The sequence below is a fragment of the Dermacentor andersoni genome, chromosome 5 (assembly GCF_023375885.2).
Source record: "Dermacentor andersoni chromosome 5, qqDerAnde1_hic_scaffold, whole genome shotgun sequence".
Classification (NCBI taxonomy): Eukaryota; Metazoa; Arthropoda; class Arachnida; order Ixodida; family Ixodidae; genus Dermacentor; species Dermacentor andersoni.
In genome coordinates, this window is record NC_092818.1 from 189,139,654 (window position 1) to 189,269,180 (window position 129,527).

The 129,527-nt window shown below is 44.7% G+C and overlaps 4 protein-coding genes and 1 pseudogene across 4 annotated transcripts; 1 reads left to right on the top strand and 4 right to left on the bottom strand.

The window, feature by feature from the left end:
- Positions 1-6,548: 6,548 nt before the first annotated feature.
- Positions 6,549-22,041, bottom strand: LOC126532311 (acetylcholinesterase-1-like). The gene is made up of 3 exons (XM_050179997.3): positions 20,359-22,041; positions 16,458-16,607; positions 6,549-9,057 (listed from the first exon to the last, which is right to left on the bottom strand). The coding sequence occupies exons 1-3, from the start codon at positions 21,957-21,959 to the stop codon at positions 8,868-8,870; spliced, it is 1,941 nt and encodes a 646-aa protein (XP_050035954.1). The 5' UTR covers positions 21,960-22,041; the 3' UTR covers positions 6,549-8,867.
- A 3,908-nt stretch (positions 22,042-25,949) lies between these two features.
- On the top strand, positions 25,950-26,129 carry LOC126532510 (U2 spliceosomal RNA; annotated as a pseudogene).
- A 21,736-nt stretch (positions 26,130-47,865) lies between these two features.
- Positions 47,866-62,069, bottom strand: LOC126532313 (acetylcholinesterase-1-like). Its single transcript, XM_050180001.3, has 4 exons — positions 60,727-62,069; positions 55,880-56,113; positions 50,570-50,716; positions 47,866-48,235 (listed from the first exon to the last, which is right to left on the bottom strand). Exons 1-4 carry the CDS (start codon positions 62,067-62,069, stop codon positions 48,052-48,054), a joined length of 1,908 nt encoding a protein of 635 aa, XP_050035958.1. The 3' UTR covers positions 47,866-48,051.
- Positions 62,070-101,308: 39,239 nt separating this feature from the next.
- Positions 101,309-110,759, bottom strand: LOC126532310 (uncharacterized). The gene is made up of 4 exons (XM_050179995.3): positions 109,247-110,759; positions 106,832-108,521; positions 105,980-106,129; positions 101,309-103,763 (listed from the first exon to the last, which is right to left on the bottom strand). The coding sequence occupies exons 1-4, from the start codon at positions 110,757-110,759 to the stop codon at positions 103,550-103,552; spliced, it is 3,567 nt and encodes a 1,188-aa protein (XP_050035952.2). The 3' UTR covers positions 101,309-103,549.
- A 9,915-nt stretch (positions 110,760-120,674) lies between these two features.
- LOC140218593 (acetylcholinesterase-like) lies at positions 120,675-122,222 on the bottom strand. Its single transcript, XM_072288398.1, has one exon. It carries the CDS (start codon positions 122,220-122,222, stop codon positions 120,675-120,677), a length of 1,548 nt encoding a protein of 515 aa, XP_072144499.1.
- Positions 122,223-129,527: the final 7,305 nt, after the last annotated feature.

Genomic DNA, 129,527 nt, shown 5'->3' on the forward strand with positions numbered 1-129,527 from the left:
AAGAACTCCAGAAAGTGTCGGTACCCTCACAGACGACGCTATGCTCCTTGTCCAGCGTTCTCCATGACGAAGTCCAGCATGCGCTAAGAGAAGCACCCTTCAACACAGAAGCTCGACCACTAAGAAATGACACCCTCCGTATGTCATATTCGCAAGGTTTGAGACAACCTACCCCACCTCCCTCCCCGCTTCGCGCCGCGCGCCCGGCCATGCTAGAACCCGTCCAAGCTGCCTCGTATGACCAGGACCACCGAGAGGCCCCAAGGAAATCAGACGTGTGGCGGGCACCTGATCGCCGTCCCCTTTGCTTTCACTGTGGCGAAGCTGGGCACGTCTACCGACAGTGCTCCTATCGAGAGCTCGGACTACGCGGATTCTCAGCGAACTCGCTGCGACCTCGGTTCGCCCTGCGTCCTCCTGAAATTGAAGAATACGTTGCCCAGCAGCGCGGATCTCCATCAGCTCGACACCAGTCACGCTTCTCTTCGCCGCGGCGGTTTTCTCCGACTCGCCGTACGTATTCGAGCGTGGTGCAGGGTCGGTCGCCCAGCCCACGCCGGGGAAACTAACCACAGCGACCTTCGGGAGCGAGGCCGCCCAGTCTGGACATGCTCAAGGACCCCTACTGACGCGTACGCGGGCCGACGATACATCGACGACGACAGTACCTGCTGGTTACGGAAGAATTTCTTTGGACATTCCTGTACTGCTCGACGGTCGTGAATTGACTGCTTTAGTGGACACTGGAGCGGATTATTCTATAATCAGCGAAAAACTGGCCGCCCTTCTGAAGAAAGTGACCACGCCTTGGAATCAAACGCCAGTTCGTACAGCTGGCGGACACATCGTCACACCACTCGACATGTGCACGGCACGAATACAGATTCGCGGCTCTACGTTTGTTGCCAGCTTGAGCATTCTCCCTCAGTGTTCTCGAGACCTAATCATCGGCAAGGAGTTTCTCAGGTAGTAAGGAGCTATCATCGAACGATTGAGGGGTTCGCTCTAAAATATAACATGTTATCAACTTCCCAGTATGACTTCGTGTCTGGTAGAAGCATGCATACGCTTTTTCAAGAACTGACGGGTTCTATATCAAACATTTGAGCTTAACCAGTTCGCCTGTGGGCTTTTCTTAGATATATTAAAGGCGTTCTATTCGATAAGCCAGAGTATTCTATGTGCTAAGGTACAAAATTATGGGTTTCGGGGACATTTCCAAGCATTTAAACGGTATTACCTAGTAAATCGGTCTGAGATTGCATGTATTGGTGACCTAAAGAGCTCTTTTAGGCATCTTAACGCAGGGGTGCCACAGGTTTCAGTTCTGTCTCCGTTTCTTTTTAGTTTGTACACTTGTGACTTGGGACAGGTAATTAATTCATGTACAATTTTCCAGTATGCTGATGATACGTCGCTTGTTTCTAAGCACATGAAGTATGAAGCAGCTGTCGCTTTACTTCTAAGTGCCAAAAAATTTAATGAACTGGTTTCGAAAATACCGTATAAAATGCAGTGCTCTGAAAGGGCGCTTAGTCTGTTTCAGAAATCCAGAAATTTAAGAAATTGTAACAAATCAAGCTGTCTTCTTTAACGCTTCATATTGTTTAGACTCTGTTTGTGGCCCTGTACAATACGGCACAATACGCCGTCAGCATCAATATAGCTTGGACAATATTTTGAGATTGACTTATCTTGGAATATTCAAATGACTTGAATGTGTGCGCGCCTACGTAATGACACATGTACACTTTACCGTATAAGGAGTCATGCACAAATCAATATTTTTAAAAAATGATAGCGCAGGCTTTATGTTACTTACATATGAAGTACGGCATTTGCTGTTCTTGAATGGCCGCAGATTTTAGAAATATAAGATAGACAGCCTATCACAAAGCATGCTAAATGTTTTGTGTGAAACCAAGCGCCGGATAATTCATTTGGAGATTTAGAAATGCCTGATTTTGAGTGTTTATTTTGTTCGACAATTGTGATGAGCTATTTCTAGAGCAACTATTTCCGTGAACCTGACCTCAAGAGTGTTGTTATGCGTAACCGTCTCAGATATATAGTTCCTCGGACAAGAACTTGCTATGGAAAAGGACAAAGAAGGTATTATATTCCCCACCTGTTTAATAACCTTCCCAGTTCAGTAGTGGATTAGGGAAATTTGTCGGGACTGAGACAGGCTCTGAAAACAATGATAGAATAGAAGTTTTCACATGTATACAGCCTTCTTTGTTGTAGTGTGATCTTTGCCAACATTAATGCATGACTGTGTTATCTGGACTGTTCTCACGTTTTTTTTTCGTTTTTTTTCTCAGTAGGTTGTAACTCCATTTATATCTTGTTTCACTTTTACTACATTTAATGATTGTTGTGGACAACGTATCTTCATCTGAACATTAAATGTTGTTGACTTGGCATGTTTACCTGAGGAACCTGTGATTCGTTTTTTTCTTTTTCCTTTTTTTTTTAAATTTAAGTATATTAAGTTTCTAATAAGGTTACAGAAGGCATTGCCCTGACAGCTAGGTTTCTGCCATAAAAGCCTACGGAAAGCTTCGGCACACCTAGCAAAAATATCTGTACAAATTGCTCATTGGTAATAAAGGTTATTATTATTATTATTATTATTATTATTATTATTATTATTATTATTATTATTATTATTATTATTATTATTATTAATTTGGAACCCTTGCACGGCAAGATTCAATGCCGATCGCCCCAAGTGAGTTGTGCCATTTCACTGCGGAGCAATCAAAATCAACCAATCATTGGTTCTTATGAGGCATAATTTCAACCATGAATGAAAAAAAGAAATATCTTCTGAAGCATTGTTTATTATGTATCTTAAAACCACATGTTATCGCTGAGAATGCGCAGATTAAACAACTACTCTTTATCTGGAATGAAATGCGGTTGTCTAGAAGTTCTTTTTCTTTCATATTATTTGTTACAGTGCGAAAAGTGACATCTTTAAGTATAACCACCTAATAAACAAACCACAGACACTCGTAAACACAGTGATAAGCATCCACTTCATAGTCATGGGGTGCATCTCAATCCACGTAAATTTGCAAACTTATTTCTTAGTTCATTTTTGTTTGCGCGGTGTCGAGAGTGATGTCATTAGCAGCCGTGATGTTGCAAGGAAGCATGACCGAATAGAGATACCTGGATGCCGCACTCATAAATGCTTAAGTGGAGTTAAATTTTTCTCTAACTTAAAAATTTGCAAACCTATATATCAACAATCGGCCACATAGTTTCAAGCTCTTACATACTTTCAACCCTACGTAGTTGTTTTTTTCTTTATGACGGTGATCTATTTTCACCGGATTGCCGCTGATGTCGACAAACCATCTTGCAGCGCTTGAATTTTTCGCCATCCCTACGACGTCACAATACTAACAAGCATATGTTGCCAAAGCTTTCAGAAAGCGCGATCATTATTTTTGCACAGCTACGCTGCTGTACAGCACGATGTAAGTGCGCATTCCAACTGATCTTAGTGTTGTTCTTTAATGTCCCTTTCAGTGTTCGCTCCCAACCGGCGCTGCTCTTGATGTATGCCTGACTAAAGTCGGCAGAAATTCGCGAAAGCAGTTCTTATGCAAAAAAAAGAAATCATTAACCAAAACACACATGCACCAACCCTGTACAGATTTATTTTCCTCGCTACGTTTTATTTTGGGATGCAGCCCAGCTGTGAATGTTGTTTTGCCTTCTGTTACTTTTTCCTAGAAACTGGAAGGATCTTCGACGGCAAGTGAAAGAACAACTGACCTCGATCAAATATTTCCCCACTCTAGACAGTTCACGCTCTCCCGTCTCTCTCCAGTGGGCGTGTAGCGCCCAGCGCACGCGGCATCTGCAGCCAGGGGCAGAGGTTACAACTGCACCTTTTTCACGTTTTCAATCAGCAGGCGGCACTCGACCGCGAGTAGTCGGCTGCTTGTTCTGTATTCCCAGAGTCGGAGAACGCAGTGGAGCTGCCATAAACTCCTCTAGTGCAAGGCGGACAAAGCATATTGATCGAAACTAACCTGCTTACATCATGTGGTACTTTACTTTCATCGCTTTATCGCGTCGCCTATTAAATTGGTAGAGCATCGCACGCTTAATGCGAAGGTGTGCGATCGTTCCTCACCTGCGACAAGTTGCTTTTGATCCACTTTCAATTCCATTAATTAATAGTTTCTTTATTTCAATAAGTAAGCAGAAGTAATTTCCCCTGTGTTGTCTTTGGTCTATTTGCTTGTTGGCTTCTTATGATGCGATCAAAAATCGGGCCCCTCTGTTAACCCCGTTTGTTGTCGCCTATGAAAAAGAATCATGAGCGAAATCATGTCTCCTCTCCGATTGATAGAGTCTGGCGCACCTATTACTCTGCTCGGAACAGCCAGACGGGGCAGTGTCAGCTGTTGGGAGGTACCCTCTCCCCCCCTCCCCCCATCCCCTAATCGACGCTTTCTCCCGCCCTCCTTTCTTCGGGTCTGCCACGTGGCGTACGGACCATTTTCAAACGTCCGCTGCAGGAAGATGAGAAAACGTGGAAAAGCAATAAAGCTCCGCATAAGCGGACTATTCATTGGGTAAATGAGTCCCAAGATATGTGTGGTAGTTTCTAGAGCTCGCACGAAATTACGAATTTTGCAATGAAGCTTTGTCGAGCGGGACGGCGAAGCTGGAGAACGGTATAATCCATGTTTCTAACGAAGTTCACATGAACTAGAGCAGATATTAGTATTACATGTGAAGGCACGAGAATCAGCGAAAGTTTACTACGATTTTAATGTCTTTTATTCGTTTGTTGTCAGCTGACACATTTATTTATGTATAACTAGGGTGCAAATGTTTGATAAAGTGTATTTCATTTTGGACCGTGAACAACCAGACGCAGTATTTTTGCACATAAAAGACCTTAGTTGGCTTCCTTCGTTTCTGTGCGCATCATCTTAAAGAGATGGATTTCATCGGCTCTTAACTGGCTTGAATATTTCAGAAGTTGTCTGTATCTATCCTATCGTGTTGAACAGGTGTTTACGAAATAAAGCCTGCAGCTTTTTAAAAGAAGTGTCATACCAGAATTGTACATTCTAGCACTGCTTATACCACTTGTTCCATCAAAGACTGCCTAAATGCCCAATACATCAATACCCCACATTTTGGAACACCACCGCACGTAAAATGGTTGGCAGTGGAGCCGTGTTCGTCCTCCACAATGAAACATCACCTCGTCATGTCGTAGCGAACTCGATGAAACATTCGGCAGCCGATTCGGATAGACCTTCATGGAATAACAACTTCTCGTGTGGCGATGGTCTGAGTAGACTAGCCATCAGGACGTAGCCAAGGTCAAAGTAGGAAACAGGCAAACAATATAGAGATGGTTACACAATTTTCCATGTAATACAGGGGCATCATGCAGTAGTCGTTGACTATTGATTGTGCAGCACGCATGCTATAGCGACTGGAGCTTAAGCACCCCGCTTTGTGCCATAATGACTATAGCACAGAGTTTTAGCAACAATATTGTCTCGCTGCTTCGCTTACTTGAACCTTACCAAGAATTTCGTCAAGAAACTAGGAGGATGCTTAAGGTTCATCTTTAAAAGTGGGATGTGACGGCATTTAAAGATCCCTGACTGCTTCTCGCGCTTCCCAGCATTACAACTGCAGCTTATGTAACTGTAATGTTTACGGGGAAACGCTGTCGGCGAGCGCTTTGCATGAAGGCGTGTTTTGCGGCCTCTTGCGTGATCCGATCCAGGAGGTTGTGCACAGCCGCACCGAGAAGATATCTTATTTTCAGGTTTCTCTTATTGTTTGGCACTTTTAATATTTAAGTCTGAGAAGATTTAGCATAAGAGGCATGCCCTATTGGAGTTTCGTTTCATGACATTTGTTTTCAGGCTGTCATTATTAAATGTCCGAGGAATAACTTTGCCAGGAATGTAAGAAAAAGTATGAGCAATATTAGTGATAGAATGATGCGACCGTACAACCCGCATATATCGCATGTCATATAGCGAGGTGTGGCATATGCATATACCTAATTATGTGCGTAAATTTTCGCCCCCTTAAAATCCCGCCGACGTCGAAACCGGCAGCGCATTTTGTGCGACACGGGGCCCTTAGCGCTATCACGTTAAAATTGTGTCCTGCGAGATTGTATATGATGTCTCGTTCGTTATAAGCTGGAATCGTTCGTATACATTAAATCTCTAATGGAAATACGTCAGTTATTCCATAATAAATTGTTATGAGTTTCTATATAAAATCTAATTGATGCCATCACAGACTTGCATGCGCATAGGTAACCCACGTATCCAGAAGATTTATTCAAGAAATGTCTAATGAGGACATTCCGAGCTCGTTTTTTTTTATAAAAAGAATCATGAACTTATGTTAACTTACCTTGCTTTTATGCTGCGTGATTGCTTGGCCATCCTGGTCGGTAATTTTCTTTTTATTCTCTGTCCTGAACGTTCTTCGGCACATCATCGTCGTGTTCAGAGAATGACTTCAAAGCGGTGATATATTGTGTTTCCTGCTTTATTAAGAACATGAAAACGACTAGAGATATAAAGCCACAACATCTATCAACACATTCCTCCTCCTGAGTCTGCTGGAGTCATGCCAAGCCGGATGTCGATCTCTTCAACGTCGGGGAGGATGCTTCTAAAAGCTGTCAGGATGAAAACGTGGCTCTAGCTTTAAAGGGGCCCTGAACCCGCTTTCTATTGAAGTGGAGAAAGGCATTTGAAGTAAAACTAGTCTATTTCAGAAATACTTTGCCGCAAAGAGTACTTCAATGCGTTCAGCAGAAGCGGACGGAGTTATTGGCAATCAAACGCGGCCTCCGCTGTGCTCCCGTTGTTTCTACAATGCCTTGCGCTGCGAAGGCTACGGCGCAGTCTACGGCGCGTCTACGAAGGCTACGGCTACGGCGCGTCTGTCACCGTGGCGCGCAGTTCAAATTTCACTTTGGATGTTAACGTAAAAGCCACGACTTCCTATTTTAGTGGCTACGACACGCTAAATGTAAGCCAAAAGCGGCTGTCCTCATCGAGCCCCAGTGCGCCCATAGCCAGCGGACTCGTGGCGGCACTTCGCGGCGGCCGCGGTATTTACGTTACGTAGCAGACCACAGCTAACAATAGCAGCCGCGTATGGGAATTCGCTTTATTATGAAATAAAGCGTCCAGTAGAGAATGAGGAGCAAGCTTCTGTTGAAAAGAGAGCGTTTTTGAGAAAGGCGACTTCGCGCTCCTCTTGCGAGCTCCACGCATCCCGTACGACAGCAAAACTTCGCTGAGATGTTCACAGCAGCGTATGCTACACCCCCCCCCCCCCCCGACTATGTTATTTCCCCAAGCCCGAGGGGTAGCTCAAGGTCCTTTTAATGTGAGCTTCCGCAGTGTCGCTTTAACTAGCAAAGGAATGATGGGCTGTAGGACTGACTCGGCTCAGCTGATGGCTGGGCGTGCTATGAGACAAGCACTAAATACTAGTTTTTTTTTTTGTTTTGCGAAAAACTTACAGCACTTCGCGATAGAACTTCCTACATTATACTCTCTGTTCAAATACATCATTGGAAACGTGGCGCAAGCTGCAAAGCACCGGAAATAATTAACATTTCCAACTTTCGTTCCTAAAAGATCTTAATATACTGGCAGTAAGCATTGCTGCATTTGCAACATTGGATCTTTATGACTTTGTTACGAGTTTGATTCCTTTCTTGCTCAGAAAGAGTAAACATTTTATATAGTGAAGAAAGAACGTGCCATAACTTGACTAATGCCAATATAGGATAACTTTAAAGGTAAGCAAGTATGGGGACTGAACTGGCTAACAGAAACAAAAGTTCAAGTTCGTAGAATAGAATCCATAATACAGAGCCCGAGTCAAGGTTGTACTCCAAGGCCTGTATCTGCAACCAATACCATGTTGGTTCCAGCAAAACTGCACCAGTTTCCCCTGTAGCCAGAGTGTATCAATCTCTGAGGCCACGTGCATTACGAGTTTGCAAGACACCTGGCAATGTCAACTTCTTCCGTTTTCACATATGTACAGCTCTGTCCGAATGGTAATAGCAAATACACATTCGATCCTCACTCTCACACTCACACCCCCGTGTAAAGTGCGCAATCGCAGTTTTTCCTGATGCTTCTTCTTTTTTTGAGATCCGCAAATGTATGCCAGCGTTTGCGCTTAAATGAACATCAGGGTGGGAAATGCAAGACATAACAACACATGAACCCTTTGTATCAGCATACACATAAGGAATGCAACGGTGTTGGTCTCCTAAGCATGAGGTCGTGGGAGCGAATCTAGGCAACGGTGCCGCATTTCGATGGGGGAGAAGTGCGAGAACACCTGTGTATTTAGATTTAGGTACACGTTAAAGAACCCCAGGTGGTTCAAACTGCCGAAGTCCCCCACTACGGCGTGACTCATCATGAGATCGGTGTTTTGGCACGTAAATCCCCATAATTAATTTTGAACACATAATGAGCGTCTTTATGGCGAACATTGCCCATAGTATTTATGATAATCAGCACATAAGGAAGCACGCAATCACAACGGAAGTAGTTCCACCAGTGGAATCGCTGGAATCAGTAAACTTAGAAGCCACGAATATATTCCGATGTTCTCGCATTATTATAAAGGAATGCAGCTGGTCGAGCCAGGATTCGTTAGGCATTTCTAGGTCAGTGAAATGAGAAAGCAAGTCCATAAAAGTCGTTAGTGAAGAGAATTCAAGTTTCCACGCCGCTATGCCGAAAGGAGCGCCTTACAGGAGTAAAAGCGACTCTTTCAGTTAGCTCCTGAGATGTCTGCGGTATGATTTCCACCTAATGTAAAAGATGAAGAACTAGCATTGCAAGTACAACTGCCATACTACAGGCACAGACGTTGTTTGGTGCATTGGAGGCATAATTGCTTTCGACATCGTTGGTACTGGGTGGCGGCAATTTTGCGGAGGGAGATTTCCCGGACCTTGTCGCTTGTTCTTTGTGCTCTCCTGCTATGTCCTTGGCACTCCTGAAATGGAAAGAAGCGAGGACAGCATCATGAAAACAAGGCAAAAGATAAGTTTTCTTTCATCAAGTGTTCATCCGGAGATGCCCATAGAAACTACAGTTGGTCAATGAGATCTGTCTATTTCAGAAATTTTAGCAAAGCACGTGTCACTTTCTGAGCTTGTGACGCATATGTTAATGATCCAAGAACCTTCTTCGAAACTGAAGAACAGGTCTCATGGTCGCTAGGTGAGAATTCTAAAAGCTTGCAGAAAGTATTTTAGCGAATAAAAAAGCCCATGTAATTAATTCAATATCGACACATTGCCATAGCCTGTGAATTATCCCCGTCTGTGCAGCAGTTCCTTTCACTTTGCTATGCTAATGTCTTACTCCGAACATTTTTCCGAAACATATATGGTTAAAAATGGCTTTTTATACGGTTGTATTCATGTCTTCATAATTTTATGATATTTTAAATTTGCGACGGTTATGGGGGGACAGATAGTCACAGTTTTGCTAACTTCTTAATGCGGAAATCTCTTTGCGCCCAACCTGTCCTCAGATGTCGCTCTCGTTGCTTCCCGCTCTCAGAGGCGATTGGAAGATTGGTGGAAGAAAAGTAGGGAAATGACAAAACAACAGAGGCGTACAAATAGGTAGTTCCCACTAGAGGTTTAGAAAGTTTGGTGATGTGCATTCTTCGTGCTTTTTTTTCCTTTCCTTCTTTTTTTTCCTTCAACATAGTTGGGACATTGGGTAATGTAATAACAAGAGCTTGATGGCGCAAGCCACCGCCCCTTTCCAAGGGGGGTACTCATAGCATCCATCCATCCATCCATCCATCCATCCATCCATCCATCCATCCATCCATCCATCGAGCTGTTCAGTTCTTGAATACGCGAAAGTATAAATGTCTTTTGACGTTTGTCAAAACAATAGCTACTTCGTGCCATCCGTGCATTTTGACAAGGTGTACCCTGACAAGCATCGCTGAGCAACATGAGTAACGATGATAGGTATAACATTTAGCGCGTAGTAATAATGGTGTAGCTTTGGGGTTGTAACGCCAGTGCCTTTGAGGCGAATGCAGCTGCAAAGAGTGTCGCTGTAAAATGCGCAAAGAAAAAGATCGCTCAGCACAAGCAATTTATTATGTTTTCTTTTGGAATGGGATACAAAACTTTTCAACTTTATCATAAGCCGTCGTATAGATATTAATTTGCTCACTAAGCAGAATACAATGCGAAATGGCTGACGTACTTATCACTATACGTGCTTGTATAAGCTAACACTTGCCTCATCTGTCATGGAAGCGTTTGTCTTCTACAAAATTTGCGGATTCTACTTGAAAGAGCGCAACGGTGTCGGTTTCACTCGATGTCATGTAGACATTTGTCACATCCTTTAATTATTCGCCAAACGCACACCGCTACTCACCCCTGCCTCGCTGAAATAATTCCTGCAATGCCCCATTTAATGATCAGGGATTCCAGGCAAGTAATTCAATGAAAATTGTGAAGTAGAAGTTTTGTAACTGTGACGTCGGGATGCATGTCATAAAACGGTCAAATACACTAGCTTCTTAATAGGGCTTCCATCCTTTTTTCAATGCAGAGTCAGTGCACGGAGTAATTGACGCCCGTACATCGAAAAACCGTAGACGTCAACAGCTAAAGAAAAAAAAATAACAACTCTGAGTTGTTACGTGCCAAAACCGCAATCTGCTTATGAGGCACGGAAAAGTTTTTGACCATTAGGGGTTCTTAAACACGCACCCAATGCACGCTGTACGAGCGTTCTTACATTTCACCCCCATCGAAATGCGGCCGTCGCGGCTGGGATTCAATCCCGCGCCCTCAGGCTTATTAGTGCAACACGATAGCGACCACACCACCACGGTGGGTTCCGCCAGCATATATTATATAGCATATGCTAAATGGAATTTCAGCGTGCTATTTGACAGGTTTAGTGCCTGTAAAGGTTGTACCATGCGGAACTCAAGGCAGCAGTTCGTTTAGCTCCTCAATACGTTCACGCATCGTTGTCATGCGGACTCTATGTGCATTCCGAGAGAGTATGCCTTTGCACAAGTTTACGGCGTCATTTCCTTCCTGCAGCCGTCCGGCATTACCCAACCTGTTTCGACTTCTGCTTCTGCCTCATGGATCTGCCGAACGAGCAACGTCAGCTCATCTCGTAATCAACCCTTGTGTGCGCGACTTCCCAACTACGCACTTCCGGCGACAGACGTGACCACATCATGCGGCGGCGTTACGAGAAATACTGGTAGGATATATGCTGAGCACCTTCCTAGTTTTCTTCTCTCGACGTACTCGCGTACATCTTATAAATTTTCGGTAATATAGCGTCACAGATCAGCTTAGCTGCCGAAGCTGTTAGTGGCGAAAGCTCACGTGCTTTTGGTAAGACTGGTCGGAGGCAGAAGTAATCACAGAGTAAATACCCTGCTGTCACGCCACCAAGATCTACTTCGGCCTGGTGCTGCTCCGCACAAACGTCGCCCGCGATTTTGGTCCGCATCACAGCCGTCGCGTCCGAAGGTCGTGACCGTCATATACACTCGTATAGAAATTACACACGTATACAAAAACACCCATAAGAAACTTCTCAGGGCTCCTGAATTATTCCGAGGTGGTCGAATGTATTCCTCTTCCCTCAACAATTGTAATTTTGATAGAACAATGAAGAGCTGTCAAAATCAGCAGCAGGTCCAAACAAATCAAGTCTCTCTGCTTCATGCACACATGTCTCTTCAACGTGCGTCTACTTGCAGTTCTTCACAACTCGAATATAAGTCTGAAATTGAGCTAAGTGTTCCACGATATGGCATGCTTGCAAAGTGCATTATACTTTCGTAGCTTTTATCTCATGGCAAAGAGGCGAATTTTTTTGATAAAGTATAAAACGCGTCGTTCTGTGGAAGCTCCTGTCGTTATAATTAAACTCCGTGACGTAAGTACTCGTGTATATTGCACTCTCAACGCTATAACAATGGTTAATGAGTACATTCCCATTTGTCATGCTTTCCCTGCGCTGTTCTTTTCTGTTAACTGCCATAAATTAGTTGCTCTGCAGATATTGAAGAAGAAAGGCACCTCCGGTAATTCATCTCGCTGTTCTACAGCAAGAAGAAGATGATGATGAATAAGATTATTATTATTATTATTATTATTATTATTATTATTATTATTATTATTATTATTATTATTATTATTATTATTATTATTATTATTATTTCAAGCTGCTCCTAGGGGCAGCTCTTACCCACAGCCTCCATGGTGATTCGATAGCAGCCCTCCAAAGCTTGCGAGATTTACGGCGTGGTAATTACGAACAGCTGGTGCTTTAAATCAACAAAATTTTCCATTGCGCTTCTGAACGAAGACATGATATATTATTTCAGTGGCTTCCGAGACATTGTGGTATCGTTGGTTATCATCTCGCCGGTGACGCTGCCCGACGTGCTCACGCTGGAGCACCGACACTCCTTATACCTTTGTCGAGAGTAGACGCTGCAAGAGAGCTTCGCAGTCTCGCTCGTACCATCACGTTCAGTTACTGGCATACACCACAGAACTTTAACTGTCGTTTATACAGCCTCGGCCCCTCGCTGAAACTGAAGTTCCCAGCAAACCTCTCACGACATGACGCAACGCTGCTGTGTCGGCTGTGGGTAGGAGTGGCATTCACTAACTCCTACAACTATCGTACTGGAATGGCGGACTCACCGATGTGCGCTATGTGCAAGTGTGAAGAGACCATAAGTCACCTTCTGTGCCCCTGTTCTCGCTTTGATAAGCAACGTCAGACTCCAGTGTGCCTTGGATAGACTGGACGATAGGTCACTAAGGTGGCCGTGATTGGTGACCCCTGAATGGACGATAGGCCATTCACAGAAGCGAAGATCTTGGGAGCCTGGCCTCGCAGTTCATTAGCTCAGAAAGTCATTCGAACGCTTCTTCATTCTCTGAAGGCAACAGACTTAAGTGGTCGACTGTAGACACATTGCACCTCCCTTAGTGCAAGTGAAACTGCGATATAGACTCATGCTCTCTTTCTGTCTCTCTCTTCCCCCTCTCCCCCTCCCGACGTGCAGGGTAGGAAACTGGACTCAGCCTCGTTAACCTCACTGCCCTTGCTCGCCTCTCTCTCTCTCTCTCTCTCTCTCTCTCTCACACACACACACACACACACACACACACACACACACACACACACACACACACACACACACACACACACACACACACACACACACAGCCTCCTTTGCCTGTCTGATGGCACTAAAATTCTATTGTAAAACTCATATTCCAATATATAGTGATAAATACAATAATTATAATAAGTATATCTATGCCGCAAAGGAGAGCTCACTGGACGTCTAGCATCAGACCAACCCTTATCAAAATACTGTCTAGACTTTGCAGTGTTTAACTGCTGGGGCTTTTTCTTCTAAATAACGATAATATCCGCACAAGTATGAATGTTTAAAATATCCTCAGTCAGACCTGAAGGCGTCACCTGTTCGTGCAAAATTTACTGAAATGGCCATTACAGGTAAAAGCGGCTAAAAGTGTGATGTTTGGCAGCGTATATCATGGAGCCTGATATTTAAGTAAAATAGATATTACCATTGTAAATTATCCATAACTCAAAAATTATAAGAGTAATTTGCTTTCCATTTCTATCCTTGATGACTTACGTGCTGAAATATATGACCAGTTATTCGCATAATACTCTAGTAATCTTATTACTTCAATATGTACAATAGTTAATAAACTATTGTACATGTTAACATATTAGTAATAGTTAATTACTATTGTATGCATTTTCATGCTGTACATGTGAATATTTATCTGGCAGATAGGCGAAGGTTTTAAACAAGTTTTGTATTGACTTTCTCGTTACCATGCCCCAAAACAGCATACTGTTTTCTAATCTGGTGTGCACAATGATAATTATATATATAGTGTTCACGAGTAAAACAAACAGAATACGCAAAATTTAAAGCAGTATAATTTTATGCCAGTTTTCAAAGCGGATGTATCAGAAACAAAAATACCTACAATCATCACTTGAGGCACAAAACGTTGCAGTTGAGGCTGTTCGCGGCTGCTTGAATATTCCAGCACGCGTAGTATATTATTCGTAAGGTAGAGTTCTGCGCAGGATATAAGGATTTTCATTGGCTTTAATAGCACCAACTGCGACTAACTAAATACAAATAATATGTAGCCCGTAAGAAAAACTACCGTTGTCCTTGTTCCGTGCGGCTTAGTTTGAAATATCTACTTAAACTAATTGAAACTTCTTCATTTTGGGATTAGATATTCCCATAATGTTTTCCCGCAGAAATCCCACCTATTTTCACTTCATTGTCGAAGTAGAGGGTTCGACGGAAGCCCCTCTGGTCGGGATGAGGCATGAAGCAATAAAACGACGGACACCGACCAAAAGAAGTACTAAAAAATTTTAAATCTAAAATACGTTTCAGCTTCCCTACGAAAGCCTTGTTCACAATGGGATGAAGTAAAGTTCACGGAAGCTTATGTATACTTCAGAACGTGACGTAAGCAGCGCGTATATGACGGGGCGGAAGGTTCCCTCATTTCGATTGAGCGTGTGACGTGTTTTTGTATCTCCAGTGATTCCAGATACAGCCGCGATTTCAAGTTTCTTTCTTTAACTCTCGAGCGATCCCAGTCAATCTTGTGGCCCGTTGCATCTGTGTGCTTCGCAAGAGCATTCGAAGCGGTACGTTTCTTTTCGACATCTTTCTGATGCTGCCTCCGTCTCTGTTTGAAGTTGCCCGATTCACCGATGTGTGCGTGGTCGCAATCTGTGCAGGGTATCTTATAGACTACGCTGGGAAAGGTCGGTGTCCGTCGTTTTATTGCTTTATTCCTCACTTCAATGTCGTAGAGCACTACGCGTTTTTCTCTGCCGAAGCTTCTGCGTATGCTGCGTAGAAAGTTCAAAATGAGAGAATCCACAATCAGATGGATGTTCAAGGAAATAAAACTGTGACGTGCATAGCGTATATGAACAGTGTCTTTTATCCTTCATACGAGGTGTGACACAAAATAAACGAGAATAAGTGTGTAGCTTGAAAAAAGAGTGGAGTTCGCAACAACTGTTCCCCTGACGTAATCCCACACACCTCCTCTATTCATGCGTCCAGTTTCGACGGAATCGATCACGCCAGTTGGGAGTGCTGCGTCATTGAGTGAACATGTGCAACTGCATTATGCCGGAAAAATGTCTGTGTAAAAACCGAACAGTGAACCAACATCAAGTTTCTTGTGAAACTTAAGAAATCAGCCACGGAAACATTTCAAATAATAACCGAGGCTTATGGAGATGGAGACGGTTTTCAGGGGGTAGGGACAGTGTGGAAGATGATGAACGGTGCTGGGCGCCCAAGTTCAGCGATTACAGTACAAAACATTGGCAAAGTTCGTGATGTGATCAGTGGTGACCGATGATTAAGTGTTCGTGCAGTGGCGGAGTTGGTTCACTTGGATAGGGAAGCTATTTGACGCATTTTAATGGATGAATTACACATGAGGAAGATTTGTGCGAAGGTTGTTCCAAAAGTTCTGTCCGTTGACCAAAAACGTGTGTCTGGACATGTTAGAACGCATTGCAAATGAGCCAAATTAGTTGGAATCTGTTGCAACATGTGATGAGACATGTATTTTTGCCTATTACCCAGAAAGTAAGCGCCAGTCAATGCAGCGGAAGTCTCCAGGATCCCCAAGACCCAAAAAAGCACGCATGTCAAAATCAAAATTGGAAGCAATGTTAATTGTCTTCTTCGACATTAATGAAATTGTAATGATTGAGTGGGTTCCCAGTGGTCAGACTGTTAATCAACACTACTACATTGAAGTACTAAATATGCTTCGTGAGAAAAATCAGGAAAAAAAGGTCACAGTTGTGGAGTGATGGATGGCTATTGCACCAGGACAATGCACCCGCTCACACGGCCCTATCTGTCAAGCAGTTTCTGACCAGCAAAAACATTACTGTGATGGGGAATCCTCCTGATTCCCCTGATTTGGCTCCATGCGACTTTGGTTTACTTCCTAAATTTAAATCTTGCTTGAAGGGAACCCATTTTACCTCAGTTGAAGAGGCTCAGGCAAAAACGGAGAATCTCCTGAAGGACCTTCCAAAAACCTCGTTCCAGACCGGTTACCAGCAGTGGCAGCACCGAATGCAGAACTGTGTGAATGCTGAAGGGGACTACTTTGAAGGTGATAATGTCACAGAGAACTGATTCAGTAAGTACAATAAGTTATTGGACCAATCTCGTTTTTTTTGTGTCACACCGCGTATATACCTGTGGTGGTACGCCTCGTTCAGCACCTAGATGTGCTCGACCACAGGACTCACCGTTTTAGCAGGAATGGCTTCCACAGGTCGCAGAATGCCTGCCGCTTCTCCGTGCCGATGGTGTAGTTGTGCGGCTGAAGTTGGACGTACTGCTCAGTGTCCTTAGTGTACAACGGCCACTCCGCGCGAGACTCCGGTATCGTTGGTTTTCTGCAGAACAATGTTCGCATTTATGCGTCGACTCTGACATAGCAGTCTCTGAATCTCACTTCATTGTATTGTAGTATATGCGGCATTTCAAATTTATTGCATTTCTTTTTACAAATTTCGATCTTTTACACACTCGGCTCTCCGTTTATATGTTAATTGCAGAAAATATTAGAAAGAAAAGAAAGTACGAAATAAGTTCAGCAGGGTCACTCAACTTTCCTTTCGTTCCATTAAAAACAGCGACAACAGGAAGCAATGTCTATTCAACTCAATCACCTTGACTAAGCCGCTTAATTTTAGTGCATCAAGACACATGACTAAGCAATAAAAAAAGAAAGAAAAACCAAGAAAACTGAAGCAATAACAACGCGGACACATAGATGCAGAGTTGTAAGTCTGTAAGTGCTCAATCTGGTAGGCTTTTTTTTTTTTTTCTGTGCCATGTCTCCTCGCGCTGTTCAATCACAGATTGTTACTCATTAGCCAAAGCCAAGATGAAGAAGCAAGATTAGCTATGAATGTACTGCAGAAGTACACATGTCGGTGTATTGAGGCCAAAGGATGCACAATTTAGAAAAGAAGCTTTTGGTTTATGGCTGTGGGTTTATTTTTATGCTTTACCTCTCACTTTGTTTGTAGGTGCAATATCGGCGAGTATATAAGCGTCATTGAAACGAGTCTCTACATCGTTATCTAGACAAGCTGTTTGTGTGGCGTCGAGGAAAGACTTGCGGCACTGAGGGAAAACACTCGGGCCATGCACCCCATAATATGAGATCGAATCTTGAGGAAGCCTAGCAGTGTTTTACAACGAAGCTGTTAGCCTCTCGGTGATCGGCATATTTCGTGCCCGTCTGTGAGAAGAAATTATCATCCTCAGCAATGGCTTATGCAAGCAAGCGAAAATGCAATGACTCATCCCCCTCGTAATGTAGAGGGTATTCAAGCACTCAGCAAAATGGAGCAAACTGTGCATACATTCATTGGAAGCACGCACACAACGTACAGAACAGCGTGCGTTTCAATAAAGAACGTGCTCATAAGCATTTGACATCAACAGCAATGGCTCTTAACACCATAAGCAAGCAAAAATGCAGTGGCTCATGCCCCCGTAAGCAATGGCTCATGCCCCCGTAAGCACGCGAAAACATCATGGCCATTCCACTCTCTGAAGGTGGGTAACCAGCGAAACTCTTTAGGCCACGACACGCAGGTGACATATAATTCTGAACAATGTTACGAACTGATTTATTGTCTTCATGGGTGGTCATTATTTAACTTATGGAGACCTGAATATAAACAGAATTTTTTGCTCACAGACAACTCCGCCGACGCTGGCACCGACACCGGCTTTTCTACGAAACGGGGCCCTTAACACCATCGCGTTAAAAATTCAATGGCTCATACCGCCGCTAGGCAAAGAGGCTAAAAGTGCTTAGCAAAGTGAAGCGAAGGCTGCCTACATTTATTGAAATCATCCATACAACACAAAGAAGTGCATACGCTTCAATGAAGAACGAACTCAGAACAAGCATCCCAACTATAAATTAACCATTGCATACCGCCCTCAGCAGTTGCAGTGATGGTTTTGCAAGCTTTGTTGGACATCCACTTTCGCCGAGCCGGAATGGCGAGTCAGTTTTTTTTTGAGTTATCAGCCCCGTCAAACATTGCTTTATTTAGCAGATACGTGACATAACGAAAATAATGAATCAACGGTATACTAGTATTAGCAACACACGGAGAAAATATTTTTTTAGGATTTCATTACACAATATCAGCACAGCCAAGTTTTCATACCCTTATAAAAAGAAAAAAAAAAGACACCTAATATAGAGTTCGTATAAGGCTCTTGAAATTAGACAGTACATGCCAGCACATTTTCGTGAGACATGAGTTAATTAGGCATTATATATCATCATTAAAACAAGCTTGCTTTTAGTAATCTTTAACTGAGGTTTGCCTCATAATTACAATGTCCATAACTCATTTAACCAGATATGCACTGTAAGTTCCAAATTTGCTGTATTACCGCTAGGGAAAAAAAGGAGAAAGAAACGAAACATGAAATGTTGTCGTATGTATACTTGTACAGGACATGTCAGTGACATGGCAAGTTATTTCTAGTTGGAGTAAATCTATGTCAGTGCACAATTTAACGCCCGACACTTCATTACTTATTTATTCCGTGTGTAAGCAGAAATGATTATTGACTTGCGTGCAGTAATAGGTCACAAATTTAGGTGCATATCAAGCTCAAAACAACACCTCTATATCCTCTTGAAGGGTTGTCCATGAAACAAGATGTTTCATTAATCAGAATTTTCTTAGACTTGAGAACAACTTCTGACACTACAGATTATTTTCAAATATTTGTTTATGTTTTAAGTAACGTCACTTGGTTTGAATTTTCTTTTCAAACAGCAGTTTACTTGTGTGTGGTTGTCATGACCACCACACTCTTTTTTTTGTTTTTGCTTTCCTTGCGTGAACAGCTGACGCATCTTCAATTTTCTTTTTTCTATAAACTCAGAAATGGAAAAGGTGCAACTCTTATTGACAAACATTTAAGGTAATCTTACTTTGGTAAAACATGGTGCTGGTTTCAGTGTAGGATAGTTCTGATATCGGAAAGTATTCTTGCTCACCAAGCAGTCAGCCGCACTTTACACATCGGCTAATTGTTTCGTTGTATTATCAGCGATTTTAAAAGACTGCATTTGTGAATGCGTGTTTTTTTTCTCCTTCGAACATAATTGTTAATAACTGCTGGAGATATATAGCGAAAGCCTGCCCCTTATGACGGAAACTTTAAAAGACGCGCATGACGTGCTTGGAAAGTTGCAATGTATGCGTAAATTTTAAAGACAAAGGCTTTTTTAGCGAGTTACTACCACTTTTCCGTATCGGGTTTGTGTATACCCTCTCTCCTAGGTCATATGCTAATGAATAGATACATATAACTGTCCCGAGGCCGGATTCGAACCGAGGACGTCTAGCACAGAATCCCGATACTGTAACTGTTACGTCTTCGACGCTTTTCCTGCACTACGGCATGCCTTATACGTTGATCGCAGTTCTGGCATATAAAACCACAAAAAATTATTAAATTACATACACGTCACTAAAATTCACGTCACTACACGTCAGTTAAAATTTGGGCCTATCCCGAAGATAACGAAGTCGGAAAATGGGGGCATACTTCGAAGCTAGTGCAGTAAAAAAGATCAAGTAGTTCAACGCCTCTTCAGCTCGCACGCAGCGCCTCCGCCCCACTCACACCTCAAACACGCTCAGGAAGACATTGTCTTTCATCGACTTCACCTGGAGGTTGAATCGCACTCCAACCTTTTAACAAAATTGTACTGAACAACTTCGAAGTTCATTTCCTTGGACAGCTCTTATTCAATTGTGTTTTTTTAATAGGATGTCTTTAAAGCTTGAGTTTAAAGTTATATTTCTTTATACACTTATTAAATGTACAAAAGAGAGATACAACCAAAGTTAGGGCGATTACGAAGTACCAACACTGTAATCTAATCTAATGCCTGAATCTCTTCTGAATTCAGGGCACAGGTATGCAGTGGCCACATCGACTGCTCAGGAAAAAGGGGCCAAATTTCACCACATTCTAGCAAAAGTAACTGTACCTTCGAGTTAACTTGTTCTTAATGTAGGTTACTGCGGCGACGACAGCAGCCGACAAATGTTGGTGCATCAGTGCATAATTCCAGTGTAACACCATGCTTACCCATTCCTCACATAAGCAGAAATTGTCGAAATAAGTTCTTTCATGAACACCGTTTCGTCTTTCGTGTAGTGCGTTACATTCAGCTCTTCTTTTAGCGTGTGCCAGAGAGACGGTCGGTGCTTCTTTTCTTGGGTGAGGAAAGGCAATGCTCCCGTCATGAAAAACAGGTCTTCACCATGAAAGACGCCAACCCAAGCTGGCCAAGGGTTAAACGAGGACCTGTGCGTGTACTGGTACCTATACGTCTTGATGCCTTGCTTCGATGCCTTTTCAGCAAAGAATACCACGGGGCAGTAAAATCCACCATCACCGATGATGTCGCCGAAAATCGATAGCACTTGATCCAGTGTGTGATGCGTGTCGTAATCACCATAATAGTAACTGATAATCGCCTTCGATGCCGAGACTGGTATGTTAAATAGAGTACTCACGCCTAATGTCACCATGAGCCTGTAGTCCTCTGTCAACGAAAACGCGCCGCCGACGCTACTTACAAGTTTGGCGACATTGTAAGCAAAGATCGTGCCTTCGTTGGCGACCGTCCCCAAGAAAAGTTCCTCAGTAGCTATCTTATCAGCTGCATTTGCGAGCAGAGGGTCAACCGGAAGGTAGTCATCACCATTCACAGGTGGGAATATCTGGTCTTGAGGTTTTTCCTTTGCGAGCCTCTCGTAGATGGCGCGGCCATCGGCTTTCTTCAGACAAGCTACGGACTCCTTCAATTGGTCTTCGACGCTCCTTTTTTCATCGTAGCAGCCCGCGCCCGCCGCCACTGCTATGAATTTGCCCGAACCTTTGAATGGTTCCCCAACGATCATAGACATGGTTGACCCGCTTTGTAGAAGCATCCTTTTGAAAAGGCCTTTGCCCTTGGGCGAAATTGAATGCAGAGCTGCGGAGATGGCGCCAGCACTTTGGCCCGCTAATGTCACTTCATTCGGGTTGCCTCCGAAAGCACCTATGTTCTTCTGCACCCATTGGAGCGCCAAGTACTGATCCCAGAGACCCCAGTTTCCGGGAAACTCTTTCGTACCCGCCGTTAAGAAGCCAAAAATGCTAACCCTGTAATTGAAACCTACGGCAATCATGCCGGAATGAGCAACGAAGTTGGACAGATCGTGCACGAAGAGCGACGAGTCACCCCACTGAAAGCCACCTCCATGAACGAAAACAAGGACCGGCATACTGGCATTGCACTTGCCGTCCGAACCGCACGCCTTCGCGGGCCTCCAGACATTCATGTAGAGGCAGTCCTCCGAAGCGTGCGAGTTGTCGATTTTCGTGTCGAGTAAGAAAGGAAAGTCGATCTGCATGCATGGATTCGGGCTTCTAGTGGCGTTGTACGTTCCCTGCCACGGATTTGGGGGCCGGGGCTTTTCGAAGCGAAGGTCTCCCACCGGAGGCTGCGCGTAAGGTATTCCGAGAAACGTGTGCACTGTAGCATCGCTGATAATTTCACGCCGGCCGGCGACGAGTCCATCGCTTATGCGGACGACAGGAGAGTTGGCGTCGTAGGAAACTTCCTTCGCGTAGGTCCAACAACCGCACACGGCAAGCAATGAAACGAACGGCGCCAGCAGTGCTGAACACGGCGGCTTCATGACGACGTGATGGAGTGGTGTTCAGGTGCCGACTTTACGGGACGAGTGATACGGTTCCTCCTCCCACAACAATTCACGGGCTTTCAGGCGAGACGACTGCCTGCTGAAGAGGTGAGGGGCCTTTGTTTGTGCTTTTCGTCGTCTTTTGAGGCCCCACTGCCTTCGCTTCATGTTTCGCAGCAAAACAGGTTTCAGATGACGTCCTCTCAACCTTCAGAGAAAGGGTACCTTACCCTTTACATAGGTGTTTAGAGGTCGGTCGGTGTTGTGTCTGATGACCAGATAATGTATTGAAAGCACGTTTGTGAGAGGTACTGGTATTTATCAGCGGTTGTTTTGTTTTGTTTTTCATTTGGAAAGGGCGGGGGAGGAGGGATAACCGTGAATTCCCCAATAATAGTGCTAACCTGTCAGCTGGCAATGCTTCAGAAACTTTTGTCCGAAACTGGTCTCAGCCTTCAGTTGGCGATGGAAAAAATATCTCGCTGAGCATCTTTTTCTTTTCTTTTTAACGTGACATTTCGAGAGAAACAACTCGGAAATCCCCCGGAATGTATTAATTTGTTTGTCGCAACGCACGATTCTAGAAACGTACCCCGCGTATGCAAATACGTTTGACTGCTTTCTCGGCAGTCTACTAAGTACGTAGGCATGTGAAAATTTTCCTCACTGCAGTGCAAGAGCCACCGTCAAGAAGACGAGAGCAGCATTTTCATTACAAGCACGTTACAAGCGCGGGTTCAGCAAAGAGATAAGTCCTGATGACATCTTTATTGTTGCTTCAAGAAAAAATTTCTTCCTTTCCTAGGTGATCTCATTACCAAGCGTCCATTACCATTGTCGAAAAATTGAAATCTGTGTCGCGAAAAACTACGCAAAAAGATTATATTGCTGAAGGATAGATGAGCGGTGCTGTTGCAACTGCACCACCAAAAACATCCTTAGCGTTTCGTTGAAATCAAGCGTTGCGAAGACTGCAGGCAAAAACAAACTACAGAACAACACGTGGATGAGGATGGCGCTATCGCCAAGGTCACAATCACGAGAAGCAGAATTCCCGCCAACTGTCGTTTGCTATGCCGAATAACTTCCCCGTCTTTGTGTTTATCCGCTTACGCTGCCTGTCAGATGCGACGCCCAGAGGGCTCCTTGTTTTCTCAGTCACGTGACACCATGTAAGCAGGTGCGTGAGCAAGGAGGAATTGCGTTATTGCGAGGAGGTGTTCTGAGGATAAGAGGTGAACATGGACTCTGACAAATACATACGCACAAGCTAGATCGCTCGGCGCGAGACTGACCACGAAACATGACTAGGAAAATAATAATAATAATAATAATAATAATAATAATAATAATAAACCAGAAACAGGAAACTAAAGTAAGAAAACAGATAAAAGGAGAAGAGGATGATGAAGCAAATAATCAATGAAAAGCCATTCAACAGAAAGATTCAATGTATTTTAGCAATACATTACTGCACCCTAAATATTTTATAGTAATAATTTTGTTCACTTATTTAAGAGTATTTAAATACTGCGGAGGGACTCAAATAGCCGCCAGCGTAGCAATATTGGAGACAATAAATGCTCATAAACCAGCCAAAAGACATTTCTTTGTTGATGAGCACGCGGTCTACAGTGTATGTATTTCTCAAATTTAGGTACTGAATAGTCTTTCGAGACGTGATTTCGCATTCCGTAAACATCATTATAAAGCTATATTTTCGAAATATGATTAAACTTCTTGTTTGGTACACAATGGCGGAATGAGCCAGTTATAACATCCCACTCGGGGTACTAACGACCACGTGGACGCCTTGTACAAAATAAAGTTTTATCGTTTCTTTACTCCTTTAGACATCAAAGTCCTGTGGCAGTTCTTAGATGAGCTCCAAACTATACTGTCATGAGCTTTGTAAAGTGAAGTCTTTAAGCGGGTGGCATAGCCTTGCACGGAAGTTATAACGCTATGGCTAAAGTTGAAAACCAAGAAAATTAATTACCGGTGTTTTCTTTTTTTTTTGTCCACCGACATCAACTTCACGGTAGTCATTATGCACGGAAGTTATAACGCTATGGCTACAGTTGAAAAACCAAGAAAATTAGTTACCGGTGTTTTTCTTTTTCTTTTTTTTTCTCTTTTTTTTGTCCACCGACATCAACTTCACGGTAGCTTCATTTATGTCTCTCTATGCCTCACTACCTCTTTCTCAATCTCTCTCTCTCTCTCTTCCACCCTCCCTCTGTGTGTGTGCGCGCGTTTGTGTGTCCTAGATTTACCGATGATCGTTGACGTCAGCCGACGAAAAAGTACCGCATATCTCCTCATTTTTGGTGAAAGCACCCCGTCATCACCGCAACAGCTGTTTGTATCTACGTATCCCGACAACTTGCGATGTCACAATAAAGCAAAAACTACTTCATGGCAGCAGATGGTGGCTTAACCTGCCCGCTTCATGCCATTTGTGCGTTTACCCTCTTTACGGGGACTGAATAGTGTTGTGGGCTTTCGCTTTCGCTCCCACCACATAGGCAGCAAAGTTCAGGCGTTATATAAGCGGTCTTCCTGTCGTTGGCTCCCGATGGATGAAGGTCTAGCCTGTGGTAACCCACGGGCACTCGTCCTAGTTTCACTAGCTTGAATTGGCTTGGCAAGCAAACCTCTCGTTCACTCGTACTTGCGCGTTCTATCCATTGAACGCTCATCGACGCACACAAACGCTCAAACGTGTCAAAACGGTTTATTTTAATAAATGCAATGGCGCGAAATAAACGAGCATACAACGAGGCATAAGAAATTGAGTGTGAACAAGGCTCCCGTGCTGAGGACGAAACGTCAAGTTTACAATATCGTAATCTAAATTGGTGCCTGCTTTGTTTCTTTTCATTATTCTTTGCCAAGAGCTGAAACTTCGTCACACTCTCGGCTTCATAAACATACATGTCCCTCGTTCTACGTGCCTACTTCGGAGTGAATAGAATCCACTCTATAAGCTTCACAGGCGCCTGTGGTGTACGTTCTATGTGTCTTTTGCCCTTGCTTATATCTTCTTTCTTTTTTTCAAGAATCTCCATAACAACACATCCTCAAACGGCCTTATAAATGTCTAAAGCTGAAAGCTGCGCTAGTTGGAAGCTGAACATTCGTGACATTTCCAGCGCTTGTATGGAAAAGAAAGATTGAAAAAGAGTGACAGACAGCTTCTGTCGCTTTTCTTTTTTTTTTTATCCCCAAGTCTTTCTTGTTCCGAGCGCTGCAAATGCCAGGAATGTTGTTATAAGTAACAAATTGCGTTGGTTTGCGGGTATTCTGCCTACGGGTGCTTGCGGAACACATACGCCGCATAAATGCCACGCATTACTTGAGAAAAAAAATTCAGTGTCATTCTACTCTGTGAATGTGGAGGACCACCGAAGCTGTGTATGTAGGCCCCTTAATGGCGAACTGCCCATTACCATGCGTCAAGCGCCGTATGCACATAAATGGAAGGCGAGGCGCGACTAGTCGCTCCTCCACGATGCTGAGCCTCGCAAGATGGTGAGGCACCGGAGGGTATACAAACCCGTGTACTGCTGCAGAACGCAGCACGACACCTTTCACTAACGAATACCAGCGCGTAGAAGACGCGCACCTAATCGCACTCCGATGGCACACACGGCTTCACCGTAGCCAATGCGATCGTGCGTTGACCGACGTCCCGCAGTGCAGTAATAGTTGTGAGATCACTCGAAAACTACAAGCTGTCACACACAACACAGGCCACACAAAATTAGTTCCCCACAAACTCCCTCCGAAACCTGGCCGCTGCTCCGGTGAAACGTTCCAAGTTTGTGGGATCAGAGCTACATGGACAGTTGGCATTTCTTTCCGCCTGTGGTCCTGGCGGGCAGCACGCTTGAGCGACCGCCACCACGGGAGAGCGGAAGGAAAGGAAAGGAGGTACGCAAGCGCTTGGAACGCCAACAAAGAGAGGGCGGTGAGAACGCAGACATAGTCAACGCGAGTCAAAGTGCAGTATCTGTTCTTATCAGTTTAATATGGGATACTGGGTTGTATTTGGACCTAAGATATTAAACTTATCTTTGCCAGTCGGCGGAGTCTTAAAGCCTGCTTCACGTCCGCCGCGGGTCCGCCCAGTGTTGCGCTATCTTCGCGATCGGCCCACGTGTGGGGAGAAATTATCGTTCTACATGGCTCGATAGAGGCACGCATTTTCTTCCAGAACCTAGCCATATACAGCTTCGCTGTAAAAAAAGAAAAAAACATTCTGTTGGCGTGCGAATGGTCATCAGAAGGCTCATTTGTCATTCACTAGATGCTTTTGTAATACTTTTAAGTTATCTAGCCTGGACAGGAGTTTCATCGACCACCGATGCGATACCACATGCATCGTTTGCCTCAACGGTACGTGATGGTGGAGGGGAAGCGAAGTGCGGCGTTTATATATTTTTTTTTCATACCCTTGCGCTAGAAAGTTTCTATGGCTTCGGTACAGTACTGTGAGCACTTCTTCAGGTCATATTATAAAATACAATTGCTACCATTTTTGTCAGCTCTTGCCATAAAAAATGTAGCAGACTTCTGCGGACTTGCAGAGCCACAAACAACTTTCCAGTGAAGATGGAAATTTGGAGTTTCGGAAGAAAGATGGAATTAGGAAGATGAAATTTCGTTGCCTGAATATTATTTTTGTTGCCGGAGAATACCGGTGTACTTATATTTATGTGCACGTTAAAGAACCCCTGGTGGTCCAAATTATTCCGGAGTCCCTCACAACGGCGTGCTTCAAATGAAATCGTGATTTTCGCAAGTAAAACTCCATAATTTAATTTTAATTTAATATCATACTTTAAACTGTTTCCCGTATATGACTGGTCCGTTGGATCGGCCGAATTTAATGCTTGCGAGCACTTACTAAATTTTCACAAGGGCAGTAATTCATCCATACACATTTTACTTCGCCAAGACATAGTTCATAGGGTCCATGCCTCCCCACTTTTTTTTTTTTTGATAAATTTGACCTCGATTGCGTTCACAGTTTTACCAGAGCAGCGAGATAAATTCTGCGATAAATTCTACATAGCTGCAACTCTCCCAACTGCATGCTCACGTAACCTACTGCTAATGCCGTAATTGGTTCATACAATTTTGTCCATGCCTATAAGTCGCCAAAACATGCCTCTAACTAAAAAAAAAACAAGGTGCCTTGTTTATTTCACCGATGACGCCAGAGGAATGTACTGCGAGCCTCGTATAGCGCGACAAAAAAACAACAAAAAAAAACAACGAGGGTTTACTAATTACTCACAACGGTTCTATGATTAGACCAGGAATGCTAAAGCTTCGCCATACAATGTGCTTAAACGCATTTCCACAAAATATATCTTTGGTATAATGTTGAGTTATCTAAAGACATTAGAGAGACTTAGAATACGGACGCCAAAAGCTTGCGGCCCCAAAGAGCGTTGCGGGTGTTAGTCTTGGGGCACGCAGAAGTGAAGAGTTTTAGAATAGGGCGTTGCGTTTGCGGATACCCGTTTATCCGGATGGCAGGCAATGATGTGCCGGCGCAGCCTGTGTCTTGTGAAGTCCGCGGCCGTTACAGCAGGGCTGAGGGGAACGCTTGAGTGGTGGGCGCTCTTTGCGAGAGTGTCTGCCTCTTCATTGCCCACACTTGGCCCTTGCGCCAATAAACACTACATATCATCATCATCATCTTCTTCATTGCCCGGGATCCCTACGTGCGCCGGCAGCCAGTGCAGGGATATTGAGCATCCTGCATCTTGAAGGGCCGCCAGTCTTGAGGAGAGCAGTGCAACCCCAAGGCTAGCCTTGTCAGGGCTCTGCAGGCAAAGCAGCGCCGCCTTGGAGTCGCAGAAGATAGCTGCCGGAGTCTTTGGTAGCTCCTCTGCCAGTAGGTCTACAGCACGGTGGAGTCCTGCTAGCTCTGCTGCGGTAGAGCTTGCATGTTCCGGGAGACGGCACACCTTGCGATTTTGTAGGGCCGGTGCAACGCAGGCTGCTGTGGATGAGCCCGTCTCCGGTATCACGGTCTCCACGCCCTCTTCCACACCACGGCCTCCCACGAAGGGATACCTCGTTGCTTCTCCGACTGCGGGTTGGCTGCTACTGGACGGCAGCCCGCCGGCACCGCCTTGGGAAAGCCACCTCGCCAGCCTATGCCTCCTGCGGTGACCCATAGACTCTGGAGCACCTTCTGCTGGCCTGCCCTGCTCACCTGCAGCACCGGGGCCGACTTCTGCAGGAGTTCTCCCGCCTGGGGCTCCCATGTTCACGACAGGAAGACATCCTCTTCCCCAGTCGTAACCAGCTACCAGCCTTCCTAAGTGTCATCGAGTACCTCGACTCGTCGGGGCTCTCGGCGAGAGTCCAGGAAATTTCTTCAAAGACGAATAGCCTAACGGCTATTCACCACCTCGGGCCTCCTCATAAGCCTAAACTTCGCTTTTGCTGGGCCACCTCCTAAAGTCTATCACCCGTCCACTCCTCCGGTCGAAGCCACTGGGCCTTCCAGGCCGGGCTGCTCCGCTGCTGCTGTGGCGACTCTCTACCTTTCTGCCTCCTTCTATCTCCTTCACTCCCATATCCTTCCCCCTGCTGGCTCTGAGCCGTGCCGCAAGGGTTGCAGAAGATAGTGCCAGAGAAGAACCACTTCTCTCTCTCTCTCTCTCTGCGGATAGCACCTTGCGCTGACAGCGCCGCTACGACGGCAAAGAAAAGCTACTCGAAATAATTAAATAAAATGTACCATTTTATGATAAGAAGCGTAATTTATTTTGACTTTCGTGTTTTCCCGTTTAATTACCATTTAGAGGTTATTCTATTTGCAGCAAGCAATCAGTTGCGCTTAGTTTTGAGTAACCAACTTAACGTGCCTTCCCCAGCCAAGCTAAGCCGTATTAGGCCTACGAGTATGAAATCGACAATTGGGTTCATAATCAGCGGTGCATAATGGGTCAATCTTCATAACATACGCTAGTTGAGAGAAAGCGATATGCGCAGTCACTTCTAGCTTGCGAACTTCATGCGTTACCGCGAATCGAGCCCAGTTTGGTGCTTGGTTTGAGCCGTCGCTTTGATGGGTGCCGCCAAGTTTGTTGACGCAAGTCTTTTGAGGAAGCTTTTGAGGCTCCCGCTAAAACAGTGAAATAGCATTCCCGGTGCAAAACCCAAGCGCCGTTCGTGTCTAGCGCATGCGCAGTGGCTTCAACGCTATTTCTTTGGTGCCCCAAACATTTGGGACCCCTATTATAAAACTCTCTATTGACAAGTATAGCTGAAGACCGCCGTAGACATATGACACTTTCGAACACTTGATGCAGAATTTCTTTTGCAAGAGCTACAGTGGATGCACACGCATTTAACTTCGCACAGATAATTGCAGTAGCATTCCCCCCATTATCGCTAAATTTTTATTGGTGACATTTGTCGTTTTGCCATGCAAACAAGATAAATATTGCACCGTTCATTAGATGTATACTGATAACGCCCTGGAGGATGCAGCTGCAGATGTAATTTCTACAGCGAACCTGTCAGTGGCTGAGATCCTGGAATTTCTTCTTGGCGTAACATCGACAGAAAACTATCATCATCTATGGTTCGTACCCTCAAATGCAATGGCTCATACCCCCGTAAGGCAGAGGCTACAAGCACTCAGAAAAGTGATGCGAACAGTGCATACATTTTTTGTAATCACGCATACAAGATACAGGACAGCACACGTTTCAATAAGGAGCAAGCTGAAAACAAGTATAGGAACCACATAATTAATGATAAGGCGCTCCTGCGCCTACATCCGGTGCGAAGCACGTAGCACTCTCCACGGCATACGTTTCCCGGTAAAGATTACTGTTGCGCAAGCTGCCGCGGCGACGGCAGCTAGACTGTAGCATGCAAAGCAGGCAGTGACGTAACTACACTTTCGTACGTGAAAGAAAAACCTACCTTGCAACTGATTTGTGTTGTGCCAGTACTATGGAAAGGTCACGTATAGTGAAGACATATATAGTGAGGACGTATACTGAGGAGCAGCGTGCATACGAGGCGCGGTGAATTTCTCTTCTCTCTCGTCCACTCTGTGTAGGTGCACGAAGTAGCGGCGCAAGCCAAGACACAGGCCGTCGAAACGTCCTAGTCTAATATTAGGTAAAATGTATGTGCGTATTGCCACGTGAATAATTTCAACCTGTGTCTCAACGGGTAATCGTTCTTGTTGTCGTTTACTGCTTCACTGTCCAACCACCTTCGCAGCATGAATTGAAGACCATATGTTTTTTGCAAAGGAAGCAATTAACCAACAGACTTTAAATTTGGTCCACGCATCACCTGATCCTCGTATTCACCAAACGTAAGCAAGGTGTAATCCGCGTTGTGCATATTGGCTACGTGTTTCCATTAAAGCTGCAGGCCAAACGGGCAGACGCCTGAATGACAGATTGCGTGAGCATCGATATAAGATGAAAAACCAGCTCTCCGGTCATATAAGTGCGCATTGTAGGGCTCCCAAGTGCATCCCAGATTTTGATAGAACCTATGTTTTGAACAGAGCTGATGATCAACTGACAAGGGAGATATTGGAAGCGCTTGAGATCAAGAAGCGTGGTGTTGATTGTATCAGTGAAGCCTCAGTTTCTCTTTCGACAAAGGAACTGGCGTATCTTGATGGCGACACTTAGAAGTTATTCTGTATCCTGGCTTCCTTGTGTGATGCAGATGACTGCCCAGTTTATTCTTGTTGTTTTGATCCTTGACAGCAGCTATATATTCTATGTCAAGAAATAAAACAAGCTGCACATATTTTCTGTGTCCCGTGCTCAAACGCGTCGTTACAACCATGTTATTGCAATGGGCACGGTTAACCCACACGCTTTGAACTTTGCGTGCACATTGCTCGAACCATGTTCCTTAGTCTTGAGAAAATGGTGCCGCGGTAGCTCAATTGGGAAGAGCATTGCGCGAGTACTGCGACGTCGTGGGTTCATAACACATCTGCGGCCAGTAGATTTTTCATCCACACTTATTTTCATTAATTTATCATTTCTTTAATTCAATTAGTAAGTACAAGTAATTTCCTCTATGTTGTTCTTGGTGTCTTTGGTGGCTTCCTATGATATGAGTAATAAAAATGGCGTCAATCTCTTCCCTTTCTTCTCGTTGATATATATATATATTGATTGTTTACTGTGTGCTGGTAAAATGCGTACAATTGCTGAAATGTGAAGTAATGGGATTGATTGATTGATTGATTGATTGATTGATTGATTGATTGATTGATTGATTGATTGATTGATTGATTGATTGATTGACTGACTGACTGACTGACTGACTGACTGACTGACTGACTGACTGACTGACTGATTGATTGATTGATTGATTGATTGATTTATTTATTTATTTATTTATTTATTTATTTATTGGCTTTGGCAGAAAGGTATGCGTGGGAGCCTGGCCTAACCACAATAAGCCTGGCCTATTGTTGCTAGACCACGCTTGCACGAATAGTTTTGTCGTGCGAAAGCCAACGCGCTGTTTTCTCAGGTAATGAAAGGTAAGCTACAGGGGCGGAGCTTCTGTATATGCGCTACCATGCCAAGTAGTGCGGCAGCCTTTGACAGCGTTTTCGGCAACCTGGAACTGGTACTGTGAATTCAGCGTCCCTTCAACGTGCGATGGCTTAGCATTTTCCCAAACACGGAAGAGAAAAGCGAAACAACCGTGAAATCTGGCACACAGCGGCGTTTTTTGTCGTATTTTCACTGTTCTATGTAAGTTTATTTTCACTTGCCCAGTTCAAACAAAATACGCAAGTCTTCTATATTCCTTTGAACATTGTATTCATATTAAAGAAAGTAAAAAAAAAAAAACGCGAATGAGGATGTTCAGCTTTTTTCGGAAGTGCCCTTGCTTAGTTTAGTGCAGGCTCCTCGTGACTGTTAGCGCGTTGAAAAGGTGTTAGAATGCACCCGCTTCGTGGATCAGCCCAAATTCCCTATTCCTTTCCGCATGGCAGCTAACGCTACGTAAGAATTTTGCGACGTTGTACCACCTTTATGATCTGCGCAAGTGGCAAAGGTTGTAAAGTTTATTGGCTTTTTTTTTCTTTTTTTTTACAGCGAAAGCTGTTTATGACAATCCTACTGGAGATATTTCGGCGTCCGCCAACAGAAACGGACTTAGCTATTTCTAACAAAGCCATACACAATGGGCTTCATTGTTTGCTTTGTGTGTGATCACGTACGGGTGGAGTGCGGTGGCGCAGATGTCAAAATGCGGAAGAGATTGCAACACCCGCCATGAACAATAGGGTGACGTCAAGGTTGTCGCAGTATATAAGTATGAGATGTATCGGCGCTAAAGAAAGCTGCGTTATCAATGGGGTGAACACGTATAATTCGTACAGCCGAAAAACAACATGCGTACGAGGGGCGCCGCAGGGAACAGCAAGGAGAATTTAAAGTGCGCCGGCGCGAAACGACCACCGACGAAGAACATTCCCGCGATGCTGAACGAAAACGACAATCGCGAGGCCAGGCACCTCCGACCAAGCGACGACGCCAGACTCGCAGCGCAAGAAATGACAACCATTCCACTCTGTGAAGACGGAATGGCAGCGAAAGCACTTTTGCTTTTCGTTTGAGAGCTTTGACTGTCGTCATCTTTCGCTGCCATTCCATCTTCACGGAGTGAAATTCTTGTCATTCTTTTCTTTCGCCGAAGTACTAATTCTATCGTCGTTTTAACATATACAGCACAGCCTAGATATAGGTACGTGCGGTTTTGTAACAGTCGCAGATGACGTCGCAATCCGGGTTCATTCCACTTAAGCCCGTCCAATACCTACAACTATGTACGACCCAACCATCGGCATGTCTTAAACTCGCTTCGAATGCCCAGAATAGAAATAATGCTATCGCTATCGTACGCCTCGGCACCTTCGTTTTCTTGCTGCTGTCATCTCACACAGGCTTGCGTCCAACAACTGCTCGCCTTATGCAAGCGCGTTACTCCATCTGATAACCTTAGCGGGACCGTAATCGTTGCTAGATAGCTATAATTACCCGCAACGTTGAATTCTGAGGTTTTGCGTGCCAAGACCACGGTTCGATTATGAGGCATGCCAGGTGCGGGACTCTGAATTGATTTTGACCTATCCGCGGTCACGCAGGTCGTGCGTTGGGGGTCTCCGCATCTTGCCGAAACAGGTACGTAATCACTATGCTGCAAAACTCTACGCCGTAGATGAACAGTTGGATAGCATTTAGTGAGCTGCTTCACGGAAGATTCGCTTGGCATAGGTTCCAATGTGTGCTTTCTATTTGCATAATTGTTGTTTTCCTCTAAAGCATGCCAACCATTCCACGGAGGCACTGTGTCTCCGAGTTCTAAGTCACTGTCTAATTTTTGAATGCTGTTTGCCTGAACTCACTGTGTGCACATTGCAAAACGTTTTGAAACAGAAACCACTGACATGGACTGCTGGGAAGAAGACATGCGGCCAACCGCTTTCACGACATCACGACTTTAGAAAAATAGCAGTGACAAGCTGACATGCCAAATTTTAGAAGCCGTGGCATAGACTGGAGCGGGTGTTCATGCATCAGTACACCGTAAATGATAGTAACAGACGAAGAGAAAGGGTAATTGCGCAAGAAATACTCTTTCAGCCGACAAAACAGACTATCAGCATGACAAGCAAAGAAGCACTGTTGTTTTCTTTCTTTCTTTTTTTTATGTGTGGTGGGTATTTCTGCGATATTATGTAACACCATATATTCGTCTAGCTGGTTATACTTTCAATTCATATAATGTGTCCAAGCCAATATTCAATGTTCTGTTGTTTGTCCAGTGGTGTCTCGTGTGTCTCCTTTCCACTTATTCATCCCAGTGTTTTCTACTGGAAACCTTTCTGTAATGTAATTTTATTCGCTTCAAATGGAACACGAAGAAAAGTTCATCTGTGTTCCTGCAGGTTGTGTGTAAATAGCAGATTGAAGGGATTGTTCGATGATCTTATTACAGGGAAAGAGTTAGGTTATACGAAAAAGGCCCGCCAGAAGAGCTAGGTTTACGAAATCAGCAAGGATTGAAAGCCGTATTTGACTTTCTAGTAATGAATAAATTTTTATAGTTTTGCATATTTCAGCGCACAACGTGGCACGTAATGCCATGCGTGTCTCAGTCCCTCTTGTTCCGCGTGTCACACCAGGTACGAAAGTTACAAACGGTACAAAGTGTAGAATGTTACAAAGGTGCAAATGGTACAAACGTACAAATGCGAAAGTTATTTGGTGCTTTCGCATTTCTTTAACCATGTTAAACTCGCTGTGGAGCGTTTGCGTTTTCCAGGAGCCTTCGGGCACTGAACTAAATCAATGACGACATATTGTGCCATCCAAACCGTTTGGTGCCGAACTTCGTATCCAGAAAAAAAGGAAAACTTGTAAAATGTCGCTCGTTGGTTGACGCCTTCAGAAAAGTTTAGTGTCGGTTGTGACAGACGTAAGGGAATACGACAGGATGTCGTGTATGACACGGCACGATGATCCCTTTCACTGAAGCAACAGTAACGAATTATTTTTTTTAAAAGGTCGCCTAACCACGTTCAGGGACCTCACCCTACACTACAGACTCGAAAGACGCACATTCCCGCCACCGTACGATAAACAGGAACGAGTCCGTAACATTACGCTTTCTCCAGACACACACCTACCCTAGCCTCGCCATCTTACATCACTGCTACCCGGGTTTATATCCAACTGATGCGTGTAAAGTTTACGGAAGAAGAGCAACGCTGGCGACACATGCTCTGTGAATGTACCGGCAACAACGGTAATGAAACCACCTCCGTTCGCGACGAGTCCACAATAGCGGCCGTTGCCAGAGTACGGGAAGCCTCGAGCTCGCTTCTTTCCGACGCCGTCCCGACTGCGGTAGCCACCGGGGACCTTCTCCGTTGGCGTCGCCGCCGCTGGGAGGCGGCTCTCAAAAGTTTAGACTTGGCAGACCAGCTCTGGGCAAGCCGAAGCCGCCGGCAAGCCGAAGATGCCGCCCTAGTCCAAGGGCTTCGAGCCGCCACCTGAGGCCACCACAACAAAAACTGCCGGCCCATTCTGTAATGATGATGATGATGATGGCGGCCTCATATTATGGCTCATACCCACACTGGGGGATTGGCCAAGAATTGCGTGCTGAAAAAATTACCTATTCTTTTGAAGGGTTACTTATTCGATGAAAAAAAAAATAAGAAAGAAAGATAAGGAAACATACAAAAACTAATAAATTACATTACAAGAGAACAATCAAAAAGTCATTCGTTTTGCTAATTGTATATAAGCGCAAACAGCATCAAACACGTCTCTGTTGCTGACCCCTATAATTGACACACCAAAAGACAGTATGATTTCTGATGATAACATTAACCCTAATTTAGCAAGCGGAAGTTTTAGATGTCTTTTCCTTAACAATTTGTATCGCAGACATACCAAAAAGTAGGGATGAAATGATTATATTTCTTGGCAGTATGGACACAGAGGCGATAGCGTCAGACTAGTCCTGTGTAAATATAGGTTTAATGGAGGAACACAGCAGCGTAATCTCGCAATCACTACTTCTGATCGTCTTGATGGGCACCACTGGATTTTCCACGAAAATTTTAGGTGCTGATATTCTGTCCATGTTGTTATTAATTCATTGAGATCTCTATGAATTGAATATTTTCTATATCTAATTGCTGTTATGTGCGCCACTACTGGAATAACCAGCATTATAGGTCCACGCAGGAATGTTCGCGCTCATGAGCCTGCCATTTCATTTGAATGTAAGCCACGGTGGCCAGGTACCCATAATAGCTTTAGAGAATTCAACTGTGGAGGAACTAATGTTAGAAACGTTAGGTTATAATCTGTTATAATAACCGCACTTATTGAGTTTGAAGGGAGTTTCAGAAGCGCTAAAATCACTGCTAAATCTTCAGCTTCAAAAACGGTTGTGAAATCTGGAAGTCTCAAGGAGAATGATCAGCCTAGCAGAAGCGAGAAAATGCCTACGCCCGCCTTTTCGTTGTTCACTGAAGCGTCTCTAGCTATTATGTTATTTGATTGTACGTGTGCTAGGTAATCTTGCAACAGGGCATTTAAAAAAGTGGCTGATTGCAACTTAGAATTTGGGGGGAAATGTCATCAAAATATATCCTAATATTCTGATTTGATTCGGTTGATGGAATTACCTCTCGAATGTTCACATTCAGGCTATCTAATTGTTTTGGTACAAATATAATCTGTGGAGTGGGAAAGCGAGGCCAATGAGCAAGGAAGAAGGAATTTGGATCATTAATAAAGGCGTATTCAGATCGTCAAAGCGGCAAGCTGTAAAATTTCAGAAAGGCTTGAATTGTTAAGATGCGAAATCTGCAGGGCAATGTTGGAAGGCGCGCTTCTTGATAGATAACATTAATAGCCACAAACCTGGGGAGCCCCAGACACAGGCGTAGGGCCTCACGCTCCAATATAACCGGAGGCTTTATTCTATAAGCAGGACCACCTGAGAACAAGACACACCGAAATTCCAATATGGGATCGCATATACATTTTATAAATCATCAACAGTGAATCCCTACATAGTCCATCGGTTACTCATTCTACGCAGAATACCTAAAGCACGTTGCGCCTTACCCGCTACACTTTCTATGTGTTGACTCCAGTTGAGCGTTATATTATATGTGATTCCCAAATATTTTAGACTCCACCTGTCGAATGGGTTCTTGCTTATAAGCTATAGAAATTGAAACCAGATCCATGACCGGGAACACTAAAATTGGGCTTTTGCTTACATTTAATTACCTGCAAATTGTCGGAAACCATACCTCTAGCATACTCATGTATGTTTGTAATTTTTGACATAGAGTGTTAATCTCAGTGTCGGCCGCAAAGAATGCAATGTCATCTGCATACACGTAAACGTGCACGTCCTGAGAAGTGGGGATGGAGCTCATCAATATATTAAATAATATTGGGGATATGACCGCTCCTTGGGGAACACCGCGAGTCTGTCTGAATTTAGACGATGAACATCCATCCTTGAAGCAATAAAATTCTCTTGATCGCAAAAATTCTGCCAACCACGCGGTAATATAATTTCGGAAATCACGACGCTGCAGAATATCTAGTAAAATTGAACGTTCAACGCTGTCATAAGCTTTAGCTATATCTAATTTCACCAAAGCAGAATATTCTCTCCTTTTCCGGGCAAGTTGGATGCGGCTCTCTAAATCAGCATGGGCACACCATATTGAGCAATTAGCTCTGAAGCCTATTTGATTTGGACTTAATATTAAATTATCCGGCATCCAGATAGTAATTCTGTAATGTAATACGCTCTCTATGAGCTTGACCATATTAGAAGTAAGAGAGATAGGTCTGATGTTTTCTATGTTATAACCTACTCCTGGTTTTTTAGGTATCGGGATTACTTTAGCTACTTTCCAATCGTAAGGTATCCAGGCTTTGTGTAAGGATTAGTTTATAACGTTTAGAAGGTCTCCAGGAGATAGGTCGAATAAAATTTTTATCATGTGATGGTGATTCCATCAGGACCAGGGATGACAAGGGTAAGTTTCGAATCACTTGAGCTAATTCAGTCAATGTAACTTCAGTACACAATGATGACGGGGCTAATTTTTTGCAGTTTATAGGACATCGATGACGTGAATCTACTCTTCAAGCCTTTAGCAAGGATTTGAAGAGATTTGCTCATTTCATCGGGAGACAGGTTGACCTAATCAATATTAGTTGGCGATGGCAGAATTTTCCGATATCTCATATATCTAAACAACGATTTCTTGTTTTTAGATTTAGAAAGGAAATCATAGTGTTTGCTATCATAATCTTCTTTAGCTTGACCCACTGTACGTTTAAATACAGCAGCGTGAAACTTGTAATCAGATCAATTTCTGGGGCACTGGTTGTACAGGAGCTGCTTCCAAGCTGCCTGTCGGCGTCGGTGGTCTCGCGAGCAGTCTGTATTCCACCAAGGGTTATAAGATGTTTTCTTTGCAGATGTAACACCAAATTCAGCCTTTTTGTATGTTCTTTTAATTACCGCACAAAGTTTCATAGCCTTGGTGTCTTCGTACTCTTCAGAATAAGCAGCCAAGTGTACCTTAAGATCGGAGTTAAATTTATTATAATGTACAAATACGCGCACCTGAAAGCATCAGGGCATAATCAGGCAAGCAATTTCAACCATTATTGGAAAGTGGTCACTGCTGGTGGCACAGTCCTAGGCTGTCCGGGATGACCTAGTGAAGGACAAACTTACGAAACTTAAATCCAATGCGGAGCGGGACTGTTTACAAATATATGTAGGGATTCTAGAGTTCAGAGAAGACAGATTATTATCTATTGTCCAAACCCAGAAGCGTTTGCCACATTGGTCAGTTCGAAAGCCCCTTTTTCTTCTTCTAATAAGCTGCATTCTAATCACTGAGACTGAAGTTGTCGCAATAAGCAGAATTCGGCAATGAATGATTTATCGGGATATATATGTGTATTAACAGAAATATATTGTATGCCGGTTTGATATTTGTTTTTTTAGGCAGTTAACGTCATAGTTACACAACGAAGTACCAATTCCTCCAGAGTGCCGCAAATAATAAACAAACTATAGTCTCTTGTGCGATTCGTTCAAAACGCACGGAAAGTTCAGTGCCGTATTAGACGGGAAAAAGGAGGCTATTGACGTCACCGAAAGCGGAGGTGGTGATCACGTGGCATCACAAACAACTAAAGAGCACGCCGGTCTGCCCGGTGGTTCGGTTGAAGGCCATACAATTACCACGTTGCCGAAAGCGGTCGAATCAGCCGTACCAATGTTACTTGCTTTTTTTGGCCACACAGGTGAACCCACTCTCCCATCTTCTCCCGTCAAGTGCTGAATGGATCAGGCCTTCGTCAACGCGCTCATAATTCGCGGTGGTGATAGTGGTGGTGGTTAGTGGTGGTATATCTAGTGGCTGCATTGCAGTATTGACAGTGACAGTAGTAGCAGTAATAATGGTAGAAGTACGAGTAGTATTTTGTACAGTACTCCATGTCTAATTGCTCAATTTGGCTCTTGGGTTTCTGTGCTGTGCGCTATGCAGCATTGCGACCAGGTCGCCTCGACCAGGTTTAAGGACCTTCACTTTCGTTTTGTTTCGACGAGGTTCGACGTTCCCGCCCTTCTGGCAACCGAGCGCAAAACATTGCAGGGAAACGTCGTGAGGAGACAAAAAGTAAATAAAAGGAAAGAAAAAAAATTGGAAATGCAGCGGAGTGAAACTCGGGGCAACAGATGGTGTTTGTCATGAACGCCTCGACGGCAACATCAAGGCAGCTCGAGGCGGTGGCGCGGAAAGACCTTGGGACGGCTTGCTTTTGAATGCGGTGCGCCGCGTTAGCCTTGAACACGACCTTCGCCGAGGTTGTGACCGTGCACGAGTCCGGAGCAGAACGGGTAATGGCGATTCCATGTCAGGCAAGGGTGGAACGACGCGCGCTACTTCGCGCTTTGCGCCTTGGAGCTTCGTCTCGGTGATCGGCGAGGGCAGTTAGCTTCGCGCTCGCGCTATTTGAGGAAAACATGGCGCGAGTGTGTCCGCTAGCCACGTGTATGCGAAATGAGCTCTGGGTGAATAGCGAGAACCAGCTTTTTTTTTATTGATATGACATAAGGAGAGTATTGACGCAGAATTTAAGGCAGCGGATACTCCTTAGCTCTTGAACGGTTCTATCTTACAACATACGTGGCTCAAGATTTCATATCAAATAACCTTTTTCACACAAGCACCAGGACTTGTCAGGCAACGTTTTCAAAGTAACATGACGACGTAATAAACGCATGGTACATACAATATACGTGCTAAATGTCTCCACGGTTGCGTAGAAAAATGTTTGAAAAATACAAATGATACTGCCGCCTAATAACACAGTCTCTAGTCAGCGGGCGGTACATACATCGTGTAAATGCATTATCACATATTGTCACAACAGATCAGTCAACATAACATAATCCACAAACACACACATATATACAGCGACATTGAAACGAAAGGAACATTAAAAGCGTTAATAACGGCCAACAATACCGCTGTCCTCGAGAAAAGTTTTAATTCTTTTAAAGCGCTCTTCTGCAAGGACGATGTTGGCCAAGGACCCAAAAGTTTCTTTAAGCTGAAAGGTCTGCGGTCTAATGTAATTAGGATTGATTTAAGTCGGCGACTACGTGTGTCGTGATGTGGGCAATCTAGAAGGAGGTGATATATATATTCGTCTACAAATCCACAATCACATTCGGGTGTTCCCGCACGGCCAATTCTATGTAAGAAATGTTTTGTGTAGGCAGTGCCTAGCTTTATATTAGTGGGCGTCACTGTATTCGTTCAACCACTGTGTAATGACGGGGGGCTTCATTATAGTCTTCTGGACTAGTTAGTAGATTCGTGGCTGCTCTCAATTCTCTTCTGCATGTTGTAATATTTGTTCGTTTGCATGTAAGCACTGCTTACACGAACATGTTTTATTCTAGACCTTTCGATTATTGTTGAATTCTCTGTGAAGGCCACAAGTTGTAGTTATTTAATTTGTATTCTTTTTAACAAGTCACAATATTCAGTAAATAATGGTGGTTTTCTTCCAAATGCTGCCTCCGGACTTCCTAAGTCATGATAGTCTAGCCCAGAGCATTCATTCTGACCACAGTGGAGTTTCGAAGTGTGCTTAAAAGGGAGCAAACACACGTTCATTGCACTCTATCAACATCGGGAAACGTCGAAGCATGTGCTTGGAGGTGAAATGACAAAGTCGATGAGCCACCTCGACGGAACCATGGGTAATACTTTATGAATATGTTTTGCCCGGTTACTCTCTAATACGCTAAACGATTACATTACGAAAAGCTTTATACAACTGTAGTGCTGGCACAAAGAAACGAAAATGGATTGTCCTATAACAACTTCTACAGGTAGATTTTATTCAAAAAGGGTATCTTAACCAGCTGCTATAGTCTCTGAATGCGATACTTCCCTAGACATGAAAGCAGATAGAAAAATTAATCCGATCTTTTTGATTAATTTTTCTATCTGCTGTCTCTTCAGCGCGCGTCCGACGTGCTACTGTACACAGGGGCAAGTGTTGTAAGAGTATAAAAATAAAGAGGCGGAGAGGGCCAGTGGTACGCACAACAGTCCTACAAACAGTCACCGTTGCCAGTTGATTTCAGATATTGCAGCAATATCTTCGTTGCTTTCGGACCCAGTGACTCATAAAGCCACAGTCCAAGAATCTATCTCTGAAAATTGTCTAGAATTCAGCCGGTTTAGCACAGTCCCAAGGTTGCGTTTGGCATCGTAACGTGCACAAAAACTCACGAAGTGTTCTTCTGCCACTCTTCAGCCACATAAGTCGCACATACGTGTGCCTCCTATTCCAATGAGGAATTCGTAAGCTTTCTTAAAAGCCTTGTCTAGCCAAAAGCGGCGCAGAAGTGTTGCATTTCAGCTGCAACAGTAGAGTGGAAGCTGTAACCCCAGCGAATGATCAAATGCGTGGAGGCAGTTACCGGCGTGCTGTCTTCAGCAAGTGGAGTCAAGATTACTGTAATTACACAGCCTTACTGGACTCCTTGCACGGTGCGGTGTTACGTTCCTTTTTGTTTGTCTTAAAGCGGCCCTTATCGAAACAAAGAAAACGTTTGTGTAGGCAGCAGTTCAAGACTCTCGTGGTATTCCTGGAAGTCACGGTGTGAGCAAGCAAATGAAGACCCCTCGCAGCATTCTTTACGACGATGGCATGGGAACAATACTGGCTGCTTCATGGGGGGACCGGACAACGTCATCAACAAGGTCATTACTAACGGTGCGAAAGTGACCCGGCAGCCATTGCCAGCCCACCTTGTCCGTTGCACTGAGCTTGGTGGAGACAGAGGGAATGTTGCCGCTCGTGGAAGCTGGATATGTTTACCTGGCTCATGATATGGCATGTCACTACAAGCGTTGGGTGAAAGTTATTGTAGGCACAGTGATGACACAAACACGCGAACGGCACTGAGCTTGGCTGGAAACATCGTGCAGAGCATAGGAACAAGAGAACGCGTCATGTTGACTTCAAGTTGGCAAGGACCTGCAGTTTAATATCAGCCATGAACCCGCTGATAAAGCTCGTCTCATTATGCCCTCAGCCACTTGCGCCATTGTTACTGTGTCAGAAATACGTATGAATATAAAATAATTAAACTGCATAGAAGTGTGATTTTTTAGTGCCTTACTCAACAAGTAATTATTCTCAATATGTCAGCGCAGTACTGAAGTTACCAGCACCTTCGAGCATACTTACCGGTAGGAGTGGATATTCAGCAGTGACACGCGCCACGAATACGCTGTTCTTGGTATCATAAACATTATTTTTTGTTTATCATGTTTCCAAAGAGCTTAATGATAGGAATTAGAGAATAAATAAAGCCAAATCATTGCCATGCAAACAATTTTTGACGACAAATTATTTTAAAAGAACCCGCCGTGGTATCTCGGTGGCAATGCATTGCGCTGCTGAGCGCGAGTTCGCGGGTTCAATCCTGGTCGCAGCGGCCGCACTCCGATGAAGGCGGAATGAAAAAAATAAAGAAACGCTCGTGTACCGTTCTTTACGTGAACGTTAAAGAAAATTAGGGGGTCAAAATTACTCCGGAATCATCCACTGTGCAGTTTCGAGATTTTAATGCCCCAGTTTAAATATTCGATATAGTTTAGAGATGATCGTTTGAAGCGAAGGACAAGGACAGCTGCAAGAAAAGAGACGCCACACGCCGCTTTCACGACATCAAGATTCTAGAGAACGATACAAGGGCATTGAGAAGTTAGCAGGCCAAATATTAGAAGCCGTGGACTGGAGCGGGTAATCATGCATCCGTGCACCATCAATTCTACTAACAGAAGAAGAGAACGGCCAGCTGCGCAAAAATTTGTCTGTCAGCTTAAAGAACAGACTGTCAGCGTTACATGCTATATATTCATTTTCTTTTGTACTCTTCGTTTTTGTATATTATGTAACGCCGTAGGTTGGGCTAGTTGCTTATACTTTGAATTGTAATGACGTGTCGAAGCCAATATTCAATGCCATGTTATTAGTCAAGCGGTGTGCCGTGTGTCTCCTTTCTCTCGGTGCATCTCAGTGCTTTCTGCTGGCAACGTTTTTGCGGTATAATTTTATTCCCCCCCTTAAAATAGAACATGAACAAAAGTTCGCCTCTGTTGCTGCCTGCGCCGTTTAAATAGCATATTGAAGGGATTGTTCGGTAGTTTCGAACCGGACAAAAGTGACTAAATGAAAGAGGTTAAATGAAAGGTGTCGATCAGAAGAGCTAGATTGACGAAATCAGCACAATGTGAAAGCCTTATTCGACATTCCAGTAATGAGGAAATGCTAAGCATTTTTGAATATTCTAGCACCCAGCATGGCATGTAACGCCATATGTGTCTCCGTAACTCGATGCATCGAGTGTCGTGCCGGCTCTTCCTCTCGTATTTTCACATTCGTTTCGGCGCATTAAGCACCAAACGCTCCACACCGAGTGTTTCCTCTCAGACCGATGCTTCAGAGACACTGCATTGGGTTTTGCCAGTGCAGCGACGATATCTCAGGGTTAAAAAATCCTTTGTCTCATGTTCCTCTACGAAGCGAGGGTACGAACAACTCCAAAGTAGGAACACCACAGAAGAACCTGTGGGGACCTGTGAACCACGTGAAAAGTAGTATCATGTATCGAGTACCACCTTCTCAGGCTGGAATTGTTGGAAACTGTCAAGCTATAACTATCCCGAAGCGGGGTTTACGAGGCCTCTCCCAGGCGCACGCCCCATAAGGAAACGCGGGTGCTGGGCCAGGATCACGTCTGTACTCATTTTCTTAAACAGTTGATGGCAGATTCTCACGGAATAAAGAATCCACGGAATCAGAGAGCCGTCGGAAACCCGCCGCTTTTTCTAATGGGCAGAGATGCACCACGACTCATCACTCGGCTGTTTATATGGCTTCTCTGCTTGGAAGGGGGCCCTGTAGAAATTTGCGGAGGTCTCTCGGCGCCCCTTGTCCCACCACAGCTTTGATGAAATAGCCGAAAATCCGCTGCAGCTATGGGAGGCAGATGAGTGCTGCCGCTGGGTATACCTCGGTAAAATAAGCACGAGCCGCTCCCGGCAGGGTGCTAGGCAACTGCGTGACTTCCGGACGCTAGGAAGGACACCCACCTGATGGCAAGTTGGCGGCATGGTATACTTCCAGACGCCTTGTCGAGTAGTTTGGGTCTTTTGTTTCTCTTGCTCATGTACAGCAGACATAGCGGTCTGTATGAACCTCTCCCAAGCAACGCATACCTGGAAACGCGGACGCCTGGCCGGAGGGATGCTTGTTGTGCCGGTGCTTTAAGCAGGTACGTGCCGGGCGTCCAACCCACTGGGCCACGGTTGCGGAAGGTGCGTGGTTCTGTCCCCATAGTCTAATCAATGCAGTGTCCATCGTTCCAATGCAGGCATAGCCGCCGTACTGGCAGCGCATGCAGGCGCTTGCTCCAGATTTTATTCCCTATTAGCACAAAAATCTATGGCTGACTCGCTTTGTTGCCTGTTTTTTCATAGCGTCGTTGATTAGTTCAGGTTTGTCACATACTGCCACATATGTCACATGCTGCATCGCTCTTTTCGCTGTCGGGAAAATTTCGAACTTTGCATTTTTAGTCTTAACTCTATAACAACAAAGCTATCCGTGCACCGCGTTACGAGACGAAGGCCAACATAATATGAATTGTACCCCATGACTGCGGTCGACGTTGTACTTATATTTGGTGCCCTTGGTTGTGAACATCAAGCCAGTGATAACGTAGGTAATTCCTTTTAGTCGTGGTGACTAACACAAATTATTGTGGGTATTGAAGAATATGGCACTATGCCAACGGCCTCTCTTCGCTTAGCTATGCAGCAGATAAAATAGACCCATACTAGGAATAGAGAAAAATGTAACTCAAATGAAAAAAAAAACGTTATCTAGGAATGCGATAAGACTGAAAGGCGGGCTAGATGGTTTGACTTCGTTATGGAACGTTTTTCGCGCACTGAACGAAGACAACAAGAAAAGGACACAGAGACCAGCGCAGACTTCAACACTGTCTATAACGAAAGCATCCTCTTTTGCATAACTCACGTTCCTTGAGATGATCCTTGCCAATGCGAGCCTGTCTGGCATCTGTAGTGAAGTTTCCACGCAGAAGTTGGGGCCTAACCTGAGGATTTTTTTCTCCTCTTCTTCCACTGGTGTGTCTCCTAGAACCAGGAGCTTTCCTGGCTTAGCTTCTTTCCTCTCTTTGTTAGGCAAAAACGCCCGCGCTTGACGCCACAACACTCCTGTTAAGTTCATTGCTAATTGTTAAGTTCATTGTACCACGTGTGTTACGATTGTGCCATGATACCATGTGTGGTATGATTCTGAAATGAACTTACCAGAAGTGTTGTGGCGTCAAGTCAAGAAAGAGAGGAAAGAATCTGAGCCAGGAAAGCTCCTGGTTCTCGGAGTCGCACTAGTGGAGGAAGAGCAGAAAGATATGCTCAGGTAAGCCCCAAGTTTTGCAGGGAACCTTCACTATATATGCCGGACAGGCTCGCATTGGCAAGGAGCCTCTCAAGGAACGTGAGTTATGCAAAAGAGGATGCTTTCGTTATAGACAGTGTCGAAGTCTGCGCTGGCCGTTGTGCCCTTTTCCTGTTTTCTTCGTTTAGTGCGTGCAGAACTTTCCACAATGATAGAATGCGTTCACACATTGTTCACAGAAAGTTTACGGAGCACATGTACAAGTTAGATCTCATAGTCCGCAGAAAGTTCATAACAACCACAGTGCGAAACTCTTGCTTTTATGGAGGTTATAATAGGTTGATGAGTCTATTTTGACTGCAACTGTGCAGGATATTGCAACACTTGAATTAACCTTCTTTGAAAAACATAATATATAACCTTCAAGACAACGTTAGTTTATTGATGGAAATTAGACTGAAGTCTGCAATATTACGAGGCATACAAGGCCAATAACAAAAGGAGATCCATATTTGCTTGCGAACAGCGACGTTGTGTGCGTCGTCGGTGTCAGAATCACGTGCGAGAATTCAACGCAGATGGAAGTGAAGAGCCTTGCAGAGTATTTGATCATTGATTTTCAATGGCACGCATTTTAGCCACGTTTTGGTTAGGTAACAGATAAAACCAACACGTTGAAGAAACTCTTACATATTATGGGCAACGTCACTAATAGCTAGACAGTGCCCCCACGACACTGATGCGCTAAGTCCTTTCACCGCTACGCTGATGTTGGCGCTGACGCTGTGTGGGTGCAACACAGGAGAGCGGCTTCGGTTTTGCGTACTCGCTTGGTTACACGCGGTTAATGCCGCGTAATAGTGAGTTTCATACAGAACTTCAGGTCTTCATGGGTGAACTCAAGCGTAGAGTGACCCTGCACACAAGCTCAAGTGACATTTTGTTTCCTCGAGGACGCTAGATATTCATGAGGGAGGTATTTCGGCTATTCTTCAATTTTCTTCGCGACAATGTGGTGAACCGCGAATGATGAACCGTGCAGGTGGTCTAGCATGGCGAAGTGGGAGGGATTACGCACGGTGTCTTGCGCCCCGGTTCAAATCCTTCCTCGTCGTTAGCATTTCCTGCTTGTGCCACGGCCGGCATCAATCTCTACCGCACGTGATAAGTGGCTCTCGGGCTGGTCAATTAACGCGAGCTTTTGCAAGAATAAGTTCGCCTGCAGTAAGCAACAACCCTCCTCCTCCTCATGAACGAACTGTTCTGATATTGCAATGTCTCATGCCCGCAGGAAATGGAAAAGTGCAGTTATCGATATTTCCAAGTGTGGCTACATTGGTAAAATACTCTAGAAAAATTTGATATGGAATCTACAAGTTCAACTTAAAATGTGTTATCGCTTTTCGGTGGTGAGCAGACTTCTCATGCAGTCACCGCTAACGTCACCGTTAGCGCCTCGATGCCTACAGGGAAAGCACACTGCAGATAACTTTCAAGAAATAGCTCCTTGCATATTGATTTCAGCAGATGTACAGAGTACACACGCGTTGCAGGTTGGTGTCGCCGCGTATAGCAACTAGAAACCCAGCGATGCTCTGAAAATTCGAATGCGCTTCATATCTGCCGGATGTCCTGCGCATACTAGGAGCAGGCCAAGGTTAAGGCAAGCACTGAGGGAAGAAGGGAAAGCTGAGAACACAGCCTACGTATACTGCATCAGTCAAGGATAGCGTAGGATTTAAGGCATCTTTCGACGAGCAAACGTCCTTAAAAAGTTGTTTCTATATACTGCATGGTTATGGGCCCTTTAAACAAACTCGCTGATTTCTTAACTAAATTTCCTCGTCGTAAGCAGAACGCGTCTTATAACTGCGCGGAACCACCTGTGCGCAGACAAAGCCAGCTGTCGTCTTTTTTTTTTTTCAGCTCGTCTGTAAGAAGTATTCTACCTACATTATTTTTTTTGTGCGGAAACTAGGGCAGTGCTTCGTAACGATCCATTTAGTTTCTCATTCTTCTTTTATGTGTGTAGAATAAAACTGATTGTTAAAAATGTGGCTGATGTTTTCTTCAGAACGACGACATTCAGATTTCTCCGAGGACCGCGCCACCGTGCGTTAACGAAGGAAAGCTTTTGTGGAACTTTTGCATACATGGAAACCGTTCATGCACATTCCACAAGCTCGTGTTCATTATAATAAAAACTTAGAACGCTAAAAACACAAAGGACGTAGAAGAAGAAACATACACCGCACGCGCTCGCTCACAACTCAGTGTTTTTCGCGCTCTAACTTTTTATTATTATGCATTACCAACTAGCCCACCTATCGTTCCTTTTGCTCGCGTTCATTGTCGACCTTTTTCACTGCAGTGCACTTCCTGCTGCAGAGCTGTTATAATTTTTCTGTTGTCCTTCACATAAACTCTCATACTAGCACACAATAGATGCACTCGTGTCACATTTACAACATTGTTGCAAACAGGTGTCGCATGGCTACCATGAGGCAGCATGCTGCGAGCGCTGCAGCAACATTGTCGGTCTTTCGGTTAGCGCCACTCGCCACGGCTGGAGTGATCGGTTTGCCGCTCGAGGCGGCATTTCCAGGAGAAGCAATCCTGAGAGGAGGCTTCTTTCCAGCGCCTTTCCTGCAAGGGAAGCACAGATCATGTATGTAAGGGTAATTTTCCGTTGCATTGTAAAGAAACATGTTGTCGTCAGCGTTCAGGTAGAGGAAAACCACCGCTCTATGCTGCGCTCATCATGAACGAAAAACTGCATAATATGCACGGCCGAGGAGAAGAAGCCGGAGTGGCCACAAATCGGCGCCATGCTCGCGCTTAAAACTCCAGAAATAAAAAACATTGTTCTGTGCTAGAAACAAAGCTATTGACGTTTTTCTTAACTTGAATTTGCGGCAGCCGCACGGATTAAGACACATCAGAGTGCGCTTCTCGTGTACTTTCGCCTTTGTAATTATTAAAGACAATGACTCACGTGCCCATTCGTAAAACATCGTAGCATCTGTCGCATGCCTGCGCAGCTCTGACACACAGCCTGCAAAAACCAGACTATGGGGCCTGCCATGCCCTCCTCTGTAGATTCTGCCGCAAATCTCTTTACAAGGTGATGAACGCAATCATGAATGTCGTACCCCTTCACGAAATCACAGCGACGTGCGGCCATTGGACAGCCGCGTGTACACCTATGGGCGTTGTGCGACAGGTAAGTTCGTGATGTCATTTTGCAGTGTGTATACAATAAATTTTACGGCGAAATCAAATGCTCTTAGAACAAATTCTCCCCACCAGATGTCGGTATTATTTTGTCATGTGAACAGAGCAGGCTCAGACTTTATACAAGACGTTTTAGTGTTCACGCTTCATTCCAGTCCAGTACGACAATACTTAAATATATCGTCCAAGTGTTGAAGCTTGGACGAGTTGGTAACGGTTCATTTCCATAGTGTTCGGAGCGCTTACATAATGTGGACATTAGGAAGAGTCAAACAGCGCTCTTTCACTCTCTGCCTGTTGCCTATTTTCACAATGTGTGGGCGCTATGAACACCATCGAGATTTACATAATGCCACATTGTTTGTAGAAAGCTCCTATGCCACTGCTTTCCTAACGAAAGGCATGACCATGCTTTGCACCAGTATTCAGTCCTCACTGGCTCGGACATTCAGTGGGGCCACCCTCCTTAATATCTCGTGCTTTCTCTTGTATTTTTTTTTTTTTGTTTTTGTCCTTCTTCTTTTTTTTTTTTTGTGGGGGGGGGGGGGTGAGAAACAATGAGGATGATGCGCACGTGCCACGTGCCGCCACTGAGCTGGACGACAGCGGTCGCTCCTGAGGTGGCTTCCAGATTTATCATGAAGGCGCCTCGTTATAGGTATAATGTAGCACTCATCAAGAATACTAAAGGAAACGTGGTTTGTGGCAAGAAATTTAAAGCTTTGAACAGCCATTGCCGCACAGTATCAAAGTGACAATCAGTTCATGCGGTGCTCACATAGCCAAGTTCAGACTGCAAGCTTAGGATGTGAAATAATGCAACTTTTAGTTTCGTTATGATTTTTTTACGCAACACATAGCCCGTATATAGGGTTGTGCTTATTGTGCTCATATACAGATCGAGTTACTAGTATGCTTATTATTTTTTCATAGCTCGCACTTTGAAGTAGTCGGCTTCTATTGGTGATGCCGCCTATGCACTCTCTCGCGTACTTTAGGAATATATATATATATATATATATATATATATATATATATATATATATATATATATATATATATATATATATATGTATATATATATATATATATATATATATATATATATATAAACATTCAAAAAAGAAAAAAGACGAACGTTATGGCATATGTTTTTACCGACGTCTCGGCCGGAGGGCCGGCCTTCGTCGGTCCTCTGGCCGAAAACTTGTGTCGCCGCCTGCCGACAGCAGCAGGAAGGAGCTGGTGCCGCGTGAGCGGCCGATTTCAAGATGCCGTTTCGTCTGAGAAGCAGCTCCTTCCTGCTACTGCCGGCAGGCGCCGACACAAGTCTGTGCCAAGGCCGGCTTTTCAGACGCCATTTTTCCTATAGGCAAAAATAGTTTCTCATTCCTGTCTTAAAAAATAGGTGACTAATCGTGCCAAGTGTTATACTAAATCATGTCGACAACCAAATGCGATTGTTCTGGAAAATTTGAACAAGAACAGTGGAGCGGTGGGTGCAAAATCTTGTTTTGTACACGCGCAGCCAAATACTCAGGACACTGTGTATATATATATATATATATATATATATATATATATATATATATATATATATATATATATATATATATATATATATATATATCACAGCTGCAAACAAGCCACTTGTACGAGGCAACTTATCGGCAACTGACAAAATCTTCCCGGATCACTTACTGTTCTGCAATGGAGCATCACAAATCCTGGATGCCTACCACCCACCTGATCATGAAAGGCCTGTAGAGCTCGCATTTGTCCTGCGATTTGTCAAGCGTTATGGTGTAGTTGAAGGGCATGAGCTGAACGATGTCTTGTCTTGTTTTCGTATAGCTTGGCCACTGGTCGTCTCTAAGAGGTATCAATGGTTTTCTGTAGGATAATGAAAACGTTCAGTTTTAGTTTGTGTTGTTAAATCGTTTATCTACAAAAATGTTCAATAATTATAAAGGAAATGATAAAAGAAATTAATAAATAGAACTCATACTCTTGTGTGAATCAGCCACTGCGTAACCTAAGGGGCAGTTATTATTGCCCTCGGGGTATGCTGGTTCTTTCTCTTGTTTTCTTGCTTTTTTTTCAGTTTCATGACAAATATGTACGGCGTAAACAGGACCAACTGCGGTCGAACAAAAATTGACTCAGCCTGGCACCAACAATTCGACAAAGTTCAAGTCTCCATATTTTTGTGAACCTTGGTCACATGCGGACATACACACAAAACAAACATCTCGGCCACAAACCAGGGTATTTGCCGGTATGAAATGTCGGGGTTGAAAGTTCGCACAGTTTTGACGGGTATGTCAACCCTGACATGTATTTCCATTACAATGAATCGAGCAAAAAATGGCTTTGGAATTTATTTATTTATTTATTTATTTATTTATTTATTTATTTATTTATTTATTTATTTGCATTACCTTACAGCATCGTCTACAGGGCATTCAATTAGTAAGAGGAGTTTCTAAATGGCGAGTCAAATGGCGTCAAAATCTACCTCAGTGAGACGTTTCACAAGGAAGAACACTAAGTACAAAAATCTACAGTATCTTCTGAGCACAGATCACTGGTATGAATCCCGGTCATGGCGGCCGCATTACAAAAGGGACATAATGCAGTAATGGGCGTGTACCTATCCTTGAGCACGCGCTAAAGGCATAAGAACTGAAATCAGAGTGAATTGGTGCGGATTCAATATTAGCTGGAGCTCAAAAAGAAAAACAGCGGACAAGAACGAACTGAAGCGCTGTGCGTTCACTTCATTCTTGTCCGTTGTCATTTTTTTCGCACTGTAGTTAGTAATGAATACAGGCTAATTAACTAGAGATGGTAAAAAATACCCTCGAGTCTTCCACTGCAATGAGGAAAAGAACACAGTGAAGCGGAACAATAAGGTTTAAAAAAATTGGTGCATCCTTCTAAGCTATTTGGTTGTACCATGAAAGTTAAACATGTATTCTAGAACCAGTGGGCAGTTTTGTTGCACATCCACAAATACAGCTCCATAAATGTGCAGCGGAACGAGTAAATTAGTCCAATAAAACATACAGACACAAGAAATGGTGACGAAAATTTACAGCCACTCCGGCACACGCCAAAGAGGACGAAGGCGAAAGTTTCCACACTCAAGAGACATTCAATAATTTACTTCACATTTTCAGTCGAAGGCGTTGTTACTTCTTATTGCTTATTTTCGCCCACCAAAGCTCGTGGGTTCGAGTGCCTTAATTAACTATATCTTAATTAACTGCGCCTTAATTAATTTCGCCTTGGTCGTGGGTGGCACCATCAATTTTGGTGCCATAACGCCGGACGGTCAATTTTTCGATAACGCCAGAGAACGGATTTTTCGACCTATGAGACACTTAGGGTTTTTGCCTTAAAACAAGCGCTGCTCACAACTGTTTAAAAGCAGGGAAGGATTCTTAACATGCACCCTCTTGTCACGCATGCACATGCGGAGCAATATGAGCGGGCACGTGTACAGCAAAGGTGGTTGCGCAAGTCGGTGTGTACGTAAGCCGTCTATCGCCCTGCTTCATTCGGAGTTCGCCTTCTTGCGCAACCGCCTTCGATGTACACGTGCCCGTTCATATTGTTCCGCATGTGCATGCGTGACATGAGGATGCATGTGAAGAATCCTTCCCTGTCATTAAACAGTTGTGAGTGTTCTCTCTATAAACAAGTCTTTTCTCTATAAAATAACATAGTGGGCAACCTCCTCTATTTTTGTACCACCCACCCCTTATGTAATACCCCGCAAGGGGTCTTTAAGGTAATAAAATAAAATGAAAAGAATGAAAGTAGCGCTTGTTTATGTCTCCCTTCCTTGCGTCTGTGTCTTTTACTTTGCTAATTTACTTGTTCACCTATGAAAAATTAACTAACCCAACAAATTATTCTTCCAGAATACATAAATAGGCAGGCTTTTATTATTTACAGGTTAGCTCGAAGAGTAAAGCAGTGGAAGCGGTAGCAAGCACGTGAATCCCGTGGTGCTGCATCCAGGCGGATACCAGGCGTTATAGATATACCCGCCGCGCTGGTCACTCCGTATGTGGCGAGAGTGCGCAGTTAGACCTCTGGCGGCATCATACGCTCGCCCATACACATGTTCGAACATGCTCATGATTATGTTACGCTGAGTATGACACTGGCAAAAGCAATATAACAAGGAAGGGAAGAAGGACGCCGAGGGACAAACACGGATGAGCACTTGTTCTCGCTTCGTCCGTCTGCGCCCTTGTTCCTTTCTTTGTTATGTTGTTTCTGTCAGTGTCATAACCAGCGCAACATAATCATGAGAGTGCAGGAACCAGCCCCTTTCATTGCTTTAAATGTTTGAGGTTAAGCGGCCGACAGTTGTCATCTACCGGGAACGCCGACTGAGTCTGAAACCAAGACACTTCCAAGCACTGCCATCTCTACTACCTTTCTAGATGTTCATCGTGCGGGTATGTGGTCCATAAAATTACTTAGTGACAAAATAAGTGATACCCAAATATTGTCAATGCCACAAATAACTGTCACCTTAGAACAATAGCTTAAATGGAGCAATCATCTCTAATTCTTTTATGCCTACTTTCATAACCATTAGGTAGGCACAAAACGACAAATTACGACCGCATTAACACTTTAAGGCACTGCCATGGTGTAAGAGATCTTTGTTACACCGTGGACATTACCTATCTTCATAGCCTTCTAGGTTTCTTGGATGCCGGGCATATTGTCTACGAAATTGCTCATTGATGAAGTAAATGGTAGCTGTGGTAGCAAATACACGTCTTGAAGAGCATCAATTACTTTACTAAAATAAAGCTTTCAAGCATTTTTGTGCCTGCTTTCCAAATCATTAGGTAGATAAGGTATAGCCATCTCGCTGATGTGCGTAGTGATGATCGCCTGACACCTGTACACCGGACAGTTTTTCATCCGCGAAGCACGTCGCAACCTGTTTCGGTAACGACGTCATCGGAAAAATTCTTTTAAGGAGGCCTGTAACGCACTCTAAAGAACTCGAGCATTACACATGCACCCGATTTGCAGGGGAATTCCTTCTTGGAAATCGTATTCTCATGGAATGGCTCTTGCATTCCACCTATGTCGACCCATCATTGGTTAATAGATGAATATAATTTGGTGCTGGTGGACATCCTGCGCTTTAAACTGCCTCGTGTGCTCGTCGCGACATTCAACCTAACAATGTTATAATGCGTTCCACCCTCTGTTTCGTGTCCCAAGAGGCCCGTACCGTCATGGATTGGATGGATGAATTTCTGGGAAAGCACAGGATCCGTGCGCTTACCACGACCTACATGTGGGCGCACGAACCTACGACGCGAAATTTTGTCAGCCATCATGGGAGGGACGGTTATTTCTTTCTTTTTTTTTTTTGTGCGTATAGTTTGCCTAAACGTCTTCCATTCTGGCTTCAAACGGCTATGTGAGCGCATCACCTTAATTTTCTGTTTTATAAACAATTACATAAACACCATTAAAATTGTCCGTTGGCAGAATTCGAACACACGACGTCTAGTAGACAAGCCCGATATCGAAACTATTCCGCCATGGACCCATGCATCGTCAAGCAGCCTAAAGCACCCTTACGGATTTCTCGCGGTCAAGCGAGCTGGTTGAGAGGCCTAAAGCGTGTCTAAATTCGGCCTTAGCGAAGCGTAGTTAGAACTATCGTGGTTATAATGTAAGCGATCGAGGTCTTGCGCAGGAAGGAACGCGCGGAAAACGCAAGCAAAAAGAGAATTGCGTCTGCAACAATAGGAAGAAGCTTCTGAAGCGGACGCTTTGAAACGCACGCGAGCCTGTCGGCGGGCAAATTATGCGAGAAAGAAAGCACTACGACCACATTTCTTTCATTTGCCAAACGCAAGATTGGTGTTAAAAACGAGCTTACTGGTGAGATCGTCAAAGTGTGCGTGGTATTCTTTGTAATTGCTTATCTTTTAAAATGCGGCAGTCTTTGTTTCAAGGGTAGAGAATAGGCTTGACCTGTGATCATTACAAAGAATGCTACGCACCATATGACAACTCCCCGGTGGGAAGGTTTCTATATGCGAAAGTGGCAAGTGGTCCAATGAGCGAAAGAGCCGGCGCCTGTCGTTAGTAGCAGCGAAACGGCTGGTTAATTCCCATTAGCTGCGACGCCAGTCACGAGTGCGCCTCCACCGAGCAGAGAAGGTGAAAGGCTCCAACAGAGGCACGTTGGCGCGCCAAGTTTTGCCCGATGTGAGAGGGCATCGCCGTGACACCACATCACCCTTCCCGTCGAAAGCCGGCGCGCGGTTCGCATCTCTCTCACCCTCACTGGGCTCAGCTGCTGTGTGCGCATGCCGGCTCTGGTTGCCGCTGTTGCTTCCTCGATCTATAGTCGCGCAAGTCGTCTGTCGCATGTGGCATTGGCATCGTAGGCTGCTGCTGCTGCTTGCTGGCTCGGGCAGCAGCAGCAGCATAAAACTCGCATCGTAACTCGCAGCATAAGACTCGAAGGACCGCTCGTCGGCGTTCAAATTGGCACTACTGCTCGCGCATTCGTAACTCATAAAAGGTGCTTAGGTTTTACCGGATTTTTTTTTTAACTTCTGAGAATAGCATGTACACCCGGCGACAAAAGTATACGGACCACAGGATCTCCGAAAACGTTCAAGTCCCGTTCAGCCTGTAGCAGTAGCCCGTAAAACTGTATACGACAGTGTTGTTAGCATATTCTAGTCGAGGCCCGAAATGCGAATAGCAGACAGCGTTGTGCGGTTGCAAAGATATTCAGCTTTTTCTCAGATCTCGTAACCCGGAATATTTTGTCGCCGGGTGTACATATGGTCTGTGTGGTTGAGTGAGTTGTTGTTGTTCCACGAATTGAAATGAGTAGATACTCATCGGGCTCAACATATAGTACTTTAGCAAATATCAACTTAATACAAACGTCGTCTTTTGGTGCCCGCTGTTCCACGCTGGAGTGGTGTTCTCATTACCTCAGTTGCAATCAAAGCAGAGAGTTCCAGTGCAAAAACTCACACTTACCCTGTAGACACGAACGATCCCCACACTTGCATCAGTTGTCGCATAAATGCCGTCTCATTGGTGGTGTAACTCCTTCCCAGAAAGCCCCTGGGAAGGCTGTCTGTAGCGATGCTGGCTCTTGTTGGATCGGTAGAAAAGATCAAACTTCCCAAAGCAAACGGCAGTTCTTCAGAGTGCACCACACCGAAATATTTTGGGAATATGCTGTAGGATGGCCTGTAGGTAAACAAGTACCTGCAGGAGCAGATAAGCTTTAGTTACATGGTGCAGGAAAAATACGCAGTTAAATTGCGTCGAGAACAGCCTCACAATAACACCGCGAAGGTTTTATGAGAGCCTGTTTACTTCGATAATGTCTAGGGAAAAATAAATTATTCTAGCTATTCTATATAATATTATTCATGCAAACGGAGTGCGAGTCCAATGTATGATGCTAATGTTACTATAACACCACGCTCCGCGCTAAACCTGACGCGAACGGTACGTACGAGTGCACTTTAGCACACTCTGACGTGGTGCTTTCAGAATGTTTAGATGCTATTAAAGCATTTGCATTGCTCTTGTTGGCCACGGTCCCAATCATTTCTTCAAACAGACAAATCTATGGCCTAATGCCATTAATGCGTGTTGGTGTGTCGTGGTGCGGACATTCCAGAAGAAGGTGATATGCGGATTCGTCAACAACGCCACAATCACACTGAGGAAATTCAGCGCGGCAGTTTCTGTATAAAAAGCGCTTTGTATAGGCGGCGCCCAGTCGTAAGCAGAAAATAAGGTTTTCTATTTTTCTATCTGAACGTAATGAAACGTTAAATTCAGTAAGCGAATCAACATAAAATAGGAACTTTTGGAATGCTGGTGAAACCACATCTTTGTACAGCAGCATTGTTGGCCATTATTAAGCCTATGCAACACTGTTTATAACATTTCTTTTTTGTGCGAAAGAGCATATTGCGATATTACTTTGGTTAGCTTCGTTGTTTGAGTGTTTATTTCATATGCGACACCGTTGTTCTGATTATTGCTTTAAGAACGCTTTGTAAACCCCTATATTTAGTTTGACTTGTATGTTACAACGGAACTTTGTTGTAACTATCTTGTATGTTGTAACAGGCTGCACCTTGCAAGTGTATTTTGTATATACCACATATTCAAAAGCCAAGGAATAGCCTGAGTCGTATATGTGCGTCAGCGTCTTCTTATATCACGTCAATAAACAAAAAAATAACCGAACGCTGGCATCACCTCAAGAGTACCTGCCACCTAAGCTTGAAGCAGCGCCGTATACCAAGCGCATGCAGAGCCTCTTCAGTGGTGTCCTCTTCAGATAGAGGCAGGCACGTACCCAGGATTTTTTTTTTTTCGGAGGGGGGGGGGGGGGCACTCCAAGGTAACTTCTATGGAAATGAGGGGGGGGGGGGGGTACTTTTACTAGAACAAATGGGAATAACGTCCACCATTCGCCATTACAACGCGTAAACTCCCAAAAGAGAAATTAAATAAGGTATATTTTACAGGTACGCCTGTGCGATACACCTCTCCTCTACTTGGCAAACAAGGAACTACCCTAAATGGACTTGCGCAGGAAATAAGCGCAGGAAGAACACTGCCAAGAACAAGAAGCACAAAGTGTTAAAAATGATTACCTTAGTAGAATACAACTTAAAAAAACAGCAGTTGGCAACCAAGGCACACAACCCGCGCGGAGTTGCGTTACTTCGCCAGCCAATCACAGACGCAAACAAAATCGTCGTCATGCGGCCTTTTCAAAATGGCGTCCTACTTGATACCTCCGGAGCGTCTGCTGTTCTTGAAGAGTCTTTTCATCTGCGGACGCAATAAGGTGTGCAATAGGCATGGACAACGTGTATGGAGTCTGTGCATTTCCCTCTTCAAAAGTCTGTGGTGCAGTTCATTTCACTTCTGTACCCGTTTTACTCTGAAACTTCAGTGCGAACTGAAGTGAAACTTGACAATACATAGTTGCAGCAGAGCAAGCATGTTATTTCAGTTCAACAAAGAATTAGGCTTTGGCCATTCCACTATAATAGGCGAGGGAAAAGGAATAAAAGTACGCACTAATAATTGTATTTTTGTGGTTACCGCCTCATTTGGGTAAGAGGAAAGGTTTGAAGTACGAATTATGTGCAGCCTAGCGAAGGAACAGTGGCTGGCGGTTATGAGGGCATGGGCGGGGCTTCACTGCAGACTTAATTTGTATCCTACTATAGTAACGTTTTTTGAATTAGCTCTGGAAGAATTATGCAGAAATACATATTTGTGGAACGATCACAGTTCTTTTGGATCCCTCGTTTATGCTCTACCAAGTGCTACAACCGACTTGTATTATTAGTAAGAAAGTTACGTAACGATGCGTGGCTGTCAGTCCTGTACAACCGCGAAGGGTGCATGACGCTGCGCTTCTAGACTTACTACGCCCGCTGCGGAAGGTTAGAAAAACACCTACATAAGCACAGCAGAGAAGTGGCTACGTCAGGCGGCTCGAATGATAACTGTAGAAGCGTCATTCAAAACACACGGAATTGTTCTCCACTTCCTTTTTCTGTTCTACTTCCTTTTTAAATAAAAAGATGTTGATCCATAAATATTTTCATAAACAACGGTTAAATTTGATAGTTTTCGCTTTTTGTTCCTGTTTGGTTGTTGCCTTGGCTCTCTCCTTTAGTAGATCGCCTCATTTCTCAACTCCTTGCAACTCTTGTTTCCAGTTGGAAATTTTGCACGAGAAGAGCTCTACAATTAGGGAAAAATCAGACGATTTAAGGGGTGACAGTCATATTGCCTATGAATTTAAGGGTTATGGCAGGGTTTGATGATGGACGCTGTCTCGCATTATTTTATTTTCCACCTTATCTAACCCATATCACGGGTAATGGTTACACTCGAGGAAATAATGAAACAAAAGGAAAAGTTGAACGGAACTGGCATTTTCTCTGGCCGCAATTCGTCCCACATGCATACAGACCAGCCGACCATGAACCGAATCTATTTCCTGGTCCCTGGGTCAGTCTAAACAAACAAGGTTGAACTGACGAAGCAACAGCTATGCGCGTGAGCGTCGAAAAGACGGTGACAACTGAATGCATTTCGAGTTAATCACGCGGGCACCGAATGTATGAGAAAACTGGCCTTCACACCCCACGAGATGCTGATATAACTACCACCATCTAAAAGGAACGAAAAAGGCAGCAAAATGTTGACCGCCGAATAGCTGTCAAGTTTCAACATTGATTTGGCGGCGCTTTAGGAATGTGCGTGAGAAGGGGTGGCGTGGGCGGGAAGGGGGGGCGGGGGGTATGCGTCTTAATTTCGGGGGGAGGGGGCCCGCGCCCCCCGGGCCCTCTCTTGGGTACATGTCTGGATAGAGGAATGCATGATAACAGTGATAGTCAAAGAATTTAGCACCATCCTTAAAGTTTGCAGATACCTAGCCAACAGCACAGAGTAAAAATACTATCCTCTAGCTTCCTGCTGTAGAGTTTCAACAATGAAAACCGTATGTGCCGTGAATAAAACTCGTGCATCGGCGGTGTTGGAAGGCCTGCAAGGCCAGCTCCAGGATATTGCAATTCAAAATACCGAAAACTCATATAATGATAGACCTAGGCTGGACTGGCTAAATGGGCTTTCAAATAAGTTTTTTTTTAGCCGGTAGCGCAATTGAGTGTCCATTGTAGTTTCAAGAGAACAAACCTGGGAAAATGCGGTGCTGATATAAGTATGAAATGACACGTATTTATCCAATATAGTGCTTAGCACATTCCTACTAATTTGAAATGACTTTTGTACCCTGATCCACTAGTTGAGTATATGTCAATCTGAAACGAAAAAAATTAATTAGCTTTGCTAGCAAGTGCATAAGGAATGAGGCTTGATATGACATTTTTAAAAAAAGAGACAGAGCTTAACAGCTCAAGACGTCTGCTCCTTGTATTAGCGTTCATGTACTCTGTCACTCTCCCTAGAACTCACGCACTGACTACCTTTAAGGTGCATAATTATGTACAAGCACAACCAGCAACTGGCTCGAGCTATACGTGGCACTCATGACGCCAGGAAAGATTATATCTCACGCCAGCTGCAGTTTCCCAAAGTACTTTGAAGGTAGGAGTTCCTTTTTTTTTCAGATACGGCGCAGCACAATTAAATCATTTAATTTCTAGCGTTTACCGCGCCAAAACTACAATATGAATATGAGACAAGCCGAAGTGAGGGACTCCGGTTTCATTTTGACCAGTTGTCGTTCTTGAAAGTCTACCGCGACGGCTTAACGGCTACCGCCATGGTTTACGCCAGGAACAAAATAACAAATACGCAAAAAATGAAATAAAGATGTTCTCTATTTTTAACTTTAAGTTTACTTTCACCCTACTTCTGTTATCTTGCTTCCTGCTGCTGTGGGTGACCACATATTTTTTTTATCGTACACATTTCTTTCCTCCTCTCTTTTCAAATATTGCGCACCATCATTAACCCATATTTTGATGTGCCAGCGGTGCGTTTGACGCCCCAAATCTGAGACAGACCTGACAGCTAATTTTGTTTCCATGTGGCTAAATAATTGTACTGAAACCGGTGTACGCAATCTTACTTCTTATTTCGTTTCTTTTTTTGTCTTTTAATTTGTGTATTCCTGCAGAACACAGCTCTCAGAGATCGAACAAGCTATTGCATCATCTTTGTCTTAGCCACAAGAATAAACGAATAGCCCATGGCTATCATAATTTTGCGAAGAACTTCCTTTATGTCTACTTCTTTATGATATCTGCCTCGGTAACTGCTCTTAGGAGAAATATATTGCCCACTTCATGGTAAAAGCACAGTACCTGTATGAAGGTAGTCCTTGAAGCGCTGTGAGCTCAGCGAAAAGGTGCGTCGGGCACTTGAAGACGATGTCGCCCATCATTTCGGAAAGGAGCTGTATGACTTCTTGGTCATTGTGCTTTACCTCGTAACCACCGAAGTAGGCCTTTGTCATTTTTCTCCCAGTTACCAGTGGCACGTCGGCAAAAAGCGACAACATAGCCGTAATGGTCGCCCGATAATCCACCTTAAGGTTGTCCCGGAGGTCATGGTGGTACTTGAGAACGTAGTGCAGGAAACCCGTGCCTTCGTTCAGGTTGCTGCCGGTGAACACTTCCTTGACGTGGATATTTTTCCACGTGTCGATCGCTAGAGGGTCGTACGGGAAGAATTCATCACCTTCCTGCGGCGAGAAGATGCGCTCTCCTAAAGTCAAACGGAGCAGCGCCCTGATTATTTTGCGGGCATTCAGCTTCTTCAGACACTTTATCGTCTTAGGAAGGTCCAGGTCCTTCTTCTTCGCCTCGCCGTTATGACAGCCGAGAGTACGTGATACGTCATAGAACTTATCAGGACTATAGTAAGTTGATCCAGCAAGAAGTGTAAGAGGAGTTCCACTCTGCATAATGATTCGCTTGATGAGCCCTTTGGTCGAAGGCGACGCAGCCAGTAGTCCGGCGGAGACGCCCCCTGCACTGTGACCCGCCACCGTGACCTCACTAGGGTCGCCACCGAAGTAAGCGATGTTCTCGTTGACCCATTTGAGAAAGAGCACTTGATCCCACATGCCCATGTTTCCAGGCAGGTCGGCCGTCTCCGTTGTTAGGAAGCCGAAGAAATTGAGTCTGTAGTTAAAACTCACTGTTATGATGTTGGAGCTCACAGCCAAGTTGCTGAGATCGTAAAGAAACAACGACGAGTCCCCGAACTGGAACCCGCCGCCGTGTATGAACACCATGACGGGAAGCTTGGCGTCGCACGTCTCTGTGTCGTTGGGGCAGCTACGCGTCGGTCGCCAAACGTTGTAGTACAGACAGTCCTCGCTGGAATGCGTGTAGTCGAGCACAATGTCCTGGTAGATTGGAAAGTCGCTCTGCATGCATGGTGCAGGTTTGCTGCTTGCGTTGTACTTGCCTTTCCAGGGCTTGGCTGGTAGCGGTCTTTCGAAGCGAAGCTTACCCACTGGGGGTGTGGCGTAGGGAATACCGAGAAAAGAGTCCACTTTTTCGCTACCCGCATTCAATTGGATGCCTTCGACGACTCCGTAATTTGTTTTGACCACAGGACGTTCACGGGCATCGACGCAGCACAGTTGAAAAATACGCACAACGAAAAGCACGAACATTCGGTTCGAGATAGGTCCCATTGTCAACGACACGCTCCTTTCTTTCACCCTACCGAACGCAAGTAAGCAGCGCGCACCAAGCGTGAGAGGACCGACATACACACTGCTTGTATTATATGGAAGCTGCACTTAACACGAGCTTTGACTAGTGCAGTCGCATGCCCCACATGCCGCGGCACACACTAGGCTCTCGCTGCACAGCATGAAACTGTCGTGCTTAGCTCCGGTGAGTGCACCCGAGACGGGAGGAGAAGGTGAAGCCGTAATTGCCCTATATCTCATCCAACCGATGCAATGTTCTTAAACTGGTTCAGTGGACCGCTGTGTCCTTCCGCAATGGCGTGATGGGGAAGCGCGATGGCAAGTGTCCCAAAGTTAGTGATCTAGAGGCCGAGAAAAGACGCCGGTGCTATCTTACATCATCGGCCTTGCGAAGCTGGGCAACGTATACAGAGCGCAATGCGCCGAATGCCTCGTAGGTGCATAGCGGGCACGGGATCGATTTTAGAGGACAACTCTTACATTGTGAACGTAAGCATCAAAGCTTAACTACTGCACACGCTTTGGTCAGAAGTAACAGACGCAAAGTTAGCTTTATGATGCCTTCACCATACGCCGTAACGATGCTACCTGTGCAGGATGACGCTGCTATAAGTGCCTATTAGAAGCTACATTTCAAGAAGGTGATGGAGGCACAGATGGAATACTTAAAGTCAGCAAACCTAAACAAACGGATTTAGGTTTAATTAGTGTTCTTTGTGCTAGAGATTACGTGTTGTGTGTGATTATTGGACCGGCTTGATCGTGCGTCTGTGCGCTTATACTCCGTGTCTATCTCTTTCTCGGTGTCACTTTTCTTTCTACACCCTCCTGCACCCTGTCTGAGTACAAGGTAGCAGGCTTCTGTTCTACAGTTACTCTCCTTTCCTACCTTTCTTCTCTCTCTCTCGCCTCTCTATATCTCCAGGGAGCCAAAATTTCTCGAAAAGATGAGAATTCTGAATTGCTTGAAGTGAAGGTGAGAATTCGGAACTAGTACATCGCTGTGAACGTGGTAATAAAGAGGAATGCGAAACTATTTATAAGTAATGTAGTTGTGACTAGCATTCAAAGGTGTACGCTAATGGAAGCATCGACGCGGCCAGGAAAAATTAATTTCGACAAGGGTCGACTAACATTGTACAAGAAGCCAACAGATTAAACGAAATATTTACCCATTTTCGTGTACAGCCAATAATATGCTGCAACTTTCATAAGCCTACATTGAAGTTGGGCGTCAGTGACACGTTCAAAGCAGGAGAGAGGAACGTCACACATGAGTTTCGGCGGTCGTCGGTGCTTCGCCGCAGCCGCAAGACCATGGTTCGCCGATTCTCAACTACCGGCCCTTTATGACGGTTTTCCATCATAGCACAAACCCCGTTGACATTTGCTCAAACTCAATAACAGAATGAAAACGTACTTTTTCCTGCACTAAAGATAAGGACTGAGAGAGCTCAGCAGAATGAAAGGCAGATTAACCTGTAGAAATTTCCATAAACAAACTTCAAGCATGCACAGCTGCGGGGACACAATATCGCAGGGAGGTTTCGTTGCGCGTTTCTTTGTGCTCTGCGAAGTGGTGTATCTGCACCTGCTGAAGAAATAGTGCATCTGACTTAATTTTCGTGGACTGGAATGCGCTGCGAGCGCGTTCGTTCTCGTCCATAGCTTTCTTTTGTCTGCAGTTATTCGCGCTTCTACTTAGCCTTAAACCATTAGACGCGTGCGCCTCCGTAAGAACCGAGGCGAATTCGGATGTTCTCAGTATCCCTGCGCTTTTCTGCGAAGCTAGTGTTTCTAACTTTCTTGAGCCACTAGTATAATAAGGCGAACTGTTTCGACTGTTTGAAGGAAACTGCTCCGACACAACCATGTGCAAGGGCGAGTACTATGTCATTTTTCCATATAGACGTTCTTGTGGTATGTAGAAATAACGTGGACCTGCCGTACAAGCTATATTGGTGCTACCGATATAAGGAAGCAGACATCAGCGACATCAGGCATCAGGACACTTTGCCACTAAAATGAGTGGAGTCATGCTACGGATGGCGCTCGCAGAGAAGACTTGTTTCATTTAATCAATTGGGAACTCAGTTGAGGCAGTGCAGTTACTTGTATTCTTATTGTTAAAGCAGGCCTTCATTATATTATTTTCTTGTTGCCCGCCTTTTAAAATGAATATTTTGAATGATTTCAATACCTGCAATATGCATTTCTTTAGCTACAACATGAGCATTTGTTTCAGTGCATTCGTAGCACTGTGGCATGAAGTAGCATAAAGACATAAGAGGGCCTTCTCGGGCCTTTGTATATATTCACGCTAAGGAACATAATTGCTAAGGACAGGGATAAGATAACCGAGCAAGATTGTACGGTGACGAAAGGTGCTCCTACATCATCAGTCTCATTATACGAGACAGGGCAACGTTAGGCATAAATGAGGAGTGTTGCGTTGATATGAATTCCGTGTGGCTCCCAATTAAGTCTTAGTGAATTTACAGTTACCCTCCTAGCTGCAGATGGTTTGCGTGTAATGTTGTAGTCGCAGTTAAAATGTAGAGCTCGACATCGTAACACATGCGCTTAGTTTCATTGGACGCCCACTCTGCAGAGGACATGATATGATTCGAATAAGATTATTTTGCGAACGGGACCCGGTACGCGGACAATTATTTTATGGCAAGAAAAACGCGATGAAAAAGACGTGTCTTTCCTTGTGTGTAAAATAAATGAACTAACAAACATTCTGTAGGTAACTAAATAGTTGCATAACACTTTACTTGCTGTATACCCTCTCTACGCGGTAATCATTTCCAAGTTTACCGAAATTTTTAAAAATCGCCTGTGGCCGTTAACACAATTCTTGTCTTGAGCTGGATTATTCGAAAAGGGAGACACTAATAGCACGAGAAATCGAGACGCATATTCAACTAACAAAACAACACTAATTAACTTCTTAATTATTTTACTGCACAAATTGCAATTTACTAACTGTAGCCGGTGAGCTGGCAAGATGCATTCACTTGAAATAAATATCCAGGATTACACCATTGCCATTTGTTGGGCGTGTTGATAAACTGACTTGGAAAATATATTTAACGCCAGCGAACAAAGACCAAAGAAAAAAGACACCACAATGCGCTAGCGCATTGTGGTGTCATCTCCCTTTTGTCCTTGTTCGCTGGCGTTAAATATGCTTTCCAAGTCAGGATTACACCAGTTTCGAGATGTTATTTCCCCAAGTTCGGGACGGAATACATGGGCGTTCCAGTCACTTTTGTGCTTAAGTGCATAAAAGAATGTTTTGTTAAAGAAGGTAACTACACTAGTGTATTTTACGGCGAGTTTCATGGCGCATTCAAAAATTGAAAATCTCTGCCTGTGTTCATTGTCTGTCTGTCTGTCTCTGCCTGTGTGCTGTACTGCCAAGTTGATAAAGGGGGCAGGACCTCTGGCAAGCTTACGAGCTTTTAGTGCTGTCTCCTTCTCTGCCTAAGAGAAAAATAGACTGAATTGAATTGCATTGAATATATGCAAACTGGTGTCAATCTAGAAATTCTTTCCAAGTGAACGCGCCTTTCAAACACACCGGCTGCAATTCTTAAGTTGTAATAGGAACCGTAAAGTAATCGAGAAGTTATTTAGTGCATTTTTAAGATTAGTTGGATATGTGTTTCGATTTCTCAAGCAAGTAATGTCCGCCCCTGTTACTAATCCAGCTGAAGGGCTAAAACTATGTTGTCTGGAACGTGTGATTTCTTTAAAAATTCCGGAAAACACAAAGGTGATCACGCCGTATGTGTCATTAAGTAGATGCTGCATTATCACATTGTATTTTTTCCTAACGTTTATTTTAAGTAATGCGCAAAGGCTGTGCACCAGTTGGCAACATTCAAGTGAAATAGCAACAGGGAAGTTGGTGTGATAACATTAAAGACTACCTGCCGTATATAATCCTAACATGGATGAAAGCAGCTGCTCATGAAGCGAGGAAGCAATAATTGTCTTGATTTTCTCACTTGAAAATACCGTCTACGATGGGAACCCGAATCAAGTGGGTAGCATTATTTGGACATTTTTTTCTCTCCAAAACGATTCCATCCGACAAACATAGGCTGTGTTCTTAAATGATTCAGATTATGTGTTGTATACTTGCATACTATTTTGAAAGCGTTAGCCACAACTCTCCAAGGCTTTGTCGCATTCAGTGATTAGCACTCCATCTCGAGAGAAGAATGAACATGACATGTTTTAGGCCGCTCTTTGCTTCACCTGTAAGCGTTGTGTGCTGAAAGGTGCACGCCAGTTCGGCCACCTGAAAGGTCAAACTAGCAAAGAAATTTCATCAAACAAAAACAAATAAGTAATTGTCATGTTAAGGGACAAAAGGAGCAAACTAATTTATATCTTTTCTACAACAAGCGAATGCGAAATCGCATAATTGACACCGGAAGAACGATCCCAAAGCGTTTCTAAGGACCTCTTCCCATGTGTTCGTACCTATAAAACACAACAAAATCCTTATAATAGTGAAAATTGGGCGCGTTGACAGGTGACATGGCAGTACACGTATAGCAGTACAGGTATGGCAGCACAGGCAGTACGAGCTGGTCTGAACACCGGCGCTTTGATGTCAAAGCAGCTGCTAAGCTTTCTTTTTCGGTGGTAAAATGTCCACTGCAGAAGTTTACGTATCCAGCGCGTCGTAATTAATTGATGTCAAGGTTCGTACAATATTGTCAAACATTTTTTAGGATCCAGCTATAAAGGCCCACGTTTCAAGCAACAGTATTTGAACATTTGGCACTTGTATTACATGGAGGAAGATTACTGTAATCCGGTTCATCAAGCATTGCTGCATGAATGTGACTTCAATGATACATGCAAATGGGGGATAGCTTACCTGTAACATCTCTGTGTTTAAAACACCCGATGTCAGCCTTCTGTGGCTGTGGTTTTATTTTGGGGGGATGAGTGTAAGGCTGTGTAATGTATATTCAGCCTCAGTGCGGCATAAAATACGGGCCCTCGCTGCAGTGGTGATGGGGGGTCACTTGGCAAACACACAACCTGCGTCGGCTCTGAGGGTAGTCTCTGGCAGCGATATAGTCGCAGATTATCGTAGCCACACTGCTCGAAGCGGGTGCAAGGTCCCTTCTGTGAGTCGCAGTTTTTGGTAGAGGCAATTGAAGAACGCGAATTTGCCTGTCGGTGCGAGCGCGTGCCCCAACCTATGCCGATCTCCAGACGATAAAGTACTCGCAAGCGAGATAGTTATCTTAGTGCTCCATGGTTTGTGGCACCGGCCCCATCTATAGAGCATGGCGTTGAATGTAGAAAGACGTCCATGTGCACGAATGCTCTGGTGAAACGCAATAGATTCAGATGGGGAATCATTTCTTTTTTGATATTAGCGAATCCAGAAGCAAGGACAGTACGCATTTTAAATATTTAGGCGACCTGCATCTTGAAGGAATGAAAACGGAGAATTCGTGCGCTTGATCTAGCCCATCGAGGCCATTGCTCATTGCCAAATCCTCTAAATCCGACCGTCCCACTCTACGTAGGCTGCGCAGGAGAAAATTTGAGCTGCCCTTGGTAGCGTGCCATGCTTCAAAGAATGATTACATTAAACACCCAGCAAATTGCTTTCTCGTGATGACCATACGAAGATGCAGTTATCCTCGTTTCAATTTTTTACAGGCATTTGCACCCTACGTTCCCCGAGCAGCTGATACCTTGTATATTTGTTCCGACGCACGTCTACCTTGATGTATCACTGGAAACACGGTCTCCTCTTTCTGTTTTCCCTTTATTGTGCTGTTTCATGCCTCTGCTCACAACGTTCAATCCGCGTCTTTTCAGCACTTCGATTGTGCGTCCACTCATGCACTGATTTGCATAATACCATTCAAAGTATGGCAACGTAACCGTATTAAAGCATTTCAGACGAATGTTGTATGGCTATATATATTAGCGTGCCGTCGTTTTTTATGCGCATCCGCTGCGATAGCCCAATGGCGATGATGTGGCTCTTCTTCTTCTTCTTCTTTTAATCTTTCCGTCCCCTTTTCCCTTTCCCCAGTGTAAGGTAGCCAACCGGGCTCAGTCCTGGTTAACCTCCCTACCTTTCCTTTATCATTTGCTCTCTCTCTCTCTCTTCTGAGCTCGACTTCACGGCAGTGATCGCGGCTGCGGCGGCCGCATTCCGAAATGGGAGCAATGCATAAATTGCTCGTGTACCGCGCACTGGTGTACTTTAAATGTGGGGAAAATTAATCCATAGCACTGAAATGCGTCCAGCCTCATAATCAGATCGTAGTTAGGGCACAAAAAAGCCCACAAGTTAACTTTTTCGAAGCCTACTGTTATATATAGCGAGACTCGGACTATTTGCCGTCGTAATTGTCGGTCGAAATATTATACTTCACTAAACAGTGCTAAAACAGACGAGTACGAAGGAAGGTGGGTGCACACAAGATCGCTGACTGTCAACTGCATGTTTATTCGTGAAAAACAAATGTATGATATACACTGAACAATTTCACAAAAAGAAATCCGATAAATATAAGAGGCTATGCATGCGCGGTAGGGCCTACCTTATACACCAACGCGGGAAATCGGAATCTAGACTTCGTTCTGGTAAAAAAAAAAAAAAAGAAGAAACATGTGCGAAAACGAAGACAAGGAAACATAAGAACATCGAAAGATCTATGCAGGAGCGATACAAGCTAAACAAAATGTGTGCTCCCTCTAAAAGCTCTTATGTTGACCAAATTTCTTTTGTCAAGTTGCTCAGTGCATATATACTAGTTTTTCACAAATAGAGATGCATTTGAGAGCCAGCGCTCGCGTGCATATCCCAACCTTTCTTCGTCGTCATCTGTTTTGGCGCTGTGTCGTCAATTACGTTGGCTGAACGTGGGGCACTTCATCAGCTGGGCAGAATTCACCGTTTTACAACCTATTCAATACTTACGGTGACTAAGCATGTAGCGCCCATCGCGTTTACAATAAACGTGGCTGTACGGTATATTGCTGACGAACACGTACCTGAAATTGGGTAGCAGAGTGAATATAAATGCAAATACAGTGATTTCCCGTAGACGCACACAAATAGTTGTTTTTTGGTGAAATTAGGCCAATTTAGTTCGCTTGACGACTTGCTGGTGTAGCTGGCAAACTCTGCCAATGTGCCCATTGTCCAGGTTCCTGGACAATTGCGAAGGTCGTTACAGCTGTAACGGTAGATGGCGGAGCGATATAAGTGAGCCCAACACATGGTTATGTAATAACCCCCCCCCCCCCAACTGAGTACTTAGTCGTACCACCTATTTCTGGTACCGAGGGTCACATTTTGGAATGAGGGAAATAAAAAATAGACTTTTCCAATTTCTCGCACTAGGGTCTGGTAACACTGTTAGTATCCAGCGCTGAATTAGTGTCGTCTGCAACACTTCTATGGAACGTGTCACTCTAATTCCCACGTTAGCCATTAGATTGTAGAAGACCGTTAAACATGGCAGCTCCATTGTCGATCTGCACCAAGCAGGAAAAGAGGGCAGTGATTCGCTTTTTGTTTGCGGAATGTGTTAAACCTGGGGAAATTATTCGTCGAGTGCAAGCGCAGTATGGTGACAGTTGTTTATCGCGAAGCAAGATCTACGAATGGATAGAGCATTTCAAACAGGAAAGAATTCTTTATGGGAGGACAGATCGGGCAGGCCATCGACGTCAACGACTGAGGACAATTTGGAAGTCTTTGAGGGTATGGTGAGGGAAAACAGACGAATCACAGTGGACTAAATCGCCAATACTTGACATATCAGTCATGGTTCAGCGTAATCCATCTTACATGACAGGCTAAATTTTCGGAAAGTGTGTCCAAGGTGGGCCCCGAAAAAATTGTCAGCGCAGCATAAGGCACAAAGGTTGGACATCTCTCGTAAGCATTTGGCCCGTTATCTTGGCGAGGGAGATGGATTTTTACAACAAATTGTTACTGTAGATGAAACTTGGGTACATCACCAACCGGAAAGTAAGGCTGCGAGCATGGTTTGGAAACACTCATAATCACAAGAAGTTAAGAAATTTGAACTTCAACCATCTGCTGGTAAGATTATGCTAACACTATTCTGGGAGATGGAAGCTGTGGTAGCCGTTCATTTCACCCCAAGACTGTGAACAGTGCGAACCATTGTGGTGTGCTGCGAACTAAACTTAATGGAAATGAAAGTGGATGAAAAAACTTGCCGCAAGGTGGGGAACGATCCCACGTCTTCACATTATGCGTGCAGTGCTCTACCAATTCAGCTACCGCGGCGCCATTTTCCCATCCACTTTCTTGGGTATTTATATTTCCTACTAGAACACTGAGAGTGTTTGCCAGTGCCATCACTCACTAACCTAGGCGGCTAATGCGGAATATCCTTTCTGCCGCAGGCGTCACGAGCACGTGATCTTCTCGGGTGGAGGCAAAAGGTCAATGAACCCACGCATGCGACCTGAAGGCATCGATGTAGCCGGATTCGAGATCTTGGTTATGTAATAAACGAGAAAAAAAGAGGTTTAACTGAGGGGCCCGGCTTCTTTTACCGTATCATAAGTACCAACAAAGATTGACACAGACAACAACGACAACATAGGGGAAATTATTTGTGCTCACTAAATGAATTATATATATATATATATATATATATATATATATATATATATATATATGCGCTTGTACGTTGAGGGCGCACGTAGGCAAAAGAATAATGCGGCCTTAGTCAGGGAATACATGAAACAATAAGGCGTTGCGCTTAAATACGTACATGTATAGGAGGCCCCCCTGTGCGCTTATTCTGTGTCAATACACATTGTTGCTGTAAGGAGTTAGCGCTCGTGACGAATCAATAGTACATGTCAAACGTAACAACAACAAAAAACGCGCTTCGGCATGGTTGTAACAGGTTCTCATATAGAGCAACACTACATACAGCAAGAACAGAGTTTACAGAACAAAATGAGACGTGGTTAAATATTTAAAAATGAAAGAAGGAAAAAAGAAAAGAGAAAGAAAAAGTATGCAAATCTCGCGCACTGTTGGAATCGATGTAAGCGAAGCTTTCCGTGCTGGATGCTTTGATTGACGAAAGTTAGCGGTGATGTTATTGCTAAACCTTAATTTCTTCGACGTTTAGGATAACACGGGAGTGGTGAGTTGATGGTAAACATTACCTTGCGTGCACCACTGCTGTTTGTCTGCGTATTACACATAACACACAGGGAGAGGTGTTTGCTTGAGGCGTTGTTGTGCGCCATATTTTATAACCTCTGAGAGGGTTGAGCGTTGTCATTTCCTCACATGGCACATCGCATTGTGGCAGAAGTGTTAAACTGAAATTAGATAATGGAACTGTACGTGCCAAACCGCACGCAGATTATGAGACACGCCACCGTAGTGGCGGACTCCGGATTAATTTTGACACCGTGATGTTCTTTAACGCGTCCCAAAATCTCAGTGCACGCGCGTTTTCTATTTCGCCCCCGTCGGAATGCGGCTGCCGCGATTGGGATCAAATCCACGACCTCTAGCAATACCATAGCCGCAAAGCTAACGCGGCGGGCACAGAAGTGCGGATTTGACGGCCGACCACTTCCATAGTGTCTCCTGGACCCTGCGGTGTGCTTTAATTAATGCGGCTCTGCTTCTGCACGCCCTGCGTAAGTTGCCCGCATGACAGATTTGCGTGGCGTTTATTTTTGAGAAATAGCCGCAACGTACCGTACCGTACCTTGAACTTAAGCTTATCCTGTTTCCCCGTAACCGCTTTCGTATAGTGGTGGGTTTTCCGTGCCTTTCCTCAACAGATGAAAATTGCAGGTGTAGCTGTGGTGTACAAAGGCGGAAAAAGGGAAAATTTAAGTAGCTATAGACCAATCTCAATTCTTCCACTGTACTTCTATAAGAGATTTCTACAAGAGAAATCATCGGTTTTTGGGTGTCATTGTGGACCGGGACCTCTCTTGGAGCCCTCATGTTGCCCGCTTGAAGAAGAAGCTCACATCTATTGTTAATGTCTTCAAGTTTATCGCCGGGAAAACATGGGGAGTCTCAGTGGGCTCCATGCTACAGTTATATCGAGCACTTTTCATCGGATTGCTACGTTACAGTTCTCCCGTGCTTGCTAAAACATGCAAGTCAAATCTTCGAGAACTACAGAGCGTGCAAGCACAGGCACTACGTGTTTGCCTAGGACTTCCGCGGAGCGCCTCAACAGCAGGAACCATCATAATGGCTCGAGACCATCCGATCGCGACTTACATCAGCATCGACACGCTTAGGGCCCATGTTCGTCATGTTTCACGCATGCAATCAAGCTCTCTTGCCTGCCTGCCAGAACGACGACCACAGGCGTCCTTCTCCAACGAGGTCAGCATCCATCGTGCCTGTCTACCATCGGGCTTCACACCCTCAGCACGTTCAACCTCAGCTTTGTGGTGTTTAGAACAACCTCAAGTACGTCTCACGGTTCCAGGGATAAGGAAGAAGACCGACCTGCCTACCTTGGCCCTGAAGCAAGCAGCTCTGGATTGTTTGAACACTTTCTACTTTGACCGAGTCCACATATATACGGATGGCTCTTCCACTCAGACCAGCTCCACCGGCGCAGTGGTTATACCATCACGATCAATTAGCGTCCGATACAAGATTTCTCATATGACAACATCGCCCGGATCGGAGCTTGTTGCCCTCCGAGGTGCCGTTGATTACATTAACAACCAACCCGCTAATCGGTGGGCAGTATTCTGCGATTCGAAGGCGGCCTTACAATGTCTTCTGTCATCTCTTCGTCGCGGGTCTTGTGAACAACTAGTGTCGGAGATACGAGAAATGCACCATCGTATGATAGCGAAAGGACACGATGTCGTGTTTCAGTGGCTGCCTGGCCATTGCGGTATCTCCGGCAACGACCTCGCTGACGAAGCTGCTAGGAAAGCACACGAAGGAGCAACCCTTGTTTCTGTACCTTTATCGCGGACCGACGCAGCCCAACACCTAAGCAAGGTAGCACACCGTATGACATTAGAGAAGTGGCACACACCTGAATTCACCCAAGAACGATTGCATTCCCTCGACCCCTCTATGCAACTGCGGCTGTTACCAGGGCTTCTGCGAAATGAAGAAACAATGCTGTGCCGCTTACGCTTGGGCGTCGCATTCACCAATGCATAAACGTTTTTGATTGGAATGACTGATAGCGCCGACTGTAATGCCTGCGGTGCCGAGGAAACTATAGAACATCTACTGTGCTACTGCCCATCTTTTCAAAACGAAAGACATGACCTCTGCACAGCTCTCAATCAGCTAGATAGCACACCGTTAACCTTGAAGAAGATCTTGGGACCATGGCCTCGCATATCGCAGCTACAAAAGGCCACAAAAGCTCTGCTGCGATATTTGAAGGCAACTGGATTGAGTCAGCGTCTGTGATCCGAACTGAGTGACCGAACGATATACCCAGTAGACTTTCTCTTCTTCTTTTAATCTTTCCGTCCCTTTTTCCCTTTCCCTAGTGTAGGGTAGCCAACCGGGCTCAGTCCTGGTTAACCTCCCTACCTTTCCTTTATCATTTGCTCTCTCTCTCTCTCTCTTCCACTGTATTCAAAAAGTTTAGAAAAAAATTATTCTCCTTAGGATGACTACTTTTTTTACCAAGTATTCTGTTTTAACACCATATCAATATGGCTTCAGGTCGGGCTGCTCGACTGAAACTGCTATTATTAAACAAAAAGAACTAAATTTGAAAAATATAGAGACAAGGAAACTAACGCTGCGAGTATTCCTTGATTCCTCAAAAGCTTTTGACAGAATTAACCATGGAACACTATTAGAAAAAATCAACTGTTATGGTACACGCGGAATAGTTTTAGATTTAATTAGAAGTTACATAACTAACAGAAAGTAATGCGCATGAATAAATAGAAAATTATCTTCAATTAAACTTATTAAGCAAGGTATGCCTCAAGGTAGCATATTGGGACCACTTCTAGTTATCATTTATATAAATGACATTATGAATATTGATGATTTGATTAACTATATTATTTACGCGGGTGATACTAGTTTATTCTTCTCAGGAACTAAGGAGGATGAACTCATGAATTTTGCAAATGAAATACTTGACAAAATATATAACTGGTCTGTAAAAAATTCTCTCCAGTTAAACTGCTCCAAGACAAAAGTGGTCCTCTTCAGAGCGAAGTCCACGCCTTGTGATCTCACCCAGTGCCTCATACTCAATGACACAAAAATAGAACTTTCCGCTACAGCAAAAACATTGGGTGTTATCTTTCATGAATTGATGCTATGGGACCACCACACCGATTACTTACGAAATAAACTTAGTAAAGCGTTAGGTATGTTGCGCAGATGCCAGAGGCTACCACCAATACCACAGAAACTTGTGGTTTATAACGCACTATTTACTTCTCACCTGCGCTATTGTAACCTCGTCTGGTCAAATAGTACTAAGAAATCATTAGGTAATTTAGTTTCACATCAAAAGAACGCCTTACGTGCTATTTCAGATTTGCTTTACAATGCACATACGCGTGATATATTCCGCAAGTTTAAAATTTTACGAGTGGACCACCTTTACGAGTATAAACTTATGTGTTCTTTTAAACGTGACATGGTTAAGGGTACTAATCATATCATAAACATCGCGAACTTGCAGCGGAATCCTTTTCGCATAAATCGATACACTGAACACTGGGAAGTCCCGCGCCCTCGGACTAACTATGACCTTCAAGCACTCTCCTACTGTCTTCCCTCAACACTTAACAAATACAATCTAAGTGATGTAAACATACGTCATATATCCAAGAGCACATTACTGCAAAAATTTCTGTGAATGTTAACTTTTTGTTTTGTCACTTTAAAAATATGTCTTTGCCATTTCAAAGTTGTCTTTGTGTGTGTGTGTGTGTGTGTGTGTGTGTGTGTGTGTGTGTGTGTGTGTGTGTGTGTGTGTGTGTGTGTGTGTGCGTGTGTGCGTGTGCGTGTGTGTGTGTGTGTGCGTGTGCGTGTGCGTGTGCGTGTGCGTGTGCGTGTGCGTGTGCGTGTGCGTGTGCGTGTGCGTGTGCGTGTGCGTGTGTGTGTGTGTGTGTGTGTGTGTGTGTGTGTGTGTGTGTGTGTGTGTGTGTGTGTGTGTGTGTGTGTGTGTTCACGGGGAGGTGGGACTAGTCAAGCTGCCCACCGATTTGTATACTAAGTGTACTTATGTGGTAAAATAAACTTCTCCTTCGAAGGAGGGTTGAAGTCCGGACCAGCTGGTACATGAACTCTTTGATGAACTCCTTGAAGCTGTACGTGAACTTATTGATCACTGCAGTCCTGTAAACTTCCAGAACGCATGTGGTAAACTTCCAGAACGCATCGGGGGGGTGCCTTTCTAGAGCTCTTATCCTTTCATCTGTCATCCACTGTCGTTGAATTCAAAGGCTCCTTGTTCTTTCAGAAAAAAGGAATATGTATTGGCTTTAGTGTTGCTCCAGTGCTTTCCCAGATTCCTTTAGCAAAAATTGACAGGAAACTTCAAGGCTTTCTTCAAAACAAGCGTGTGTGCAACGTTTTTAGGTATGTGGACCATTTTGGTACTTGTAGAGCTTTTACCTAATGACACTCTGCCCGCAGCAGTAGACGATGTATTGACTGCTTTTAAAGCTTCGTCACGCACTCTTAATTTCACTCATGAACTTCCTAGCAATCATTCTATCAGGCTCCTAGAACTGTAACTAACATTCTTTGATGACGGGCATTTATGCTGGATGTTTTCACCTAGGGGCAAGAAAGCTCTTTTACCATTTGGGTCTGCACATTCAAAGAGTGTAAAAAGAGGGATTGCAGTGAATTGTTTCCGCAAAGCACTCGAAAGAAGCTGTTACCACGCTATTAAAAGTAGCTTTGACGCGCAATTCCAACGTTTAGAATCCACAGGGTTCCCTCAGCCCCTTCTGAAAGCGGTGGCTGAATCACTGCTTCAGAGGCTAAAGAAGGAACATACGAAGCTGGCAGATGTTGGGGCAACTGAACGTAGGAAACTTGAAGTCATGCAGTATGTGCATAAAGTGAACCACAACATCAAAAAGGTGGCCGCCAAGCAGGGAGTAAGTGTTGTGTTTTCTGCCCCTTGTAAGCTTTCGGGTCTGTGCTCGCGCATTTCTCGAGGCAGGGCAAGGGACCACGTTTGCACAACGCAGCATGAAAACCGTTTTACGGCATGTGTCACAGTGGTTGTGTATAAGTTCCCTCTCACATGCGAAATATTTTACATAGGCCAAACCGGTCGATGTATTAATGACCGCCTGCATGAGCACCACTCCTCCCTGGGGTCAGATAACGGAGCAAACTTGCCTCGCCATTGCAATGAATGTGGCTGTTACCCTTTGTTCACCAATGTAACGATTCTTGGTAGGGGCAAGGGCAAAGAAGAGCGAGAAATCCTGGAAGCGTACTACATCAATTTATTAGGTGACGACTGCATTAGTACAACCTCGGTGCGCTTACTTGAAAAAGAATTTGCATTTCTAGGTCGGTCACGATAGATGCGATATCTTATCTTTTTATGCTCTGTGATTAGCGATGATATGGTCGCGCATGCTCTGCTGGTCTTGCTGGGACTACGCCGTTTCTAATAGAGCTCAGTTGATAGTCCAGTCGTTGTGGTGTGAACCTCTCATCTTGTCCTTTGTGATTTTTGACTGGTTTTTTTCTTTAAACTACTTCTTCTCACGTCACCATCCCCCCTCTCTTATATAGGAACTGCCTCTTCTCCTCCTCTTCTCCTCTCTACAGTTCTATCTGCGTCCACTCTGGTCTCGCACGTTAGTATAAAGGGAAACGCTGCAGTTTCTGCAATACTTCTGAGAGGAGTCATGGATAATTACAGCTGTCAAGCGGCTAAGGTGGCGACGGCCAGGGAGCTCTAGAGGGCATTGTGCACATTCGACGTGGTGGGGTGAAAACGAGCTTCTCCCGTCGCCTTTTCTCTCTTACTCGCGCTTGTCGTCTACATGCACGCTCTGAACCACCCCTGCTGCCCGACAGCAGCAGCCACAGCAGCCCACAGCAGCAGCAGCAGTGGGAAAGTCGAAGGAAGAGGCAAAGAAAGCTTCGCTTTGAAAGCAACCTAGTGTCAACCTAGTGTGTGTATATATGCCATGTACGTGTATATATGCAAATGTATATGTAGATGTACATATATGTATATATAGGGGCGTATGCGCGCCACTTCTACGGGTGTTTGCGTGTGTACGTGTGAATATAACATGTCAGTGTACAATATTGGTTTGTTATTGGTGTATGTATATGCAAATATTTTTTTTCTCGTTTGTCACAGCTTGGTGCGAACAGTTTCTTTCTTCCTTTTTTTTCGTTTTTTTGTTTCTCGAGTTGCTTTATTTTTTTCTTCTAGTATGGGTGTACAACATACACTGCTGTTTTGCCGCTGTTGCCACTGCCTGTAGGGCCTCAGGCCTCGTCAAGCTGTTCAATGAGTAGCTTTTTGTCTGGGGTCCATTTTTCCTTTCCTTGACGAAAAATAAAACTGGTTCTGATGTCTGATGTCATCTTTTGTGTAAACCCTGTTTCTTTTTGTATGTAGTGTTGCTCTACGAGCCTGTACAGCTATTTCGTCGTACATTTTTTTTTTTTCACGTTTGACATGTACTATTGATTCGTCACGTGTGCAGGGTCCTTACGGCTACAAAGTGCATTGACAGTAGATAAGCGCATAAAGGGGGCCCCTATGCCGTGTACTTATTTAAGCACGCCTTACCGTTTCATGTATTATGTAGGCAAAAAAGCATCGTTTCTTTTTCGTACGTGCTTCCTCAACCTACAAGTGCGTGCATATATATATATATATATATATATATATATATATATATATATATATATATATATAATAACCTCTCATGTTATCAGAACTGGCGCTAGTTAGTCCTTCTTTGTGTGTATTGTGTGTATATAAATACGCACAAAGAAGCACTAAATAGCCCCAGTTCCGAGATAACATGAGAAGTTATTGTGATGCAGGTTCATTCCTTCGCTGGTTCTGCTTACTATGTCCGTTTTCCGCGCGGTTACAAACAACCGCACTTCTCAGCAAACCTCCTTAGCAGCATGGAGCCGACCAGCCCCCTCGTACTCGGAGGTCACGCGCCGTCGGTACCGACCAGGGCGGGTAGCTCGACAGAAGATGGCATCCTGCCACGATCAGCGTGAGGCATCTACATAGGCGAGATAGAAAAGCGACCTAAAGTGTAGCTTCCAGGGCCAGCTATCTATTCGCTTCTTATATATTTCGTTATGGGCAATGGCCACCACTGTGTACCCTGCGGGACGGAATCGTTATCGTTCTTGATCACAAACACGGCTGGTTATGTCTATATTTTTTTTTGTTGCTCTTGGTTCTCTAGATAAAACCTTTCAAGGCGAAGTAACACCGAGCAGGCGGTGTGGACGTATACTAAGGCCAGTATAGTATATATGAATGAACGCTCGCAGTAAGCGCTGACGCAGTCGTAGCTATTACCTTCACCTCCTGCTTTTATTACTCACATATGTTTTGAATAAGATCTTAAAATTTCAGTTCTCTCAAACTGTTATTTCGCTTCTTTTCTCTTTCCTGTTAATTCTGAATAAACTACGTTGCCTTTGGCAAGGCCAAATGCTTTGCGCTTACTGATTGCTTTTGTACTTGAAGGTAAACGCCTATTCCGACACCTGAAAGCTGTTACGCGCCTGTAGTAGCGAATTCGTGAAGAAAAATGCTTAAATACAGTAAAGCTTATAAACAGGGATAAGGTGCCTTATAAAGGTTGGCCAACGTTTCGATAGGAGGACTTATCTTTGTCAACCTGTCTGCGCCTTTGACGAAGATAGGTCCTCCTTTCAAAACATTGGCCAGCCTTTCTGAGGCACCTTATCCCTGTCTATAACATTTATACCACAGTGTGCTACTCCATCTATCAGCCCCATTCTTGATTAAGCAAAGTAACAGGTCGACATTACGGTAGGAGTGTTAGAAAGTTATACAAAACAGAACACCGTTACATTCTGATGAAAATAGGCTTCCAGCTAACCTCTACAAGGGGCCGAATGGTTATCGAATTAAAATCAAATATTTGGGCACATATAAACACTTCTTATCACTATTGTACCCTTAAGGTTAATTGCGAGGTATCGAAAAAGGTGGTCTATATTCACAAATGTTGACATTCAATAGTGAAGTGCGTTGTCACACCCGCTGTGGTGCGCTATGGCGCTCTGGTACTTAACGTGAGGCCGCGAATTTGGCTGCCGGCCACAGCGACCGCATTCCCATAAAGGCGGAATGCAAAAGAGAATTGTGTACCGTGCACCTATGGGTTTTCCTTGGCATTCATTCGGGACAATGAAACACCTAATAATGCGTACTAGTTTAATTTCTCATTGCTTATGGTACATTGCCATCCCTCCTATAAGCAATGAGAAATTAAACTAGCACGCATTATTAGGTGTTTCATTGTCCCGAATGAATGCCAAGGAAAACCCATAAGTGCACGGTACATAGGTACATAGGTGCACCCTGTCGTCGAGGTGGGCCCGCCGCTCTGCGCAGCTCAGACCTCGGAATCCAGACGTGGGCAGTCCAGCAAGCCCGTGAGGAGGCGTTGAGGCAGGGCCTTGACGTTCCCCCGTGGGAGACCTGAGCCCGGGTCGCGTTAAACTTTGTCGGACGTACAAGAAATTTGTATCCATCCATCCATCCATTATGGCACATTGATTATCATCTACATTTGACTTACTAATCGCACCCCATGGCACAAACAATGTTAGATAGAGTGGTAAACCGAATGGCGCAGCCATTCTTTTTCTTTTATTTCCCTATACATGGTGGCTGGATAACTTTTCTCCCCGCTATACCATTGGTTCCACGACAGTTTTCTTTTGGCTCCTTTTGTAGTTTTGTCATTTAGTTCAGATTGCTGTATCTCTTGTTTTCATGAATGGTTAAGTATAGACAACTTATACATGTGTAAAACTACACCATGAGGAACGTGTTTAAATATTGTAGGCAATGTTCCCTTACTGTTAGGTCTTCACAACCGCCAAGCAATAGCAGTGAAGGGTTTGAAAGCGACCCCACTTATACCCCATCTATACCCCACTTTGATTTTGCATTCTTCGGTCGGTCAGTATCGCGCATCACGGCACAAACCGGCTTACATAGCACAGAATTGACGAACAAAACAGTGTTAGTGTTACCATGTGTGTCCTGCGTTAAAAAGAAAGAAAGAAAGACCCACGCCATAAAACCGTCACATATTATGTCCACTAGTAGTAATCATTAAAGCACGCAGATTTTATGATAGAAGCGTGCATCATAATCAATGGTTCCATTGATTTTGTTAACTTTCCCATATTTAGCCTAAAAGATGCTCTAGCATCTGGGTATCTGCTACCGAATTCTCTGGCTATATAGCAAGAAGTTTCGACCGATCAATAAGTTTCAGTGACCGCATTTTCTTTCTGCATAATACGAAAATAAGCCACGACACAAAACCTGCACAAATCTATAAGTATCTGTACTGTAAGTATCTATAAAACCTTTAACAGATTACCACCTGATATTCGTTAGATTTCCTTGGGGTCTACAATAGCTTTCCTTTGGTATCCTGAATTTCTTATATTTAGGCTACCACTTTGTTGTACCATTCGGTGTGCACCACAGGGCAGCTGTACATCGAATCCTCAGTAATAGGCATGTGTCACTTTGACACAAGAGCTGTGAGGTCCTTAAATATATGTACATATGTGTCATACCTTGTGCCTACACCTCTGATGACCATTCTTTCTTTTTTTTTGGAAACCATCAGACATCGGTTTCGTCGTCGTGAGATTGCCGTGTTGAAGTCCCACCATGCGCACCCGCTTGGTTTGATGTTAGCATTTCGCCATAGCTTGCAAACAGTGTAGCGCATGATTGTAAACGTCGTGTAAGAAGAAAGCTATGACCTGTGCGGTGCCTAAACATAAATATTGACACGTGTACGTGTTTGTCTTTATCGGGCGACACGTTTCACCGCCTAACAAATGCTATAGCACAGCGCAGGACGCGCCTGCATGTATCGGAAGTTTCTGGAATGTTATCGATGCTTCCATCCGCTCTCTGTGACCGAACGTTGTGTAATCTGATCGCATGTGTGTGCGACGTGACTAATGTAGAACTTTGTGGAAGGCACGCGGGTCCCAGCGATTACTCTGGAACATTCGAGGACTGATGTATAAAAGCCGACGAGCTTGACTCGCTGATCAGATTTTCGACGATCGCCGAGTGTGTTCGCCGCTATCGTTGTTCTTTTGAGTGTAGCCTGCTTTTGAAGGCACAAGTTCACCCAATCAAACTTTAGTCTCTATAATCAAAGTTTTGCTGCCTTCTTCACCGTCACTACTACGGGACAATATTGCATAAGGTTGCCCGTTACATGGGACTGAATAAACAAAACGGTACGCATCGCATATAGTTTATGGAATTTAGTTGACTGCTTCACTAAAGACTTGCTTTACACAGAGTCTAACATGTGCATTTTATCTGCATAATTTTATTCGTCATATGTATTATTCCACACAAAATCTAATCATGCGGTTTACCGTACTGGAGCGGAGGACATGTAGCGGAGGACTACGGTTTAATTTCCACCACCAGTTGTTCTTTGACGTGCGCATAAATTTGAGTACACGAGCGTTTTCGGATTCGTCCTCCATCACAATGTTGCCGCCGAAAGCGCGAATGAAACCCGCGACTTCGTGCTCAGTAGCAGAGCGCCTCAGATATACTGAGCCATCTACGCCGGTAATTGCTTCTTGAGCCAACAGTTGCAGAAAAATTGAGCTTTGCTTACTTGCTGTTTTGTGGTAAAACTATAGAGACAACGAATTTAGATTTACTAAGACGAACCCGCCGTGGTTGCTCAGTGGCTATGGTGTTAGGCTGCTGAGCACGAGGTCACGGGATCGAATCCCGGCCACGGCGGCCGCATTTCGATGGGGGCGAAATACGAAAACACCCGTGTACTTAGATTTAGGTGCACGTTAAAGAACCCCAGGTGGTCGAAATTTCCGGAGTCCCCCACTACGGCATGCCTCATAATCAGAAAGTGGTTTTGGCACGTAAAGCCCCATAATTTAATTTTTTACTAAGACGAGACAGAGTCTTTTTTCTTTATATGCCCTTGTCGACGCTTTCTTGCTTGCTCGTTAGTTTTGGTACGTTGGGTATTTTGTTGCGAGAACCGCCTGCAACCACCACTAAAGAAACACCTGCATCGTACTCCCGCTTACTCTAATTCCTCCTTTGAAACACATTCATTTTTAATAATTAACAATGCTTGCCCGCTTGATCGACTTCCTCCTGTTTGGTGGAGGTGGAGCTATCTAACCTTTCCGAGGAGAGAAGTTACAACCATGACCAAGGCAATTCCTTTTCTCAAAACGTTGGCTTCAGGCTGATGCTCCCATTGTTCGCCAAGTGTCGACCGATGTATTTGTAACCATATAACTAACTAGTCAAACAAGCTTCAGGAGGATGAACATAAGAAGGCGTCGATTAGTTCTGTATTATCATTTAAAGCGAAACGAACAAAAAAAGTTGACAGTTTTCCCCAAGGGCGAAGCCTTGGTGTCCCTCTCCTCGTCCTGTTGTTTAGCGCTGTTTTACTGCTCGTGATCATAAACCAACCAGTCCAAATGCGTACTCTTCTGCTGCGAAGCACTGACAGCGATAGCAAGGTATAGCGTTGCGCTCCAACTCGAGGCTCTAATTATACGGCACGTGCTACATGTTGGCACGACATGACGCGCATGTCGACTGCCAGAAGCTCCCTGGGAGTCGCCAAGTGTCTCGCAGCGTTGACTTGATGAGGTGTAGTCAGAAGGGTCGAGGAAGAACTTGGAAAGTGACCAAGGAAAGAGCGGGAATATAGTGAGCTTCAAAGTGTAATTACGACACAAATACGGAAAGAGAAGCAACATGCTCGTTGGAAAGGAAAGAAAGAAACCGAGAAGCTGGTGGAACAGGGAGATACTAGAAGCAATCGCTGAACGACAGAAAACATCACGAGAGCACAGGCAAGCATAAAAAGCGCAGTTGCCTAAGCATGACGTAGACAGAAAATGGGAAATATACCGGGAGAAAAAATATATGCTTCAAATACTTCTTCAACCGAAGATAAAAGGTGAAAGTGAACGTTGGTTGTCAGAAATACCTGGGAAAATAAAAGCCGCACGTAGAATATTTTGGAACCACATAATCTTATTGGCCAGGAAGTAAGCACAATACACTAACATATTCTATAAGGGTACTGGTTTGTGCTATTGGTTAATTGCGCGTGGTTTAATGCGCTTGCGTCTGTCGTTTCCCAGTCCTCGTTCCAAATGGTGCCCAAATAACGTTAATCATGAGCATATCCTAGATGAAGATGGAAACAAACTGGAAGGGGACGGGGCATTAAATTAAATTCGAAAAAATAACAGCCGAATATTTACAAGGCAACGACCTGGTTGCATTTGAGGGAAAAAAAGCATGAAAGAGAACCAGATGGAAAAGGAGCTGGTTCCGACAAATTTCAACTGGAAGAAAGCCGAAGCGAAAATTTCTAAGCGCATAGCCACAGGGCTAAACGAGGTTCCCGTTAGGCTGATAAATGAGCTAGGACGAAACAGTAAGGAAGCTCTGCTGAAAGCAGTAGAAAAAACATTAAAAGAGACGATTACCAGGTAGTTGGCGACAAAGTAGAATGAACTTAATTTTTAACGGTAAGGGTCAAAAGATAGAATTCACGCATATAGACGGTTGAGAATTCCATCGGTAATATGCAGGTTAGCAATGCAGGCGATTAAATAAAAGCTGCAAGCATGGGCAGAGAATAATGGCATATCGGAAGAACTTCGGAATGGCTTCAGGATCCATAGGCGTCTGTCTGCATGATAACTTATTTGTACTTACTCAGTGTGTTGAAATATCCAGAGTAGAAAGCGGACCGTTAAGGTGGATTTTTTAGACATTACAGGAGTGTATGACAACCTAGACCGCAACATTTTATGTGATATTCTTTAAGGGGAAGGCTTGGGCGACAATTGTATACAGCTTTTCAGAGATATTTAGCTAGAAAATACCGTTTGCGTTGAATTGGAAGGGATGAGGAGCGAGGAGAAACTTGATATCAACAAGGGACTGAGGCAGGGGTGCCCTTTATCCCCCCTGCTGTTTATGATGTACATGGTGAGGATGGAGAGGGCGCTGGAAGGAATTAATATCGTATTCAATCTCTCATACAAACAGGCGGGTACAACAGTAGAGCAGCAGCTTCGAGGTTTGTCTTATATGGGCGACATTGTGTTGATAGCTAACAATCAAAGTGATTTGCAACGCTTGGCTAATATCTTTGGACAGGAAGGCGAGAATTTAGGTCCGAAATTTAGCGTTAGAAAATCAAGTGTTACGGTATTCAATCAAAACAGTCAACAGACAGTGTCGGTACAGCGCCATGAAATAGCTCAGGTAAAATAATATAAATACCTTGGTATATCGACAAACGAAGGCAATAGATATATGGAAACACGGGGAAAAACAATAACAGCAAAGCGGAACAGAAATGCGGCCATAATTAAACACAGAGGCCTATGGGGATACAATAGGTTCGTGGTGCTCCGGGGTGTGTGGAAATGTGAAATGGTTCCAAGACTTGCATTTGGAAATGCGGTTGTTTGCTTGAAGTCAGCGGTGCAATAAGGTCTCGATGGCAACAAAGGTCAGTGGAACGCCTCGCATTGGGCGCTCACAAGAAGACTAGCAATGAAGCTGTGCAGGGTGATATGGTGAGGGAAGTGAGGGAAGCTCAAAGTAAAATTGATTATGAAGAACGCTGAGGAATGTGGGAGCAAGTAAATGGGCTGGGAGAGTGCGCAGATATTTGTGCAGGAAAATCGTTGATTAACAGTCGAGGAAAAAAACTAGGAATCTCACCAGAAAGTATGCGACTGGTATGGTGAGCAACATGGCAATAAGGAACGTCAAGTGGAAAGTCCGGGAGGCTGAGACAGTATCATGGGTGGTGGCAATGGAAAAGAAACCTGCCATGAGTATCTACTTAAAAGGAAAAAAACGAAATCAGGAAAAAAACAATTTATGATAACTCAAAGGGAAGCTGTTCGCTTTTCGAAGAGAGATCAGGATGCCTTAGAACATGCTCTTATAAAGCAAGATATAGGAAGGAAGAAGAAACGTGTGCTTTCTGTGGTAAAGCTAGGGAAACGATGGAGTATATTTTATTAGAATGTGAAGGTATCAGCCCTTGGATTCCGCGAGAGTAGGGGGAAAGTAAACGTGTCCGCAATAGAGATTAGTAAGAGGCGATTAAAAAATTGGTGGAAGTAGGGAAGCGACAAAGAACGGAAGCGCACAAAAACAAAGTTCCCAACAGGGGTCCAGAAAGTTTTGTGGTAAAAATTCTTCGCGTTTTTTTTTTCTCTTTTCTTTTTTTGTTAAGGAAAGTAAGACATTAGGCAACATAATAGCACGAGCTAGGTGGCGCAACCCGCCACCCTGTTTCAAAGGGAACGCTCATAGCATCCATCCATGCACCCATGGCGATCGCACACGTTTCAGGCGTCGCACCAAGGTTGTGCACCAGATGAGACCGACGGGAAACCGTCGGCGCGTTAGTCAGTGTCCAGTAAAACAACGTTAGCTCGACGTTTGCTGTCAGTTAAGTTTGGACCAGTGCATGCGCACAGCAGCTCAGCAGGAACGCTAGTGCGTTTTAAGTGCGAGTGCCCACAGTGCTCATGCCAGCAGCGAAATGCAGAATGCTGCCCTGGCTGCGTCACCGAGCTGATCGAGTCTCTTCGCTTCCTCGTTGCTCCATCCAAACGCCCCCTCCCGTATCTGGCGACCCTCGAACCTACCACGCGCGGGTCGCAAAATGCGCCGTCTCAAGCGGGGCAGCTCGATGGCGGTTGCGGCATCAATGCGCCTCGAGCGTCCCTAAAGAATTCCATCTGCTGCCTACCATTCACAGCATACATAACAACCATCTCGGAGGTTACGGTGGCGGATATCGGGAGCACTAACTAGTACTACGTTTCTCTTTAGTAACGCAGACACAGAGCGGAGTTGCATCTGCTCAGGGTCACGCACCGTATATCGGCACATTTAATTGGACAACCCCAACTTAATTTTCTTTTAAATTTTCCCCCTTCTTCCTTTACTTATGGTTATTGCTGCGTTGAAGACGTTCGCCTTGCCGCCGGAATTCCTACGCATGGTCGATTACGTAATCACTGCAGCAGGTTATTTGCCCTCGACGCTGATCGCTGCCGCCGTTCGCGTAGCGTCCCTGGCCCTCTATTCTCAATCGTTTCGCCCTTGTCTGCTCAAGTTTTCCTGTTCCGGTTTTCATGGTCACGCGTGAGCAGATTCGTGGTGGTGCGGAGCTGGACTTGTGACGCCACCTAGCTTGCGTTCTTTGAACTATCGTAATCAAGCACGAGTGTCCTACGCTAGACTCGCGCCGCACAATCCAGAGCCATCGCGTCTCCATTCCAGGGCTTTCAAACATTCATCAGCGGAAAAACGGATGATAAACTGAGCTACTGGGCTCATATGTTACAGATTTGTGGTAACCGAACACGCGTAACGTGTACAAAAGCGAGGGACAACTATAGGACATCGCTATCGGTAAAATGCCCATTATTACCGACGTAAGAAAGTAAGAAAAAAGAGATACCGTATTTTCCGGTGTACAATACGTGATTTTCTTCATTTTTCTTTAATTTTTTTTGGTGCTTTTACACAGTGCACCTCTTCCATACGCAATAAACCAAGCGCCTTGGCGCAACCAATATGTACATCTTTTTCTTTTTTTCAGGAGTACAAGAAACCGTGCGCGGTAGCGTTCTGAATGAAATCACTGCCTTTGAAAATTCAAAGGACGCGACGTTAGTTAGCCCAGCGCACGGCCGGACTGTACTCACTGAGCGCGTTGTCTCGACGTGCCTAGTGATGCCGCTGGCCATAATGGCTGGACTTTTTGACAGTGGCACCTTTCATAACTTCGATGTAAAATGCAGTAAATGCCGGTTTCCTGCGCCTAAGAGAAGCATTCGTTCAAGTATTGTTCCGCTAGATTTTGACTCTCGTAGAAACGTTGTTTACGGAAATTTTTTTCCCTGAAAAGGATGAGCATGATATTTCGTCATGAGAGTAGAAGCAAGCGTAATCACGTTTGATCGGGCCGACCGAACTAAAATAGGTGTATATTATACGCAGGTGCGTTTTATAAAACATTCATTTTTCTTCGAAAGTCGAACAAAGTAGGGGCGCGTCTTATACAAAGGTACAACTTATACACCGGAAACTATGCTACGTAAGCATTTTTCTTTGTGAGTGACTATTGTAAACGCTCCATTGATTACCTCTCGAGTACTGTTACTTGCCTCTTCTCGCTAATTTTACCAGCCGCTGAATTCCTTCAATTGCAACGGGAGGTATTTATTTATTTATTTACGATATACTGCGGTCGAAAGACCTAGAAGGGGGCGTAACAGAAGTAGTCGAGAAAAGAAATTCAAAAAACATAGTTTTTGAAGAGTAAACTGTTGAAGAATGTTGAAGAGTAAACTGTTGGGCTAGTTGGTTTGACCCGATTTTTGCAAAGGGGAGCGCAGAAGCGTTGCGGAAAAAGGAGACCTGGACAGGAAAGACGTTCACTGGCAACTAAGTATATCTTCAGACACAAACCACTAGGCACGTATTGCGCATGCACTGCCAGTCGCAAGTGAGCGTATTTCCTGTCCAGGTGTCCCTTTTCCGCAACGCTTCTGCACCCCCATTTGCAAAAAAAAAAAAAAAAAATGTTGAATAGAATGTTCTTTGTCCGAGCGATATGCCTCCAGCAATAACGCGGAATGGAAAAAAATACAGCTCCGTGATGACATGCGCGCTGCTGCGCTTTCTAGGTCCGGGGTTTTCAAGCTATCCTTCCCAATGCCATTCTTCGTTTAGCCTAGCTATGCACCGCCATTGAAGATCTGGGCTTCTTTCCTCCGAAAAATCGCATAAAGTGTTACAACAATCAAAGCTTGCTTCGCTCCGATTTTCTCTTTTCAAATGCTTGGCGTCGGCTTTCGAGCCCGCGTGCAAATACGTGACCAGATTTGTTTTCATATTGCTCATTACCTCTCCTAGCCCCATTCGAAGCCACATTCCTACGCCTACGTGCGTGTCAGTTGTTTGTGCTCGCTTTGGCATAGCGTTTTACTTTTTTATGACACCCTTCGGTCTTTCGAACCGCGGCAGGAAAGCAGGTCTCAAGTTTCGCAAATTCTTTCTCTTGCACGAAGCGACACGAGCGCTGAAGTGCTAGAACACTCTCGCTTCAAAAATGTGGCCACTGGGGCGTTCTACCTTATAGGTGGACGTTGTGAGCGCCTGAGCTGTAGTCTACAGATCTTGGAGTCGGGAAACTATTCGAGTCTTCTTTTTCGCTTTTTATTATTTTCAGCTTCTGGTCCCTCTTGAGTGTATTGGATGTAATATCGCAAGCAACGTGCTGCCTTCATCATATTGTTGAATATTTTTCATTCGGAAAAACAGCTTGCACCGTGTCCTCTTTTTTTTTTTTTGCTTGTCTTTCTTTCTTTCTTTCTTTCTTTCTTTCTTTCTTTCTTTCTTTCTTTCTCCTTTCCTGTTTTTTTTTTTTCTTATGCGGCTGGCTGTTTTGGCATGTTGGTTATGTTCAAGACGAAGGCAAACAAAGGTTCATTGTTACGCAGTAATTTCTCAAGGGAGCTCCTTTTTGTTTTCATCTTAACAGTTCTTGAAGAACAAATGTGGCATTTTGTTTGCTAATTATCAATAAGAATTATTAAGGGGCTATAAAATGGAGTACAAAGAAATAAAGCGCGATCTATGTTTAATTTGAACATGTTTGCTCTCCCCAAATCTCATTGAACGTTGCATCGCTGCCATCAAATCAACAGTTCGTAAATCTTAAGCACATATTCAATCAATCCGTTTCGGTTTGTACGTAGCTTTTAGCAAAGCAGCGTCGAAGGCGAGTTGTCATCTGTGCCAGCTATTGTTATATGTGATTCAGAAAGATGTACGCGTTTAGTTAATTTCAATAGCAGGGTTGCAGACCCACCATAGTGACTTTGTACATAGTGGCTTTGACGCTGCGCTTCTATGCCCGAGGGCGAGCGATCAAGTTACTGCCGTGGCGGCAGCACTTCGATGGAGGCGAAATGCAAAAATGCCCGTGGTACCTCGCATGCGGTGCACGATAAAGAACCCCAGGGAGTCAAAATTATTCCGGAGTCCCCCACTCCACGGCGTTCTTCATAATCGTATCCTAGTTTATTGCACAGATAGCCCCAGGCGTTAACTTTTTAGCTTCTTTTATTTAGGGTTACGTATCCTTAGGTGGCGCATGCGTTCGTCTCTGAGTGGTCTCGTTATTTGGGCGTCGCGCAGTGAAAATATGTGCACGTTTAAATGCACTTGACAATAATTTTCTTTTCGTGAGGCCGTAGCCTATACCTTGCGTTACTCTGAAGCATGTACTGGCCGATCTGGTCGCCTGAGTCTCTTTGACTCGGTTAAACCTTCATTTCCTTTTGTTACATCCGTCACATGTAACCAGTGACACGCATGTAACACTCAAACTTGTTATTACCGTTCGTGTACCATCACCTGTATACGCTGCAACGGTAGTAGTAACAAACATATTGCCCAACAAAGTTTTGCCTTGCGTAACTTGGTATCCGCCGTGATTGCTCAGTGGCTATGGTGTTGGGCTGCTGAGCACGAGGTCGCGGGATCGAATCCCGGCCACGGCGGCCACATTTCGATGGGGGCGAAATGCGACACCCGTGTGCTTAGATTTAGGTGCACGTTAAAGAACCCCAGGTGGTCGAAATTTCCGGAGTCCTCCACCACGGCGTGCCTCATAATCAGACAGTAATTTTGGCACTTAAAACCCCATAATTTAATTTTTTTTATTTGCGTAACTTGGTCATTAAATGATACATGTATACGTTTCGTAAAAGTGACCAGCCACGACTCTTGTTTATATATTTTGCCGCACGCCGTCGTGACTTGCTATTACGTGAGTTTGTCAAATATATGCCCGATTAAGTCAAGTGTGTGCATAGGCTATATAATTGGGGAAATCATGTTAACAAATGTGAATATGTGTATGTGAAGGTGATGTTTGTGGATGCAGAGATACCATTGCAAACGTTCTATGTCATCGCCTGCGTTTTACTGCACTAAGAAAAGCGCTCTACACCACGCGTGACCAGCTTGACAGGGTCGACCCACAGAAAACAGAATTATTGGACCCTGGTTCCAACCGACGTCAGCCCCGTGTTGCTCAAAAAGAGACAATGCTTTTTCATGAAGCTTGGGAACTGAATGAAAAGCTGTACATATCCATTATCAGTTGTCTTTGTTGTACTAATGCGGACAGATTTTCTCCACGTGTTTGCGTCTATTCTCACATTTTAAACTCTTTCCTCTTCCCCCAGCGTAAAGTAGCAAACTGGATAGCTAGTCCTGTTAACCTGTCTCCTTTCACCTGTTCTTTCTTTCTCTCTCTCTCTCTCTCTCTCTCTCTCTCTCGTGGTAACAAACTAACAGCGCGAGCAAAAGACGAGCACACAGCGTTAGTAGTCTTGGTTTCTTTAGAAACTATAGAGCTATGTACTATTATTTTTATGTTACGCGCTATCTTTTTCGACAAGTCCACTTGCAGAAACGCTGTCTCTCGCTTTTGCCTTGTTCTCGTTTTGCTCATCGTCTTGAATTTCCATCTCCCGCCTTCCTCGTGTTTTCCCTGGAGTTATATGCATATCGCTTAGGCAAAGGGACTTTTCTTATTCCTATTATTTAACATTTAGTTTTGCTTTGTGTGGCTACCTTTGATACTCGTGCTAAGTTTTCTTGCATTCACTCTTGCTTTTTCTTTTTGTGACCACATATATAACGTCGGCATGGAAAAGAAAACCGCGTAGTCATAAATCAGTGCCAGGTCTGTCGTTGTTTCCGGTGCGTACGTTTTTTGCTCGCGCAGTTAATTTGTCATCATAGTTGCCTTACCTTTGTGTATTTTATAGCTTTTGGTTGTATGTGTACGTGTGTGTGTGCGTTTTCAATAAAAGTTTTGTAGGTGCAGCTCACATCCTCTTTGTTTCGTTGTGTATATGTGCGTGCGAGCATGCGAGCGTGCTCAGGTTTCTTTAACGTCTGATTTGTGTCACGCTGCCCAAGCCAATAAGCCATAACAGAATCGTGGCTGGAGCCCCTTTAGTTCCATTTGCTGTAGACAAGAAGGTTACCGCATGGAGTGGCTTTATACGTTGTTTAGATTTGTGACTATCAGTCATTGGTGGTAAACCAGGCCGCGCTTCACAGGCCACGCAGGGCATAACGAGCATACACTTCCGTAGTTGCCGTCTTCCTCATTTTGCTTATGCCGAGGTCAGTCTATAGCAAAATGGAGCCTTGACTGAATTGGCTAACCAAGGCCACAGAACACGGAAAACTTTGGTAATGTGAGGTTATGTCAGTAAGGCTACATAACTGTGTGACGGGAACTTCTGAAAGGCACATTTGCGGACCTTGAGAAATGCGTCAGAAACGCGGAGCGTTGTGCTAAACAAAGTTACGACATAGTTCTAGGTACTTGATATAAGTAAGCATTTTAAGCCTGCTGGATATGTACGTCGTAAGTCACAAGCAGATTGTAAGATAATATACCCACAGGCCCGCCGACCCTACATCCTGATTACACAGGTACCGACAACAGCCTCCTAGACGCCGAATTTTCCGTCGAAGAGATACGCCGGGCTCTCCACGAACTAAACGGCCGTTCCGCCCCGGGCCCCGATGGCATAACCAACAAGCTCCTGCGGAACTTAGACGACCCCTCGGTCGTGTACCTCACGGGCGCCATCAATGACGTATGGAGGCGGGGCGAGTTACCTGATGCCTGGAAACTCGCCCAAACGATCCTAATTCCGAAACCGGGCAAGGCGCCTGGCCTCGATGACCTTCGCCCCATTTCGCTCACGTCGTGCGTGGGTAAGGTGGCCGAGCATGTCGTACTCAACAGAGTCGGCCGGTATCTCGAAGACCAGGACTGTTACACACACCACATGATCGGCTTCCGACCCGGGCTCTCTACTCAGGATACGATGCTTCTCCTGAAACACCAGATCATAGACGCCGGGGCTACTTGGGGCACCCGCGCCATACTCGGCCTTGACCTGGAGAAGGCTTTCGATAACATCCAGCACTCGGCAATACTAAAGGCGATCACGGCCTTAGGGCTCGGGCGCCGGTTCTACGAGTTCGTCCGCTCCTTCCTAACCCGTCGCAAGGCCGTGCTCCGTGCCGGAGACCTCACGTCGGAAGAAGTCGAGCTCGGACAGCGTGGCACCCCCCAGGGCTCCGTCCTTTCGCCGACGCTGTTCAACCTGGTGATGATTGGGCTCTCCGAACGCCTGTCGAAGATACAAGGCCTCAACCATACGGTATACGCGGACGACTTCACCATCTGGTGCTCCGCGGGGTCGGACGGCTTCATCGAATCCGCTCTGCAGGAGGCAATCCAAACTGCCGAATCCTACCTCGACCACACGGGCCTCAAGTGCTCCTCCGCCAAATCGGAGCTGTTGTTGTACAGCCCAAAACGACAAGGCAAAAGGCCTAAGGGATGGAAACCACCGACCGAGCGCAACATCACTGTCCGCACCAGAGACGGTCGCCCAATCCCCAGGGTCGATTCCATCCGAGTACTGGGAATGATTATCGAGGCGGGCGGATCAAACATCCAAACGGTCCACAAGCTGACGACAAAGACGGACAAAGCAATACGACTTGTACGCAGGGTGGCCAACGTTACCACGGCCTCAAAGAAGACAATCTGCTGCGTCTCGTACACGCGTTCGTCCTATGCCACTTCACCTACGTCGCAGCAATGCATAAGTGGAAACAATAGGAGCGTGACAAGCTCAATGCACTCATACGAAAGGCAGTGAAGTGGGCCCTTGGGCTCCCGATCACGACGCCGACGTTTCGACTCCTCCAGCTCGGGGTGCACAATACCCTCGAAGAGATCGCTGAGGCTCAGGAGAGAGCGCAGACGATACGTTTGACGATGACGAAGACTGGCCGTTACATCTTGAGCGAGCTGGGGTACTTTCCACCGAACACCCAGCATTCACCGGAGCTGGGTTCCCCGCGAGCTCCGCGACCTGATCACAATCGCACCCATTCCGCGAAACGTCCATCCAGAACACAATCGATGCAGGCGCCTAGCCCGGGCCACCGCGTTCCTCAAACGAATAAACGAGAAAGCGGACGACGTCGCTTTCGTGGACGCCGCCGCCTACCGATGCAACCGAGCCTTCGCCGCGGTAGCCGTCTCGTCCTCGCAACGGCCTTTAAACGCCGCAACGGTACGCACACGTGATCCCGAGGTGGCGGAGCAAGTGGCCATAGCCCTGGCAATGCTCGACGATAAGCGAACGACAATATTCAGCGACTCGAGACCGGCCATCAAAGCGTTCGAGAGAGGAGTCGTCTCCGTCAAGGCGTTACGCATTCTCCGCGGCGCTGATTCAAGCACCCTCAAACACCACACCGTCGTCTGGTTTCCCGCCTACCTGGGTCGGATCCCAGGCGCCCCGCCCAACCTCAACGAGACAGCCCACGACGCTGCGCGCGCGCTTACCGACCGCGCCGTCACCCCCGGGCAACCACGTCTCGATGAGTTGGAGGCGAACAGGGACGCCCCAGTAACCTACAATGAAATAACCAAACACTTTTACTTGGGACGACGTCTCTTTCTGCCCCCGCACCCCAAACTAAACAGGCCACAGGCGCTAACGCTACGCTTATTACAGACAGATACCTATCCGAACCCCGCCACCTTACACATCATCTACCCGGACGTCTACCCAGACGATGCGTGCTCCTCGTGCGGGGTCACGGCGACACTCGCACACGTGCTCCGGGAGTGCAGAAACGCTCCGCCCGACTCTACCTTCGACAAGTGGGAGAAGACGATACGAAGCCCGCTCCTAGAAGATCAGCAATGGGCCATCCAGCAGGCTCGCGCAGCGGCCGCCAGCTACTCCCTGTCGGTCCCTGCGTGGGAGACGCCCACTGCGCGCTGACGTGCCTCCTGCAGGACTTCTATTAAAGTCGATCCAATTACACGCAAATATTTTTTGGGACAAAAAGTGAGACAACAATTAACCGTTATCTATTAAGTAACAGGGAAGCAGCTGCAGCAGTCTAATTGATTCCACTGCAGCGCATAGCCATATCCCAGAGATTCCCAATTGTCGCTGTGTTGTGTCAGCCAAACCTAGTCTTATACCTACAAAGCTCTTGATAGCTCTGCCGCTCGTCTCTACGTTTCGTTTCTGATGGCATTAGTTCCACTGTTGCAATAAACCACTGGCTGTGTGTCGTACGTATCACACGACCTGCCCAAGTCCTCTTCAGTGTCTTAATTTTGCCGGGTGTCAGAAACAACGACGTCAAAACGTCAAACTTACCATCTCTATGTATTTCTGTTAGAAGAGGGACGCAAACTGACACGCATGGAGATTGAAGGCAAGACAAAACGAGCTCCACTACCAACTGTTATCAACCAGCCCAACAAGAAATACTCCTATATTATATAATAAATAAATAAATAAATAAATAAATAAATAAATAAATAAATAAATAAATAAATAGGCACCCATACATATTATACAAAATTCGCCCTTTAAAAAGGAAGACTTACAGTCGTAACGTCTATGTTAAAATTCTGAACAGTGTTTCTCTTCAGAATTATTTGAATCAGTCTACCGTTCAGCACAACTGATCTAGCCTAAAGTTGTGCGTGCAAATTACAAATTACAAATTTGTTTGTAATTGCGAACAATGGACGGCGTGAAACTCCGTGCTGTATGAGAGGCTTTGTGCGCTTCCCTAACCTTTTGTGGTACAAATATTTTACAAGAACACTGTCCGTTTGTGTGCTCGACCAGTCGCGCGCTTCTGGTCCCTCCGAGTCACTCTCTCGCTATGTAATAGAAGACAAGCAAATGCGACTGTGTAAAGCTACGCCTTTCTTCCCGCTATTTATGAATAACTTGTAATGGCAGAGCTGGTGAAAGCTACGCAGATATAAAAGATGATGTGCAAGTGTACGCGAGTACAATGGTGTGGTACTATATATGCGGCACTATGCAAGAATATACAATGTTACATATTCACTGTCATGTAAAGAGCGACAGTTGAAGCACCCTGCTTGTATTATTCTGTCCTGCCTCTCCCACGCCTTCTATACACGTAAAAGCAGACTTCGGCGCAACCAAAAGCCCCCTGAACAAAGCAACGCGAAATCACCACACGCAGCTGCAGCTGTCGATGACAAGGCTACAAGGTGCATGGTCCATTTTTCGGACTCAGTGCAATACTCGGCCTACCCTTTGCGATTGTGGCTGCTCAATTTCGGTGTGTATAGTAATGTTTCTTGATGTGTGTTGAACCACCTTCCGATACCTTGAACTGCGTTCTGACAGTTCATAGTTGCGTTCAGTGCGCATTTGGCGCTGAAACAACCTTTCTTTTTTTGTTTTGTAAGGCACATCATCAATGACAGAGTCACTGCAATTCTTCTTGTGAACTCGACGCCGCTTATCAACGCCGTCTTAAAACGACGCCTTCCAGCTATAATAGCAAGAAGAGAAAGAGTAAACACGCCCTAATGTTAACCCGAGATATCTCCAGTAAGGTACACTGCAAGGGGAAAGAGGTCACGGCTTAGGAATACAAATGAGAGAAACCTAAAGAAGCGCAAAGCACTCATGCAATCCAGAGGTTTACAGGGAACCTTTAGAGACCTTCAGGTCGGGGACCTTAAGATTGTTCGCATACTTCTACAAAAAAAAAAAAAAAAAAACACGGCCCCATGTACAAAAATTGTACTGTATTAAAGTGGAAAGTTGGCCGAGTTGGTATACATTCATAATGGGAACAGCGCGAACAAGATGACGGAGTGAAAGGACACAAGACGAGCGCTGTTTGCATATAGTCGCATGGTTTTCCAATAGCTATACCTTTCTGGCATAGCCGTTAATTCAATAATAATTATCATTGCTCAGTTGGTACAGACGCTGTAAATGGAACGTTATTTAAGAAGACGTGTCACAAAAAGAGATGTTTAACGAACACTACTTCACTAACGAACACTAACGAACACTCCTACATCTAGTCATGATGACCAGGAAGTCGAAAGCTTTTATGAAGACGTAGAATCGGCGATGGGTAAAGTCAAAACAAAATACACTATACTGATGGGCGACTTCAATGCCAGGGTAGGCAAGAAGCAGGCTGGAGACAAGTCAGTGGGGGAATATGGCATAGGCTCTAGGAATAGCAGAGGAGAATTATTAGTAGAGTTTGCAGAACAGAATAATATGCGTATAATGAATACCTTTTTCCGCAAGCGGGTTAGCCGAAAGTGGACGTGGAGGAGCCCGAATGGTGAGACTAGAAATGAAATCGACTTCATACTCTGCGCGAACCCTGGCATCATTCAAGATGTAGACGTGCTCGGCAAGGTACGCTGCAGTGACCACAGGATGGTAAGAACTCGAATTAGCCTAGACTTGAGGAGGGAACGAAAGAAACTGGTACACAAGAAGCCAATCAATGAGTTAGCGGTAAGAGGGAAACTAGAGGAATTCCGGATCAAACTACAGAACAGGTATTCGGCTTTAACTCAGGAAGAGGACCTTAGCGTTGAAGCAATGAACGACAATCTCATGGGCATCATCAAGGAGTGCGCAATAGAAGTCGGTGGTAACGCCGTTAGGCAGGAAACCAGTAAGCTATCGCAGGAGACGAAAGATCTGATCAAGAAACGCCAATGTATGAAAGCCTCTAATCCTACAGCTAGAATAGAACTGGCAAAACTTTCTAAGTTAATCAACAAGCGTAAGACAGCGGACATCAGGAACTATAATATGGATAGAATTGAACAGGCTCTCAGGAAAGGAGGAAGCCTAAAAACAGTGAAGAAGAAACAAGGAATAGGCAAGAATCAGATGTGTGCGTTAAGAGACAAAGCCGGCAATATCGTTACTAATATGGACGAGATAGTTCAAGTGGCTGAGGAGTTCTATAGAGATTTATACAGTACCAGTGGCACCCACGACGATAGTGGAAGAGAGAATAGCCTAGAGGAATTCGAAATCCCACAGGTAACGCCAGAAGAAGTAAAGAAAGCCTTAGGAGCTATGCAAAGGGGGAAGGCAGCGGGGGAGGATCAGGTAACAGCAGATTTGTTGAAGGATGGTGGTCAGATTGTTCTAGAGAAACTGGCCACCCTGTATACGCAATGCCTCATAACCTCGAGCGTACCGGAATCTTGGAAGAACGCTAACATAATCCTAATCCATAAGAAAGGGGACGCCAAAGACTTGAAAAATTATAGACCGATCAGCTTACTGTCCGTTGCCTACAAAGTATTTACTAAGGTAATCGCAAATAGAATCAGGAACACCTTAGACTTCTGTCAACCAAAGGACCAGGCAGCATTCCGTAAAGGCTACTCAACAATAGACCATATTCACACTATCAATCAAGTGATAGAGAAATGTGCAGAATATAACCAACCCTTATATATAGCTTTCATTGATTACGAGAAAGCGTTTGATTCAGTCGAAACCTCAGCAGTCATGGAGGCATTACGGAATCAGGGTGTAGATGAGCCATATGTAAAAATACTGGCAGATATATATAGCGGCTCCACAGCCACCGTAGTCCTCCACAAAGAAAGCAACAAAATCCCTATAAGGAAAGGCGTCAGACAGGGAGATACGATATCTCCAATGCTATTCACAGCATGTTTACAGGAGGTATTCAGAGGCCTGGAGTGGGAAGAATTGGGGATAAAAGTTGATGGAGAATACCTTAGCAACTTGCGATTCGCTGATGATATTGCCTTGCTTAGTAACTCAGGAGACCAATTGCAATGCATGCTCACTGACCTGGAGAGACAAAGCAGAAGGGTGGGTCTGAAAATTAATCTGCAGAAAACTAAAGTACTGTTTAACAGTCTCGGAAGAGAACAGCAGTTTACGATAGGTAGCGAAACACTGGAAGTGGTAAGGGAATACATCTACTTAGGGCAGGTAGTGACCACGGATCCGGATCATGAGACTGAAATAACCAGAAGAATAAGAATGGGTTGGGGTGCGTTTGGCAGGCATTCTCAAATCATGAACAGTAGGTTGCCACTATCCCTCAAAAGGAAAGTGTACAACAGCTGTGTGTTACCAGTACTCACATATGGGGCAGAAACCTGGAGGCTTACGAAAAGGGTTCTGCTGAAATTGAGAACGACGCAACGAGCTATGGAAAGAAGAATGATGGGTGTAACGTTAAGGGATAAGAAAAGAGCAGATTGGGTGAGGCAACAAACGCGGGTAAACGACATCTTAGTTGAAATCAAGAAAAAGAAATGGGCATGGGCCGGACATGTAATGAGGAGGGAAGATAACCGATGGTCACTAAGAGCTACGGACTGGATTCCAAGAGAAGGGAAGCGTAGCAGGGGGCGGCAGAAAGTTAGGTGGGCAGATGACATTAAGACGTTTGCAGGGACAACATGGCCACAATTAGTACATGACCGGGGCAGTTGGAGAAGTATGGGAGAGGCCTTTGCCCTGCAGTGGGCGTAACTAGGCTGATGATGATGATGATGACTTTCTTATATCTTTAAATGTCGTGTCTCCAGCTTTCCTTTTGTGGTATCAGCAGATGAGATGGTCTCACAGTAGCTAAAACCAGTGACACCGCAGGCTGCTCCTGTAACGCTAAGCATGTGGCTACGGAACGCTTACAACTGATCAAGAACAGGCCTATCTATACCATGCCATGACTGTGAAGACGATGACGACACCATCGTAACCTTGCGCAGCATGTTCAAAACAATTCAACATCAACAATTCTGGATATTGCTATAGCGCGCCTGTAAATAAACTGCATCTAGTCTATTCATTGCCTCTTAATTTTCTACGTAGCATTTATGGTGGAGGTGTGCGCTCCTTTTCCTCGCCACGGAGCTATGCAGCGGCCACTTCATGGGGCTTTGGGGCCTGCACCTACAAGAATATTCATATTCGGTTGTCTATAAGCCTGGCCGCCTCCATCAGGAAGCGGGTTGCTTGCGCCAATAACCTGTCGACGACCCTGACGACGCTGATTAGGGCACCACCCACTCTATTTTGTCCGCGTCTGACTTGGCACTCCCGGGTGACCCTTCCGTGTGAGTGATCACCAAACGCCTGAAATCATCGCGTAATGATGCATCTCGCCACCAGTGTGTGCTCTTGGATGTGTGTGCTCCTCCATCTCTCTCCTTTTTCCTGCCCTGCTTCATGTTCTTCTACTTTGCGCCAGGAAAAGTATGCTTAGTAAGGTGTTCTATACAGCCGTAATTTCTCTCCTGACGGACCTGACCTCCTTATGGTCATCTCTAGACATTCACACCAGGGCGTAATCACCGAACTTCATGGTGCAACCACTGCCGGATACCTTGGTGTATCTCGCACCTACGAACGTGTCCGTCATTGTTTCTTTTGGCCAGGCTTCCGCCATTACAAGGCCGCTCGCGAATCATGTCAACGTCCCAAAACGCCTTTACTGCGGCCTGCTGGTCACCTTCAGTCGATTGATGTCACCACGGAACCGTTCTGTCGAGTTGTACTGGACCTTCTAATTTCGTTTCTCATATCTATCTTGGGAAAGAAATGGGAAGCCGTGGCTACTGATTACGCCGCGCTACTCGATCGCCGGGGCACTGCCGGCCAGTTGTGCAACAGATGTTGCACATTTCTAGCTACGCGACGTGATCTTACTTCACGGTGATCCGCGACAGTTGCTTACTGACCACTATTAGACCCGGATGATTGCTGAAATTATCTGTTGCTCTTCTACTCAGCATAGACTGACCATCTCTTACCATCCCCAGATTAGGGGCCTCACGGAGCGCTTCGACAGCACTCTAACAGCCATGTTGGCTATGTATGTTACGGCAGATCACCGTTATTGGTACGTGGTTCTTCCATGCCTAATATTTGCTTATGAGTCCGCTCGTCATCAAACTCGTAGGTTTTCCCCAATCCGCGTATTGTACGCTGGAATGACGAGAGGCAATGAAGCTAGCTGTGGAAGAAGACGACGACGCTCGAGCCATTGCTGATGACGATAATCTTAGTGACGTCCGACAACGACAGCATAAGGCCCGCATAAATAGCTTCGCTGTGAAAGCTCATTTCCTGGTACAAGGGACCATACCGTCTGCTGTATCAGGTGACTCCTGTCACCTTCGAAATTGCCTTCGTCAATCCCACATCGTCAAATCTCATGTCGTCCAGTGACGTTGTCCACGTCTCTAGTCTGAAGGCTTACAACTGTGCTTCAGCTTACTCATTTTACACGCTCCGGTATGGTGTTTTTGCCGCCCAGGGTAATGCTACAGAACAGTTACAACTGATCAAGAGCATTGCTGTGAGAACTACGACGATGACGTCATAACCTTGCGCAGGTGGTTCTTTCTGGCCATTGCTACGGTGCGCCTGTATATGCAACTGTATAGTCTTTTCTTTGTCTCTTAATTTTCTACCTAACAAAATTACACATAGTGATGCTCAGTCTCCTACGTTGTATGTATGGACAATTCTAAACTTTCTTCGAAGGACTTCAGCTTTTATATTTTTTATTTATTTATGAAGGCTGCAATCTCTCTTAACTGAGTACAGAAGACTACAAGAGATGCAGGCATTAGCACGAATAACGCTCGAATAGTCCTTTTCAGGATCGTGCTCTAGCCATGATCTATAATAACCAAATATATTATTTAAGTTATAAGTTCGACGCTTACCTAATAAGCTAGCTTCCGTTCTTGATTTTACCAATTCACTTTGTACGAGCGCATTCACATTGTACGAATGCTTCCTTATGGGAGCTCATTCGTCACCATTCAACACCATTAGACATGGCTGTACCGGGAATGCGGGAACAAGTTTTAAGAAACATTATTTCTAGGCAAAACGAAGGAAAAGTGCTTTATTTACAAAATATGATACATTGTAAATCCGCGCAAGTCTCACGGCACAAATGGGAAAGCAATGAGAATCATGAATGGGCAACTCTCATATTGGCTTCGCTAAATCCGCCGTCTATTGGATAGGCCATGTAGCACAACATTGGTCCAACGATGTATTTTCTTTAGCTGAATTTTATGGGGCCACATCTGTTGGGCCATGCAGGTAAGGACATTGGCGCACGTGTGGTGCTTCGCAGCAAACCTTTTTCTCACCGTGTACAGTTCTTTAGCACTGTGAGCTCAGTATGAGGCCGGATGTCGACATTATGGTATAGTCAGCCTCCACGTGCCCAGTGGCATGGTCGGGTCAATGCATTCCACGTATTTCTGTGGCTGTCTCTGTGGAGACGGGAAGCTTAGACAACGAATTTTTGATCCTGCCTAATTCATCATTGGACCAGGTAAAACTAATTGGAACAAACAACTACTGAATGCGTTTAGGAACATCTGAGACAACATTTCTACTATGTATTCCCCTAGGAATGACCGCCGGGATAGTCGTCTTGAACGTGCGACGTCGCAATCACAATTGGTTCACTAAGTAGGGCTTTGCTGTAGCACCCACTTTAACTGCTACCTGCGACCATGCAGCGTTGCAATCGTTATATTTCAACAGAGTCGACATAGCATTCTTAGCAGAGCAAACACCTAAGACTCCGACGCATGAGTCATCTATGCGAGCCCCACCTAATAAAGGCGATAGCGGCAGATAAAAATTTAAGAGAGCAAAAATAGCAAAAACAGCTGGGATCCCAGATCAATACTTTAGACTTTTGTTACAGCTGTAATGGAGAAAAATTCGCCAGAATAGGTTATCAGAGAGGTCGTTTGTGCAGCGTAGTAGGCAACATGAATGTCACGGCCATAAATGCCCGTATTCTGAGAGGGGTAGGCGTTAAAAAAGGCAGTCCTCTATATTTCCTAGCGTCGCTCCTTGATGTGGCAAAGAGAGACCCCTTAGATCTCAGCAGAGCAAATTATGTCGCAAGGTTATCCAACGATGCACCTCGAGGTGTCGCCAAGCAGGTGAAACAATAATTTCGCGAAGCATGTGCGGCGACTTCCACCAAGTGCGCACTCTGCTCCCTTCATTTGGAGAGCACTTTTCCAGCACCTTGAAAGTGCAATAGCACGTCGCCGATTTGACTCAGAACACACTGGAAATCTCTCACCATCTCACACTTCAGAACTGCCTATGTAACACATATAATTTGCATGTACCTCCATTCTGAGAAAGTCTAACGAGAGAAGCACACCTCAGCGGCTAGGCATGCAACCTATCTTAGGATCACATATTTACTTCTGATATAAAACGTTACCTTTACATATGTCCGTGATAGTATTTGTGTCTATTGCTATAAAGAAGCTGCTTCAAGCATAAAAATGACGCGTTATGAGACATTCCATAACAAACCACTAAATACGAAGAAGACATTGATGGAAATGGCTGGCCTCCGGCCACAACATTCACAATGGACTATCTCTCCAAAAACGAACAAATGTTGAGTGCTTCTGTAATCATGCTAGTTAATATTCCTACTGAATACTGATTGAAGAAGCACTCACATGCTTTTCTGGGTGATGAGAAGCTGGGCCTCTGCTCGACTGTAGAAGCGCTGTGCCTCAAGTGCGCGTGCCTTAATCTGGAACTTTCGTACTCACTTTCTCTCTATCTCTTTCACTCCCCCACGTGAGGGGTATCAGACTGGACAGCCTCTCTGCCTTTCTTTCGCTCTCAATTTTTTTCTATTTGTTGACCACCTGCCTTATTACCGTAAATTTTTCCAGGATGAAACAGCGCCAAAGACGAACATCGCTGTCACGCAGCTGCCCCTACTTTTGTAAGTTACTAAAGAAGACAAAGTGAACTACTTTTTCTATGTGTACAAAAGTAGGCGGAAGCTGCGTGATGACGAAAACTTTCGCATTCTGAAATGTTTGAACCAGGCATCCGCGCACTACCTAATAAAGTCCATGAAGTCGCTACATCAAGATCGCTATGCATTATACAGTACAAACAGTTGTACTTATTTTGTTTTTGCAAGTTGACCCCCCTGCCGTTACCTCATTATTTTCTCACTCTTACAAAGATACCAAAAGGAAGTGAGTTGATTGGCTCAGTGATGGACGATGATTCTAGACTCTGGTACTTATCGAGAAATATAACTACTATCGGGATATAACTACGCCATGCAAATCCAGATGATGAAGGCGAAGAAAGTGAACAGCACGATAGACGGCTCTGGAATGTACGAGCTAGAGTACAGCTCCAGTCTGACGTCACTCTTGGGAGCCGTATACTGCACAGCAGGTCGTGTTGGCTTGGCAGGTGGCGACGGGTCCGTGGACGACGGCTCGGACCACCGTGACGTCTTCTCAGTCGATACGTCTGCGCTCCTGCACCAGCACAATATTTTTACATTTCAACATCATACTCGAACTCACCTGATAGCCTTAGATGATACAGGAAGTGCGTGTCCTGGCCAGCCTCACTGTCCCTCACGATGCATTGGGCAGTCGCTATTTTCTAGCAGGTGGCACGCACACTAATTGCAGTTCCTCGTTATGAACTCTATGGTGACTACGAGATGTAAAGGGATCGATATAATGGTATACCTGTTAATATAATCATGATGATTATCATCACCAGCCTACTTTTATGTCCACTACAGGACGAAGGCCTTTCTCTGCAATGTCCAATTATCCCTGTCTTGCGTTAGCTGATTCCTACTTGGGTCTGCGAGTTTCCTAATTTCATCACTCCACCTAGTTTGCTGCCTTCTTCGACTATGCTTCCCTACCCTTGGTGTCCGTTGTGTAACTCTAACGGTCGACAAGTTATCTACTGTGCGCATTACATGGCCTGCCGAGCTCCATTCTTTTCTCTTATTATAAACTAGAATATCGACTATCCCCGTTTTCTTTCTTATCCACACCGCTCTTTTCCTGTCTCTCAACGTTACGCCTAACATTTCTCGTTCCGTTGCTCTTTGCGCGCTTCTTAACTTCTTTTGGAGCTTCTTTGTTAACCTCCAAATTTCTGTCCCATATGTTAGCACCAGTAGAATGCAATGACTGTACACTTGTCTTTTCGACGACATGGGTAAGCTAACAGTCAGGATTTGGTAATGCCTGCCGTATGCACTCCAATTCATTTTTATTCTTCTGTAAATTTGCTTCTCATGATCAGGTTCCCCTGTGAGTAATTGGCCTAAGTAAACGTGCTTCTGTACAAACTCTAGAGGTTGACTGGCGGTCCTCAATACTTGTTTCCTTGCCAGGCTATTGAAAATTACCTTGGTATTCTGCATATTAATTTTGAACCCCACTTTACACTTTCTCGGTTAAGGTCCTCTATCATATGTGGTAATTCGTCCCCAGTGTTGCTGAACAGGTCAATGTCATCTGCAAACCGAAGGTTGCTGTGATATTCACCGTTGATCCTCACTCTTAAGCCTTCCCAGTCAAGAGCTTGACTACTACTTCTAAGCATGCAGCGGATAGCATTGCTGTGAATACAAACTAACGTAATGCTGAGGAGAATGTATATATAGGATGTCATAATTCCGTGTGGTATTACACGGACAACGAGCAGATCATAGCTAAAGAGGGCGACGAGCAAGCGGCAATGATGGCACCACCTACATGACCCTGCATTACAAAGACAACGCAGCTCTTGAAGCCGCCCGCTCTCTCACACCTAATTTTCATAGCTAGTGAGTAAACAAAGAAACAAGGAGGAGCACTTAATAGGAAGCTTTAGCTCAGGGTTTCCGATCTAAATACATGGGAAAGAAGAAATAGGTTTGCTCCCCAATCGTTGCATCAAATTCGATGAGCTTCCTTGCGTTTTAAAGAAATAGTTTAAATCTAGTGACTGTTGGTAGCAAATTTTTAATTTACATCGTCAATTTTTTAATAAAAATTGTTGAATATCGCCAATTTCCAGGAAACTAAACTATGAAGTTTGCAACTATGTAACTCAGCAATGAAAAACAATAACAAAATTCTGGGAATTGTATATATTAGTAGATCTAAAGGGTAAAAATTTGCTGTATTATATATGGCTCTCAAGTAGGCCACTGATATCGAGAAGGACTCTTGCAATACCCTTACAAGCGATCTAAGAAATTCACGTAACATGTAGCTTGGTAAATCAAATTTTTCTGCTTTGGATGCTCTAATGGATGCAGTTTACGGAACTGCGATATCTGTTCTTAGTACAAAACTACGAATTTGTAAAGTTCGTGCTTCCATTTTTTTTTTTTCAGCCTTACCAACTTTTGAAAGTTGCTCTTAAAAAATTCGGGCCTTAAATTAACATTTCGGTTCCATTAGATGCTAGAATTTAACATTCTCTCTCAAATACAACACATTTTATTAAAATCGGCCCACAGGTTATCTCAGAAAAGCGGCTCTACGTTTTACGTGCATTTGAATAGGTGGCATCGGAGTTCGGCGCGAGCTAAAGCTTCTTAAATGACAGTCCGTCTCCCGGAAGTACCGCATGTTTCTCTGACCGCGGCTCCCTAATTCGTGCCCATCCGGTGGGACAACAGCACGGTGATACCGACGACTATAGTACAGACATGACCACGAGTGATGATACTTACTGCTTGAGTAGGAACGGTCTCCAGTATTCACAACGTTCCTTCTTGGGACCAAAGCCTCGGGTGTAGTTGTTGGGCTGCAGGTACACGAACTCCGGGTTCTCGGCCGAGTACTTGGGCCACTCAGCGTTCGACAGTGGAATCTTTGGCTTCCTAATAGAGAAGGAGACATACCAGTTGTACTTTACGTTCTTTAGGCCAGCCTTTGCTTGGTATAGAATTATTTGTCGACAGACCCATCTGTATTTATTTTTTACCTTCTATAATCTTAAGTTTCATGCTTGCGCCCCTGGAAACAAATGGTTATATCGGCGTCCTTTTATCATGTAAAAAAACGTGTGGGTAAGCATTAAAAATCTAAAAACCATTTCGATAAATATGAAACGTCGAAGAACGCCATTCATCGAACAGCTTGATTTTCCTGTGACATATTAGGGCCGCTTCTCTAAAGAGCTATCAAGACATTCTGTGACGGGGATTGGGACTCAGAAGCGAAGCCGTTTATCATTTCTTCAACTGAACTAACATCTAGTTCTCTTTCTTTTCTTTCTCTTTTTTTTTTTTGAGTTAGCGAATTGGACAGGAGAATTTTTTGAAAAAATTATGGTAAAGGCACCTCCTGAGTGGCAGTATGGCAAATAAAATAATGGAATATTAATATTACTCTGGGACTGATTATATTTTCCGCATGTTTTTCACATGTCATCAGTATTGATGACTGGCGGTTTGGGATACCACTTAATCAGTAGAGCGTTAAACGTTGCCCGTCGGATAGGATGGTGTGATGTGTTTCCGTTCTCTGAACACCGAGGACGCAGGTGCTCTCCGAGCAGTGCTCCCCTTTCACTCACATACCCATCCCTAATGAAGGCGGACCATATTTGCAGCAGCTCTTCCATGAACATTTTATCCTCCTGCGAAGCCTTTCCGTTCCTCATTTCGTCCCCGTACTTTCCACTGGCCGAAGTGAATCGAGGCTCGCTCTTGAACGACCCCAGCGATCCCATGGTCAGCGGCAACTCGCACCCGTGAGCGATGCCAGCCCAGTCGGGCCAGAAGCTGTACGAAGGCTTGTATGCGAACAGGTAGCGGTACGTCTGGGCGCCCTGCTCTGCCGCCTTCGTGGCGAACAGGTTCGTGGGGCAGTCAAACGCGGCGTCGCCTATCAACTCGGAAAGAATATCCACAATCGTGCCGTCGTCGTGGGAGACGCTGTAATCTCCGAAGTAGGCTCGCACGATGCTCTTTCCCGTGTGTGTGGGGATGTCGAACGCAAACTTGAGCCCTAGCGTCACGGCCAGCCTGTAGTCGAGGTCGAAGAACTGCATTAGGTAAGGCATGGCGGCACGAAGCGCGTACACGATGAAGGTCCCTTCGTCCCGCACAGTCCCGAGAAACACCTCTCTGATGTGTATATCCGTGTTCTTCTCATCCAGCGGGTGGAAAGGCAGCATGTCGTCGCCGTACACCGGAAGAAACATTTGACGCTTGATGTTCACTGCCGCCATTCTGGTGCGGATCGAGACGTGGTCCAGGCGCTTGAGGCAGCCAACGACGTTGCCAATCTGCGCGTCCAGACTTAGGCCAGTGTCGTAGCAGCCTAGCGTGACCGCAGTGTTCACGAACTTAGTGATTCCGCTGTACGAGAGCGCGACGATCATCGTGAGCGGAGTGCCGCTCTGCAGGAGCAGCCTCCTGAAGAGGCCCCGGCTTTGTGGTGAAAGGGCGTGCATGCCAGCCGCTATTGCGCCCGCGCTGTGACCACTGAGCGTCACGTCTCGCTCGTTGCCGCCGAAACGACGTATATTGCGTTTCACCCACTTGAGCGCCATGAGCTGGTCCCAGAGGCCCATGTTTCCCGGAAGAGCTGGACGTTCTGCAGAGAGGAACCCGTAAAAGTACACGCGGTAGTTTAGACTAACGAAGACCACGTTCGTCCGTGCCACGAAGTTTGTGCCGTCGTATATGCGCAGTCCGGAATCCCCGAATTGGAAGCCTCCGCCGTGCAGAAACACCAGTACAGGAAGCTCCGCAGTCTCGCAAGCCGATTCGTTGATGCAGGCGCTTGCTGGCCGCCAGACGTTAATGTAGAGGCAGTCTTCAGAAGACGAAGAATAGTTTAGCCGCGCGTCGTTGTTGAATACCTGGTCTGGTTGAAAACATGGAGCAGGAAACTTGGTCGCAGCGTAGGTTCCATTCCAGGCTTCAGCAGGTCGCGGCCTAGACAGACGAAGGTTCCCGACTGGTGGCTGCGCGTACGGGATTCCGAGGAAGGCGTCGACATCACCATAATCGGTTTGTATTTGTTTTCCCTTCACAGATCCTGCGTGTATACGAACCACGGGAGAGGCGAGGCCGTAGTTCAGGAGATAGGTCACGATGCAGACACTGGCACATATCCACCCACTGCTGCAAAATCTTAAAGACGAAGACATGATCGAGCAACTGTGCTGCTCTACACAACACGGTGAGTCGTTGAATTGTTTCTTCAGGATGTAGAAGACCTTTTCCACAGGACCATACGCGCACGGCGGTTGTCCGAAAACTCAATCATAGCGTCCGTACGGCGTCTTGTGCACCCGTCTGCCTCGGTTGCGTTTGAGCGAATGACGTAATGAGGAACAAGAGAAGCGTGTCGAAAACCATTAATTACCTATGCGTAGCGAGCACGCATCATGATTGATTCACATTCACGACTTGTTGTTTGCTCGGAAAACATCATTGGCTGTCCGGATAACAATAAACAAAACTGTTCGTTTCCAAGTTATATCCGTCAAAAGTTGTTGAAATATTATTTTTATTTTCCCGATAACAGCATTTGAACTGATATATAGTTTTGCCTCGTAGAAACTGGTGACCATCCTTAAACAAGGCGGCAACACATCGAAATATTATTTTTACTTTCCCGGTAACAGCGTTTGAACTGATATATAGTTTTGCCTCTTAGAAACTGGTAACCATTCTTAAACAAGGCGACACCACATCGCATAGTAAATAAGAACAGCGAGAGTGACTACTTCAACTAAATACAACTAGTTATTTCTGATACCTTCAACATTCTGAGAGAAACATTGCTAATCACCATTTGAAGCTGTAGAGGAAACTTTGAGCATGAAACAAAAAAACAACACTTGTTCTCGCATTGACATTGGGAATTCCCATGTTTGCGAACTCTGCAAAAACTATAATTGGGCATGCTTTTCTTGTTTTCACCGTACCCTGTTCTGAAGTACGTGGAGAGCATCTCCTGGAGTTGGTTAGCAAGCTCACGTTCCTCTGGTGTGATTCTCGCTGCCCCGATAGCGAGACGATGCTTGGCTTTCTCGGTCACGACATCTGTGAGCTTCGACGGGTCAGCAAAAAAATCTAGGGTTCCCAGCATGAAAGGGATGTCGTCCGCATGTGTTGGGCCTTTTGGATTGGGCCAGGGCGTAGTGGAGGGAACATGGGCAAAGATATACGCGTACGTATTGATGCCTTGCTGGGACGCCTTTTCCGCAAAGAACATCGTGGGGCAGTTGAAGACAACGTCGCCGAACATGTCGTCCAGGATCTCGAGCACCTTTTTCTTGCTGTGCTTTTCGTCGTAGTCGCCGAAGTACTCTTTCACAATATGCCTGCCGGAGGACACAGGTATCTGGAACATTACCGACAGAACGATGGTCGTAATAAAGCGGTAGTCATCCTTCAGGATGTTCTCGAGAACGGGCGCCGAACGCCGTATATTGCGCACGAGGAAGTTGCCCTCGTTTGCCGTGTGTCCCGTAAACAGTTCCTTGGTGTTCAGGTGATTCCAGGTGCCATCGGAAAGAGGGTCACCAGGAAGGAACTCGTCACCGTGTGTGGGCGGGTAGAATTGGTTCAGTGGCTTTTCAGCATTGACAGCATCGAGTATCTTACGCGCGTCCACCCGTTTCATGCAGGACAGTACGTCTTCGACCTGCTCCATCAAGCTACGCTTATGGTCAAAGCACCCGACGGTGTCTGCCACCGCTGACATCCTGGCCGCCCTCCTGTGGGACACATTGAGGATTGTGAGCGCTGGCGTGCCGCTCTGCATGATGAGGCGCTTGAACAGTCCTTTGCTGTGCGGCGAAACAGCGTGAAATCCGGCCGAAGCACCTCCAGCACTCTGTCCCCAAAGAGTTACATCGTCGGCGTCACCACCGAAGTAACCGATGTTGGCACGAACCCATTTGAGTAAAAGATGTTGGTCCCAGAGTCCCATATTTCCTGGAAGCTCCTTGTTGTCCAGCGACAGAAACCCGAAAATGCTGACTCTGTAGTTGAATGTCACGAACACGACGTTCGCTGTCGGCGCGAAGTTGCTTCCGTCGTACAAGAACAGCGCCGAGTCTCCCCATTGGAATCCTCCACCATGTATGAAGACGACGACGGGCAGCTTAGCGTCACATTTTGATAAGGATGCTGCACAATGCTTCGCCGGTCTCCACACATTCAGGTAAAGGCAGTCCTCGCTCGCGCTGGAATAATTGAATGGAAGCTTTTCCGCCAACGGCAAGTCCGTCTGGACGCAGGGATGTGGCTTCTTCGTAGCACTGCGCGTTCCCTTCCAGGGCTTGGCGGGCTCTGGTTTCTTGAAGCGCAGGTCTCCAAGGGGAGGCGTAGCATACGGTATTCCTAAGAACGCGTCCACCTGGCGCTTGTTGACAGTTAACCGTTCTCCAGAGACGAGGCCTGTCTCTGTGTAGACCTGCGGTACATCTCCCGCAGAGACAATTGCCAACAGGCAAATTATAAGTAATGCGTGACACGGCGTCATCTCCGCAACAGTGTCAGCAATGTCTGGTGCTGCCGGTGTGTATGGCGCTCTCTTCTAAAATGCTGCTTGGCGACGTTATGATCGAGTGCACTGACGCCGTTCCTAAGAGGCACTGAACTCTCAAAGAGCGAATTCCCTCCTTTCATTTCCTTCCCCTTCCTCCTTCACCTTGCCTCCGTGCCCGGCTTCGTGTTTGTCGTGTTTTGAAAGGGGGTCGGAGAAACGAAGTCAATGGAACGGGAGAGAAACCTTGAATGCTGATCGCCTATATCTCCACCTCAATGTTTCCTCTACGAAGGATTCCGGACGGTGCCAGATTACGCATCCACGATCCAATTAGAAGCCGAGGAGGTAACGAACCGGTTCACCCTTCCTTCCGTATCCTAAGAGCGTCGTGATGCTGGCGCAACACAGAATCAGCCTTGCACACTCGGTGATCCCTATCGTCGAATGTCACACAAGAGCGACGTTGCTACGGCGTCACGTATATCTCGGCGAGATGCAATAGAAACAACAAAATCAAAAATGCAACGCTGTCACTTCACGATTTCAAGATAATTCTGCAAACGTAGGTACAAGCGTAGCTACCGCGAGACGCTAACTTCAGCCCCCTAATTAAAGCTACTTGAAAGTTTCCGCTTACATGTTTCTATCCAGCCATATTGTTCTAGAGAACACAGCACACATTTCCTTCTCTCTTGTTGACAAGAGCTCCGTGTATGACTCTGGCAGTATGCGCGTGAAGTGTTCGCTTAATAAATCAAAGGGTTCGGAAAGTTCCGCACCGAATCAAGCGATAAATAACGCACATACATTGTTATTTCTCATATAGCTAATTGCCGAAGCGAGTACTGAGTATATGTTTTCTTTCGCAAATTCAGCAGTTCATACAAAAAAAAAATATTTTCTTTGCCAGTCACTAGGGGGCACCCAACTTACCTTCTCAGGATGAGCACTCTGGAGAAACACCGCAATACGAGATGGCCTACAGGTCATCATCAGAAACTATTTGTTGTCTATCGGCTACTATGGCAGAATTTTGCTTCACTCTTTCTAGCTCTCTGTTGAAGTCATGCCTGTATGCCCCGTATGACACAGAAAAGTAACAGCGGGTGGTCATTCGAGATATTAATATGAGGTATTTAGGTCTTATTCAGTACTGTTGGCAATATTCCGAATCTTTAATACTTACAATTTTCATTGAATGGCCATTTAACGCAAGTTCTTTAGTCTTGTGCCTATTTTCAGCTGATAATACGAGCGCCTACTGTTCTCACGTTCAGTGAACATTCCAATGGCGCGGAGTGCGTTCTCCTTTGCTTAAGCTCCAACTGCTGGCAAGTTTATCCGAAGTAGTGGAGGTTGTGTGCGTTCAATGTTCAACCAACCTGGCATTGTTCAACGTGCCCCTGTGTATGAATGCATCCATCCGGGCTCTTGCTTTCCACCCCCATCGGAATGGGGCCATTGAAACAGGGAATCGAACCTGAAGCCTCGCGTCTTCGTCATAGCGTCTGAGACGCTGCGGCGAATTGTACATAACGTCAATTTTGGCATATTTGTTAACGGAGCGAGCGTTACCGCATTTTGACCGTCAGTTTGCTCCAGCTTTAACGTGCTGGAAGGGCGCGCAGATAGAATCTCTGAGCTCCATGTTCAAGTTCTTGCTCGCAGTGTTCTTGACCTAAATAAGCGTCAGTGCTCGGCCAAATACTCAGGCTAGCGGTGCCTCTAGAAACGCATAATACTGAGTCCCACGGGGTCACGCGTTGTCGAAAAACTTCTGCACGCTTTTCAAACCGCGCTGGTGGTAGTTCACGTGAGACGACTTTCCACAAGTCTTAATGAACGCTGCATGATAGTATACGTTGCACATGGTGAATGTAAACGTAATTGTGCACTTCACCGTTGGTTTAACAGCACTTAAAAAATACACGCAAGATTTCCGCACTACTGGACGTTAGAGACACTTTGCGTGTATTAGCGGGCTTCTTTCACGCTCGGTAAAACACTTTTATGCAGCCCGTATTGAGTAACAGAAAGCTGTATCGGCAGTGTTTCATATCGTTCTACAATTTTTTCATTGACACTTTTCATCTAATTATAATATTTGACAAGTTGATTATTTAGTTAAGACTGACTATCTAATTAGGCGGGATGAAAGAAATAATAATTTGAGTAGCTCGAAGCAAGGGCAAACAACATTACCTTGGTTCGGTCCAGCTACGTGGCATTTGCATATCTTTAAAGTATGGCTAAAGTTACGTGAGACACCCTGTATATTCCAACATTTACGTTGGATCTGCTTAAATTATTTGTGTAATACGCGCTCATTCGTGTGACGGCCGGGTGGCGTGCTTTTTATTGGCGGATTAGTTTAGTTATAACTTAAGTACAGTTGTGCTTGGCATTAAATGATATTTTAAGCTTTTAAGAAGGCTTCTTTCTTCTTCTGTTATATTTTTTCCTTTCTTTTCTTACTTTTTTCTTTTACCGAGGTACCGAGCTTATGTATAGAAAAATTCTATCATCGTGTCAACTTCTTGTTTATTTAATCGTTTAATGTTATCTGCTGGTTCTATTTCTTTGTCGACGGTGTTTAGTTATTCATGCTCTTCAGAATGCGCTCACCGATAATCTATATCTTTAGTTTCATCACAAAGTAAATAACAAAACAGGCTTTCGCCGGGACACGTTGCCGAGCTAGTTGGTTTGGATTCATAATAGACAACGGAGCAGCACGACACGACAGGGACCAAGAATAAGATGACACATACACAGCGCTAACTCTCAACTAAACGTTTTATTTTATCGCACGTGTTATTTATACAATGACAATGAATCGATAATAAAACTATGGAGAAAAACATATAAAGATGCGAATACACAGGTCTCATCACTGTAATTCATCATTGAATATGTGTGCGTACCTATCGTCACGATGACCACCGATCAGGACAATTAATTTGTTCGTACTTTCGTTCAAAATTCTTTGTCATCTCTGTGTCGTGTGCTTAACAGCTTCGTTGGTTTATGACGATTCTATGACGATTGGGTACTTGGCACTGCCTGTATGTCCATTTGGCCAGTGACTCAGAATTATTGGGAGCCACTGTGGCTCAAGCGGTATGTCACCGAACTCCCATGCTGCGCCGGGTAAGGAGGCCACCGCCGGTGTTATCTACAATGTAGTGCGTCCCTTCATACCGACCGACCGACCGACCGACCGAGTGAGTGAGTGAGTGAGTGAGTGAGTGAGTGAGTGAGTGAGTGAGTGAGTGAGTGAGTGAGTGAGTGAGTGAGTGAGTGAGTGAGTGAGTGAGTGAGTGAGTAAGTGAGTGCTCACTCACCCCTCCTCCATATACTGGGGTGTTTGGTATAAGTACGCAAGTTTCTCGCCCAATAGACTGATATGAATTTTGAACGACAAAGTGGTGCTATAGCGAGCGCTCGTCTACTCTGTGTAGTCAAACGCAATGATAAATACCTAATTCAAACCAGCTTAATACTTGTGGGCTCGTCTATAGTACTTTTGAAGTTTGCAGAGCTTTTACAATAGTGCATAACATTCAACGGCTTCTTTTATCTTCTTATACTCGGTATACCCCATTCTTTGGACCATTGGGCACGTGGCACTGCGTATATTTCCATCTGGCGAATCGCTCAGGATGACTAGAAACAACTGTGACACGAGTGGTATAGAATTCGGAAATTTACTTGCGTATGCGTCGTACTTCTGCCTGCATACACTTCTGATCACCATTTTTGCCTTGAAAAGCATCATACACGGCCTTCGTCCTCGTGACATCACTGCGTCGACTTCTAACTGTCCGCATCATTCGCTATATACATTTCGGAATAGCTTGCGAACAGTGTAGAGCATAAACATAAGCATTGCATGGTACTAAAATTGTGACCTCCGTGGTACATAAACATGAATATTGCATTATATTACACGTTGTACTGGGTGAAAATGAGCCAATTGTACACAGCGCATCCAATTGTATAGCGTTTATCTATAAACGCTTGACTAAATTCTCGCATCACACAAGTTCCAACATACAAGTTGCATCTGCATAATTTAAATGCCACACGAAATTGTCTGCAGCATGTTTCCTTGATCAACGTGGCGAATTTGGCGTGTTGGTACATATTTGAATAGGCGGCAGCGCAAAAAAGACACGGACGGAGACAATACGACAAGGGCGCGCGCTGAAGTCAGCGCTCGTCCTTGGCGTCTTGTCTCCGTCCGTGTCTCCTTGCGCTGCTTCCTTTTCGGCATGTTTCCACAGAGCACGAGCATCGCTCGAATGAGGTTCGCGAAATAAATTCGCTTACAGATAAGCCATGTGTCTTTCCTTGATGCATATCCTATGCGCCCAAAAGAAAAAAAGAACAATAAACCGCTAATCGACACCCATCACAGCCTTCGCCGACGTAGCCTCGTCACTGTGTTTGATAGAGCAGCGAAATTACGAAGTCCTTCAGACGGCTTGCTCATATTTCCTATAGGGACGCTTATATCAAAATCAGTTTCTCTATTCGATTGCTGCGTTATTGCTGCAGTGATTCTCCTTGATTATTTATTATCTTCACTGCTAACGAGCCATTTCACACCTCCTATACGGCTACCTTATATTATCGGATAGCGCTACCAAGTTATCTCGAGCGTAAAAATAGAGCAATGTTCATCTAATCTTCCTTCTATTGCGACTGATTTATCACCTGAAAATTTATAATTTGCGGACGTAGCGCCAAACAATCTCCCCTGTTGCGACCAACCCGCGACTGAAGAGACATCCTGAGGTGTATGTTTCCTAAAGACCGTTATTATTTAAACCTGCAGGAACTGGGGAGGAACAAAGGTTGCGAGCGCCACCACGACTGGGCTGTACCTCAGAAGCTGTGTGCAGCAGTGCGCTAAGTCTATACATGCCTACAGCGTGTTCCCAGGCAGTGAACAATGGAATGTAAACCTGATATACCAATGGCTGTCCCTTTTTTTTTCTTTTTTGTCTAGCAATGTAATGCACGCATTGTTGTGCAAGAAACATATAGTCATTTTCATTCAATAATGAGGCATGAATAAAAATGAATGTAACACTGTTATTCCAGCATACATCAGTAAAAAGCTTGTAAATGTCTACTAGTGGTCGCAATAGTAATTTACAGATTAGCGTGACGTGCAATCAACAAAACGGGAAGTCCTTGGGATAAGATATAACGTTTTTAAATAATCTAATAGAGAGCAATAAATGGGACAGTAAAGGCAGAGCGGCTAATCAGAATAAACTCCTAGTTGGCTTCCCTGTTCTGGGAAAGAGAAATCGTAGAACATATGAGGCGAGAGGAAGCAACATGTGAGAGAACGAAATGCCTGCTAAAAGGCAATGAGGCACCTGACAGCGCTCGCAGTTTTTCACAAAATACAGCTGTGCTTTTAAAATTACTCTAGCATAGATTATTTGGACCAGGATGGATGAATTCTTTCTTTCTTGATACTTGACTCAAGTAGGTGACACGCGACGGAGAGCGCGTTTCCTTGCGAATTGAAGCGAGAACACTCTGAGAAAAGGTGCGCAATTGTTCCTTTGCCTTCACAAACATTGCACTTGTGAATGCCGGCCGTTCTGAGGTGAAATGAGTAAAAATTAGTGAATGCCACTCAATACCATAGGTGGCACAAGAGAGGCAAGCCACGTCATACTGAACCGCTCGGAAGGCGGCGATACATCTCCTTCCAGGTATGTAGTACATATTGACACCGCAATTAAGGCCGGCGAATCAGCTAGCACTAACCACACTATGTAAAGATACAGACGAGTACGGTAAGGATCACCGTGCTTGTAGCACATTTAAAGCCACATCTGTCGGTAAAGTGAGCCGGACATCAGATTCGAGAATCACAATACAGTGTAGCCTTTGCTAAGACACTACTTCTGCGCCCTCTTCGCCTTGGGCCTTCAGTCGTGTATGGCATAGTTTTGGGACACCGTAGACAACCTTCCAGCCTTTTGGACTTGACGACGATCATCGCGACCTTAGGTGTTGCGAACGTATACAGATAGCTTCGGGTTTTGCTACCCGAGCGATCTCGGCGTTTGCTATCCCTCGTTTGCAGTGAGCGTTGCAAGCAATACCTATATACCACAAAATTTTGTTTGGTTCGAAGAGTTCTTTATTTTTTCTTGAAGGCGAAAGCGTTAAGGGCCCCTTGTCTCAAAAGAATCCGGCGTCCCGCGTCTATTGTCGATCGCCTTGTGACCGATACATCATTCCGAACCACACATACCCAACCACGCAGGCCCTCTATGTAGCGCTCAGATGTTACTGAACTAATGGAATTTCTCGAAGTAAAAGGCGTCTGAAAAATCATAAACTACGGCTTACACACAACCTACAGACATGATAGCATCGGATTGTAATTGGAATATACGAGAAAACATAATTTCGTTACGCGGAAACTCAAACACAAACCCCTTTTCTAGCGTATCTACAAGTCTTAGAATGGCACGCCCCGTTTCTTGCAACACCATCCAGATGGCGCTCGCCTGCGCACATCCGCGGCCCACACAAGAGGCCGCGTTTCTACCAGAACGCTCGTCTTCGTGCATAGCGTCTTCTTTTTTTCATTGCCGGTGGCAGGTACCGCAATGCAGTCTGTTCAAGGGGATTATCTGAAGAGGCGAAAATTACTTGCGCTGCAAATTGCGATGTTCAGGCGACTTATTAAGAAGATTCCCTAATTCATTGCTAAGCAAACATGACTTGACCGTTGCTATGCTTCAATTTTGCAATTGCAACATGTGTGCTAAAGGGAATAATTAAAAAAATAACTTGGGAACTTTCCAAATTACCCATCTAGATACTGCCCAGTCACTTCCGCCTGTTTATTTAAAGCACCTGACCAGGCCGTAGCACGCTAGATGCTCTAAACGATTTTTTAAAGAAATCGCATAGAGAGGGTGCTAAGGCTCAAACATCTTTTACAAACGTAACATTCATATACATGGAGACTAAAGATGTAAGATTTTTGAAAATTTTCGAGCCGCAAGAAAAAGAAATTTAAAAATGTGAAAATATCTTCTCTTTGGTAATTCAGAAAAAAAAGGGGAAATGCCCTGAAGTACTGTAGCATTGCGTATAAGAACTGCAGACGAGGATCTCTTAAAGAGTTCATTTCGGTCACGGGAAAATGTCACATTGCATAACAATTCTCCAAATTTTTGCTCGCTCACAGATTGTTGGCGGCTTTTGCAAACACAAAGGCTATTGATTTGCTGTTTAGGTGCAGGAGGCTGATGCATTTCCTAGACTTTTGTGGCAGTGTACTTACTCGAGAAAGTTCTTCAGATGTAGTGTTTGCTACGCATACAATTTTACGTTCCTGGTTTGTCACCGGGAAAGGGAGTTTAACTGCTTGGGTGCACTACACATATTTTTATTTTATTTTTTGCATGCGATAGGTTACCCCCAGGCATAATACATGTTGCAACAAAAATTTGGAGGACGCTTAAGCTTAGCCTTTAAGAGTGGAACGCGATAGCGAAGATCCCTGACTACTTCTCACGCTTCCCGGCAATTGCAGCTTATGTAAGCTTAATGTTTACCGGGAAACGTTGGTATCGAACGCTATACATGAAGGCGAGCTTTCTGGTAGAAACGCGGCCTCTTGCGTGGGCCGCGGATGCGCGGAGGTGAGCGCCATGTGGACGATGTTGCAAGGAACTGGGCGCACCACTCAAAGAAATGTAGAAACACTGGAAAACGGATTTTTGTTCGAGTTTACGCGTAACAGAGTATGTTTTCTCGAATATTCAAATTACAATCCAACGCTGTCATGTCTGTAGGTTGTGTGTAAGTCCTACCTTACAATTTTCTGACGCATTTTACTTTGAGAAATTCAATTAGTTCAGTAACATCTATCCGCTACACCGAGGGCGTGCGTGGTTGGGTATGCGTGGTTCGTAGGAACTTTCCGCTCACAAGACGGTCGACGCATGACCCAGGACGCAGTACGCCGGATTTTCTGCGACACGGAGCCCTTAATGCTTTCATATTAAACATTGTAAAAGGCATCACACGTATAATAAAAAGTTTTTTTTTTTTTGCATGAAGTCTAACAAGGACCGGTGAAACGACCCATATGTATCCAATGTCGAAAGTCAGGAGGGAGGCTTGGACTAATACTGTTGCTCTCAGGTGCCAAGACGCATTTTGCTACCCTGTCGTGGCTGTACCTGGCATAAAGACTAGTGAATCAAATAACTTGTATGAAACGTGCCCGCGGCGCAGCAATGGAAAGCTACGACATAAAGGCTTTCAGCGCACTTGATATCGACGCAGAGGACAAAATCGGCTAAGTAATACTGTCCCTGTTCTCGGCAAAGCGTTATAACTGCATAAATCCTTGGAATTACTGTCCACTGGCTTCATTTTCCTACGGGATATGTTGCTTTTCGGGGTTAAATGAAATTTAGGAAAAAGTATTTTTGGTGCGCCTTTGTCTGTCTGTCTGTCTGTCTGTCTGTCTATGTATGTATGTATGTATGTATGTATGTATGTATGTATGTATGTATGTATGTATGTATGTATGTATGTATGTATGTATGTATGTATGTATGTATGTATGTATGTATGTATGTGTGTATGTGTGTGTGTATGTATGTATGTATGTATGTATGTATGTATGTATGTATGTATGTATGTATGTATGTATGTATGTATGTATGTATGTATGTATGTATGTGCATTGTTTGATTGCTTGTCCTAGCAAAAACACCTGAAGCCTATGTAACAGCGATGTTTGACCACTCCAGGTAATCAAACTATGTACAAACAAAACTGTGTGCAAAAGTTTTATTGCGAAGGTGATAGAAGTACTGCAATCAGCCTTACGGAGAAAAAGGTGCCAACGAAATGTTTGCAGCGCGAGCTTCCGCGCCTACTAGTGCAAGATAATTAAAAGTCGGAACAGCCAGAAAATTTGCAGGAATGCACGAGGCATTGTTCATAATTTTGAGAAGCAATTGCAAAATTTAATTTAATTGCATGGTTAACGAGAAATTATGGAAGTTTCGCTAATTGCAAGTAGGTACACCTGGAGTTAATAACAAATTACACACCAGAACTAGCAGTCAATATCGAGGGAACATGTGAGGGAGTATAGCGGGTAAACACAGTGCGCAAGTAACTGTTACGCTAGTTACGGAAGTAACTAGCATAATAGTTACTTCGGGACCTAAAGACTAAACTAAAGACTAAGAACTAAAGACGGAATTCGAACGAAACTTTGTACAGATACAGACAAACTTCGCTAAATATACCTGCGAAAAAGTTTCTAGTGTACGTATCTGTTATGACAAACTGAAAAAAAAACAAAGTACTGGGTAGTTCTAGGAAACGCCTTAAGTTACGGCGAAATCAATTTAAATATATCTATGCGAATATGGCGATATGTATTTCAAGCTGAAATTTGCAGACACGTAGTTAAAGATTTGCACGTGCCAACCTACGTAGTCTATGATTATTGATTCACGGATTACTAATATTTAATTAATCCCTTTATATAGATAAGGGTTCAATCTATCGTGGCGGTTGAGAAAATATCACGTGTGTAACACATGTATGAACGAAATTGAGTTCCGAGAGCAAGGTACGTCGCGCCCGCGTGATCATGTTTGGCGGGAACATGTCATGGTTTCACTGGTATGTGATCAAGGATTGTGCAAGCCTCGCATAAGTCTGGTAAGAGTTCCTCGCCAGCATTGCTTTGCAATCCTTCTTTTTTTCTGAGGATGTGGAGGGGGGCAGTTAAAGAGGCCGAGGAGGCGTAGTGTTCCCTGGCAAACCACTATGCGGTCAAACTATCTAATTCATGGTGTACAGGAAGAGTAAAGAGAAAGATATACCCACTTACCCCGTCTTTACAAATGCTCCAAGGGATTTCACTAGGTTCATGCTAAATGAAAGTTCCGCAGATGTCGCATTGTAGTTTCTGAACCATTCCGGCAAGTCGCCCCATCGCTTTGCACGTAAGTTCTCTTTTAACGTCGCCACAGAACCCAGCATGTACGGCAAGTCGTCCGTGTGCACAACGCCCATCCACTCGTCCCAGATGCCAAGTGGCGTACGATGGCCATAAACATAGCGGTAGACGTCGTGTCCTCGCCTAGCCAGCTGCTCCCCCCATAAGTTTGTGCTACAGACAAACACAGGGTCTCCAAATGAGTGGCTAAGAGTCTGTAGTATTTCATCAGTACTGAGGTTAATCGCAGAGTTCGGAAATAAAGTCGAAATGTAGTGGCGTGCTACTGAGAGAGGAATAGAGAACGACGTGCTCAACACTATAGATGTAGCACCCTCGTAATAGTCGTGCAAAAGTGGTTCCAAGTCTCGAAGCCTTTTTATCGGGTGGTAAAAAAACACCGTTCCTTCGTCAAGCGTAGTGCCCATAAGCATCTCTTCACCGTTAATGCAGTCGACATTGTCGATATCTATCGGGTACTGTGGCACGAACGCATCCCCTGAGATTGGAAAGAACATGCTCGATAACTGGCCCACTGCTGCGAGCTTGTGGATTACTTCGCGGGCGCTCACTTTCCTCATGCACTCCACCATCGCTGACGAGTTGCTCGTGCGATCGGTACAATTTAGCTGTCCAACCAGGTTGTTGAAAAAGCTCATCTTATTGCGGCGCTGAAATGCTATCAGCGATAATGCCGTGCCGCTTTCTAAGATGCACCTCTTAAAAAGTCCTTTGCTCATTGGAGACAAGACATGGATGCTAGCAGACATGGCTCCTGAACTCTGACCGTACAGAGTAACCAGCAGTGGGTCACCACCAAAGGTGGAAACGCTCCTTCGCACCCATTGCATGGCCAGCAGTTGATCCCAAAAAGCCAGATTCCCGGGCGCATCAGAGGACCAATCACTGAGAAATCCAAACACGTTTGTGCGATAGTTGAAGCTCACAAAAACAACTTCGTTCACTGAGGAGAACGCAATACCGTCGTTGTAGAAGGCTGACGCGTCGCCCCACTGGAAGGCGCCGCCATATATGAAGAGTACGACGGGCAGCAGTGGAGACTCGTATTCACAGTTGTTTTTAGGGATGCAGCTAGGTCTCCAGACGTTTATGTGCAAACAGTCCTCGGATGAGGAAGTGGAGTAGTTGAGCAAAACATCGCGGTTCAGGAGATGGTTGGTTTGCATACATGCCGGCTGAAACTGGCTGGCGTCCCGCACGATCTTCCAAGGCTTCACAGGCAGTGGCTTTCGAAATCTGAGCTCCCCGACAGGTGGCTGGGCGAACGGGATTCCGAAGAAACCGTCTATGTATTTTCCTTGGTGAAACAAACGTACGCCCTCCACTGGCCCGTAAGGTGTGCGGACCACGGGCCGTTCGGCACCGCAGAGCAGTGAAGCCAGTGTGGTAACTATGACTGCTCCCCAGCGAGACATGTCTACGTCTGCACATTCGCCCTTGGCTGTCTAGCCGGAAGGATCAGCCAACCAGCCCAAGACATGTACACTAAGGTTTGAGAGACACGCCAAACATGTCTGCAAGGCGGAAAATAAAGGGGCTTTGGATGCTTCCTTGTGCTAGCACAGCTTTCGCACTACTGCGTTTTTTTTACTCTCGCTACAGGGCAGTTCTGACAGTGCTTTGCTGACGCATGGATCAAGACTTATGGTAGTTGTCATTGCGTTGTTTCCCTATTATAGAATAATGCCGAACTATATGAGCTAGCGTCAGTCAAAACGATAAAGACATAGTGGATTTCTAATTTTTAGGCTAACGATTAAATTTCTAGTTTTATTTTTATATATATTTAATGAGGATGAAGGAGGACGAAGTTTAGAAGTGAGACAGCTTCCTTTCAGCGGCCACTTTCATCGGGGCATTCACATACTGTGTGCGTTGTCGGTTAACCTGCAACAGTGGCTTGTACTCTCAGTTACAAGGAGACCAAAACAAAAATTTTGAATGGGCTGCCAACTGCCGCGTGTTTTTCAAGTGAACTGACTGTCAAGTCACAAGACAAAACAATATACTTTAGAATATCCATTGCTATAAAAATCATGTATGAAACATTAACCTTAAGAAATTTTATGTTTAGAAAGTCTGAGCAAGCTATAAACAACAAGTGGTGAAGGGAAGCGCTGCACAGAAGAGAAAAACTAAACCCCTGGCATGTGGATGACCTATTAAGCCTATTTCATAGAGAACTCGAGCTAAAGATAGCGGCGAGGTTTACGTGACTGTAGATTTTTTTCTGGTCGGCTATAGGGGATGTAAGCTTACTATGAAGCAATTATTTCTATCTTAAACTCAACATTAGAGCATCTATGGCATGACGACTTCCTTGTTCTGAAGGGACAAACTCCGGCCGAATTTCAGTGGTTTAGCTTAGAAGGAAACTTGTACGCTGGGGCTACAAGGTCATCCTTCGACACCTGAGCAAGAGCTAAGTCCTCTTGCCAAGGAATGGAAAGTTCTGTAGCTGGCCTCGTATGAACAAGCTGAACTTCGAATGCAAAAACGACTTCTTATGGTTTGACCTTCTTTCATTTGTCTTGTTTCTCTTTCTCTCTCTTTCTCGGTGAAAAGATGGAATAGTCCTAATGTTTAAGTCCTCCTAATCTGACCCGCTGACACTCTCTGGAAGTGTGCCGCTTCAGTGCAGGGACGTCGTCAGGCCAAAGCAGCTCTAGTATCATTGCGTTTATAATTAAAAACGGAGCTTCGTAGTCACCTGCATATTATCGGGGGAAAAATAATAGTTTCAGAAAATGCAGACAAGTTGGTCTTAATCAGCGCGATCTTACCCGATACTCTGCAGCGGGCAAAAGAAGGAGGGTTAATACAAGAAATAAGTAATGCTGACGATAGCGAATAGGAGCAATACCTGATTACAGTTTAGCCCGAGTTCACAGTGAATTGTCCACTTCGGACACTCGCAACCCTTACCGAAGAAATTGACACATCCACCGGCACGCCTCACTCGAAAATGTTACGCCTTGTTATTAATCATTGCATCACTTCAATGCCTCCTGTACGGAGAATGTTTTCTTCATTTTATTATTTCCCCAGGAACTCATTTCATATCGTTCGTGGTTTGCCTCTGTTAGTTGGTTTCACTGCTTTTTCAAGGTATGCCAACAAACGCTCGCCTACCGTTACAAAGTACCACGTACGAACTCGCCCAATAAGTCACTCTTACGGTTTCGATGCACCACGCCAGTGCTTTGCGCATCGCCGGCAAGCTGGCGCTTTGGTCGCAGTTCGAGGTGATTTTTTGCATTTTAACTGACGTTTATTGGTTGAACGTCTCGACATAAATAGCACTTGACTACCGTCAAATACACCATAAAATACCACCTCTACCATAAACGTTATAACACCTTTAAAGTTTTTCCGTATGCAGCTCCTGGTATTAGCCAATCGATGAGCGCAACGGCGAATGTCATTTTATCAGGTAGGTAACCTTTCTGGAGTTTGTTGTTTTACATTTCACAAGAAAAACAGAGGTTATTCAGAATATATATTCTCATACGTGCATACAGAGATTTCTAAGTGACCCATACTATGTGCCTGTTCGCTATAGTTATTCATGTCATTGTAGTCTTTCGCAGGATGCTCGAAGGCTCTGCATGTTTAAAGGGAAAAATGATTCCTAAATGTCTGTTTTTCTGAGTTATCTTCATGTCACGGTTTCCTTGCTTTATTGAAAGCGTGGTATACACGCTTATAACCCAGTGGAAGCCATGTTTCGAAGAAAAAGAAATTCTGTTCAAGCATGAGATGCGGTGAGGCCATTTTGATGTTTGATCTGACTGCTGTTTCCTGCCTTCTAGAAAGGCTATTCATCAGTTCTCGAGGGACTGGAGATCGTATTTAAAAGTTACCTGCCCATGTAATACTGCTTCACTGAAGAGTTCTACAAAGGGCCATTTCAACCTTGAAGACTTTCCGGAATTAAAGAAAAATTAACGTGTGCCAAGTGTACGTCGTTTTGGCTACGTCAGCATAATGATTTCAGCGGATGAATGCAGAGTACACTGATATTGCCGTGGCTTTTTGAGCACATCGCTATGGAGTTTGTACCCCACCGACTGGCGCTTATGCATATGGCTAATTTTCGCCTCACTGCTCGCAGTAGCACAGAATTGTGCAGGTATAGAACGCAGCATGCATACATCAAAAAACTTAAATTAAATCATCAAAAGGATCGACTTGTTTTACGAGATAAATGTCAATGTAATATCGCTTAGAGTAAGGAACCGTTGGGAAAATTCACAATGTACCGCTACCATGATGCAGCATGCATACGTCAAAAAAAAAAAAAAATGAAATTAGATCATAAACGGGATATACTTGTGTGACGAGAGAAATGTCGGTATAGTCTCGCTTGAACCTAAGGAACCGTGGGTTTAGGCTACAAAGTACGCTACCATAATGAAAACATAATGACCGTTGAAACAGAGAAGCCAAAATCTTAATTTCTTTGTATCTTAAAACTTGATGTCACTAACGGAAAAAAAAAGTAACGTCCAGAAGTTTTATTCTCTCGAAAAGAAACAGATATGCACAAGAATAACTAACCTGACCTGGCCTATAAACGCGCGAGCAGTAGTGCTGTTATGCGTTTAAGTGGCCGAGCGTAAAAGTCTCGGTGCATAGTGCAAGCGGTAAGCATGTTCTTGAACACTTTACTGAAATTTGCGCACACAAGCACAGCATAATTCAATATTGAAGAAGCCATTTCCGGCAGCACTGCATGAAGGAATTAATACAGTAGCGATTATCACAAATCTGGGTCCATATTTGTTATATAATATCACCAAATGTAGTCTCGGCGGTTAGCCGAATGAACCTAATGTTGATACTCTTCCTCCATATTTCAAGGACAATGCCAATGCCTGTCCGGTGTAAATTTTGCAAATGTTTGCTTGAAACATTATCTCGCCCTTTTCGATGATTTAAGACCGATTACCGTCAGCATCATCCTAAACATTTTGACTTCTGCTCATGTAATTGCTGCATAAACAAAACGATCATGTGGGGTGCAGGTAACGATGTCGGAAAAACATTAACGAGAATAATGCCAGCATTACAAATCACAAGTGTAAGGGGTGTTTTTTTTTTTTTTACTTCAGGGCGCTTTAAATTGGTGGGCAAATGGCCAAAAAAGAGCTCCATGTGAATGTAAGGTGTTTACCTCCCTCGCTCCTCGCCAACCGTAAATAATGTCCTGGCAGTTTTGTCAGGATAACATCCTGCTTCATACTCGGTTGTTTCAGACATTTTGCCCCACGCGGTGTGTGTTAATGGCGGCAACCAAGGTTCAGACCTTGGTACAGATATTATGCGCGCCAAGGTAGCCAACCTTGAGGGGTGCGATCGACGCGTCGTCCTTCATGGTGCGTAAGTTCACAAGGCTTCCACAGATTTCCTTGAAGCGGGACGGTCTTCTACGATACGAGTCAAGGGAACACTCGAGTAGCCTTGATGGCAGAAGAGATGTTGTGCAACGTTACCTAGACATTCCCAATGATCGATCCGGAAGATGTCATTGGCAACGTACGGCGTCCGCCGACACTGCCAATTTATCATCTTATTCATCTGCCCTTGGTATTGAGTCCATCGAATCTACGATAACATGACTTTCGAAGGATTTATTTCCCACAGCGGGAATGCCACTCCACTTTAACATCTCTCTTGTGACGGTTTTCTTTTCACGCAAAAATGATTTCTTTCACGCACCGCTCGCTTTAATTTTTCCTATTTCTTTTCACAGATATAAGTGGAGCAGAATCCCCTTCGGTGTAAAGGAGTGGTGATTAACAGTTAATAAAATGCGCAACTTAAAAGTTTTAATCGCAAGAAACGCGACAAATAAAGTGGCACCGTTCCTATCAAATGCGAACAGTTCGTGGTCGAAGTCTACAAGTGCACATACAGGCATTAAACTGATAAGCTTATTTCTATGAGCAGCTATTCAACAAAAATCTGTTTTTATCAGCGTACGCTCTGCAATCTACATATACTTGTATTTAGGTGCACGTTAAAGAACCGCATGTGGTAAAAATTATTCCAGAGACCTCCACTGTGACCTCTCCCATAGCCCCATAGATAAGACTGAAATTAATCAATAAGCAATTATTTTCGGCGTTTACGTCACTTCCAGTCGTCTATCGTCACATCTTTTATGGCATGTCTTCCGTATAAAGATGGCTGACACCGCAGCCGGCAGCTACTTCGGCGATGAGGAAGCAGTCCATCATGTTCTATGCCAGTGCCCGCAGTACAGTGTAGAGAGACATTCGCTTTCCGTCGCGCTCAACCAGTTCGATGACCGGCCTCTGTCGCCAAAAGAATTATCCAACATCGACGGGACCTAACATTAATTCAGAATACCATGCAAGTGCTACTGTGCTTCTTGAGAGCCACTGACCTGTGTGAACACTTTTAATAGAACGCCCTTTCTGCGACTTTTCTTAATCTCTATATTTTCTCTCTCTCTCGTTGTCCTCTTCCCAACTCCTATTTCCCCACTCCAATGCAGGCTAGCGAACCGGAAACTCGCATCTGGTTAAACTACCTGTCTTCTCTCTCGCTCTCTCTGTCTTGTTCTGTCTGAATGGCTCATGCACACTGTTGCCGACAGTTAAGAGGCACATATCATTTGTGTTGATGGCTGTATAACTTATTTATTTCTTCTGCTCTAAAGAATTAAACTACTAGTCGAGAAGATCTCTAACGCAAGTATATGTAGAAATAGCTAAATCTTGACCTAGATGTTTTCAAGCGAAGCTTGAGATCTTGTGAGCACTCGAATACTCTTCCCCAATGCAACGCAGTGACTGTGAGAGACGCCGTAATAAAGGGACGTGCATGGGTTTTGGTCACCGTCATTCCTTGAAACTGTGCCTAAATCTACGTATATATATGTTTGCGGATGCCGTCCTCATACAAAGCGGCCAACAGGGCATGGAATAAGACATCTTATTTCTGGCCCCGTAGCAAATTGCCCTGTGTTCGTTGAGCCATCACGCTATGCCAGTACAACAGCCCTGCACCGGCATTTTATTAACTTGTTTGCTGCTTGCACGTACATGTACATTCAAGGAAATCGCTCACAGTTAGTTTCCTGGGTGCCTTTAAAACAAAGGTGCTGCTCAGAGAAAATGAATAATTCATCGAGAGTGTGAATGAACCCCCGCAACACAATCAAATCTGGTCTGAATGTCTCTAAGCAAAGCAACGAAACGCTGGAATGAAAAATAAAGAAATCTGTGGTTTTTGTGGGATTTTGTATATGCTTACTCCGAGCCCGACAGGTTTTCAGAGTTCAGAGAACCCAGCGGGATTTGAGGTATGTCCTGCACAACGAGCTGAAGATATAGGAGATACTCGTGTTCTTATCGCAACTGCTCCTTAATCCCAAACTTATTGCGCCTTCTTTTTTCTTTCTTCTTGTCATACAATTTTCTTTTCTCTGTATTTTACTCATTTGAGCCGTTGCTAATCTCACGCAGTTGTTTTGGTTTATTTATTGGTTCTTTTGTAGAATCCAGAATGAATGTAACCAGCGACGTTCGAGCGCATGCTACTGGCGCTGTGGATCCCTTCACTCTGCGAAAGCTCCATCAACTTCATGCGCCTTCTTGCCGTGAGAGCAACGCCCGAGAGTACAGCGGCACGAGTGTTCTCGTCTGAGCCTTTGGAGAGGCTGGCTCTGTGAAACCAGTAGCGCCGCTTCTCAGATCTCCCGGCGCTGTAAGTACGGTAAGTATAGGAGGTAAATGATGACAGTAGGAATGAACTCTCTTTCGCGACGACTGCAACCACTTCACGTCGTATGCAGCATCTGCACTATCCGGAGATTCTGGTTTTACCGACCGCGGACTTTAATGAGTGTTTCCAATAGCTAGCGGCGGCAGATGGTATATGTCGTTCGCCAAAACGCTCAATCGCTGCACTCTTTGTTATTTCTTATCGTTCCGGTAGTCCTATTTAGCTGCACTATACAAATACCAAGTTCGCGTGACAAAGTTATAAAAAAAGGATGAGCATTCGCAAGTGCTTATCAAATACGAGTTGAAAGCCTCAACAAAGAAATCACCCATTTTGCTACCGCCCTGCCCATGTTAAAATACACTCAGCATGTATCCAGTGACGTATGACAACATAGGCGTATGTCGCATGCACATTCGTCAGCTCGCTAAATGACTTTTTATTCCTTCATACGAATTATGCATGCTTCAAGGTATCAGCCACTATAACATCTACATGATGTGCCTTCAAAACTTACACCCTGGGCTGCTATACAGCACTAACTGTGCACCCAAGCTGGCTCGGATTCTCCTGACACTGATTACTACCCGCAACATCACCATATTGTGATTAAAAGACACCACGCCGAGCATTTAGTTTCACTCCTGAATTGTAATTTACCTCCTCTAATCTCATGGTCGCCCCCAACCAGGCTTGTGCAACTCTTTACCCTCAAGGAGTGCAGATTTTTGGCCTAGTTGGTCCGTTGCATCAATTGAAGTCATAGCGCTGGATTTACACTCGTTGGAGCCGGCATTAGTACCATGCTTTTCTTAAATAAAATTTCAGTTGGATGTGCATTTTACTAATTCAGAAGCGTGTGACTATACACATAGTCTGTCAGTTCCAGGTATACCAAGGCTACAAGCACAGACTACACTAGAAAACGCTCACCCGATGGCCGATGAACGATTGGGCTATGCACG

Excerpts from the sequence above, each read along its gene's own strand:
- LOC126532311 (XM_050179997.3), bottom strand. The coding sequence starts at position 21,959 with ATGAAGCCGCCGTGTTCAGCACTGCTGGCGCCGTTCGTTTCATTGCTT. Across the intron at positions 16,608-20,358 it reads TCTGCTTATGTGAGGAATGG|AAAACCAACGATACCGGAGT; the intron begins GTAAGCATGGTG and ends ATTGTTCTGCAG. Across the intron at positions 9,058-16,457 it reads AAGCCATTCCTGCTAAAACG|GAGTGCCAAGGACATAGCAG; the intron begins GTGAGTCCTGTG and ends TTTCCATTTCAG.
- LOC126532313 (XM_050180001.3), bottom strand. The coding sequence starts at position 62,069 with ATGGGACCTATCTCGAACCGAATGTTCGTGCTTTTCGTTGTGCGTATT. Across the intron at positions 50,717-55,879 it reads GGATCGTTCGTGTCTACAGG|AAAACCATTGATACCTCTTA; the intron begins GTAAGTGTGAGT and ends ATTATCCTACAG. Across the intron at positions 48,236-50,569 it reads TACAGGCCTTTCATGATCAG|GAAAGGCGCTGGAAAGAAGC; the intron begins GTGGGTGGTAGG and ends CTTCCCTTGCAG.
- LOC126532310 (XM_050179995.3), bottom strand. The coding sequence starts at position 110,759 with ATGACGCCGTGTCACGCATTACTTATAATTTGCCTGTTGGCAATTGTC. Across the intron at positions 108,522-109,246 it reads GAGAATCACACCAGAGGAAC|TTTTCGGACAACCGCCGTGC; the intron begins GTGAGCTTGCTA and ends GCTATGATTGAG. Across the intron at positions 103,764-105,979 it reads AGACCGTTCCTACTCAAGCA|GAGCGCAGACGTATCGACTG; the intron begins GTAAGTATCATC and ends GTGCTGGTGCAG.
- LOC140218593 (XM_072288398.1), bottom strand. The coding sequence starts at position 122,222 with ATGTCTCGCTGGGGAGCAGTCATAGTTACCACACTGGCTTCACTGCTC.